The 144179-nt window shown below is 36.5% G+C and overlaps 6 protein-coding genes across 10 annotated transcripts in view; all 6 read right to left on the bottom strand.

The window, feature by feature from the left end:
• The window catches only part of LOC121460913 (UDP-glucuronosyltransferase 2B17-like), a 19503-nt gene extending 10180 nt beyond the window's left edge, over positions 1-9323 (bottom strand). For 2 of the 3 annotated variants that reach the window (XM_041671596.1, XM_041671597.1), the window contains exons 1-3: positions 8541-9323; positions 6922-7070; positions 5414-5545 (exon numbers count right to left, since the gene is read on the bottom strand). In XM_041671596.1, coding sequence (XP_041527530.1) covers positions 5414-5545; positions 6922-7070; positions 8541-9264 — 1005 coding nt within the window. In that variant the 5' untranslated portion in view covers positions 9265-9323. The remainder of the gene's footprint in view (positions 1-5413; positions 5546-6921; positions 7071-8540) is intronic. The other variant, XM_041671595.1, reaches the window with a different exon arrangement.
• Positions 9324-28192: 18869 nt separating this feature from the next.
• LOC121460735 (UDP-glucuronosyltransferase 2B17-like) lies at positions 28193-44488 on the bottom strand. The gene is made up of 6 exons (XM_041671241.1): positions 43765-44488; positions 42181-42329; positions 40653-40784; positions 36177-36264; positions 35485-35704; positions 28193-28491 (listed from the first exon to the last, which is right to left on the bottom strand). Exons 1-6 carry the CDS (start codon positions 44486-44488, stop codon positions 28212-28214), a joined length of 1593 nt encoding a protein of 530 aa, XP_041527175.1. The 3' UTR covers positions 28193-28211.
• Positions 44436-67947, bottom strand: LOC121460734 (UDP-glucuronosyltransferase 2B17-like). Of its 3 annotated transcripts, XM_041671239.1 has the most exons (9): positions 67884-67947; positions 66579-67363; positions 62886-63034; positions 61514-61645; positions 54342-54429; positions 53667-53886; positions 50799-51070; positions 45127-45281; positions 44436-44563 (listed from the first exon to the last, which is right to left on the bottom strand). In XM_041671239.1, the coding sequence occupies exons 2-9, from the start codon at positions 67300-67302 to the stop codon at positions 44558-44560; spliced, it is 1746 nt and encodes a 581-aa protein (XP_041527173.1). In that variant the 5' UTR covers positions 67303-67363; positions 67884-67947; the 3' UTR covers positions 44436-44557. The 3 variants fall into 3 exon arrangements, with proteins under 3 accessions (XP_041527173.1, XP_041527172.1, XP_041527174.1); XM_041671238.1 differs by lacking the exon at positions 67884-67947 and having other exon boundaries at positions 66579-67436; XM_041671240.1 differs by lacking the exons at positions 45127-45281; positions 67884-67947 and having other exon boundaries at positions 44439-44563; positions 66579-67436.
• A 529-nt stretch (positions 67948-68476) lies between these two features.
• LOC121460879 (UDP-glucuronosyltransferase 2B17-like) lies at positions 68477-83094 on the bottom strand. Its single transcript, XM_041671542.1, has 6 exons — positions 82363-83094; positions 80958-81106; positions 78310-78441; positions 77711-77798; positions 75805-76024; positions 68477-70813 (listed from the first exon to the last, which is right to left on the bottom strand). Exons 1-6 carry the CDS (start codon positions 83084-83086, stop codon positions 70537-70539), a joined length of 1590 nt encoding a protein of 529 aa, XP_041527476.1. The 5' UTR covers positions 83087-83094; the 3' UTR covers positions 68477-70536.
• Positions 83095-94706: 11612 nt separating this feature from the next.
• Positions 94707-108697, bottom strand: LOC121460730 (UDP-glucuronosyltransferase 2A3-like). Its single transcript, XM_041671232.1, has 6 exons — positions 107969-108697; positions 103161-103309; positions 100454-100585; positions 98817-98904; positions 98212-98431; positions 94707-95563 (listed from the first exon to the last, which is right to left on the bottom strand). Exons 1-6 carry the CDS (start codon positions 108687-108689, stop codon positions 95269-95271), a joined length of 1605 nt encoding a protein of 534 aa, XP_041527166.1. The 5' UTR covers positions 108690-108697; the 3' UTR covers positions 94707-95268.
• Positions 108698-119508: 10811 nt separating this feature from the next.
• On the bottom strand, positions 119509-120265 carry LOC121460673 (UDP-glucuronosyltransferase 2A3-like). The gene has a single exon (XM_041671120.1). The coding sequence runs from the start codon at positions 120256-120258 to the stop codon at positions 119509-119511; it is 750 nt and encodes a 249-aa protein (XP_041527054.1). The 5' UTR covers positions 120259-120265.
• Between the last annotated feature and the right edge of the window lie 23914 nt (positions 120266-144179).

The raw sequence follows: 144179 nt of genomic DNA, 5'->3' as shown, positions 1-144179 counted from the left end.
GCTGATGGGGTGTGGTATATTTGTATCAACAGATTATCAGCTGCATAATATGCTTCCGACAGCTCTCTCCCACATTAGGGATGTAGCTATGGCTTCCTGGATTTAGCTGATATGGAATCTGACGTCAGGTCTAAGAATGTAGTAGATATACAAAGTCCTTCTGAGCCTTATGGTTGATTTCATAGAGAAACTCAAAGATACTATTGAAAATCAAGCAAAGGGGGAACAAATTCAAGTGTTATTATTAAAACACTTATCTTTTGATAAAGTTGATAAAGATTTTCAAGGATTAATCATGCCTCAAAGAGAGATAGAAAATGGTCTGGATTTTCCAAAGTAAATTAACTTCAGAATGTAAGGATCTACAAACATAAAGCAAAATTACCTGGTATAAAACTCTATGCAGTACTAAAATAGATGCTAGGAAAATGGCCACTTGAAGAAACAAAGTAAATTGCTCCTACAATAGTAAGTTCAGATTCTATGAGTTCTAGATTTTACCCTATATGCAAGGAAGGAAAACACTGGGTTAAGAAATATTGAACCAAATTTGGTAAGGATGGGTATACACTGCCTGACAACAAAAACAATACCAGCTAATAGTAGGAAAACATGTTTAGAGTTCTTCTAAAAGCCCCACAAAATTAGAGGCTTTTAAGGCAAAAATAACAACATTGTATCAGATTTCAGATTATAATCAAACTAGTCTTTCGTTTTAAGATGTTATTCAAGGAAGTGCTGTTATTGGTAGTCCTAGCCCTTAATTATTGCAGTTTCCCCCTTCAATGTTCTTTAAGCTTACACACAGAATATTGGGGACTTATACTGCCTCAAAGGGTTGGACTTTTATTGGGTTGCAGTAGTTTATCCATGAATGCAATCATAGTTCAAACAGAAATCATTGATGAAGATTTAAGAAGGGAAACTGCAGTCACGAATACAGTGCCTACTAATTGGTCATTTAAGGAAGAAGGAAAATTGCAGTTATTACTATTGTCTATATAACCCTTCACAAAGAAACGTGTTTTGTGAGCAAGTTCTCAGGACAAGTAAGACTATGTAGATTTAAGAACCTTACCAAAGGAAAATGATAAACCATTATTGGACTTAAAATGAAAGGGAATAATGTTTACAGTATTATTTAGTTAGGAAGAGACTGAGGTTTCTAGTATAACCATGGAATAATGGCAACCTGGATGGCTTGTTTCAGGGGATAAATTCAACCCTAATAGGTTTGGGAACTATGAGTTCTAAGAGATTAAACAGAATGTTACAAAATTACAAGACATAATGGAAATCCTCAAGCCTTGTATTATTCATATTCTGATTAATTTTGGTAAAGAGGCTTTCTCCAACAGTCCCATGCAGAGATCTCTATTTCCACATCTAATTCTCCACATTCGAAATTCTAATGAAAGTTTGAGTTGTCAAAAATGAAAAAGACTAGGAAAACAGATGCAAGATATTATGGGGCCTATATTCCCAAGTAGATGGGAACATAAGTATGACTTAGTATTTCATAGGAGTCAAAAATTATATAAAAACCTACTGTCTGACCCTGTCTGGACATCTCAATGGCTTGTTTCTGAGGAAAAGATATTGGCTCGTCACAAGGTTGTCAGAGAACAGTGAAAAATGGGCACATAAAGTCCCCCATTTCTCCCTGGAATTCTTTTTTTTTTTAATTAAATACTAATCTGAGAAATGGAGATGGATGATTGACTTGTGAAATGTTAATGCCACCATGTGGCCAATAGAAGCTTTACAGCCTGGTTTACCTAAAGACAGCTATTGTTGGCCTTTAATAGTTTTTCATTTGTAAAAAAATGATTTTTTTTACTATACATATTCATCCTCATAATAAGGTACATATTGGCTTTTCTATTCCTTCAATCAACCATAAAGGATCTCAGTTATGATATTAATGGACTGTATTAACCCAAGACATGACAAAATCCCCTATTATGTGTCAATAATATGCACCAATGACTTAGAGCCTGTGAGTGAGGTCTTCCCTTGGGTGGGCTTAGATTTGTTAGGTTTAAATTTTGGACAAATTGCTAACGTGCTTATCTAATATTGCAAAACTGACCTGGCTGCCTGGTTTTCCCTGTATCCTCCAGTCCCTATCTGTGAGACCCTCCTGGTTGACTACCCTGCACCCTATCTTGAACTCTCCAGCTCAAAGGTGCTGGGTTGTTCTTCCCTACATAACCCAACCATTATGATTACCTGTTCTTTTGCATGCTTTTGGTCTCCAGGCTGCTTCACCTGATTCCCCTCTCTCCTGTCTCTCCTTTTCTCTCCCCTCTCCACATCTGGCCCAGCTCATTCTGGTCATGACCTCTCTGGACTCTTCAAGTTGTCACTGTCCCTGCCTCTGGCTATTATATCTATAATAAATATTCTTCTCCAGCATAACTTAGAAAAGTTATATCCTTTCCTTATCTTTTTATTTTCAATATTATTAATTATATGGATGATGTCCTTTTAGTCTTCCCCAAAGAGAAAGAGATACAATCCATATAGGACATAACTCAGGATGTACTACATAAATATGTGCTTATTATTACACATGAAAAAGTACAGCAATGAGACACTATGTAATACCTGGGATAACTAGTTACTAGAACAACTGCTAAGCAACACCCCCCTCTCTCGCCCACAAATGTCCATTAGAAAATTTAAAAATATTCAATGCTTTTCAAAAACCATTAGGGTATGTTAATTTTCTGTATACCATTTTATGAATGCCTAATTATGACCTAGCCAATCAATCTAAAACTCTGAAAGGAGAGAAAGCATTGTATAGTTGTTAGCTTTATCTTGAGTTGTAATGAAAGTATGATAAGTATTTCATTTTAAATTAAAAGAGGCATTGTATATTGTGTAGCGTCATAGCCACAAGTTGGAGTGACATCTTTTGGGGTGACATCTGTCAGGGTTCAGCCTTGACAGGTTTTGCACATTCCACAGTAGCAGCACATGGATTAGAAAACTAAAGTAGGAAGAACAGAGATATGAAAGACGGACAGAGACATTAGGATAGCAGCAGGAATACCGAATACTGAATTTGCCCATCTTTGTTTTTCATATGCTTATATAACCCAATCCAACATCAGGGGAAGAAGGCAAAAGACTGATTTAACATGGCACAAAGGAAAAATAGGACAATTGTTTGCTTCAATACTTCAGATGTCAACTCACTATTTCCTGAGTTAAGCATTCTGATGTTTTAGGCAGGACATTCAGTGGCTACGCTACACCATAGACCAAGTATGCTCTTGGTGGTCAATCCCTGGCCCAAACCTATCTTATCCTTAAAGAAACAGAAATAGGCTTGAGTTCTCTGACATTTGCTCAATGGGCCCCCACAGTGTGGATCTTTTGCTGTCTTTAAACTTATTTTCATTACTCAATTGTCTCCTAGAGGAAGTGTAGCACAAAAGAATAAACCTTTAGAATGGATTTATTTACACCATAAGGTCCATACAACACTAATTTCTTACTTTCCTTTTCTTGTTCAATCAGTAAATCAGGGGAGGACCCAATGTCAACAATCATATGGCTTTGATCCTTGCTATACTATATTATGTCTGACTTACAGTTTTAAAGCTAGTTACAGAAATATATGGGGTTTGAAATTTTATTTAAACATTACTATGAAGGATAGAACAGTATTTTACATTTATCTTCTTTTCCTACTATTTCTTGGACTGTGTTTTTGCCCTTCTCCCAGCTGTGGTAGAAAGGAGTGGATCTACTTCAGGGTAACCAGTACTGCTTGCTGCTGTTATCCAGATAATGTATAGCCTGCTCTTTGTGTGCCTCTGTGGAAAAACATGTTTTTGCCGCACAGGGTTTCTCATTATGATTGTATACAGCTTTAACTCATGCATGTTTTGCTCATAAGACCTTTCTTAACCTTCAGGGTATACGTTGTCTGATTCTCTGAATAAAGTAGTCAACTGTCTAAGACTTTATTCTGCTTCATTTTCAGTCCCATTCTCCCAGGTCTCAGTACTCCTGGAGCAGGGACAGTTTAGGTTTTAAAATAAAACATTCAACTTGCTGGGCTACCTTCTCCCCCAAAGACTTTTATTCTTTGTAAAGTTATTTATGCAGACCAATAGGCTGAGAACATGCCTGCACATTGGGTCTCGATCTGCCATCTATACGATGAAGATGACCACAGAAAGTGAAACTGACATTTCCTTTTTCTTCACTTCTTTGGGAGGTCAGATAATAACCTTTTGTCACATTCATCCCCCTACATCGATCTTCCCTAAATCATTCCTTCTCTATCCTTTCTACTTGGTACCCCTAAAAATGTTCTTTCAAGACCAGATGCGTACCCCAAATACTCATGGGTGCTCTGTGACCGAAAAACCAGTCTCAAGCTGAAGCCTACAATACATGCTAATGTTGAAATTCTCAGACAGATCTCATAAAATCAAGCATTAGCCACATAGCTAACATGAATTTGCGATGTGACTGATAAAATCAACTACAGGATGACATCAAAAAATTAATTCAGGTGATTAAACAGAGGCTCTTCCACTACAACACTTAAAAACATTGATAAACATTCAAATTTAATCCATAAAAACTACTTTGCAGTATGCTTCATGAAGAGAGTGATCTGAAACTTTATTTTTTACCTTATGTTCCTTTGGTTCCTTTCTTATTTTCCTATTTCTTCCAAGACTGATAGAACTTTCACTCTTTCTGGTTAAGAGCAGAGTGTAGAGTTTCATCTTTTATGATGCAGACATCACTGTGAGAGAAGCACCCGTCTCTACCTTTCCCTTGGATATTTTTCCTACAAAAACTGGCAGGTCAACCAAAAATTAGATTTTTTTATTGCATTTCCTCTCAATTAGCCAAAAATGTATTTTGATTGACAGTTGATGAGCCTCAGACAACCTTCTTTAATTGTTCCTCTCAACAGCACACTGAACAGGTCTACTCCAAAATTAGGAGGCTGAGTCATGCTGCATTTCAAGCTTTTTCAACACATTCTTATCGTTATTCTGGTAGAAATACTAGATACAAACTCACTCACCCCTGAAAATCTAATGAATGGAGTGATTTTAAGGAATCAACAAATAGAACAAGTGACTCTGAAGAATTTGGCTATTTCTACATACTCTTGATAGCAATGTCGTCATCATGCCAGCATTTCAGAATGTTTCCACATTGATCACTGTGTTTATATACAAGTCACTCTCGGTCAAGAACACCTTCTGCAGTATTAAAACATCTGTTGTGAATATAAATTTCTAACTTTGGTTAAGGGAAATTAGAGCTTCCTTAAAACTTTACCTTTCACAGAATCATTTCTATAATCAGACCTTCAAAGACGTTCACAGACTTAGTATATTGTCACCTCCCATGAAATACTTTCCCTCACCTTTTGTGGAATCTTGGCAAGGGCCCATGCAATTGCGTTGGCTTTGTCTTCTGATATGTGCCTGAACATTGACCCCAGAGAAAACACCACGACACCATGCTCTCCAGAGGACTGGACAAAGTCTTCCATTTCCTGTGAAGAGAGTTTATTTCATGGAAAAAAATACCGTGTAGAATAACCACTTATAAAACCTTTATAAAAAAACAATGAGAATAAACATTGAAGTGTTTATAGGACTATATATTATAGTGTTGTTAAAACATACAGAAGACCAGCATGGAAATGTCAAAGACTTTGAACTTTGCAGGCATCTACACAAACTGTACTCACACGTTGTCCAACAGGTATTCTAAATATTTGCTTCAGGCAAAATTAAAATTCAAAAGTGCAAGCATATTCTATGAAGCTTTCAAAAATTGTCCCTTCATTTACAAACTTTCTTCCTACAGAAATTTTAATTTTCTTCTATAATGCCTGATTTAATATTATTAACTAATATTTGATGAAATAATATTTATGTAATAGTATGTACATATGTGGTGGCTTTCACAAACAACCTACTATGATTAATAAAATGTTTTGATTCTTTGTGAAACAAACATAACTGCAAGATAAACATACAGTATATTATAATTTTCTGATATTGTGTATGAATAGGATATTTTCAGAGCTGATATCCAAAATTTACTGGTTGGAGAAAATCTATGTCTATGTCGTTTGTTCAGATATCAAACAATTTCTTAGCATATATGTTAATCATAACTTTTGGTCATAAGCAGTTTTTGATTGATGAGTTTAACTGACTTAATTTCTCTTTTTTTCATGTGTTTATATGTGTGTGCATGTGTGCACATGTGTGTTTGTGTATACATGTGTTTACATGTATGTGTGCTTGTGTGTGTGTCTGTGCACATGTGTATATGTGCTTATGTGTCTGTACCTATGTGTACACATATCTGTGTGTGTAGGTTTGTGTGTGTGTCGGGTTGCTGGGCAGGTTCCTTGACTTTGTTTAGCACATAGATGACAAAAGTTAAAATATCTATCAATCTTCAATATAGGTTTTGAGACTGTCTCACATTGAACACAAATCCTACCATTTTTTAACAGACTAGTGGCCAGCAAGCTCCCAGTATCATCCTGTTTCTACAACCTCAGTGCTAATGTCATTGCACTGTGCTGGGACAACCAGCTGTTTACCTGGGTGTTGTGATTCAAACGTATATCCTCATAATTGCTTGGTAAGGACTTTACCCAATTGCTAACCACCTAAGTACATTAACTGACATAATTTAATTCACTGATAAGGATATTTCCCAGGTCTATCACATTCTATCTTAAGTTTACTGACCTCCTACTTAGCAGGATGCTTAAGTCAACTTCCTATATCTCTATCCCTGGTAGAAAAATCTGATGAAAGCTGTAGAATCATGTTCACCAGAAAGAAAATCAAATAAAAAAGAATAGATATAAAAATAAAAGAATCAGATAAAAAAGAATGTGTTTACCTTCGGCAATGGTTTAGCAGGTTTGCAATGGAGACCTCCTACATAGTCAACATTTGGTAAGGTTGGGCGAGGAAACTCCAAATCCCAGTACGATCTAATGAGCCACATTTCTGCTTTGCCTATTGTCTCAGTTAAGGTAGTGGGCCTTCCTAGAAGGAGAAATGAGCAAGTGAGAAGAAGAAACAATGAATGATTGTCATTCAATTATAAAATATAATTCTTTAAATGATGAAAGAATATATGCTTGATATGAAACATGTGCTTTTAAAAACCAGTGTTTATTGATAAATGCAACATAATTTGCAGTGTAATTGACTTGTTGCCCACATAATATACATAAATGTCAGTTTGGGTATATTTTCAAAGCAAACTGTAAGAATTAACTAATGTTTCCACACTAATTTGAAATAATAAATATTTATTGAAATAACCCTCTAAGCCACTATTCAATGAGCATACATTTTCATCCTCTCTACATCTTTAAAAGGAACAGGGCAAATATAAACACACATTCCAGGTCCAAAAGTCACTTCACGCTGTGTACCATGGCCAAACTTCCCCAGGGTCATTTTAGTTTGTAGCTTGTACTTCTTTCCCTTTTTGCTAAAGGAGCTGTATAGTTTATGAGTGGTTGAATTTCTGGTAAGTGCTTCTACCTTTGTTTCATATTAAGAAATTTAATAGTACTTATCTTACAAAAACCATCAAAATATTTTCAGAAATTATGAGAATAGAAATTTTGGCCAGTCCTACCTTTAAAATATTTTTTAAGAGGAATAAAAAACAGGACTTCAAAAAAAAATATAGACTGGGTACGTGTGTATCCATGCTTCCATAGTGTTTAAACATTGGATGTTAGGAAAGTACACAATAAAAAAGTATGATGTTGGTAGATACCCCAGATCCACTTTTAAGTCTGTGAACTAACATAGTATCTTACAAGAGTAAAGGAATTCTTTAGGATATACAGAGAAAATATTTTATAATTTATATTTTTATTTATGTATATGTGTGTCTGTGTGAATATATACTAAGTTTATTCAGGAATTGGCAGATACTATAAAAGGGCAGCAGGTCCCCTGAAGGGGAACTTACAGGCAATTTTGAGACACTGGATCTGGGTTGGTGCTAAAACAGAACTCAGGTACTCAAAATTAACAGAAAAAATCTTTAACCATTTGAGCATGTTTCCATATCCCAAAGTTTAGTTTATATAAATATAGTTTCCTAGGCAAGAGAAAACAATTTCTGTAATGTTATATACATAGGGAATCTATAAAATATCTCATTTCATAATATATATTAATTATAATTTTTAATTAGCTAGTGACTTATTAAAATAGATTAAAAATTACAGAAAATGAGTAAAGAACCACTTAAGAAAAGTCTACTTGCTTTTCTTTGTGGCTCTGTATCTCAGCAGAATTCCTGTATCAGGTCTGATAATGCTTTTCTGTGATCAGTAATATGAACTTTTACAGTGCATTTCACAGCTAATATCATATTACATTTGATCACCTATAAAAGGCAACGTCACTTTGAATTTCATGGACATAAGTATAGATTTAAATGATTGCAAAATTTAGGTCATATAGCTACTGATAAGAATCATAACTTACCCAACATTTCACTGTAAAACTGACTCCATTTCTTTTCATTAAATGTCTGGAACCAAAAGTCAAAATATAACATACACATGATATTTTTTACCCTCTCCATGAAAGTCATTTGACCACCTAGTCCCGACAAAATTACAGGTACATAAGAGGGAGGGACTGAAAATTTCCCACTGTACTTTTCCATTGTATAGCCAGGAGAGAAGCGAAGACTGTACAGAAAAGGGATCTGGAGAAGTTCAGCTATCAACTCCCCACAGGGAGCAATGGCATCCGAGAAAAGGACATCAAACTTGGATCCCTGTAGTTTTGTCATAAGTTGTTTGTTTGAGACGGTGTCTCTGCAAAGACTCAGAAAGGTATCAGATAATTCCTCAGACACTTTTTGTAGCAAAGGAGAAAACGATAAACACAAATCTCTTGGTATCTCATGAATCCATACATCCATAAACCTTGTGAACACCTTGTCCAGATCATCTTTACCAATAGACGTAGAAAAACTCTCAAACTTCAGACCAGGTGATTTACTAGGATCAAGAACGATGGAAGCTGAAGTTCTCAGAACTGTCACTTCATGACCCCTCTGTACAAGTTCATCCAGTATTGTCTTTAGATTCATCCAGTGACTGAAATCCATTGGCCATACTAACACTTTCCCACAATTCCCAGGTATAAAGTAGCAACTCATCTGCAGGAGCAGCAGAACAGACATCCACTTCACAGTCATCTTGGGACATCAAAGTCTTCTGTTCACAGTGTGTCTCCTGTGTCATCGCTTATCCTTATGACTAAGAAGAAAAAGCCTTGAGTTAAAATACAACTGGAGTTGATCAAGGCAAATGCACTAAATGACCACCCTGAACTTCTGATCTAATGGAGATAGTAAAAGCAAATATTAATTATTCATAGTTGCATGTTAATGTTTAATGACAAATGTTTTGTAATGAAGCAAATTCAAGAGTCCATGACCTGTTTGCATAACTGTTCTGTTTCTAAGATACTTGAATAGTAGCAAGAACATTGGTTAGTGAGAGGTTTGTCAGAAATTTCTTCTCAACATAGAACCCAAGATGCATTAGTTGCACAGCTTATAAATATTTTGTTGATATCATTTTTAAGAAATTTGCATAGGTATGTTGATTAACATATTTGCATACATATAATTTCTTAAATAGCTTGGGAATGCACCTAACAAATTCTACTGACTGAAGCCCTGGGATGCTGGTAGACAATAGCCTCCTCCTACACATGACCCTTGGGAAATAGAACACAAGCAATTGGGTTGTTAGACTCACAGTTAATAGAATAATCTGATTGATATTATCTGCCAAAGCAGTCAGTTGGTTCATCTTCCCTGTCCACTGGTCTTTCATAAGCCCAAGAAGTAGTTGAATAGCTTGTAATCAGAATCTAGTCCACTAAGTCTCTAAAACGTTCTTGAGTGAATGCATCTACATTCCCTCCTATCAAGGAATTACTATGACGACCATTCCTAAGGTCATCAATTTCTGTAAGATTGCACATGAAGTTTCTGGAAACTGAGATGTGACTTTAGTTTTAAATGACCTAGGATCAGAAGAACAACAGAAAACACACTAATTTGAGCTCTTAGATACAAGTAAAAATCTGTAATCAAGTGATGAAAGGGTCAGGGTATTTTTAACATTAAATTTAAATTGAATTATTTCCATTGTTTTAAAGCCTCACAGCATGAATTATCCAAGTCCAAAGTAGTGTAACTGAGAGAGCTGCATCTTTTGTTTTCTTTAAAGGTGACTCTAGGGTTTGCAGGAGAATTAATTGAGTGATGGAAGAATGAGAGATGTGGCACGTGATGATGCTGGAACAATGAGAAGAGGTTTTCAATTGAATACACAGAATACATTGTGGATAGAAGAATTTGAATGTCTAAGAATATCATGTGTTTGTTTTAACTTATCAACTTAAAGAGTTCATATGTTAGTACCATCCATTTCTTTCTTTTCTTTCTTTTTTTTTTTCATTACAATCTACCCCAGCGTGACAAATGGAACCAAAGTCACTTTAGGAATCAATAGGGAAAAAATATCATATGAGCTTGCTTATAAGTACATGCATACTCATGTATACACATGTGTCTATTGGATTGGAAAAGGTTTTATCAAATGAACTGATGTCGTTAGCCTAAGGAATCATAGACTGTTATCAGATTATCCAGTGCAGATATGGAATATTTCACTTTCATTTTTTGGTTTTGTGGGGGTGGGGAGCCTTGGAATCTTTCCAAAAATATAGATTCTAGTCATTGTCCTTAATTGATTCCCAGATCTTGAAGATAAGATGTCTGAAAGCATTACATACTTTAGATTTAGAACTTGGAGCCATTGAGAAGCAATTGATTTGGAAACTTCCTCTCTGAGGATATTAATAGTATTGGTATTGGCTACGTAATATCTCTAGGGAAAAATATAATCAATAGTCCAATAGCTGTCAGACCTATGACTTATAACAATGACTGGCAAGGTAAGATATCCATAATGTCAAAATTGTGACACTTTTATCTTAGGTGTAATGAAGATAAATCTAACTCTAATTGGATTTGAGGCTAGTGAGTGGTAAGAAATTCATGAGTGGTACTGTAAAGTGAGTCAGCTGCCCATGACTGGAGACATTCCAGACCTCAGATGTAGAGTCGCCTACTGCTGTTTTCCAAAGCAAGTATAATTTCTAACTGTATTACTAGCTTTATCTTTATAATCACAGGTAACTGTAGCTCTCACAACTCATCAAAAATGTTTAACTGCAGCAAGTGGAGAATATTGCAGATGTCCACAGCTGGTCAAAAAGGAAGAGAATAAGTGATCATTGCTTTCCCAAAGCCAGTAAGTACACTTAAAGCAGCACAACTTCTAAATCAAAGGCAATGGAAACATTTTGGAAAAGATATCAGAAGAATGTATGAGCCAGGGGACCAGGATGCTTGATGGAAGATATATATATATATATATATATATATATATATATATATATATATATTTGTGTGTATGCACGTATGTATGTATTACAGGGATATTGCATCCATGAACTACCACAAGTGTGGTTGCCTAAATAAGACCTTTGTAATGACAGTACCATTTGAATTGCCAACATAGATGGCGAAAATTTCACAAAGTCCTATTGCTATAAGGAAAACTGTGGGAAATCAATGGCTGTCGAGTTTGGAGTGCCAGGGTTCTCCAGTATGACCTCCCTGATCTATTATCCAATACTCCATTGTTAGCCCTAAACATGTGTATATAACCAGCATCAAAAATAGGACTCAGTGGGATGGTGATATGGTAGAGGGCAAAGCAGGAGTTGATGGAAGCAGAAATGAGCCTGAAAATGATGAAAATATAGTACCTGTGCATGGTTTCCTCAAAAATGAAGTATTTCACAAAGGAAAATGATTAATAACACATGTACCAAGTCTGACATAAGTCTTTTTAGGGCATTCAGGACAGCCATGACAGAGTGCTGTATTGATCCAGGAATACCATGGCAAACATAGTGCTGTATTATAGATGGGAGGTAATGGCGCACACCTTTAATCCCTGCAGTCAGGAGGCAGAGACAGGCAGATTTCTGTGAGTTTAAGACCAGCCTGGTCCACAAGAGCTACTTCCAGAACTAGCTTCACAGCTACAGAGAAACTCAGTAATGAAAAAAGAACAACAGTGTTCTGTATTGTTGTATGATAAACAGTGTGAACTTTTTGTGAAGGGCAATATGTCATTGATCATTAATGTTTCTTTGTCATTTTTGAAATTTTCCTGCTTTAAAAAAAGGAACAGGTATAAAATTGAATCTGTAAAAGCCAAGGTAAGAACGCCATGCTCCCTATAATAGGCAGCTTCTTTTACCATGCACACTCTTTTCCTGGAATACAAACATACAACGCCAGCTCACATTTCATTATCTTTCAAGCAAAAAATATTTAAAAATCGGTTTTATTTTTGACTTTTATGAAACAAACAAACTTGCTTCCTATCACTCTTTAGCTTGTTACTCATGCTTCAGTTTCCCAGAGTCTTACCCAGAAAGTCCTTCTGGGGGACACTCTGGAAAATCCTGGTATTGGGACCTAATGTATCTGGTTTCATGTCCTTAAATTTCCAAAGCACCTGTTAGAAGTTAGACAATAATTTATATCGGATTTCAAAACATAAAATATAGTACTATAGGAATTAGACAATGCATAGCTAAATGCGATTTGAATCCTCAGAGTGCAAAACAGGTAAAGAAATATTATACTATAAGAACCATAAAGACGAGAGGCGCAGCAGCGGCGGCGCCAGACGCACAGAGGCGCAGCTGCAGCGGCACGCCAGACGCACAGAGGTGCAGCGGCAGCGGCGCCAGACGCGGCTGAGCAGCGGCCAGACCCAAGCAGCTGGGACAGGCGTGCAATAAGGAGAGCAGATCGCCCTACTACAATTGAATCAAAGAGGTAGGCCTTTGGTTGGCCAGGTCACTGGCACAAGGGGAGCCTGGTCCTGTCCTGAAGATCCTTCGGAGGGGTGAGAGGGTTCTTGGCCTGCAGCAGGAACCACGAAAGAGAGTGAGGGCATTTTGTAAGCGGAGCCCTTGGCCAGCAGGGAAACCTGATCCGGTTTCTAAAGGATCCATTGGATAGGATCAATAGGAGGAGATGGGCAGGCGCCAAGGCAAGAACTCACCCAATAATCCAAAAAACAACATGAAAACATCAGAACCCAATGATCTTACAACAGAAGTATTTGAACAACCTAACACAGAAGAAGTGGAAAAAATCGACTTTATGAAGATAATAGAGTCCCTTAAACAACATGTAAAAAATGCCCTTATAGAAATGGATGAGAAGTATAACAAAAAGTTTGAAGAAATGAGTAAATACGTACATGATACCCTGGGAAACCAAGAAAAAACCATCAAACAGGTAATGGAAACAGTTCAAGAATTGAAAACTGAAATGAAGGCAAAGAAGAAAATACAAACTGAGGACTAGCTGGATATGGAAAATCTAGGCCAACGAGCAGAGTCTACAGAAACAAGCATAATCAATAGAATACAAGAGCTAGAAGAAAGACTCTCAGATGCTGAGGACACCATAGAGAAAATAAACGAACAGATCAAAGAAAACAGGAAAGCCAACAAATTCTCAACACAAAACATTTAGGAACTATGGGACACAATAAAAAAACCAAACCTAAGAATAATAGGAATAGAAGAAGGAGAAGAGTCACAGCTCAAAGGCTCAGAAAATATTTTCAACAAAATTATGGAAGAAAACTTTCCCAACTTAAAGAAAGATATTCATTTAAATATTCAAGAAGCATACAGAACACCAAACAGACTGGATCAAAGAAAAACATCTCCTCGCCATATAGTAATCAAAACACAAAATATACAGGTTAAAGAAAGAATATTAAGAGCTGCAAAAGAAAAAGGGCAAGTAACTTATAAAGGTAAACCGATCAGACTTACACCTGACTTCTCGATGGAAACTATGAAAGCCAGAAGGTCCTGGATAGAGGTTCTGCAGAAGCTAAGAGACCATGGATGCAAACCCAAACTACTATACCCAGCCAAGCTATCGTTCACTATCAACGGAGAAAACAAGACATTCCAGGATAAGAACAAATTTAAACAATACGTAGCCACAAAACCAGCCCTACAGAAAGTAATAGAAGGAAAATCGCAACCCAAGGAATCCAACACTGCCAACACTGCCTACAATAACCCAGGCATCTAATGACCCTTCACGAGCACATCTCAAAGAAAGGAGACACACAATCTCTACTACCAAAAGCAATAAGAATAACCGGAGTAAACAACCACTGGTCATTAATATCACTTAATATTAATGGGCTCAATTCACCTATAAAAAGGCACAGGCTAAAAGATTGGATACGAAAACAGGATCCAACATTCTGCTGTTTGCAAGAAACACATCTCAACCACAAAGACAGGCACCTACTCAGAGAAAAGGGTTGGGAAAAGGTGTTTCAAGCAAATGGTCCTAAGAAAAAAGCAGGTGTGGCCATACTAATTTCTAACAAAACTGACTTCAAACTAAAATCAATCAGAAGAGACCGAGACGGTCACTTTATACTCATAACAGGAACAATTCATCAGGAGGACGTCTCAATCCTGAATATATACGCCCCCAATATAAAAGCACCTACTTATGTAAAAGAAATATTACTAGAACTCAAGGCAGACATCAAACCACACACACTAGTAGTAGGAGACTTCAACACACCTCTCTCTCCAAGGGACAGGTCAATCAGACAGAAACCTAATAGAGAATTAAGAGAATTATTGGAGGTAATGAAGCAAATGGACTTAACAGACATCTATAGAACATTCCACCCAAATAGGAAAGAATATACCTTCTTCTCTGCAGCTCATGGAACCTTCTCAAAAATTGACCACATACTCGGAAACAAAGGAAACCTCCACAGATACAAAAAAATATCAGTGTCCACCTGTGTCTTATCAGATCATCACGGATTAAAGTTAGAAGGCAACAACCACGCTGCCCCCAAAAAACCGACAAACTCATGGAAACTGAACAGTCAACTACTGAACCACACCTGGGTCAAGGAAGAAATCAAGAAAGAAATTAAAGTCTTCCTTGAATTTAATGAAAATAAAGGGACAACATACTCAAACCTATGGGACACAATGAAAGCAGTGGTAAGAGGAAAGTTCATAGCACTAAGTGCCCACTTAAAGAAAACGGAGAATGCATACATTGGGGACTTAAAAACACACCTGAAAGCTCTAGAAAAAAAGAAGCAGATGCGCCCAGGAGAAGTAGAAGACTGGAAATAATAAAACTGAGGGCTGAAATCAACAAAATAGAAACACAGAAAACAGTCCAAAGAATCAATGAAACAAAAAGCTGGTTCTTGGAGAAAAATCAACAAGATCGACAAACCCCTATCCAAACTAATTAAACGACAGAGAGAGAACACGCAAATAAATAAGATCAGAAATGAAAAGGGGGACATAACCACAGACACAGAGGAAATTCAGAGAATCATTAGATCTTACTACAAAAGCCTGTATGCCACAAAACTGGAAAATACAAAAGAAATGGACATTTTTTTTAAATAAGTATCATATACCAAAGCTAAACCAAGACAAGGTGAATGATCTAAATAGACCGGTTTCTCGCGAAGAATTAGAAATGGTTATCAAAAATCTCCCTTCGAAAAAAAGCCCAGGACCAGATGGTTTCAATGCAGAATTCTACCAGAACTTCCAAGAAGAATTAATACCTATACTCCTTAAGGTATTTCACAATATAGAATCAGAAGAGTCATTGCCAAATTCCTTTTATGAAGCTACAGTTACCCTGATACCAAAACCACAAAAAGACCCAACCAAGAAAGAGAATTACAGACCGATCTCACTCATGAACATCGACGCAAAAATCTTCAATAAAATACTGGCAAACCGAATCCAAGAACACATAAGAAAAATTATCCATTATGATCAAGTAGGCTTCATCCCAGAGATGCAGGGCTGGTTCAACATACGCAAATCTATCAATGTAATCCACCATATAAATAAACTGAAAGAAAAAAACCATATGATCATTTCACTAGATGCGGAAAAAGCATTCGACAAAATTCAACACCCCTTTATGATAAAGGTCTTGGAGAGAATAGGGATACAAGGGTCCTACCTAAATATAATAAAAGCTATTTACAGCAAGCCAACAGCTAACATTAAATTAAATGGAGAAAAACTCAAAGCCATCCCACTAAAATCAGGAACACGACAAGGATGTCCACTCTCGCCATACCTCTTCAATATAGTGCTTGAAATTCTAGCAATAGCAATAAGACAACATAAGGAGATCAAGGGGATTCGTATTGGAAAGGAAGAAGTTAAGCTTTCGTTATTTGCAGATGATATGATAGTGTACATAAGCGACCCCAAAAATTCTACCAAAGAACTCCTACAGCTGATAAACAGCTTTAGTAACGTGGCAGGATACAAGATCAACTCCAAAAAATCAGTTGCCTTCCTATAAACCAAGGATAAGGAAGCAGAGAGGGAAATCAGAGAAGCATCACCTTTCACGATAGGCACAAATAGCATAAAATACCTTGGGGTAACCCTGACCAAGGAAGTGAAAGATCTACTTGACAAGAACTATAAGTCTTTGAAGAAAGAAATTGAAGAAGACACCAGAAAATGGAAAGACCTCCCTTGCTCTTGGATTGGGAGGACCAACATAGTAAAAATGGCAATTCTCCCAAAAGCAATCTATAGATTCAATGCAATCCCCATCAAAATCCCATCAAAATTCTTCACAGATCTGGAGAAGACAATAATCAACTTTATATGGAAAAACAAAAAACCCAGGATAGCCAAAACAATCTTATACAATAAAGGTTTGTCTGGAGGCATTACCATCCCTGACTTCAAACTCTATTACAGAGCTACAGTATTGAAAACAGCTTGGTATTGGCATAAAAACAGAGAAGTCGACCAATGGAATCGAATAGAAGACCCTGACATTAACCCACAAACTTATGAACACCTGATCTTCGATAAAGGAGCTAAAAGTATACAATGGAAAAAAGAGAGCATCTTCAACAAATTGTGCTGGCAAAACTGGATGTCAATCTGTAGAAGAATGAAAATAGATCCATATCTATCACCATGCACAAAACTCAAATCCAAATGGATTAAAGACCTCAATATCAGTCCGAACACACTGAACCTGATAGAAGAGAAAGTGGGAAGTACTCTACAGCACATGGGCACAGGAGACCACTTCCTATGTATAACCCCAGCAGCACAGACACTAAGGGCATCATTGAATAAATGGGACTTCCTGAGGCTGAGAAGCTTCTGTAAAGCAAAGGACACTGTCACTAAGACAAAAAGACAACCCACTGACTGGGAGAAGATCTTCACCAACCCTGCAACTGACAAAGGTTAGATCTCCAAAATATATAAAGAACTCAAGAAACTAGACCGCAAAAGGCTAATCAACCCAATTATAAAATGGGGCACTGACCTGAACAGAGAATTCTCAAAGAAGAACTTCAAATGGCCAAAAGACACTTAAGGTCATGCTCAACTTCCTTAGCGATCAGGGAAATGCAAATCAAGACAACTTTAAGATACCACCTTACACCTGTCAGAATGGCTAAAATAAAAAACACCAATGATAGCCTTTGCTGGAGAGGTTGTGGAGAAAGGGGTACACTCACCCATTGCTGGTGGGAATGCAAACTTGTGCAACCACTCTGGAAAGCAGTGTTTCGGTTTCTCAGGAAATTCGGGTTCAACCTACCCCTGGATCCAGCAATACCCCTCTTGGGAATATACCCAAGAGAGGCCCTATCATACAGCAAAAGTATATGCTCAACTATGTTCATGGCAGCATTGTTTGTAATAGCCAGAACCTGGAGACAACCTAGATGCCCTTCAACGGAAGAATGGATGAAGAAAGTATGGAATATATACATATTAGAGTATTACTCAGCAGTAAAAAACAAGGACTTCTTGAATTTTGCATACAAATGGATGGAAATAGAAAACACTATCCTGAGTGAGGTAAGCCAGACCCAAAAAGAGGAACATGGGATGTACTCACTCATATTTGGTTTCTAGCCATAAATAAAGGACATTGAGCCTATAATTCATGTTCCTAGAGAAGCTAAATAAGGTGAATCCAAAGACAAACACATAGGCATCCTCAGGAATATTAACCTTCATCAGGCGATGAAAGGAGACAGAGACAGAGACCCACACGGGAGCACCGGACAGAAATCTCAAGGTCCAAATCAGGAGCAGAAGGAGACGGAGCACGAGCAAGGAACTCAGGACCACGAGGGGTGCACCCACACACTAAGACAATGGGGATGTTCTATTGGGATCTCACCAAGGCCAGCTGGCCTAGGTCTGAAAAAGCATGGGATAAATCCGGACTAGCTGAACATAGCGGACAATGAGGAATACTGAGAATTCAAGAACAATTGCAGTGGGTTTTTGATCCTACTGCACGGACTGGCTTTGTGGGAGCCTAGGCAGTTTGAATGCTCACCTTACTAGACCTGGATAGAGGTGGGCAGTCCTTGGGCTTCCCACAGGTCAGGGAACCCTGATTGCTCTTCGAGCAGATGAGGGGGGAGGACTTGATCGGGGGAGGGGGAGGAAAATGGGAAGCGGTTGTGGGGACGAGGCAGAAATCCTTAATAAATAAATAAATTAAAAAAAAAAGAACCATAAAGACATAATGCAGAGTATGGCAACACTGTCTATGTTTTTCTAAACATTTAATCAGGCTGAATGTCATCATGAATTTTTATGTGCAGTTATGTGCACACATGAGAGAGTTAATGAAATGAATATATTTTAAAAAGTTTATATGTTCATAAATCAACTGCAAAGCAGAATATTTAAACTTTATTTGAATATTTAAACTTTATTTATATTCTTACAATTCTTCCAATTTTTCCATTATTAAATTCATGTCAGTTTAAAAAACAACACAGATCTAACTTATAATCATTTGCCCTATTATTTTAATAGGGTTTGACACTTGCTTTTTGTTATTCATTATTTATTTTAGGCAAATATTCCAAATTTACAATTTTTCTCCATTTACAAATTCTTTGGAAAAGGTGCCACCATGGATAATCAGAGAATGGAGTTTCTGTCTATCCTATCCTTGCCATAACCTCACAGAGTGTATGTGTTTATGTTGTCCAGTGACTTAGATGGTGGCATGAAATTCCCCTTGCTTACTTGTGCCCTTCTGCATATTGAGGAGATTTTATCTCCAGCACAAAAATAACCACAAAGAGTGACTGACATAATTTTTTTAACATATAAAAAAAGTCTAATATTACTCATCATTGGTTGAGGCACTGGTTTTACTTAGGAATTACAGGAAGTGCAGAGCACTTCATCACACGAGTCATATCACTGTCGCTTATTCTGGATATTCCTTTTATGTGGGAAAGGAACATGTTGTGCTGCTCATAAGTGCTAGTAGCTATAGAAAGCATTCAGTATCCTAATGGTGCTGCATCTGAACCATATGATAGATGGCAAAGCACTTCAGAGTTAATGCACTTTGTGAAATGCCAAGCAGTTCCATAGGCAGAGCACACAAATGGTGCTCGTGTTAGAAATCCCAAAACACCCTTCTAAATGTGAGCTTCACCTACATATTCAATATCTGTTTGCAACAATAAATTTAAACTTTTCTTCAGAATCTCAGGGAAAACCAGTATGAGTTATTACAGGGAGACTTCATGGGATAGAAACTTAAAATCTAGTTCCTACATACTCCAGGTTAATGTTCAGATGTGGTAAATTATGTTCATATACCTTATGAAGAGAGTCAGCTGGACCTTTCCTGGTATCAATCCTATTTCTACTGGATTATCTCTTAGTTCCCATTTCTTCCTAAATGAAACACACTTTACTCTTCTGGGTTAGAGACAAAGTGCCATAGACAATGTTTGACTGTGTGTGGTTCACCAGAAGGACAGGGACCATTCCACCTTCTCGTTTACATCGTCCTGTTTTAGGTTTGGCAGATTCTAGAATGGCCGACTCTTCCTCCCCCCCCCCAATTAACAGGGTCCAAAGGGACTGAGATGGTGAACTGTTTCTTATCCATTCTCTGAGATGTCTTCTTAGTGGTAACTAAGCAATCCTAGTTCCGCATTCTCATGAATAGGGAAGGGAAAATTAGGAAGTCTCTATGCTACTGCAGACCTGGAAGACTATTAATGCTATACTACAGATATTTTTCTATATCTGCTAACAAAGTTTTAAATAAACTTTCATTTTCCCTGAATATCTGGATTCAAACAAGGCTCAAGGAAAAGGTTTAAGTGACCACTCAGAATTTAGTTATTTTTGGGAAGTTTTGCTCCCAGTATCATCAGACTAGAGAAGTTTAGATTGCACTCACTCAACACGCTTCCCTGCAATCGTGATGTTTAGGTCACGGTTATTGTCATCAAAAACACATTCTGTAGAATGTAGTAGAATCCAGTAGATAGGATTGATACCAGGAACGGTCCAGCTGACTCTCTTCATCTTTATCTTTGTTTCTACCCTGACTAAGGGCAATCATAATACTTAATTTTACATAAAGGAACCTTCCAGTGACACCCCTTTCCAGACTTGACTAACCTAAGTAGACAATTGCCTTCCATGAGGACCTCATTTTATGTTTTGTGGAGTCTGTGCAAGGGCTGATGCAATTGTGTTGGCCCTTTCTTGTGTGGTGATCATTGACCCCTGAGAAAACATCACGACACCCTGTTTGCCAGAACTCTGTGCAAACTCTTCCATTTCCTGTGGATACAGAAATTGTTTTATTATTGAAGATCAATAGCAGATAACCTTGGACTTTCCACAGGGCAGGCAAGCCTGACTGCTCTTTGGACTGGAGAGGGAGGGGAAGAGGAGTGGGGGGGAGGGGAAGAAGGGTGGGAGGAGGGGGAGGGAAATAGGAGTCTGGGAGGAGGCAGAAACTTTTTTTTTCTTTTTCTCAATAAAAAATTAAAAATAAATGCTGTTCAAATAATTACTAATCTAGGAGAAAAATGAAGCATTATTGGAGAAATAAACACCACTGATCAAGCACAGACTATAATCATTGCTGTCATAATCATCCCATACTCATGGGCATCAGCACTGTGTATATTCTTATCTTTGAGCAACAAATATTCCAAGTGTTCTCTTCTGAAAAATTTTAAATTGCATTATGTTCTACCTCAGGCTCCTGGTGTGATCCAGCAATCCCATAAACTTTCAGTTTGGTATCCTATCTCTCATATTACATTTGTGAAGGAAACTTCCTGGACTCAACATGGTGACTCCATGCTATATAACCTGTAGAAAATGACAATTTTCACATATCCGGACCTGGTTAAGCCTTACTAAGACTAGCAGTGTTAGAAAGTTGAATAGTAGCTTACAATAGAAGTGCACAACCCATTCAGGCTAGGACAGAAAAACACTGCCAATATCAATACTTACTACAGCCAAAGATGCTGTATAGATACTTCTAAAATACTCTCTTAGAATGATGGTCATACAGGTACCTAAACACAGTAAAAGGCAATATTGAGAAGTCTCTATTATTTAAAAACAAGATCCACTCATTACTTACTTGTGTCATCATTAGGTTAGTACCTGACAAAAAAGGAAGTTATAGGAGGAATGGTTTTTGTTGGAGCATATTTTGAGCTTTTGAGGTCCATCGTGTCATTGAATCCATGAGAATACTCATGTTGGTGAGATCCTTAACAGCTATTCCTTTTATATTATGGAACTAAAAGGTAAATATTCTATCAAAATACCTCTACAAGTAAATACTTCCTCTTCTAAGTTGACCTTTTGTAGGCTGTAAGGTTATGATAATGAGAATAGTAGCCAAAATAGGAAATTAATGATAAGTGGCCTTTTTACTTTGATAGCCTCTCTTTAAGGTACATAAATCTTTGTCTAATGATCTTTTAAAAAGAAATTTGGAAAAATTTGGACATATGATATTGCAAGACTCTAGAATTCTGTAAGCAAATTCTGTGGGACATTTAGATTGGAATCCAGAAGACAAGAAATTGAAAAAACAAACTGTGAAGTGTAGGCTGGGTTCATGGAGTTTTGGTAGATGATAATGATTTCATCAGGGTCTGTGTTAGTGACATTTATGTTACATTCTTATGAAGAATCTGATTGTGTTTTATCTATGTTCTGAGAAATTGAGTAACACTAAATTCAAAGCAATGAAATATGTTGTTTATTAGAAGAAATTTAGAGAATGTTTCACACATGACCTACTTTTAAATGCAAATATGGAATATGAACTCAGAAATCTTATTTGTTTGAATGGCACCAATGACAGTGACCACAAAGAATGTGGCAGTTCCTGTACTAGGGAGGAGCAGGCCATGAGACTCTCTTGACATACTTATTTTGTAGGGGTAATTGTTTATCCATTGTCTTTAGAGGATATTTTTTGCCTAGATAATAAACATTAAGTGTTTTTCAGAGGCTAAAATTTGTGACAATCCAAAACTTCTTTCTAATGGTTCTACAGTAGTCAGAGATTCAATCCAAGTGCACTTCAAGATTTGGCACTAAAAGAAGAATAGGAATAGAATTTTATTTAAAAGCTACTGTGATATTTTTGAGGCCTGTGTGACACACACAATCAGAAGTCATTTACTGTTGGTGCTATGTATGCCTCAACAGTGTATCTCTCCAACCTGTAGGGAAGCACTGTAAGAAATAGATGTCAAGATTAAAAGGAAAAAAGAAGGAAGAAAGGACAGAAGGAGTGAGGGAGAGAGGGGGAATGAAGGAAGAAACCAAGACTCTTTAATATGCAATTTTAGCTAGTTACACAGATCACTAAAAGATGGTCTGTTTACAGTACTCTTCTGAAGATTACATGGCTGCCTAATGTTAAACATGTATCCACACACTATATAATATGAGAAGAGGTAGGTGAGGAAAGAAAATGAATTTTATATGGAGAGATATTCATAAATTGAGTTGCTACCAAAGAAAAGACCATGTGCTGGGAGACCAGAAACAATGGAAATGAACTCAAGCTGCAACAGAGGTTAAAAGTCAGAAGACCTGGACACAAACTTCTGATATTTGCTTGAGAAGCTATAGAGCCTGCATGGGATCTGTGGAGACCACATTGAACACTTCCACCTCACAAGGTTCTGGTTTCATCTATCACTTTCTTCTGGCTGCCAAACCGCCAAGGTACTGCACAAAAAAAGTGAGAGTAGCCATTTGGTTGAAATTGTAAAAGATTGTACATAGTGAGAGATTGAATGTTTAGGTTTCTTAGAACTGGCTGAGGATTGCTTTGTGAGCCTAATTTATGATTGATAGATTCTGGAGAATGTGTCATGCTCTGATGGTAGAATATATATCCTACAACTATATTGTGAAATCTGTTATCAGCATTGCGTAAGTCCCCAAGGTGCACTTACCGGGAAGATTCTAGCCTACGTCTATCCTGGGTAGGAGCTTCATCGCATCTGCCCCAGAGAGGAGAAGAAATGGCGTCTTACATTACTTCCTCTTCCTCCCAGCATTCTGTTCATTTACTCCAGCTACCTATGTTCTAACCTATCAGGGCAAAGCAGTTTCTTTATTAATTAACCAATGACCTTCCTCCATCATTTTCCCCTTTTCTGTTTAAACAAAAAAAGGAAGGCTTTAATTTTAACATAGCAAAATTATATATAACAAAACAGTTATCAAGTAAAAATTACAATATTTACATATATTTTATCTTTATCATAACTAAGGAAAACTATAACTATTTATCTATTCTTCAACTCCATCAAAGATTCCAGAAAGATACAATATTACCTAAGCAAACAAGAAATAAGCAACTTCCAAACTCTAGAAATGACAGAGACATCTTGCTTCCTGGACAGTCTCCCAAAGTTTCTCTGTACTGTTGGGGCATCCATCTTCGGCCTACAGGCCCATAGGATCCAGAGACATTTCCATGAAGCAGGAAATTTCAAAGTCAGTTCAGTCACTATCTGTTGTGTCCTGCAGAATGTCTTGCAGACTCCTTCATGAATCAAGAACCCCGAAAGATCATCTCACCTTTAGGGAAGTTCAGTAGTCCTCTCTCTGCAGGTTGTCTGTGTCCAGTTTATACAATAGTCCAGGCAAGAGCAGTTTCTTGCCCAAATGGCTATCAAACTCCATAAGTAGCCTCTTTGGTGCCCATTGTCCTCTTGAAGTAGATTAATGCTGCCAGGAGCAGACATGTCTCATTGTTATGAAAAGTCCTAAGTTATTAAAACATTAAAGGTCCTATTCTGTAGTCTTTGAAAGATATGAAGAACGTCTATCTAAAATATATCTATGTACATCTAGAAAATCTAACTAACATGACTATAAACTTGACATTATTAATGATTACCCATTAACAACCTATATGCATTACATTTTTAAATGAACTATACAATCACAATACCTTAATCAATATTAGAAATACATATACATATAACAAGATTGACGTTAAATTTAAATCACTAAAGCAAAATCCATATCAATGCAAATTATTCATACCTATATCATATCCCCCATTAATTGTAAAAGAACATTTATAAACAATATTTGGGAATATGGATGCAGTTATTTCTCTCCTAACTGCTTCGTGCTGAATGGTGGCACTGTCTTTCAAGGTATAACCTGTGTGCCAGGTTCATCTCAGTCAGCAGTTGAGTGAAGTAATTTTCTGAAGGTGTTCACAGCAACCTTGCAGGAGGACGTGGTCTATCATACCATACTGCCATAGAAGCAATCCACAGGGTCTCATCCTCTGTGAAAACAAAAGAAGAAACTCTTTTCCAAAGTATCATATCCTTAGATCCAAATTCTGAAGTCAAGGCATTTTCAAAATATCTATCTTGGATTAGTTCAGCAGCAATTATAAACAAATATATTTTAGCAGCTATTGCTCTTTCCTCAGCATTCAAACAATTCAAAGAGAGCATAATAGCATACAGTATCAAAATACTCTGTTTATTTTCCATCTTTGTACACCTTTGTTTTAACCTCTATTTCGTTTCTTTTTACTTCTATTTTATATTCTCTGTATATATTTGACCTGAAATAACTCTGTGGACCAGGCTGTCCTTGAACTCTCAGAGATCCGCCTGTCCCTGCCTCCCAGGCATTGGAATTAAAGGCATGTGCTACCATACCTTGAAGTCACAGAGGTCAATCTCCCTCTGCCTTCCAAGTGTTGGGATTAAAGGTGTGTCCTACCACACACAACTACTCTCTTTCTTCCTTTTTTTGTTTTTTACTTTAAGAACTTTAACTTTTAGTCTGCATATATTTTTAACACACTGTAAATAATTTTAAAGGTTTTGTTTTTTAATCTCTCTTTACTGTATCTCTCTTTCTTTTTTCTGACTGAGCCTTTAAATTACTGAGTAATAAGGGTAGGATTAAAGCCATGGCTTTGGCAGCTGGATCCAGCCAATTCCTTAGCTTTACAGTCTCACGGCAGAGGTACCGGCTGTAGCCATGTTTATTATCACAAGTCTATGGCGTTTCAAGGTCCCTGCCAGCAAGCAAGCTGCAGCAATATGTCCACAGACAACACTCAAGTCCTCTCTCTGTAGTCGGCCCTCCTGCCTCAAACAGTCAGTGTTTGCCCTGGCAGGATGGCCCAGAAAGCCAGCATTTTTAAACGGTGCAGCTTTTTTCCTGCTATGGCTGAAAACTGAAAAGCATGCATTCAGCTTTTCGTCAACACCCTTTAAGTGTTTCGTGGCAGGACCTCTAAAAAGAGCTGCAGGGTTTTGCAGCTAAATCTGATCAGGAAGTCTCTCTTAGATGAGAGTGCTTGCTTGCCTCTAGCAAGCAGAGCAGACCTGAGAAATTGCTGCTACCAAGAAAACATGCTTTACTCTATTCTTTTCCAAGCTTTCTCAGGCTTTCTGTGGACTAAGTTATCCACGTCTGGGTTATGATAATAGCTTAATCCCATATTGCATTTGGGTTTCTGATCCTATTGCACGCACTGGCTTTGTGGGAGCCTAGGCAGTTTGGATGCTCAACTTACTAGACCTGGATGGAGGTGGGAGTTCCTTGGACTTCCCACAGGACAGGGAACCCTGATTGCTTTTTGGGCTGGGGGGGGACTTATTGGGGAGGGAGAGGGAAATGGGAGGTGGTGGCGGGGAAGAGACAGAAATCTTTAATAAGTAAATAAATTTAAAAAAATGTCAATTTTAATTTCTTAGAGGCCTGCTTCTCCTTTAGAGCCATATATTGTATTATTGTTTTAGAAATTTTGTTTCTGCACATTGTGATTTGTCCACAGAGCAAGTCAATTGTATTGATTTTATGAATAGAAAGTCATGCTGTCTAGTTTCTTTTTACTAAGTTTATTTTGTTAAGAAATATCTTACAATATGAATAACCTGAAGGAAGGAGAGACAATCCAAGCAGTCTAGAAGAGTTTCAGGACAACTGAGCAGCTTTGTAGGGACATTTTCTAACCCGTCAAGGTGCCTTCATGTTGTGCAATGAGCTCTAGTTTTCAAGAGTCTATGAGCCTGATGATAGGGACTTTAAGTTTTAGTTGCAACAGAACAACCACAAAATTGTTTGAGCATAGTAAAATTGTTGAAAAATACCTGTATAGAATATATATTAATATATGGATACATTAACATATCTAATATGGGTCTAATAGAAACAGCCACAAAGGATCGACTGTTCAAAGATTATATCTGATATCAATCATAGAATAATAAAGAGTTATAAAATGAGAATAAGATAAACAAACAGATATAAAATATTAGAAGTTAAGTTTCATTTAAGAATGGCAAATAAACTACTCAAATATTTAAAATAAAGAATTATTTTAAATTTTATTAGTATTCAGAGACATGTTCTCATGCTTATCAAAGACATTCCCTATAGTAACTGAGAAAATAATAGAGCTATTTAAATTGTCCCTCAAGAAAATTATTCGCATGTTTGGACTAGCAAACTCTATTCAAACTGATAATGGACCTCATCTTCCTTTGCTTCCTCCTTCTCCTTTTCTCCACCTCTTCCTTCTTTAGAGACAGTGTTCCATGTACATGATCCAAGTTAACCTTATAAATCTTATAAACTTTAAGAGTAAACATTTCTTTTCCCTTGATAAAACTGAATCATCTTACTGAGGACCCTGATGGGCTCTATTAATAAAGTTTTCTGCCTGAAGGATGATTCAATTTTGAAACTTCTCTCCAACCCATCTTCTCCAGTTCCTCTAGCTATGTAGACATCTGTCTTTAAAATTCTGGTCTTCTTGCTTATACCAACTCTCTTCTGGGCTAATTTGAATAGGCAACTACTTTCAGCTCCTAGTTTTGCTTCTAAAGTCACAAAATGGTGAATGAAACATTGCAAATAAGTTGGAATATGCATGTGTAGTAGAAAACTTACTTGATAAGAAAAGTGAAAAAGATGAACTATGTCTTTATTTAAGGCACAGGTTTTCTTTGTATCTTTGGAGTGTGGACTGGAACTCACTCTGTATTGACACAGACCCCTGCTACAGAAGTGTCATGGCCCTCTGCAGAAGCACAGGTCCAGATAACACCATGGCCTCCAATAGCAGTTCAGGCCTCTCTCATCAGGCCATTCCTTACTATCTTCACGTCTCCAGTCCCACCTCTCTTCACAGAGAACAAACTGGTCCCACTTCCCTTTCTGTGTCTCACCTCTCCACCACATATTTGCTCATCATAATGCTGCATGCCCTTTATAATAGCTACGTCTGTCCTTAGTTTTTAAATTTTCATGTTTGTTTGATAAATAAGAGAGTTTATTTCATCTCATAGCTTCCTGTCCATTGCTGAGGAATGTAGGCCAGGGGTTGAAAGCAGGACTCGGGAAGCAGAACTGAAGAAGATACGATAGAGGTAATATGCTCACTAGGTTGTTCCTTATCATTTGCTCAGCTTTTTTATTATGTGTTTTATTTTGTGAGTTATAATATATTTGCATTATTTCTCCATGCCCCTCTAATGAAGACATGCCTTGATAGAGTGATCAGTGAATGTTCAGAAGGCCATTCATAAACTAGAATGATGCTGGAATGAAGTTCATGTGCATTCTCTACTCACTCTTTATTTTATTTCCCATCATTACAAACTTTCGATAAATGAATAAGAAGAATTTTATGGCAAGGGAAGCTATGGCTGCCACACAGGCCAGTAGGAATCCAATCACATCCAGAGAGTGGTACTGGTACCAGGTGAGGTTGTGTGCAAGTGGCCTCAGGTGCTTGGCCCCTTTGTGGCGCATGACAAACTCAATCCAGAAGATGACTCTGTCCAGAGGTTTCATGGGCTGGTCATGATGAATGGTTGATAACCACATAGCATTCTTTTTGTAGCTGATAGAAGGAGAACAGGCATTAACTTAAATAAGAAATGAAAAATGCACATGTGTAAACTTTTGTGTAAACATTAAAGTTAGTCACACCATATAGAAAGAAAATATATTTTGTTTCATGTTCAGATGCATGTCTGAGTTCCTTGAGCATGCAAGATTAAGCATTGAAAGAGAAAAATAATAAAGATCAAATATTCCTAAAGTAGAGTTTAGAGACAGCTAAGTTATAAACACAAAATAAATCAAAATGAGATATTATTTGTGTATATAAAGCTTCAGTTATCCAGAAGCGAATAGTAGTAATTTTTGTGTGCAAAATGTGTACTAGTTTCAGGATGTATAAGTAAGAAGACAAATCTCTCTTGAATCCTCATGGTGGTGCATATCTGTATAAATATGATAAAGATTGAAAGAGATTTTTATGGTAAATCTATCAATGATTAGTGGTTTTAATTACAAATGTGTCCTGGTTCTTATTAATTAGCCCCAATAGCTGCTTCTCATTGCTTTTACGTTTTTCTAATTAAGGTCATCAAATATTTGATAAAATTAATAGGAAGAATAATTTTTTACTCTTTTACTGTATTGAATTTTTTATTACTTTTATTATTCTTATTATAAAGTATATTCACAATAAATTTTTGCTATTACGTTTAAATATGTGAGTGAAAGAATATGTGTTTAAAATGTGTAAACTGTGTGTGTATATGTTTGTGTGTTTATGTTGGTTGTGAGATCTGCTGGAGTTAGAGTTATAGATGTTTGTAAACCAACTGATGTAAGTGTTGGGAACAGAACTCTGGCCCGCTGCTGGAGTAGACCTTCTCTTATCCACTAAGCCATCTATCAAGCCTAAGTTTTATTCTTATTGTTAATATTCATTTTCTGTTATTATTGTAATTTTAGAAGTATGAGTTGTAAAAATTTCACATTGAAAATCAAATACAAGGTGTACTTGATACTAATGTTGAAATAATTATTGATGAGCATATAAAGGGGAAGGCTTATAAAGACAAGTCATCAACTCTGATGACATCTAATGCAGCAGAAGTAGCAATTGTAATAATTGTAACTTACTGTCTTTTTATTTACAAAGCAAAATAAGAGAATTATGAATTTATTCTCATTAAATGATCATCATTTCTTAGTATGCATGTTTAACATTTAATTTGTAACTCATCTTTTTAGGAAATGAGAAGTGGGGAAACTCCTTAGGGATGGGTGAGGAAGGTTAATACAAAAGAAAGGCAGACAGTAATAAAGTACCAATAGCAATATCAGAAAAAGCCATGAAAAATTTTACTATTAATAATTTACTCAATTCTCCCACAACACATACAATTTTATGTATAAATATACATATATAATTTTAATGATCTCTTCCTCTTCTATACTGATGGTGCTCAATTGAAGAGTCAAAGAGCAACTTACACAAACCTCAATACCAAATATGAGAAATTTTCTTTTTAAGAGATTGGCCAAGTCTGTGAAAGAAATTCCTTAAACACAGAGCCTATTGGTGGTGCTTTTTCTCCAATGGTGGAAGGTAAGTTTCTATTGCTGAATGAGCATTCCATTCAGAAGCAGAACCCAGAGACCTCTCAGCTGGAACTGACGACATTGCCCAACCTGAAACTAGCTTTTGTGGTATAAAAAAGTAGAGAGGATTGAAAGATTTTAAAAGCCAGAGGGAAGTGCTGTGAAGTTGTTTCTTTGATAAACTACACTCATGAAGTCTCAACAACATAAGTCCCTAAACAAGATCTGAATAATGATGACACCTATAGTCTTTTTAACAACATAGGTCCCTAACAAAATCAGAATAATTATGAAACCTATACTCATTCTCAAAAACATAGGACCCTAACAAAATCTGAATAAATAGGACATCTATAGTTGTTCTCAACCAAATAAGTCCCTAAACAAGAACTTGATGTGGATCATTTTGTGTAAACATAAAAATAATTACATAGTATTATCACAGTATTTTGTGAATAAGATTGCTTAATAAAGAAGTGACTCTGGCCCAAGACAGTGCTGAACAGAGCTAGGCAGGTAAAACTAAGCTGAATTCTGGGAGAAAGAAGGTGGAGCGAGAGAGAAGTCATGCAGGCCCTGGAGGAGATAAATAGCCGGCTATTACTGGTAGGCCAAAACCACATGGCGATACACAGATTAATAGAAATAAGTTAATTTAAGATATAGGAGATAGCCAAAAAATGTTCATAAACTAATATCACGGCAATGTTGTAATTAATATAGTTTCTGATTGTTTATTTTGAGTCTGAGTGACTGGGAACAAACAAGCAGCTTCTTACAAAAGATCTGAATAAGGATTACTAGTAGCCATGCTAACATGAAAAGAGGTAGATTTTACTCTGGTACTTATTCCACATGAAATTTTTAAAGGGACTGAAGTAATGCAAAAAGTCAGAAAATAAATTCTTTTTCTAAACAAGCTATTTGAATTTTTTTTTTTTTTTTGGTTTTTCGAGACAGGGTTTCTCTGTGGCTTTGTAGCCTGTCCTGGAACTAGCTCTGTAGACCAGGCTGGTCTCGAACTCACAGAGATCCACCTGCCTCTGCCTCAAAGTGCTGGGATTAAAGGCATGCGCCACCATCGCCCGGCTAAACAAGCTATTTGAAAAGAATTTCTAAATGAATTTTTTAAACAAAGAAAAACAATTATAAACTTCTTAATTTGTTTCATAGCAATAAGGTCTCAATATTTTAATTTATCCTGAGACAGGTTGTATATTTAAATATCTAACCATACACTTAATTTTTGTTAATATCTATGGTTTTTTCATGTATTACAACTTTCATAAAAGTTACATATCTCTTTTATAGCAGTTAATTTCTCTCTTGTAATAGTTTCCTATGGCTTCTAGGTGTACGATATCTGGTACCACCTCTAACATTTCAGTGTTGCAAGGAGGGCTGCTTGTTTATACTTGGACACGCAGCTAGTTTAGACCTGAAATAATCACACAGAAACTGCATTAATTAAATCACTGCTGGGTCCATTAGCTCTAGCTTCTTATTGGATAACTCTTACATATTAATTTAACCAATTTCTATTAATCTTATGTCACCCTGTGGCAGTGGCTTAACAGCAATGTTCTAGCATGTCTATATCCGGAAAAGGGGAAATGATGTGGGAGCTCCTTCTGTCTGTGTGTTGCTTTTATTGGTTAATGTATAAACCTTTTGGGCCTATGGCAGGCAAAAAAAATATTTAGGTGGGGAAAACTAGGCTGTATGATGGGAGAAAGAAGGTAGAGTCAAAGATATTCCATGAAGCCGCTGGAAATAGACATGCTGATACGTTGTTGGTTGGTCATGACCTCATGATAAGGTATAGGTCAAGAGAAGTGGGTTAAATTAATAAGAGTTAGCCAATAAGAAGTTAGAGTTAATGGGCCAAGAAGTGATTTAATTAACATATTTTCTGTGTTATTATTTTGGATCTAGAGAGCTGGGAACCAACAAAGGACTCTCCCCTCTAACAAACTGGTGTCAATGGGGTGGACTAAAATCTAGGTAAAATGTGAGAAAGCTTGAAAAGGAATTCTAGACACAAAAATGCAGAGTTTAACACAGCTTCTTGCTGTTTGCTGGTGGTGTGTTGCAGTCCCTTAGGAGACTGATTCAGTTGTGACCATCTTAAAATACCAGCTTTCTGGCCTTGCAGCCAGTGTAACCCTAGCTCTATTGGAAGATGGATATTTGGATAGGGTTTGTGGTCATACTGCTGCAACTTGCTTAATGGCAGCATGGACTGGCTGTGTGCCTGAGAATGGAGCTGTGGGCATGGCTCTCAGAGGCAGCAAAAAAGCTCTGCCATGCTGGACTGTGCCAAGCAAATAGGAAGTTCCATATACATCATAGTAATTGTACAGCTTGAGTTTTAGCCTGGACAGGCAAGCAGGTAGTACCATATATACCATAGTAATGGCACATTTTAAGTTTAAAGAAGCACTGTGCAATTTAAAAAAATTCTTTACTGGACAGTAAAGAATTATAGATACATAAAATGACAGATTCAGAAATAAAAGACGTCTAAATGGGTCCCAGTGTTGGATAAATGCACGTAGTTTTGGGAGAGAGAAATAAAAATGTATAGAGAGTTGCAAATAAGGAAATCATATAAAAAACAAAGTCTTTAAAGAGACAGAGTATAGACAGTCTTAGAATAAAAAGAGTTAAGAAAAATAAGCCACAAAGATAATGGAAAATTCACAGAGAGTCTGAATTGTATATATTATTATGTTTTCTTTGAGTTGTTGACTGTAAAGCAGCTAAGTACAGAGAACCATTTTTTGTATGGGCTGCTAAGCTAAACCAGCATGTATATTATGAAGGTATCACAATTTCCAAATTTGGGTTTAAGGATGTGTTGCCTTGGAAAAAAGGTTCTTCTCTTGTTTCCACAGAGGTTGAGAACCTATGGATTGGTTCCAGACTGGTGCTGTTGATGGAAAAAGACCCCCTGAAAGGTTGCCTTGAACACCCCTCAAAAATTATTTGTCTAATAAACAGCAGGAAGCAGTTTGGAGAAAAACTACACTCAAATTCCTAAATATTACTTATAAATTTGTCTTTATATTTAAAGGAGGATATGCTATAGAGATTTGCATTTGTATGGATCTTGGTTTATTGATGCAAATCTAAGGTCAATCTTATTATATGTATCTTTCTGCTTTTGATTAAGGTATTGTGATTGTGTTGTTCATTTAATAATGCAATGTATAAGTAAGAAATATAGATTAATGTTCAACTATAGTAGTCAAACTTGTAGTCATGTTAGGTTTTCTAGATATATAGAGAGATATTTCATTTAGGTATTCTTTTTTTTTAACTTTTTTTTTATTGAGAAAAGAAAAAAAAACAAATTTCCTCCTCCTCCCAGCCTCCCATTTCCCTCCCCCTCCTCCCACCCTTCTCCCCCTCCCCCCACTCCTCTCCCCCTCCCTCTCCAGCCCAAAGAGCAGTCAGATTTCCCTGCCCTGTGGTAAGTCCTAGGTCCTCCCCCCTCCGTGCATTTCTAGGAAGGTGAACATCCAAACTGGCTAGGCTCCCACAAAGCCAGCACATTACATAGGTTCAAAATTTAGGTATTCTTAAAATATTTCAGAGATCTTTAGAATACGACATTTAAATGTTTTAAGAAATTAGGACTTTTCATGACATTGAGACACATCTGTACGTGGCAACACAAGCTACTTCAAGAAAACATGGGCATCAAAGAGGCTGCTTATGACGTTTGTTAAGCAACTGGGCAAGAAATTGCTCTTGTGTGTCCACATAAACGGACATGCAGGAACTGCAAAGAAATGACTGTTGAACTTGCCCAAATGTGAGATGTTTCTTTGGGGTTGCTGCTACATTAAAGAGTCTGCCAGACATTCTGCAGGACACAGAAGAACATTACTGGCAAACTGATAATATATGCAGAAGCAGCTTTAAGAGTTCCTGCTTCATGAAAAAGTCCTCTGGGTACTATGGGTCTGAAGGCCAAAGATGCCCCAACAACACAGAAGAACCTTGGGTGACTATCCAGGTAGCAAGATGTCCCATCAATTCTACAGTTTTAGAAATTACTTACATTGTACCTCCTGTTTACTTAGAAAATTTTATGTCCTTCTGGAGTCTTTGATAGAGTTGAAGAATTTATACTTATAGTTTTCCTTAGTTATGATAAAGAATAAAATAGATATAGAAATTGTAACTATAATTCCTGCTTGATAACTGTTTTATTGAATGTAATTTTACTATGTTAAAGCCTTTCTTTTTGTTTAAACAGAAAATGAAGAATAGTGGGAGAAAGGTTTGCTTTGTTCGGTCTTGGACACCCAGCTACTTACAGTTGAAATAATCATACGAACACTGTATTCATCAAATTACTGCTTGGCCCATTTGCTCTAATTTCTTATTGATAATTTTTACAACTTAATTTAAGCCATTTCTATTAATCTTTGTGTTGCCATGTGACTATGGCTTACTGGGAAGTTTCTAACCAGCACATCCATCTCAGGCAGGAGATCCATGATGCCTGCCACTTTGCCCTTCTTCCCAACATTCACTTCTGTCTTCTCTGCCTACCTAACATCTGCCCTATTAGGCCAAGCAGTTTTTTTACTGATTAACCAATGAAAGCAATACATAAACAAAAGGACCTCCTAACCACTATAATTCTTGCTTGATAACTGTTCTATTAAATGTAATTTTACTATGTTAAAGCCTTCCTTTTTGTTTAAACAGAAAAGGGAAAATGGTGTTGGAAGCCCTTCTGTGTGTGTGTTGCTCTTATTGGTTAATGAATAAAGAACTGGTTTGGCCTATAGCATGGGAGGAAAAATCTAGAGTCAGAGAAAAGCCATGGAGCTGACTCTGGAGACAGGTGTGCTCAAACTTTGCCTATAAGCCACTGCCAGGTTGTGATATTCAGATTAACAGAAATGGGTTAAATTAAGATGTAAGAGTTAGCCAATCAAAAGCTAGAGATAATGTTCCATGCAGCGATTTAATTAATAAAGTTTCTGTGTGATTATTTCTGGTCTGGGTGGCAAGGAACTAATAAATGGTTCTCCTCCCAGTATTTTATTTCACTTCACTTATTGACTATTGAAGTTTTATATTATCCTTAAATCTCTGACCAATTACTTTACAAAAAGAATTAAAAATAAAAATTGTCCAGAGCTGGTATCATAGGCCTGGTGGACAAGCTCTTTGGAGGATTAAGTAGAAGGATTTCACATTGAGGAAAGGTATGATTTACATAGAAAAGAAATATAAAGCACAACATGGAAATTAAAAGTAAAAACAAAAAAAAGGAATAAAAACCCTATGATACTGAATCATACCCTAATTTGTCTCTGTACCTTCCATTATTTTTGTCCCAGGATAATTCTTGCATTTTTGGCCTTCAGTGAGAATCATAATTAATGATACACAAATACCAACATATATACATTTCAAAAGGAATACTCACAAAGGATTATCTATGACAGCCTCCAGTGCATCGAGTAAATCTGCCCTTTTTATTGTTCTGAAATCTAATGAAACAGCTGCTCCTTTGGCTACTAAGTAGGCAATGTTATCATGCTGATCTCCAAACAAAGGAATGCCAATCATAGGGATTCCAAAATGGATCGCCTCATAGATTCCATTGGCTCCACCATGAGTTACAAAGGCTTTGGTTTTTGGATGACCTAGAATAACATGAATTTAGGTTGACATTAATTAGCAGTCTTAGACATGAAATGAGAAATGTGCACTATCAGGAACTGAAAGATTTCCTACATGAAGATTAATTTTACTTAATTCAATTTATTAATTTAGTTTACCACACAACTTCTGTTTCCCCTCACTTTTCATCCCAAGAAAACCTATGTGAAGATTCTAATACTCATAACCTTGGTGAAAAGTTTGCTTCTCTCAGAGTAAGAAGAAACTAAATTTCCAGAAAGATATTTTGCAGAATTGCTTTGGACTTGAGAGTTGAACTATGAAATTCAAATTTCCAGTTGAACACATTTTGTACATGGTAGCTAAGAGAAAATGAGTATTAAAAGTGGCCAACTGCATAACAGAACTTGTTACATTAAATAAATAATACATTCACTAAGTTTCATATAAGGGACTTTGAAGTCAACTAGGATAAGTTTGTTCTGAGAGTCTTACCTAGAAGGTCATTCTGGGGGAGCCATTTGTAAACTCTGGTATTGGATCCTAAGGTGTCTGGTGTTTTCCCCTCAAATCTCCAAAGAACCTGTTAAAGATTAGATGATCTTTATTGCTGGAGCCAACTTTAGCATTATTCAGACTAAATAAATTATATTTAGGAATATAAATATAGATAATATGCATATATGTATGTAACAGCATTAAAATGATGCTATGAATTTGAAAGAGAGCAAGTTGAACAGATGTGAGTGGGTTTGGAGTAATAACAATTGGGAGAAATGTTGCAAATACAGAAATTGTAAAAGTAGATCTTTTTATGTTTAAATATAACATAGGTAAATACCTCCCACAAAAATGGATTAGGACATCAGAAAGGGTATAAATTGAGAATTCTAGAGAGACTGAGAAGAAGATTGTGCCAGCAGAGTCTGTACATTGTGTGATTCTCTGTTTAGAGTTAACTATTATGATTATAACCCCAAGTGTCCAGGAGAAAGTGCTTTAGAAGAAGAAATATCTGACAGAGTCAGAATGAATATTGGAAAGGCATATAAATAAGGGTAAGGGATCCCCATTCAATTTGGGTCACTTAGGCATTGATTTGAACTACTATAAAATACTAAATAAGATAAGGAGGTTATTAATCATGAAGAAGAAATGACTAATTCCTTGCATGAATATAAACTGGAGTATATCATCTTAAATTTAGGAAAGAAGGAAAATTGAGGAAATTTTCCCAAGGTAGATAGTATCAACGTAAATACAGCACCACTGTCAACTAAGCAGGTAATGGCTCCTCTGCTCAATTTTTGGAGTCTCCTTTAAAAATGTTTCCTGTAGTGCCTAAAGGCACTCCTGAAGTATGGGGTAAGGAATCTGATAATCAACCAAATCTTGCATTCTTTCTACTTTTTGACAAGAATTTCAGAGAGCTTATGAAAAAGCTTAAGTTTACAACCTAGACATGGTAGGGCACAACAGGAAAAGATATTTATTTACCAATTCCTCCCTGACCTCATGAGCTCAGCTTTGTGTTTCAGTGAAATTTCAACAAAATAAAAGTGTTTATCATGGGTTAGACATAGATAATATGGAAGATTTTAAGAAGGCTTGTGCTTTCTGTGGATCTACTGCTCCCTGTACCTATGAATCGTTTTGGTTGGAACAATAATGCTCAATGGTTGCTGTATGATTTCCATATATTTGCTAAAATGGTTCTTAGCCCTTTCAAACTTCTTCAGTGGCAAGTGTGGTTCGCAGAGAAATCCCATAAAAAGTTCTAGTGCAAAGACTGGTGTATTCCTAAATATCACATATGAAATTCTGAAAGAGAGTGGTAGATTGGTATCAATAGATTATCAGCAGCTAATATGCTTCTGACAGCTCTCTTCCACATTAGGGATGTAGCTATGGCTTCCTAGATTTAGCTGATATGGAATCTGACTTCAGGTCTAGGAAAGTAGTAAAAATACAAAGTCCCTCTCTGCCTAATGGCTGATTTCATAGAGAAACTCATAGATGCTATTGAAAACTAAGCAAAAGGGGATCAAATTCAAGTGCTATTATTAAAACACTTAGCTTTGATAATGTTGATAAAGATTGCCAAGGATTAATCATGCCTCAAACAGAGATAGAAAAATGTTCTGGATTTTCCAAAGTTAATTTACTTTAGAATGTAGGGATCTACAAACAAAGAGTAAAATTAGCTGGTATAAAAATCTGTGCTTTACAAAAATAGATGTTAGGAAAGTGGCCTTTGAAGAAGCAATGTAAATTACTCCTACAATTGTATGTTCAGATTCAATGAGTTCCAGGTTGTACCCTATATGCAATGAAGGAAAACATTGGATTAAGAAATGTTGAACAGCCGGGCAGTGGTGGCACAAGTCTTTAATCCCAGCACTCAGGAGTGGATACAGAGGCAGGCGGATCTCTGTGAGTTTGAGGCCAGCCTGGTCTCGAAGAGCTAGTTCTAGGACAGGCACCAAAAGCTACGGAGAAACCCTGTCTCGAAAATAAAAAAACAACCCCCCCCAAAAAAAAACAAATGTTGAACCAAATTTGATGAAGATGGAAATACATTGCCTGGAAAAAAAACCAATATCAGCTAACAGTAGGAAAATATGTTTAGGGGTACCCTAAGTGACCCACAAAATTAGAGGCATTTAATGCAAAACTAACAACATTGATGCCAGACTTCAGATTATCATCAAACTAGTTTTTGTTTCATGATATCATTCAAGGAAGTGCTGCTATTTGTAGCCCTTGCCCTTAAGTACTGCCGTTTCCTCTCTTTGATATCCTTTAAGGTTACACACAGAATACTGGGGACTTAAACTGCATCAAAGAGTTTAACTTTTATTGGCTTTCAGTAGTTTATCCATGAATGCAATCATAGTTCAGACAGAAATCCCAAATGAACATTTCACAGGGCAAAGTGCAGTCACGAATACAGTGCCTACTAATTGTTCGTTTAACTAGAAGGAAAATTGCAGTTATTACTGATATCTATACAGCCTTTCACAAAGAAACATGCTTTGTGAGCAAGGACTCAGTACAAGTAAGACTATGTAGATTTAAGAAACTTACGAAAGGAAAATGATAAACCATTATTGGACTTAAAAGTAAATGGAAAAATGTTTACAGTATTATTTAATTATCATGAGACTGATGTTTCTATTATAACCATGGAATAATGGCCACCTGGATGGCTTGTTATGGGGGGTAAATTCAACCCTAATAAAGTTGGGAACTGTGAGTCCTAAAACATTAAACAGAATGCTATACAATTACAAGACATAAAGGAAATCCTCCGGCCTCGTATTATTCATATTCTGATTAATTTTGATAATGATGCGTTCAACAACAGACTCATGCAGAGATCTATATTCCCACACCTAATGATACCCGTTCTCCACAATCGAAAGTCTAATGAAAGTTTGAGTTGTGAAAAATGAAAAACACTAGTAAAACAGATAAAGAGATTATGGGGCCTATTTTCCCAAGTATATGGGGACATAAGTATGACTTAGTATTTCATAAAAGTCAAAAATTACATAAATACCTAGTGACTCTGTCTGGAAATCTCGATGGCTTGTTTCTACGTAAAAGATAAGGAATCTTCACAAGGTTGTCAGAGAACAGTGAAAAACGGGCACATAGAGTCCCCCATTTCTCCCTGGAATTTTCCTGGTTTTGTAATTAAAAAATAATCTGGTATATGAAGATGGTTGATTGACTTATGAAATTTTAATGCCACCATGTGGCAAATGGGAGCTTTACAGCATGGTTTACCTAAAGACAGCTATTGGTGGCCTTTAATAGTTTTACATTTGTAAAAAAATAGTTTTTACTATACATATTCATCCCCATAATAAGGTACATTTTACCTTTTCTGTTCCTTCATTCAACCATAAAGAATCTCAGTTTTGATATTAATGGATTATATTAACCCAAGACATGATAAAATCCTTTAATATGTGCTAATACTATGCAGCCAAAGATTTAGACCCTGTGAGGGAGGCCTTCCCTTTGGTGAGCTTAGATTTGTTAGGTTCAATCTTTGAACAAATTGCTAAGGTGCTTATTTAATATTGCAAAGTTGACCTGGCTGTCTGGTTTTCCCTTTATACTTCAGCCCCTACCTGAGGTACCCTCCTGGATAACATTCACTTTGTGGTAATAGAAGAATTATAACTATTTGATTCTAAATTACAAGAGGCATTTGTATGTTGTGTAGTGTCATAGACACAAGCTCCCTATTTCTTCCTTGTGTGTTAGGACTCTCACTCTGACTAATTAAGAGCAGAGTGGAGAGTTTCATCTTTTATGATGAGGACATCACTATGAGGGAATCACCTGTCTCTACCTTTGCTTTGGATATTTCTCCTACATATACTGGCAGACCAACCATAAAATAGATTTTTTTTTTATTGCATTTTCTTTCAGTTAGCCAAACATGTACTTTGATTGACAGTTGGTGAGCCTAGGTTCTCCTCTTTTAAATGGCCCTTTCAACTGAGCACTGAGGAGGCCTACTTTAAAATTAGGATGCAGAGTCATGTTCCATTTCAAACTTTTTCTAATACTTCTTACTGTTATTCTGATAGAAATACTAAAGACAGAATAACTCACCCGAAAATCTAATGTATGCAGTGACTTTAAGTAATCAACAAATAGAACAAGTAACTCTGAAGAATTTGGCTATGTCTACGTAGACTTGATAGCAATGTCATCATCCTGTCAGCATTTCACAATGTTCCCATATTGATCACTGTGTTTATATCCAAGTCACTCTCAGTCAAAAACACCTTTTGCAGTATTGAAACATCTTTTGTGGATATCTGTTTGGCTAAGGGAAATTAGAGCTTCCTTAAAACTTTACCTTTCACAGAATCATTTCTATAATCAGACCTTTCAAGGACGTTCACAGACTTAGTATATAGTCACCTCCCATGAACTGCTTTTCCTCACCTTTTGTGGAATCTGGGCAAGGGCCCATGCGATTGCATTGGCTTTGTCTTCTGACATGTTGCTGACCATTGACCCCAGAGAAAACACCACGACACCATGCTCTCCAGAGGACTGGACAAATTCTTCCATTTCCTGTGAAGAGAATTTGCTTCATGACTAAATACAGTTGTAGAATAATCACTCATGAAACATTTATGAAAGAACTAAAAGAATAAAAATTGAAGTGTTTATAGGAATATTTAGTATAGTGGTGTTAAAACATACAGAAGATCAACATGACAATATCAAAGAATTTGAACTTTGCAGTTATCCACACAAATTACACTCACACATTGTCCAACAGATATTCTATATATTTTCATCTGGGAAAATGAAAACTCAGGAGAGTAAGCATATTCTATGAAGCATTCAAAAATTGTTGCTTCATTTATAAAGTTTTTGCTTACAGAAATGGTTGTTAATTTTTCCCTTGCTATTTTATTTTTCTTCTATAATGGCTGATTTAATGTTATTAACAAATGTTAGATAAAATAATATTTATTTAATAATATGTACAATGTGGTAATTTTCACAAAATTCCTACTATGATTAATAAAATGTTTTGAATCTGTGAAACAATCATAACTGCATGATAAACATATAGTACTTAATAATTTTCTGATATTGTATATAAATAGGGTATTTTCAAAGCTAATATCTAAAATTTTACTGGTTGTAGTGAACTATGTCTATTCTGATTGTTCAGATATCAGACAATTTCTTAGGATATATGTTAATCATAACTTTTGGTCATAAGCAGTTTTTGATTGATGAGTTTAAATGACTTAATTTCTCTGTCTTTTTCATGTGTTTATATGTGTGTGTGCTTGTTTGTGCATGCTTGTTTGTGTATACGTGTGTGTATGTGTGTGTGTGCTTGTGTATGAGTGTGTGTTTGTATATATGTGTATGTGTGCTGATGTGTCTCTGTCCGTTGTGTGCTTATATGTGGGTATGTATGTGGTATGTGTGTGTGTGTCAGGGTTGCTGGGGTTATTCCTTGGCTTTGTTTAGCACATAGATGCCAAAAGTTAAAATGTGATGTATTCCTCTACTAATCTTCAACATAGGTTTTGAGACTGTATCACATTGAACAAAAATCCTACCATATTTAACAGACTAGTGGCCAACAAGCTCCCGGTATCAACCTGTTTCTGCAAACTCAGTGCTATGTCATTACACTGTGCTGGGACACCCAGGTTTTTACCTGGGTGTTGTGATTCATTTATATATCCTCATAATTGCTTGGAAAGGACTTTACCCAATTGATAACCACCTAAGCACCCTAACTGATCTAACTTAACTCACAGATGGGAATATTTCCCCGGTCTATCACATTCTTTCCTGTGTTTATTCACCTCCTATTAGCAGGATGCTTAAGTCAACTTCCTATATATCTCTATGCCTGGGGGAAAATCTAATGAAAGCTGTAGAATAATTTTCCCCAGAAAGGAAATCAAATAAGAAAGAGATTTAAGAATGTATTTACCTTCGGCAAGGGTTTAGCAGGCTTGCAGTGGAGACCTCCTACATAGTCAACATTTGGTAAGGTTGGGCGAGGAAACTCCAAATCCCAGTAGGATCTAATGAGCCACATTTCTGCTTTGCCTATTGTCTCAGTTAAGGTAGTGGGCCTTCCTAGAAGGAGAAATGAGCAAGTGAGAAGGAGAATAGATGAATGATTGTCATTAGATTATATAATATATTTCCTTAAATGATGAAAAACATATGCTTGATATGAAACATGTTTATTCAAAAGCCAGTGTTTATTGATATGCAAAATAATTTGCAGTGTAATGATTTATTGCTCATAATATATTCATAAATATCACTTTGGGCTTTTTTAAAGGCAAATTGTAAAAAAAAACTAATGTTTCTACATTAACTTTAAATAGTTATTGTAATACCCCCTCAGCCACTGTTTAAAGAGCACACATTTTACTCCTCTCTAAATCTTTAAAAGGAACAGTGCAAATATAAACACACAGTCCAGGTTCAAAAGTCCATGGCCAGACTTCCCCAGGGGCTTTGTAGTTTGTAGCCATTCCTTCTTCCTTGTTTTGTTAAAGGAGCTGTAAAGTTTATGAATAGCTAAATTTCTTGAAATTTCTACATTTGTTTCATATTAAGAAATTTAATAGTTCTTATCTTGAAAAAACAATCACAACATTTTCAGAAATTACAAGGATAGATATTTTGGCCAGTCTTACCTATGAAATATTTTTTAAGAGGAAAACAAAAACAGAACTTCAAAAATACAGACCTTGTATGTGTGTATTCATGCTTCCATAGTGTTTAAAATGGATGTTAGGAAATTACACAATAAAAATGTATGGTGTTGGTAGTAACCCCAGTTCCACTTTTAAGTCTGTGAACTAACATACTATCTCTCATGAGTAAAGGAATTCTTTAGGAAATACAAAGAAAATATTTTATAATTTGTGTTTTTATTTATATTTATCTGTCTGTGTTAATGTACACCAACTCTATTCAGAAATTGGCAGATACAATAAAAGAGCAGCAGATTCCCTCAAGCAGAAGTTAAAGTCGATTTTGAGACACTGGACCTGTGTGGGTGCTAGAAACAGAACTCAGGTACTCAAAATGAACAGAAAAAAACTCTTAACATTTTGGTTATGTTTTCAGAACCCACAGTTTAGTTTTAAATAAAGGTAGTGGCCTATGCAAGAGAAAATAATTTCTTCAATATTATATACATATTGAAACTGTAAAATATTTCATTCCTTAATATACTTAATTATGTTTTTTTAACTGGATAGTGACCTATTAAAATAGATTTAAAATAACAGGAAAATGAGTAAAGAACCACTTAAGAAAAGTCTACTTGCTTTTCTTTGTGGCTCTGTATCTCAGCAGAATTCCTGTATCAGGTCTGATAATGCTTTTCTGTGATCAGTAATATGAACTTTTACAGTGCATTTCACAGCTAATATCATATTACATTTGATCACCTATAAAAGGCAACGTCACTTTGAATTTCATGGACATAAGTATAGATTTAAATGATTGCAAAATTTAGGTCATATAGCTACTGATAAGAATCATAACTTACCCAACATTTCACTGTAAAACTGACTCCATTTCTTTTCATTAAATGTCTGGAACCAAAAGTCAAAATATAACATACACATGATATTTTTTACCCTCTCCATGAAAGTCATTTGACCACCTAGTCCCGACAAAATTACAGGTACATAAGAGGGAGGGACTGAAAATTTCCCACTGTACTTTTCCATTGTATAGCCAGGAGAGAAGCGAAGACTGTACAGAAAAGGGATCTGGAGAAGTTCAGCTATCAACTCCCCACAGGGAGCAATGGGATCCGAGAAAAGGACATCAAACTTGGATCTCTGTAGTTTTGTCATAAGTTGTTTATTTGAAACTGTGTCTTGGCAAATTTTTAGATAGCTATTAGAATATTCCTCAAATGTGTTTTGTGGCAAAGGAGAGAAGGATAAACACAATTCTCTCGGTATCTCATTAGTCCATACATCCACAACCTTTGTAAAAACCTTGTCCAGATCATCTTTACTGATAGACGTAGAAAAGCTCTCAAACTTCAGACCAGGTGACTTTTGGGGATCAAGAAAGATAGAAGCTGATGGTCTCAGAACTGTCACTTCATGACCCCTCTGTACAAGTTCATCCAGTATTGTCTTTAGATTCATCCAGTGACTGTATTCCATTGGCCATACCAATACCTTCCCACAGTTCCCAGATCTTAAGTAACAACCCATTTGCAGGAGCAGGAGAACAGACATCCACTTCACAGTCATCCTGAGACTTCAAATTCTTCTGATCACACTTTGTTCATCAAAGTGTGTCCCCTGTGTCATCGCTTATCCTTATATCTAAGAAGAAAAAGCCTTGAGTTAAAATATAACTGGAATTGATCAAGGCAAATGAACTAAATGACCACATTGAACTTCTGATCTAATGGAGATAGTAAAAGCAAATATTAAATATTCATATTTGCCTGTCAATGTCTAATGACAAATGTTTTGTAATGAAGCAAGACAGGAGTCCATGACCTGTTTGCATAACTGTTCTGTTTCTAAGATATTTGAATAGGAACAAGAACATTGATTAGTTAGAGGTTAGTCAGATATTTCTTCTCAACACAGAACCCAAAATGTATCAAGTGTACAGCTTATAAGTATTTTATTGATATCATTTTAAAGAAATTTTCATGAGAATTTGATGAACATATTTGCATATGTATAATTTCTTAAATAGCTTGGTAAAGCACCTAACAATCTCTAATGACGGAAACCCTATGTGAAGATAGACAAGAGCCTGTTCCTATACATGTCCCTGGGGAAACAGAAGAGTAGCAACTGAGTTGTTAGACTCACAGTTGATATACTAACCTGGGTGATATTATCAGCTAAGGCAGTCAGTTGGTTCATCTTACCTGTCTACTGGTCTCATAAGCCCAAGAATAGTTGAATAACTTGTTAACTGGATCTATTCCACAAAAGCTCCAAAAAGTACATGAGTGCATGCATCTACATTCATTCCTTCCTCTCAAGGAAACACTGTGACCACCATTCCTGAGGTCATCAATTTCTGTAAGATAGCACATGTAGATTTTGGAAAATGACATGTGACTTTAGTTTTTGAATGACTTAGCATCAGAAGAAAAACAGAAAATATACTAATTAGAGTTCATATATATATATATATATAAATCTGTAATCAAGTGATCAAAGTGTCTGGGTATTTTTAACATTGAAAATTATATTGGATTATTTAATTTGTTTTAAAGTCTCACAGAAAGTATCATCCAAGTACAAAGTAGTGTAACTGAGAGAGCTTCACCTTTTGTTTTCTTTTAAAGGTAATCCTAGCATTTACAGGAGAATTAGTTGAGTGATGGATTAATGATAGATGTGGCACATGATGACGCTGGAACAATTTGAAGGGATTTTCAATTGAACAGAGTACATTGTGGATGGAAGAAATTGAATGTTTAAGAATATCATATGTTTGTTTTAACTTATCAACTTAAAGAGTTCATATGTTAGTGCCATCCATTTCTTTCTTGCTTCTTTTTTCCATTACCTCTTCCCCAGTGTATGAAATGGAACCAAAGTCACTCAAGGAGTCAGTATGAAAACACTGTCATATAGGTTTGCTTATTAGTACATGCATACTCATGTGTCCATTGGGTTGGAAGAGGTTTTGTCAAATGTAGTGATGTTGTCAGCCTTGTGAATCATAGACTGTTATCAAAATATCCAGTGCAAGGAATGAAAAACTTCACTTTCATCTGTTGGTTCGATGGGGAGGGGATGCCCTTGACTCTTCCCAAAAATATAGATTCTAGTCATTGTCCTTGATTGTTTCCCAGATCTTGAAGATACAATTTCTAAAAGCATTATAACTTCAGACTTAGGACCGGGAGCAATTGAGAAGCAATTGATCTGGAAACTTCCTCTTTGAGGATTTTCATAGTATTGGAAGAGGCTACATAAGATCTATAGGGAGAAATGTAATCAGTAGTCCTATTAGCTGTCAGACTTATGGCTTATAACAATGACTGGCATGACAAGATGTCCATAACAGCAAAATTGTGACACTTTTATATTAGGTGTAATCAAGATAGTTCTAACTCTATTTGGATTTGAGGCCAACTGAGTTGTAAGAAATCCATGAATGGTACTGTAAAGTGAGCATAGCTGATCATGACCGGAGAAATCACAGACCCCAGAAGTAGAACCTCCCACTGCTATTTTCCAAAACAAGTTTAATTTCTAATTGTATTACTAGCTTTATCCTTACTATCACAGGTAACTGTCGCTCTCACAACTCATCAAAAAATATTTTATTGCAGCAAGTGAAGAATATTGCAGATATCCACAGCTTGTCAAAAAGGAAGAGAATAATTGATCATTGGATTCCCAAAGCCAGTAAATACACTTGGAGTAGCACAACTTCTAAATCAAAGGTTATGGAAAAATTTTGGAAAAGATATCAGCCAGGATGCTTGATGGAAGATGGAGATAAATATATATATTAAAGAGATATTAAATTCCAATCACCAATGTGATTTCCTACATAAGACCTGCCAACATAGAAACTGTATTAATTAAACTACTGCTTGGCCTATTAGCTCTTTCTTCCCATCGGCTTGCTCTTATATTTTAATTTAACCCATTTCTATCAATCTGTGTATTGCCATGTGTCGATGGCTTACTGACAAGATTCTGTCAGGAGTCTCTCTCTGGTGGGCTACAGGATTTCTCTTTACTCTGCCTTCTTTCTCCCAGAATTCAGTTTATTTTTCCCTGCATACTTCTATTCTGCTCTGCCCATCGATGACAGATTCTTTATTAACTAATAATATTCACAACATGCAGAAGGGAATCCCACATAATCAGCACTTGTGTGGACCTAGCTTAAACATAGCTTTCAGGTTATACAGACTGTCATGATCTTGTTAGAAGTCTCTAACTGGAGGGAGGATCTTCATGAATACTGAATAGTAAATACTGCATATATTCACCTAAAAGAAAGGAACCCACTAAAATTCTACTTTGTGATTTGTGATTTTCTGCAACAAGAGAGAGGGTGTGAGAGAGAAGGAGAGTGAAAGAGAGAGAGGAGAAAGAAAGAAGTACATCTGAAGATATTGCTAACTAGTGTTAAATTTTCAGCTCAGCCAAGTGAATTATCAGATGGGGAATAGGAATATACATAAGAGTGTAAAATAGACACAATGGATTTAACGTATCCTCAGGTCAAATTCTCAAATTCCTGTAGTCAGACATTAATTCCACTTGACTTCTCAGAACTGTGAGCTCTAATCAGAAACAGAAAGCAATAAACACAGAGCTATGTTGCAGGTATTAAATCTTAGCACATCACTAGGATGATAATCTAAAGGTTAGTGTCTATCCTCTCAAAATATTATTGTTCTTCGGTACTGTAATAGACTTTATGATCTGCTTTGACTTTAACTTTTGCTTTTAATATTTCTCCTATATCTTCCTCCTTCAGACAATGATAAAGCTATTCTTCCTTATATGGCTGATTTTGGTGCCTTAAATATATTTGGCTGCATAGGTACGTGGACGCAGAGCATATTCTGTCCATCTTTCTCTATGTATAGGTCTTTAAGAAACATATAGAACAGACTGTTCCAATATGCAAGCAGTACAAAACTGGTCAGATTGTAGATCACATGACGTGATCCTCCTGAGAAGCATCTCCTCAAGCCTTTGTGTTGAAGACTTTGAAACTAGACTCTGTGTGACCCTAGCTTTGGTTACCATTTAACTTCCAGCACTGTTGCTAAACTCACATGTTCCCCTTGTGCACTCAGGGTCTTTTGGGAACCTCGCATGTGCTGGCCTCACACAGCTGAAGGACGACGCCATTGAATGGGTCCATACCATAGCTAGTTTCCTAAGCATCCTCATAGGAAGAGATAACCCAATGGAATTATGAAGGAACATTTTCTGACTGCCATCGCTTCCCTGCTTGGGGAGGTGTCTGTTAAACTTTTATTAACAAGAAATTATGAGAAATGTTTGTTGTAGATAAACCGAGCATATTCAAAAGACAAATTATATGTGGATATCCTAATTGCCGAGCTCCTCAAGCAGACTGGCCATTCTCTCTACATCCTCACTTTTACTTGATTGCCTAATTCAAAATGGTACAGCTGATGAGCAAAGCACAATTTAGAGAGCAACATTCAAACCTAAGCCTAAACTTTAATCTTTGAAAAAAAAGTTAACTGGATAAACTTTTTTTTTTGCCAAAGAGTGTATTTCTGAATTAGAACTTTCTTTGTCTCATTCAATATTTTCACAGGAAACAGCAGGATCAAGATCATGAAGGGAAACCAACATAACAGCAGACCTGAGCTAGTGGGAGCTCATGACACTGGACCAACAGGTATGGAGCCTCCATGTGAAAAACCTAGGTTCTCTGAATGTGGATGACACTAGTAAAGCTTGGTCTGTTTGTGGGGTTCATAGTAGTGGAACCAGGACCTATCCCTGATGCATGAGCTGGATCCTTGAAACCTATTTCCTGTGTTGGGATGCCTTGCCCAGCTTTGATGGAGGGGAGACTCTTGATCCTGTCTCAACTTGGTCTGCCTTGGTTTTCTGACTCCCATGGGGGACCTGCCCCTTTTAATGGAGGAGGCACTGATGGAGGGTAGTAAGGAGGTGATGGACGGAGGGAAAATGGAGGTTTGTGTGGAAAATAAATGAAAAATAATAATAAAAGCAAACAAAACATTAAAGTAAACAAATAAAACATCTTTTCCCATCGTTTACAGTACAATATTATTCTTTTCTTCAAGTCTTCTTACCCTTGTCGTTACTGTTATGAGGCAATCAGTAGTAGAATATTATGATAAGATGTAGGAATTTTGTCAGTTATTGTTTTATGAATTGATTGTTGAACTAACTCCCTCATACACATGTAATTATACAACACCCAGCTGTAATCCCAACTCGTATGAACATGAAAAGGGCTTTGCGGATGAGATCCATATTTGCTTACAATTTTTGTCACACTATTATTTCATAAACGCATAAGGGTTATTTCCTTGTTTAAATTATTCCCACAATTTTTTATTGATTCTTTGAATTTCATATCAAACACCGCAGCCACACTCATTTCTTAGGCCTTTGAGATCGGCCATCCATCCTTGTACCTAACCTCACAAAAAGACAATAGAAAGTTAAAATTACAAAAAAGTCTCATGGTAGAATGTGCAGTGTCTCACAGTGTGTCACACGGTGTACTCTTTAAACAAAGAGCTTTATTAGTGAATGTTCACTGCAATGAGTCATTAGACTGGTTCAAGACCTCTAGGCTCTGCTACACTATCATTCTGGATCCTTCCTGAGACTCCTCTGGCCTATCCTTTGCTGCCCTGGGTCATGAGATTCTGCAACTTTGGTTCTGCAGGACTTGCCCCTTTAGCTCCAGCAGCTCATAGATGTGGTATGTGTTGGGTGGGCCAGCTCAATATCTTGGAACTGGGCCTGAGTGATAGCTGAGTTGCTCAACGATGAGAGCTCTCCATGATACCCAGGTGAGGTGTGAGCCTGGCTTTTCTGTATCCACACAATCAGAGCTAACTTTTCCTCACTCAGGTCACAAGGGCCAACTTTCTGACACTGAAAAGATGAGGGGTAAGGACCAGCTTTCTCACACTAATGAGTCCATGCTCATTTACAACTTCATTTAGGGCCAGCTCTTCCTATCTGCTTAGGCAAGTTGCAGGGCTAGCTCACCCTAGTCCTGTGGCCAGCAATTGGTGGGTTTAGTTCGCCCATGCACACACCATTGGGGCCAGCACCCCCATACTGGACAGACAAGGAACAGGGCCATCTTTTCTACACTTTTATCACTGCTGGTGCTACTGTGTGGTGGCTGGTGAGGGGCTGGATCAGCTCAGCACCGTACTCAGACAACATCATGGCTTCAAATGGGAGCCGAGACCAAGGAGGACGGTGTCACAGACCCCAGCTACAGTAGGATCATTACAGCCGCACAGATTGAGATAACACCATGGCCTCCAATAGCAGTTCAGGCCTCTCTCATCAGGCCATTCCTTACTGCCTTCACATCTACAGTCCCACCTGTCTTCACAGAGAACAAACTGCTCCCACTTCCCATTCTGTCTCACCTCTCCACCACATATTTGCTCATCATAATGCTGCATGCCCTGAATAATAGCTAGGCCCCTCCTTAGTTTTTAAATTTTCATTTTTGTTTGCTTTTGTTTGATAAAGAAGAAGGTTTATTTCATCTTATAGGTTCTTGTCCATTGATGAGGAAATGTAGGCCAGGGATTCAAGGCAGGACTCAGGAAGCAGGACTGAAGAGGATACCATAGAGAAAATAAGCTAATTAGGTTGTTCCTTACAATTTGCCTCGCTTTTTTTCATTATGTCTTTTATTTTGTGAGATTATAATATAATTGCATTATTTCTCCCTGCCCTTCTAATGAAGACATGCCTTGATAGAGTAGTCAGTGAATGTTCAGAAGACTGTTTATAAACTAGAACGATGCTGAATTGGAGTTCATGTGCATTCTCAATGAGCTCTACTCACTCTTTGTTTTCTTTCCCATCTTTACAAACTTTCGATAAATGAATAGGAAGGATTTTATGGCAAGGAAAGCCATGGCTGCCACACAGGCCAGTAGGAATCCAATCACATCCAGAGAGTGGTACTGGTACCAGGTGAGGTTGTGTGCAAGTGGCCTCAGGTGCTTGGCCCCTTTGTGGCGCATGACAAACTCAATCCAGAAGATGACTCTGTCCAGGGGTTTCATGGGCTGGTCATGGTGAATGGTCGACAACCACATAGCATTCTTTTTATAGCTGAAAGTAAGAAAATGGACATCAACTTATACAAATTATGAAAAAATGCACTTGTACAATTTTTGTGTATTCTTTATGTTCATGACTAGGAAGATTTTCAGAGGCATAACTGAGCTCCTTGAGCATGCTAGATTAAGCATGTAAAAAAATGAAAAAAATTCCATCAAAAACTTCTAAAGTAGAGTTTGGACACAGATACGCCTTAAATTAAAAATATACTAAAATGAGATATTATTTGAGTATGTTAAACTTCAGTTACCCATAAGCAATTAATAATATACTTTGTGAGCAATATGTATACTAGTGTCAGGATGCATAAGTATAAGACAAACTTTTCTCTTGTCTCCATGTTTGTGCATATCTGTGTAAAGGTGATAAAGGTTGAAATGAGATTTTTATGGAACACATATCAATTGTTAGTGGTTATTATTGCAAATATGTTCTGTTTCTTATTAATTAGCTCTGATAGTTTTTTTTTCATTTCTTTTATGTATTTCTAATTAATGTTATCACATAGTTGATAAAATTGATAGGAAGAATAATTTTCTTCCCTGTTACTATAATGGGATTTCTTATTAATTTCATTACTCTTATTGTTAAATAGAATTACAATAAATTCTCACTTTTACTTTTAAATATATATGTGTGTGCATGAAAACATGTGTTTGTGTGTGTGTGAATTTGTGTGTTATGAGATCTGCTGGAGTTAGAGGTACAGATGTTTGTAACCAACTGATGTAAGTGTTGGGAACAGAACTCTGGTCCTCTGCTAGGGTAGACCTTATCTTATCTACGAAGCCATCTTTCAAGCCTAATTGTTGCTATTATTTTTGATACTCATTTCTTGTCATCGTTGTAATGTTAGAAGTAAGACTTGTAAAAATTTCACATTGAAGTATTGTGGGTGCATTTGATTCTAATGCTGAAATAATTATTGATGAGTATAAAAAGGAGAAGGGTAATATAGAGACATAAATCATCAACTCTAATGCCAGTTTTATGTAGCACAATTAGCAATTGTAATATAGATAACTTACGGTTTCTTTATTTACAAAGCAAAATGAGAACATTATATATTTATTCTCATTAAATAATCCTCATTTCTTACTTAAAATTTATACATGTCATACTTACTTAAAATTTAGAATGAACCTTATTTAATGATTAGGAAATGGGAAGAGTGAAGGCTCATTAGGGAAGGGAGAGGGAGATTAATATAAAAAAAACAGAAAATATTAAAGTACCAATAAGGATGTCAGAGAAAGCCACAAAGAATTTTACTGTTAATAGTTTATCCAAATGTCCCATAACACGTACAATTTCATGTATAAATATACATATACAGTTTTAAAGATCTTTTCTCATATGGGCTCATGGTGCTTGATCCAAGAGTCAAAGAGCATCTAACATAAATCCAAACACCAGACCAGACACCCAACCTTTTTAAGAGATTGGTTGGGTCTGTCAAAGAGACTCCCTAAACATATGGCCTATTTGTGTTGCTTATTCTCCAGAGGTGGAAGGTAAGTTTCTATTACTGAACGAGCATGAAGTTCAGAAGCAGACCTCAGAGACCTCTGAGCTGGAACTGACTTGAATCCCCTTACCTGAATACTAGTTCCTGGGGTACAACACAGAAAAGAGTATTGAAAGATTTTAAAAGCCAGAGGTACAAGATAACTGCTGTGAAGTTGCTTTTTTTCATAAACTATACTCATGAAGTCTCAAAAACATAGATACCTAAATGAGACCTGAATAATGATGATGCCAATAGTCGGTCTCAACAACATAAGTCCCTAAACAAGATGTGAATAATGATGTCCCCAATATTCATGCTAACGTGAAAAGAAGGAGATCTCTCTCTGGTCCTAATTATTATTGGCACTGAAGTATTGCTGAGGTGGGAGAGAAATAGGCTTTTCCAGGAAAGAGCTTCCAATTGGATTTTTTTAATCAAAGAAAAATAATGATAAACATGTTAATTTGCTTCAGTCTAATAGGTTTTCACTATTTGAGTTTACCCTCAAACAGGTTGCATATTTAATTATTTAACAACTCACTTACATTTATGTTAGTATCTATGCTATTTCAATGCAGAAAGTTACAACTTCTGTAATAGTTACCTATCTCTTTTGCAGCATTCAGGTTTCTCTGTTGTAATATTTTCCTTTGGCTTCTAGGTGACATCTGTCACCACTCCTAACAATACTTTTCAATTCACTTATTGGCTACTTAAGTTTTATATTATCCTTAAATCTTTGACCAATTACTTACCTACAAGAATTAAAATTAAGAATTGGCCAGAGCTAGAGGCATATGCCTATTGGCCAAGCAGTTTAGAGGACGAAGTAGAAAGATTGCACATTTAGGACCAGTCTGATTTACATAGGAAAGAAACATAGAGCACAACACGGACACAAAAAGTAGTATCAAAAAGAGAGAAAAACCTATGACACTGAATCATACCCTAATTTGTCTCTGTACCTTCCATTATTCTTGCCTTCAGGATAATGGTTGCCCCTTTGGCCTTCAGTAGGAATCACAATTAATGATAAACAAATGACAACATATATACATTTCAAAAGGTTATACTCACGAAGGATTATCTATGACGGCCTTCAATGCATTGAGCAAATCTGCCCTTGTCATTGTTCTGAAATCTAATGAAACAGCTGCTCCTTTGGCTACTATGTAGGCAATGTTATCATGTTGCTCTCCAAACAAAGGTATGCCAATCATAGGGATTCCAAAATGGATCGCCTCATAGATTCCATTGGCTCCACCATGAGTTACAAAGGCTTTGGTTTTTGGATGACCTAGAATAACATGAATTTAGGTTGACATTAATTAGCAGTCTTAGACATGAAATGAGAAATGTGCACTATCAGGAACTGAAAGGAGATTTTCTACATGAAGATTCTTTTTTAATTAATTAAATTTATTAGTTTAGTTTACATCAATACTGCTGTTTCCCCTCCCTCCTCATTCCAAGAAAACCTATGTGAATATTCTCATACTCATAACCTCAGTGAAATATTTTCTTGTCTCAGAGCAAGAAGAAACTAAATTTCCAGAGACATATTTTGCATAATTGCTTCAGACTTGAGACTTGAATATGAAATCCTGATTCCTAGTTGAACACATGGGATACATAAAAGAAAAAGACCAACTGCATACTAGAACTTGTTATCTTAAATAAATAATACATTGACTAAGTGTCATATAAAGGATTTTGAAGTCAACTAGGATAGGTTTGTTCCTAGAGTCTTACCTAGAAGGTCATTCTGGGGGAGCCATTTGTAGACTCTGGTATTAGGCCCTAAGGTGTCTGGTATTTTGCCATCAAATCTCCAAAGAACCTGTTAAAGATTAGATAATCTTTATTACTGGAGCCAAATTTAGCATTATATAGACTGAATAAAATATATCTAGGAATATAGATGTATCTACATATGCATAAACATATGTGACAACATTGATAGAAATGGTGCTATGAATTTGAAAGAGAGCAGGGAGCATGGATATTACAGGGTTTGGAGCAAGTCAGGAAAATGACAAATAATGTAATTCTATTATAATTTCAAAAACAGAAATTGCAAAAATAGATCTTTTTAAGTTTACATATAGCATAGCTAAATATCTCCATAGGAGGGATAAAAACATCAGAAACGATAAATAATGAGAACTCTGGAGATACTGAGAAGAAGATTGTGCCATCAATGTCTGTGCTTATTATTATATTCAGACTGGTTAAACATAATCATCATTTTCTAGTCAGAGATGCAAAGATAACAACATTGATGCCAGACTTCAGTTTGTAATCAATCTATTCTTTTGTTACAAGATGTTATTCAAGGAAGTGCTGTTAAAGTATTGCCATTTCCTCTCTTCAGTGCCCTTTTAGGTTACACACAGAATACTGGGGACTTATACTGCCTCAAACAGTTGGGCTTTTATTGTGCTGCAGTAGTTTATCCCTGAATGCAATCATAATTCATACAGGAGTTTTTGATGAAGATTAATCAGGGTAAATTGTAGTACCTACAAATTGGTCATATAAGACAGAAGAAAAATTGCAGTTTTTAGTCTTGTCTATACAGCCCTTGACAAAGAAATGAGCTTTGTGAGCAAAGACTCAGTACAAATAAGACTGTAGAATTAAGCAGCTTATTAAAGGAAAATTATAGACCATTATTGTAATTAAAAATAAAGGGAAAATGTTTACAGTATTAATTAGTTATGATGGGACTGATGTTTCTATTATAACCATGGAATAATGGCAACCGAATGGCTCATATTCGGGGCGGGGGTAAATTAAACCCTGATGTGGTTGAGAACTATGTAGTATTAAACAGAATTCTACAAAATTACATGGTATGAGTCCAGAAGACATAATGGAAGTCCTGCAGCCTTATGTTACTGATGTTCTGATTAATTTTTTTAAAGAGATTTCCTACTACAGACTCATGCAGAGATCTATATTCCAACATCTAATGATACCCATTCTTCGGAAACAAACTTTTAATGGAACATTGGGTTGTCAAAAGTGAAAAGGAATAGGAAAAGAGTTTAAGTAGATTATGGGACTGATATTCCCACGTGGAAAAATACTAAGTATGACTTAGGTTTTTCAAAGGAGTCAAAAATTATATAAAATCATAGTGACATGGCTCAGGATGTTCTACATAAATATGGGCTTATTATTACACCTGAAAAAGTACAGCAATGAGATGTTGTTTAATATCTGGGGTAACTAGTTACTAGAACAACTGCTAAGCAACACTTCACCTCCCACATAAATTTCCATTAGACAATTTAAAAACATTCAATGCCTTTCACAAATTATTAGGGATTGTTAGTTTTCTACATACCACTTTATAAATGCCTAATTATGACCTAACCAGTCTATCTAAAACTCTTAAAGGAAAGAGAGCATTCATAGTCCTTCGTTTTATCTTTAGAGGTAAAAGAAGAATTATAGCGATTTGGTTTTAAACTAAAAGATGTGTTTGTATATTGTGTGGTGTCATAGCCACAAGTTGGGGTACACCTGTTGGGGTGACATCCTTTGGGGTTCAGCATTGACGGGGTTTGCACGTTCAGGGTAGCGGCATGTGAATTAGAAAAATTAGGTAGTCCTGACTTCCTTGCCCATCTTCTCCCTCCTTCCGCTCCTCATTGGGACCTTGGGAGCTCAGTCCAGTGCTCCAGTATGGGTCTCTGTCTCTATCTCCACGACCACGAGGGGTGAACCCACCCACTGAGACAGTGGGGCTGATCTATTGGGAGCTCACCAAGGCCAGCTGAACTATGACTGAAAAAGCATGGGATAAAACCGGACTCTCTGAACATGGCAAGCAATGAGGGCTGATGAGAAGCCAAGGACAATGGCACGGGGTTTTGATCCTACTTCATGTTCTGGTTTTGTGGGAGCCTAGCCACTTTGGATGTTCACCTTCCTAGACATGGACGGAGAGGGGAGGACCTTGGACTTTCCACAGGGCAGGGAACCCTGACTGCTCTTTGGACTGGAGAGGGAGAAGGAGAGGTGTGGGGGGAGTGGAAGAAGGGTGGGAGGAGGGGGAGGGAAATGGGAGGCTGGGAGGAGGCTGAAACTTTTTTTTTTTCCTTTTCTCAATAAAAAATAAAATAAAATAAATTCGTTTCAAAACTGAAAAAAAAGAGGGCTGTATGCCACCATGGAGTGTCCTCTGAAAGAACAGCCAGTGCTCTTAACTGCAGAGTTGACGATCCAGCACCAAACCTTAGACGTTTATAATTTCTTCTCTAAAAAAAAAAAAAAAAAAAAAAAAAAAAAAAAAAAAAAAAAAAAAAAACCTAATCTAGAATAAAGTGTGGAGTTTGTTTATTCCAGTACTGTATATTGCTGTCTAATTTACTATTGAGAGAGGCATGTCTAAAACACGTAGTTGGTTTTATCCTAGATAATTTTTATGATGAATACAGATTTTTTTGTGGGGAGCTATGGAAATATATGTACGTGTTCTAATAAAAGTGTGTTTCCCAGCCTCAAAAAAAAAATAGAAAAATTAGGTAGGAGGAGCAGAGATATGAAAGAAATACGGAGACAGAGAATAGAAGCAAGGGAGTTATCTAGTGAATACTGAATATGCCCATGCTTATTTTTCATATACGTATACACCACAATCCAAAAGAGGGGGAAGAAGGCAAAAGAGACTGGTTTGACGTGACACAAGAAAATATAGAACAATTACTTGCTTCAATACTTGAGATATCAAGTCTCTATTACCTGAATTAAGCTTTCTGATGTTTTAGGTATGACATTCAGTGGCTATATCCGAGACTAAGTATCCTGTAAGCAGCGACTCCCTGGGTAAAACTCCTGTCCTATCCTTGAACGAGCAGAAATAGGCTTGGATTCTCTGACCTAAGCTCAAGGTGCAGTGGAACCACTTCTTTAGGCCCCCACAGTGTGGATCCTTTGCTGCTTTTTTTTTTTTTTTTTTTTTTTTTTTTAGTGAGAAAAGGAAAAAAAAAGTTTCCCCCTCCTCCCAGCCTTCAATTCCCCTCCCCCTCCTCCCACCCTTCTCCCCCTCCCCTCACTCTTCTCCCCCTCCCTCTCCAGTCCAAAGAGCAGTCTGGGTTCCCTGCCCTGTGGAAAGTCCAAGGTCCTCCCCCCTCTGTCCATATCTAGGAAGGTGAACATCCAAACTGGCTAGGCTCCCACAAAGCCAGAACATGAAGTAGGATCAAAACCCCGTGCCATTGTCCTTGGCTTCTCATCAGCCCTCATTGTTCGCCATGTTCAGAGAGTCCGGTTTTATCCCATGCTTTTTCAGTCATAGTCCAGCTGGCCTTGGTGAGCTCCCAATAGATCAGCCCCACTGTCTCAGTGGGTGGGTGCACCCCTCGTGGTCCTGACTTCCTTGCTCATGTTCTCCGTCCTTCTGCTCCTCATTGGAACCTTGGGAGCTCAGTCCAGTGCTCCAGTGTGGGTCTCTGTCTCTATCTCCATTCATCACCAGATGAAGGTTCTATGGTGATATGCAAGATATTCGTCAGTATTGCTATAGGATAGGGTCATTTCAGGTTCCCTATCCTCAGTTGCCCAAGGAACTAACTGGGGACATCGCCTTGGGCTCCTGGGAGCCACTCTAGGTTCAAGTCTCTTGCCAGCCCTAAGGTGGCTCCCTTAACTAAGAATTGTGCTTCCGTGCTCCCCTAACCAGCCTTCCTTTATCCCAATCATCCTGTTTCCCCAAGTTCCCCCCATCCTCCCCTTCTCACTTTTCTCTCCCCATCTCCCCTAGAGGAGATGTAGTAAAAAAGAATAAACCGTTAGAATGGATTTATTTACACCATAAGGTCCATACAACACTAATTTCTTACTTTTCTTTTCTTGTTCAATGAGTAAATCAGAGGAGGACCCAATGTCAACAATCATATGGCTTTGATCCTTGCTGTACTATATTACGTCTGACTTACAGAAATGTATGGGTTTTCAAATTTTATTTATACATTACTATGGAAGGATAGAAAACTGTTTTACATTTATCTTCTTATCCTATTATTTCTTGGACTGTGTATTTGCCCTTCTCCCAGATGTAGTAGAAAGGAGTGGATCTACTTCAGGGTAACCACTACTGCTTGCTGCTGTTATCCAGATAATGTATAGCCTGCTCTTTGTGTGCCTCCGTGGAAAAACATGTTTTTGCCACACAGACTCCTCATTATGATTGTATACAGCTTTAACTCATGTATGTTTTGCTCATAAGACTTTTCTTAACCTCCAGTGCATACATTGTCTGAGTCTCTGAAAAAAATTGACTATTCTGCCTCATTTTTTGGCCTGTTCTCCCAAGTATCACTGCCTCTGAAGCAGTGACAGTGTAGGTCTTAAAATAAAACCTTCAACCAGCTGTATCGCCTTCTCACCAAAAGACTTATGTTCTTTGTAGGACTATTGCTGTAGACCATGAGGCTTAGAACATGCCTGTAATATCTACACATTGGAACTCCATCTGTTGCCCAAACGATGACTATGACCGCATCAAGTGAAACTGATATTTTTTTCTTCATTCCTTTAGGAGGTCATGTAGTAACTTTTGTCGTATTAATTCACAAACTGATTCTTCACTAAATCACCCTCTTCTCTATCCATTCAACTCGAATTCCTTAAAAATAAAATAATCTTTCAACACCAATTTGTGCACTACAAATTTTCTTGGCTGTGTGGTGTCCCGATAGAGAAAACTTTACTTACCAGGGCCTACACTCTTCCTCACTCACAAGCTAATAATTGTCAATAATTCTATGGCTTTGGGTAGGATAACGTACCAACCTCTTTTAAGCATGCTCAAATTTGGTCTGATTTTGGTTGTGCAGGTATTGTTCGTGTTTTTCATTGACACGAGTTCAAATCTATGCAATCATTGTCTTTTCATGATAAATCAATTTTGCTTTAGGATTCTAAGAATCTTAATGTAGACATACAAATCACCAGTTGCAGGAAAAATTGCATGTAGAGTTCTCAACATGAATCCATATCCTTAGATTGTCAGTGAGATTCGAAATTTCGTCTCCCGTCTCTATATTATTCTCTTTTCCTGCCTGGGTGTTCTGTATGTGCTGCAGTATATATGACTCAATTAATGTGTGTGGGTACATGTTTAAACCTTCCAAAGTGAATGTGGAATGGAGAAGACTACCTCAAAAATTCATTCTGGTTTCTCTTCTGTTGGAGACAGAATCTCTTATTTGATTTTTTTTTCTTTTTTGCTGTTGACTCATAGGCATTGTATTTCTGCCTTCCATCTTTGATCAGAGTGTTGGCATTACAGACGCATACAATACTGTGGCTTTGGGGTATTCAGACTGAGCTGACCACTCTGCACTGAAAAGAGTTAACATACCGAGCCATTCCTCTTGCTCAGAAATTCATTAAATGTAGTAAGTGGATGTTAAACAAGCAGTAAAGGCTCCATTTTATGAGGTTTGTTGGGGAGTTGTAAAATTATGACCTTATTTGGGGCTTGAATTATAATAGATTTGGGTATTGCTGACCATATTAATCTTTGCAAAGATTCTTAGCAGTCTCTTCTACATAATTTGCTATTCACAAGTGTTATTATTGAAAAATATTCCAAAATCTAATGACACTGATTTATGTCCTACTGACTTGTGCATAGTGGTAGGGATGCAGTCCTTATGATGAACTGCAAAGATTTTACTGCAGAGGTCAGACTGTTCTTTGACAGAAAAATCAGTCCCTACCTGAGGCCTACAATAGGTGCTAATGTTGAAACTTTCAGACAAATCTCATGGAGCATTAGCCTCATGGTTAACATGGATTTGCTACATGACTGATAAAAATCAAATACAGGATGACATAAAAAAATCAATGTAGGTGAATAAAGAGTGGCTGTTCCAATACAAAACTGAAAATGCTCATAAACATTCAAATTTAAACCATAGAAAATTACCTTGTAGTATTCTTTATGGAGTGAGTCATCAGAAACTTTATATCTTATCTTAGATTCCTTTGGACTCTTTCTTTTTTCCCTATTTCTTCCTTGAGTAGTAGGACTTTACTCTGACTGGTTAAGAGCAGAGTCATGAGTTTCATCTTTTATGATGCAGACGTCACTGTGAGGGAAGCACCTGTCTACCTTTCCCTTGGATTTTTCTCCTACAAATACTGGCAGACCAGTCAAGAGCATAGGTTTTTTTTCTTTTAATGCTTTTTCTCTCAATAAGACAAAAGTATACTTTGATTAGCAGTTGGTGAGCCTCGGACTCCCTTCCTTCAATTTGCCCTCTCAACTGCACACTGAACAGGTGTGTTTCAAAATTAGGATGCAGAGTCATGCTGCATTTCAAGCTTTTCAACACCTGCTTACTGTTATTCTGATAGAAATACTAAATACAAATTAACTCACCCCTGAAAATCTAATGTTTGCAGTGACTTTAAGCAATCAACAAATAGAACAAATGACTCTAAAGAATTTGGCTATGTTTACATAGACTTGATAGCAATGTCATCATCCTGTCAGCATTTCATAATGTGCCCAAAGTGATCACTGTGTTTATATCCAGGTCACTCTCAGTCAAAAACACTTTCTGCAGTATTGAAACATTTGTTGTGAATATCAATTTCTTTCTTTTTTTTTTTTTTTGTTGTTGTTGGTTTTTTTTGGTTTTTCGAGACAGGGTTTCTCTGTGGTTTTGGAGCCTGTCCTGGAACTAGCTCTTGTAGACCAGGCTGGTCTCGAACTCACAGAGATCCGCCTGCCTCTGCCTCCCGAGTGCTGGGATTAAAGGCGTGCGCCACCACCGCCCGGCTAATATCAATTTCTAAATTCCACTAAGGGAAATTAGAACTTCCTTAAAACTTTACCTTTCACACAATCATTTCTATAATCAGACCTTTCAAGGACGTTCACGTGGAATGCTGCCCCTCACCTTTTGTGGAATCTGGGCAAGGGCCCATGCGATTGCATTGGCTTTGTCTTCTGACATGTTGCTGACCATTGACCCCAGAGAAAACACCACGACACCATGCTCTCCGGACGACTGGACAAAATCTTCCATTTCCTGTGAAGAGAGTTTATTTCATGACAAAATACAGTTGTAGAATAACCACTTATAAACCTCTATGAAAAAACTAGGAAAATAAAAATTGAAGTGTTTCTAGGAATATTTAGAATAGTGGTGTTAAAACATACAGAAGACAAGCATGGCAGTGTCAAAGACTTTGAACTTCATTGGCATCCACACAAACTATACTCACACATTGTCCATCAGAATTTCAAAATATCCTCTTATGACAAAATTAAAACTCAGGAGTGAAAGCATATTCTATGAAGCATTCATAAATGTGTAGTGTAATTTACATGCTTTCATCTTACAGGATCTTGCCATTTCATTTTTCTATAATACCCGATTTAATATTATTAGCAAGTGTTTGATGAAATAATATTTATGTTATAGCATGTGCATATGTGATAGTTTACACAAACTTCCTACTATGATTAATAAAATATTTTGGTTCTTTGTGAAATAATCATAACTTCATGATAAACAAATACCATATAATAATTTTCTGGTATTGTGTACGAATAGGGTATTTTCAGAACTGATATCCAAAATTTACTGGTTGGAGAGAAACTGTCTATGTTGTTTATTCGGATATCAAACAATTATCTCAGATATATGTCATCATAGCTTTTGGTGATTAACAGTTTATTATTGATGAGTTTAACTGACTTAATTTCCCTGTCTTTTTTGCATGTATTTATATGTGTGTGTATGTGTGTTGTGTGCACATGTGTGTTTGTGTATATGTGTGTGAACATGTGTGTTTAGCACATAGATGACAAAAGTAAAAATCTGATGCCTTCCTCTATCAGTCTTCAAAATAGGTTTTGAGATTGTCTCACACTGAACACAAATCTCAGCATTTTTTAACAGACTAGTAGACAGCAAGCTCCCAGTATTAATTGTTTCTGCAACCTCAGTGCTAAAGTCATTGCACTGTACTGGGACATCCAACTTTTTACCTGGGTGTGTGATACAAACTTAAATCCTCATAGCTACCTGGTAAGGAATAGCTAACCATAAAAGTACCCTGGCTGACTTAATTTAATTCACTGATATGAATGTGTTCCCGGTCTATGACATTCTTTTTTGAGTTTATCGAACTCCTAGTGAGCCAGATGCTTAAATCCACTTCCTATATATCTCTATCCTGGGGAGAAAAATCTAATAAAAACTGTAGAATCACATTCATCAGAAAGGAAATCAAATGAAAAAGAGATCTAAAGAATGTATTTACCTTAGGCAAGGGTTTAGCAGGTTTGCAGTGGAGACCTCCAACATATTCAACATTTGGTAAAGTTGGGCGAGGAAACTCCAAATCCCAGTAGGATCTAATGAGCCACATTTCTGCTTTGCCTATTGTCTCAGTTAGGGTAGTGGGCCTTCCTAGAAGGAGAAATGAGAAAGTCAGAAGGAGAAGAGTTGACAGGATTGTCAATTGAATGTAAAATATATTTTCTTTAGATGGTGGAAGATATATTTGATATAGAACATGTGCATTTAAAAACAAATTTTACCTTTTTCTTGAGTTAATGTTGTATCCTGCTACATTACTGAAAATGTTTATGACTTGTAGAAGTTCCTTGGTAGAATTTTTGGGATTGCTTATGTAAACTATCATACCATCAGCAAACAGTGAGAGTTTGACTTCTTTTCTGATTTGTATCCACTTGATCTTCTTTTGGTGTCTTATTGTTATAGCTAGGACCTCGAGAACTATACTGAATAGATATGGAGAGAGTGGACAAGCTTGCCTTGTTCTCTATTTCAGTGGAATCGCTGGGAGTTTCTCTCCACTTAGTTTTGTTGGCTTGCTGTATATTGCCTTTATTAGGTTTAGGTTTATTATGTATGTTCCTTGTATCCCTGCTCTAGCCAAGACCTTTATCATGAAGGGATGTTGTATTTTGTCAAAAGCTTTTTTTGGCATCTAATGAGATAATCATGTTTTTTGTTTGTTTGTTTTTAGTTTGTTTATATGGTGGATCATGTTGACAGGCTTTCATATGTAGAACCATCCCTGCATCTCTGGGATGAAGCTGACTTGATCACGGTGGATGATGGTTCTGATGTGTTCTTGGATTCTTCACAGACCTCGAAAGAATGCCACTCAACTTCATACGGAAAAGCAAAAAACCAGCATAGCCAAAACAATCCTGTACAGTAAAAGAACTTCTGGAGGCATAACAATCCCTGACTTCAAACTCTACTACAGAGCTACAGTACTGAAAACAACCTGGTATTGACATAATAGCAGACAGGAAGATCAATGGAACTGAATAGAAGACCCAGATAATAATCCACACTTTTTTAAACACCTGATTTTTAACAATGAAGCAAAAAAAAATCAAATGGAAAGAAGAAAGCATATTAAACATATGGTGCTGGCATAACTGGATATCAACATGCAGAAGAATGAAAATAGACCCATATCTATCACCATGAATAAAACTCAAGTCCAAATGGATCAACGACCTCAACATAAAGCCAGCCACATTGAACCTTGTAGAAGAGAAAGTAGAAATCACCCTTGAACTCTGTAGCACAGGACACCACTTCCTAAATATGACGCCAGCAGCACAGACACTGAGAGAAACAAATAATAATTGGGACCTCCTAAAACTGAAAAGCTTCTGTAAAGCAAAGAACACAGTCAATAATACCAAATGACAGCCTCCAGAACGGGAAAAAAATTTCACTAATCCCCCATCAGACAGAGGTCTGATCTCTAAAATATACAAAGAACTGAAGATTTTGGTCATCAAAAGAACAATAATCCAATAAAAAATGGAGTACAGACCTAAATAGAGAACTCTAAACAGAAGAATTTAAATGGCTGAAAGACACGTAAGGAAATGTTCAACATCTTTAGTCATCAGAGAAATGCAAATCAAAACAACTCTGAGATTGTTTATTATACCTGTAGGAATGGCCAAGATAAAAAACACTGATGACAATTTATGCTGGAGAGGTTGTGGGGGTAAAGGGAACACGTCTGCTGGTGAGAATGCAAACTGGTACAGCTCCTTTGGATGTCACTGTGGCGATTTCTCAGAAAATTAGGAAAAAACATTCCTCAAGACCCAGGAATACCACTTTTGGGTACATATTCAAAGGATGTTCAATTGTGCTACAAGGACATGTGCTCAACTATGTTCATAACAGCATTGTTTGTCATAGCCAAAACCTGGAAACAACCTAAATGACCCTCAACCGAAGCATGGATAAGAATAAATGTGGTACATTTACACAATGGAGTACTGTACAGAAGAAAAAATAATGACATCTTGAATTTTGCAGAAAAATAGATGGAGCTAGAAAACATCATTTTGAGTGAGGTAACCCAGACCCAGAAAGACAATTATCACATGTACTCACTCATAAGTGGTTTTTAAACATAAAACAAAGAAAAACAGCCTACAAATCAAAATCCCAGAGAACTTAGACAACAATGAGGACACTAAGAGAGACATACATGGATATAATCTTCTTGGGAATTAGAAAAAGACAATCTCCTGAGTAAATTGAAAGCATGGGGATTTTAGGGGAGGGTTGAAGCAAAGGTGAGAGGCAGGGTGGGGAGCAAAGAAAAATGTAGAGCTCAATAAAAATCAATTAAAATATAAAATAAAAACAAATGTTGATACATATGTAAGACAATTTGCATGTGTAATTGTCTTATAGCTCACATAATATACATAAATGTCAGCTTGGGTTTATTTTTAAAACAAACATAAGTATTACCATATATTTCCACAGTGATTTGAAATAATAGTTATTGAAATATCCCAATATACCACTATTTAATGAGCACACATTTTACTCCTCCCTATTTCTTTAAAAGGAACAGTGTAAATATAAACACACTTCCAGGTCCAAAAGTCACATTATGCCATGTACCATGGCCAGACTTCCCCAGCGTTCTTGTAGTGTTTAGCTTGTCCTTCATCCTTGTTTTGCTAAAGGAGCTGTAAAGTTTATGAATTGCTGAAATTCTGGTTAGTGCTTCTAACTTTATTTCATATCACAAACTTTAATAATGCTTATCTTTCAAAAATAATCAAAATATTTTCAGAAATTATGAGAATATAAATTTTGGACAGTCTTAATTGTGGCATATTTGTTGAGAGAAAGAAAAAAAAACAACTGTAAAAGAATATAGACTGGGTACATGAGTATCCGTGCTTCTGTAGTGTTTAAACAGCGGATGTTAGGGAAGTACACAATAAAAAAAATATGGTATTGGTAGAAACTCCAGTTCCATTTTTACACCTATGAGCTAGCATAGATTCTTTCAAATGTAAAGGAATTCTTTAGGAAATAGAGAGAAAATATTTTATAATTTGTATTTTTATTTATGTACATGTGTGTCTGTGTGAATGTATACCAACTTTATTCAGGAATCAGCAGATACCATAAAAGGGCAGCAATTCTGAGACACTGGACCTGGGTCGGTACTAGGAACAGAACTCAGGCAGTCAAAATGAATAGAAAAAAACCTCTTAATCTTTTGGTTATATTTTCAGACTCCACAGGTTTTAAATAAAGCTAGTTGCCTATGCAAGAGAAAATAATTTCTTCAATGTTTTATTTAATTCCTTAATATACATTAATTATGATTTGGTTAACTAGCTAGTGACTTATTAAAATAGATTAAAAATAACAGCAAAATGAGTAAGGAATCACTTAAGAAAAGTTTACTTGCTTCTCTTTGCAACTCTGTATCTCAGCAGAATTCCAGTATCAGGTCTGATACCTGCTTCGCTTTGATCAATACTATGAGCCTTTACTGTCAGTTTGGTAGCTAACATCATATTACATTTGATCACCTATAAAAGGCAACTTCACTTTGCACTTCATGGACATGACTATAGATTTAAATACTTGTGAAATTTAGGTCATTGAGCTACTGAGAAGAAACATAACTTACCCAATGTTTCACTGTAAAATTGACTCCATTTCTTCTCATTAAATGTCTCGAACCAAAAGTCGAAATACAGCATACACATCATATTTTTTACCCTCTCCATGAAAGTCATTTGACCACCTAGTCCCGACAAAATTACAGGTACATAAGAGGGAGGGACAAGAAATCTCCCACTGTACTTTTCCATTGTATAGCCTGGAGAGAAGCGAAGACTGTACAGAAAAGGGATCTGGAGAAGTTCAGCTATCAACTCCCCACAGGGAGCAATGGCATCTGAGAAAAGGACATCAAACTTGGATCTCTGTAGTTTTGTCATAAGTTGTTTATTTGAAACTGTGTCTTGGCAAATTTTTAGATAGCTATTAGAATATTCCTCAAATGTGTTTTGTAGCAAAGGAGAGAAGGATAAACACAATTCTCTCGGTATCTCATTAGTCCATACGTCCACAACCTTTGTAAAAACCTTGTCCAGATCATCTTTACTGATAGACGTAGAAAAGCTCTCAAACTTCAGACCAGGTGACTTTTGGGGATCAAGAAAGATGGAAGCTGATGGTCTCAGAACTGTCACTTCATGACCCCTCTGTACAAGTTCATCCAGTATTGTCTTTAGATTCATCCAGTGACTGTATTCCATTGGCCATACCAATACCTTCCCACAGTTCCCTAATCTTAAGTAACAACCCATTTGCAGGAGCAGCAGAACAGACATCCACTTCACAGTCATCCTGGGAAATCAAAGTCTTCTGTTCAGAGTGTGTCCCCTGTGTCATCGCTTATTCTTATATCTAAGGAGAAAAATCCATGAGTTAAACTATAACCTGGGTAGATCAAAGAAAACTTACTAAATGACAACATTGATCTTCTGACATTAGTGGAGATAGTAAAAGCAAATATTAAATTCTCATATTTGCATATCAGTGTTTAATGCCACATGTTTTATAATGAAGCAAATTCAGGAGTCAATACCTTGTTTGCATAACACCTCATTTCTAAGATATTTGAATAATAACAAGAATACTGGTTAGCAAGACATTAGTACGAAATTTCTTCTCAACATAGAACCCAAGATGTAGTAATTGCACACCATATAAATATTTTATGGATATCATATTTAAAGTTTTTTATACAACTGTTGATTAACATATTCACCTATATATAATTTCTAAAATGCTTGACAGTATACCTAACTAACTTTAATGACAGTATTCCTGGGAAGAAGATAGACCCGAGACTTCTCCTACACATGTCCCTAGGGCAATAGTTGACTAGCAGTTGAGTTGTTAGACTTATAGTTGATAGACTAACCTGAGAGATATTACTGCTAAGGCAGTTAGTTGGTTCAACTTATTTGTCCACTGGTGTTTCATAAGCCCAAAAAGTACTTGATTAGCTTGTTATCAAAGTCTTATTCCACAAAGGTCCTGAGAAGTAGATGAGTCATCAATTTCTGTAAGATTGTACATGTAGACCTTGGATATTGACATGTGATCTGCTTATGTCTTCTGTGTCCTGGTATTCTGCTGAAACTATAAATTTTCAAAGCACTCTAGGAGATATCATCTAGGGAAAGTTTTTAATTATAAGTGCCAATTTCTCATTATATTGACCAAGTCCTTCAACAAAACAAAATTTTGGATTTATGGACATATTTTGGACCATGACTTGAAGTGATAGTATTCATCATTATAAGCAGGTCTATAGGAGTTTTTGTGAAGGGAACATGTGTCAGGGACATCCCCAAATAATGGAGAGCTAATAAGTTAATCCTTTCTGGAAATTTCCTTACACATATACCCAAATATTTCTTTCATTATAGTAATGCTTTTACCAGTCAACTTAGCAGTGAGAAAACCATTAACTCACAAAAATGAACAATAAAAGAGAAGACAGGAACAAAATAAATGACATTAGAATTTATTAAATTATAAATAACAAGCTTGGATGTTAACATGTCAAATTCTTTAATTAAAATATATGCTCTTTCTAAGCAAACAAACATCTAAACATGAGACTCTATGTATTAAAAAATTACTTTGTAGATAATAAACACTTGCGCTGAGAATAGGAAAAATCAGTACAAAAGAGTAAATTACAAGTAGTAGATACACTTATAATTGTCAAAACCAATTAAGTTATAGAGTATAAAATATGAGCCTTAAGGTCTTTATATATTTACCAACATATCAGTTTATCAAAAGGCAATCACTTTAATACATACACAGCCAATTATTTTCCACAAACTTTGCATATGAAAGAGAGATGTAAACACAGTAGGACCTGTAGTTCTGAACACCTCACTTCAATTGGAAAATCACTCAGGCAAAAATTCAGCACTAGAATTTAGCACAAACTCAACTGTCTAAACAGAAAATTTCATTCAATGGGTACAGGATATACATTCCTCTCACCAGCACATGGCACACTGCCGTGAATTCACAATGAATAGAGCCAAAGAAACAATTCTCAATAAACTGATACAAATTAAAAGCATACTTTATTATCATAGTATAATAAAACCACAATTCAAAATTAGAGACATTGTAAGTTATACAAACACTGAATTTAAAAGCATTATTTTTTATAACCAGTAAACCAAGGAAGAAAATAAAAAGGAAATAAAATAGTTTCTTGAAATCAATGAAGGACAGAAGCATAGCCTATGAAATCCTGTGAGGTATGACAGCAGATGAAATGGGGAATTTACATGCCTACATAAAACCAGAAAATATTCAGTAAATCCAAATGGTAACACGGACAGACACAGATCAGACATAAAGCACAATCCATAGGGAGAGATACGGAAAATTAAAATTTGGGCTTGCTCTTCTAAACTACTATTAAAAGAAGTCTCTTTATTTAATGAGATATCAACACAGGTATTATCTATGGTATTAGATTTATAACATTTAGGATGCTAGCAAATAAGTTTTAAATAATATTAATGCCTTACATATTTCTATTTTCTTTCAGTTGCAAAATTTTGTTTCGCTAAATATTGAAAGCTATAAATGCTTACATTTTCTCAGATGACTTAACACTAATCTTCATCAACAGAGAGCACTAGAATACATACTTTAAAATAGTAAATATTTTAGATGACAAATACTTACTATTAGTATTTCTGAATTATTTTAAGTCATCTTTACTGATGGCCAGACCAAGACCAGAATTTAACCTCCAAAAGGTATTTCATGCCCAACTTCAGAAATATAGTTTTGAGGCAAAACCAACAAAGATCCATCAATATTAGAAGAGGGTCAGAATAACCCTGAAATGTGTTTCCTGGAAGAGCATGGTAGTTATTTTAGAGAGAATTTGTCAGTTGTTTTAGTTAATACATCTAGATGATGGTAAAGGCCATGGAAATCACAAATGTGTTATGAGGGCTGCCATGACTGTTGGGAGAAAAAAAGATAGGACTGAGAACTGTCTAAGCAAACACAAAATGGAGTCAGACCTGCCCTCTTTTTCTGGTAGAGTTGGGTTCAGTGTATCCTCAGTCATCTTCCTTCTACTTTTTTTCTTTAAAGAAAATCTGACTCTTCACTTTTTAAACAAATCATTTTCTTGTTTTTTATTTTCTTTTCTTTTTTTTTTTTTTTTTGGACTGTAACTCAATGTCTGTTTCCTTCTGCTTTACCTACAAAAGTAATATATCTGAAAATTTATAATAAAACATAAGGCCTTCTATTTTCATCTGGTAAAAAGATTGATATTTCAGTGGTTATCATTATTTTGAAGTTTAATACATTGATAAATTACTATGAAATATAATTATGTGAAAAAGGAAAGATTCAGAATTGTTAACCTTTAACTGTAAAATACGTAGATAAACTAAGTAGCCTAATATCTTCAAAAACAAGAAAGATAATCTTGCTGCACCGGATAAAGTGTTCGAATTTGATTGAATATCCCTGTCCGTCATGCCTAGAGATCATACCCAATGTTTTTAAGAGCCCTATTCTCTTTTTTTCTTTTCTGAGTTTACAAAGAATTGGTAAATAGTCAAGCAGCATTTTACAGCAAGGAAAGCCATGGCTGCCACACAGGCCAGTAGGAATCCAATCACATCCAGAGAGTGGTACTGGTACCAGGTGAGGTTGTGTGCAAGTGGCCTCAGGTGCTTGGCCCCTTTGTGGCGCATGACAAACTCAATCCAGAAGATGGCTCTGTCCAGGGGTTTCATGGGCTGGTCATGGTGAATGGTCGACAGCCACATTGCATTCTCTTTATAACTAAAAGAAATATGATGGACATTAACTTAGAGAACAAATTAAAAACATACATCTATGTTTCCCCACAGGTAGTAAAGATGATTACACTAAATGTAGAAGGAAAATAAACTATTTTTTGTCACTCATCATTAAAGAGGTCTTAGTATTCAGGCCAAAACCTGTGCACAAAATGATGAATACAGATGAAAAAGATAGAAAAGCCCCAGTATTTGTAAGCAGCAGACTTGACTACTAAAGCCCTAAATATAATTAAAAAATAAGTAGAATGGGCCTGTCATTTGGGTGTTCAACTAGAGTTATCTGGTAAGTAATCGTTAGTTTGCAAGTCTGTAAAGTTCATGTTAGTGTCAAAGTTTAGAGACAGGAAGATCTTTCCATTTTCTAGTGTCCTCTTCAATTTCTTTCTTCAAAGACTTAAAGTTCTTGTCAAATAGATCTTTCACATCCTTGGTCAGAGTTACCCCAAGATATTTTATGCTATTTGTGGCTATCGTGAAAGGTGATGCTTCTCTAATTTCCCTCTCTGTTTCCTTGTCCTTAGTGTATAGGAAGGCCACTGATTTTTTGGAGTTGATCTTGTATCCTGCCACATTACTAAAGGTGTTTATCAGCTGTAGGAGTTCTTTGGTAGAGTTTTTGGGGTCGCTTATGTATACTATCATATCATCTGCAAATAACGAGAGCTTAACTTCTTCTTTTCCGATCCGAATCCCCTTGATCCCTTTATGTTGTCTTATTGCTATTGCTAGAACTTCAAGCACTATATTGAAGAGGTATGGAGAGAGTGGACATCCTTGTCGTGTTCCTGATTTTAGTGGGATGGCTTTGAGTTTTTCTCCATTTAATTTAATGTTAGCTGACAGCTTGCTGTAAATAGCTTTTATTATATTTAGGTATGACCCTTGTATCCCTAATCTCTCCAAGACTTTTATCATAAAGGGGTGTTGAATTTTGTCAAATGCTTTTTCAGCATCTAATGAAATGATCATATGGTTTTTTTCTTTCAGTTGATTTATATGCTGGATTACATTGATAGATTTGCGTATGTATCAACTTAGTAAAAATGGCAATTCTACCAAAAGCAATCTATAGATTCAATGCAATCCCCATCAAGATCCCATCAAAATTCTTCACAGATCTGGAGAAGACAATAATCAACTTTATATGGAAAAACAAAAAACCCAGGATAGCCAAAACAATCTTATACAACAAAGGAGCGTCTGGAGGCATTACCATCCCTGACTTCAAACTCTACTACAGAGCTACAGTATTGAAAACAGCTTGGTATTGGCATAAAAACAGAGAAGTCGACCAATGGAATCGAATAGAAGACCCTGACATTAACCCACAAACCTATGAACACCTGATTTTTGATAAAGGAGCTAAAAGTATACAATGGAAAAAAGAGAGCATCTTCAACAAATTGTGCTGGCAAAACTGGATGTCAACCTGTAGAAGAATGAAAATAAATCCATATCTATCACCATGCACAAAACTCAAGTCCAAATGGATTAAAGACCTCAATATCAGTCTGAACACACTAAACCTGATAGAAGAGAAAGTGGGAAGTACTCTACAACACATGGGCACAGGAGACCACTTCTTACATACAACCCCAGCAGCACAGACATTAAGGACCTCATTGAATAAATGGGACCTCCTGAGACTGAGAAGCTTCTGTAAAGCAAAGGACACTGTCGCTAAGACACAAAGGCAACCCACTAAGTGGGAGAAGATCTTCACCAACCCCGCAACTGACAAAGGTCTGATCTCCAAAATATATAAAGAACTCAAGAAACTAGACTGTAAAAGGCTAACCAACCCAATTATAAAATGGGGCATTGAGCTGAACAGAGAATTCTCAACAGAAGAACTTCAAATGGCCAAAAGACACTTAAGGTCATGCTCAACTTCCTTAGCGATCAAGGAAATGCAAATCAAGACAACTTTAAGATACCATCTTACACCTGTCAGAATGGCGAAAATCAAAAACACCAATGATAGCCTTTGTTGGAGAGGTTGTGGAGAAAGGGGTACACTCATCCATTGCTGGTGGGAATGCAAACTTGTGCAACCACTTTGGAAAGCAGTGTGGCGGTTTCTCAGGAAATTTGGGATCAACTTACCCCTGGACCCCGCAATACCACTCTTGGGAATATACCCAAGAGAGGCCTTATCATACAACAAAAGTATATGCTCTACTATGTTCATAGCAGCATTGTTTGTCATAGCCAGAACCTGGAAACAACCTAGATGCCCTTCAATGGAAGAATGGATGAAGAAAGTATGGAATATATACATATTAGAGTATTATTCAGCAGTAAGAAACAAGGACTTCTTGAATTTTGCATACAAATGGATGGAAATAGAAAACACTATCCTGAGTGAGGTAAGCCAGACACAAAAAGAGGAACATGGGATGTACTCACTCATATTTGGTTTCTAGCCATAAACCAAGGACATTGAGCCTATAATTAGTGATCCTAGAGAAGCTAAATAAGGAGAACCCAAAGAAAAACATATAGGCATCCTCCTGAATATTAACCTTCAGCAAGCGATGAAAGGAGACAGAGACAGAGACCCACATTGGAGCACAGGACTGAATTCTCAAGGTCCAAATCAGGAGCAGAAGGAGAGAGAGCACGAGCAAGGAACTCAGGACCATGAGGGGTGCACCCACACACTGAGACAATGGGGATGTTCTACTGGGAACTCACCAAGACCAGCTGGCCTGGGTCTGGAAAAGCCTGGGATAAAACCGGACTCTCTGAACATAACAGACAATGAGGACTACTGAGAACTCAAGAACAATGGCACTGGGTTTCTGATCCTACTGCACGTACTGGCTTTGTGGGAGCCTAGGCAGTTTGGATGCTCAACTTACTAGACCTGGATGGAGGTGGGGGGTTCCTTGGACTTCCCACAGGACAGGGAACCCTGATTGCTTTTCGGGCTGAGGGGGGGGGCTTAATTAGGGGAGGGGGAGGGATATGGGAGGCGGTGGCTGGGAAGAGACAGAAATCTTTAATAAATAAATAAATTTAAAAAAAGTTTAGAGACAGGAAGTAAATCTCTGTCTACTTATCACTGTGGTACCTGTGAGAGCAAAGCTGTGGCACTGGGACTGTTTTGGAATTTGTACTGACCATTTATCAGCAATTGATTATCACTATCTGTGTGTGCAATTTGTTATACCTAATTACTCTGATAGTTCTTTCCTGTCCTTTATACACCCTTTGATAATTTGATTCCACTGGTAAATTATTATTATCTCAGAGAAACTCTTTTTCCTTTTTCATCTGAGGACATGGCTAATCCAGCCTGAATAATGTGTGCAATAGCATTACACGGTGGAATGGCAACAGAGGTAACATCCTTCCCTGATTTTATAAACATCATAGTAAGAGGATTTTGTTTTCTCATGTGAGAATAGTAATCTTAATGAGTTTTATAACATAATACATTATTTTTTCAAATAGAAGAAAAAAATAAATGTTTCAGAAAGTCATGGTTTAAATAACCAATATCTCCTAAAATCTTAGAATTATTGTTTATAAATATGTGCTTTTTATCGCCTCTGTAAAAGTGTTTTATTTAATATCAGTAAAGAAGAGAAAAAATATAAAAAAATTCTGATGAGGAGAGAGATGGCATAATACAATTAATATTAATATATGTTCTGAAGATTTAAAAGGTGAGCTTTCCTACTTTGGATAGCTTGTGTTTTAAATAAATGATTTCCAAATTATAATTTTGAGGAGAATATTCTATCATTTTTTCCAAATAATGCAAAACATTCCTGAAATCTAAAAATACGCACACATTGAAAAGTAGCATCATCTCTCTCCTGCTGGTGTTAAAGGGGTAAAATCTAAAGCCCTAGTTGTTTGCCATTTATCAGTAATGGAATCAAAATATTTGCCCAAAATACCTGGGGAGTATTAATTACTATTAATGTGAGAGTGTGATTGTGTCTGGTTCATTAAAAACATAATTCATTATAGGAGAATTTTTAAAAAGCAAAGAATTATATGCAAAATGAAGTTTTGTTAGCATTTGTTTCACTAAAGTAAGGTTTTAAAAATATGCAGTTATCCTGAAGAACAGGCTATGTACTTTAAATATTCACAATTCACTTATCTATTTTTAAGATTTATTTTATTTAATGATTCTGAATATTTTGCATACATTAATGTTCTGTTCATTATGTGATGCCTGTTATGCATGGAGAAAAGAAGAGGGTATCTAATATTCTGTAAATGGGACTATATAAGGCTGTGAGGATTCATGTGGGTCCTGGAGACTATGACCAGGTCCTCTGGAAGAAAAGGAATTTTCTTAACCACCAAGACATATCTCAAATTTTGAGTTATTACATGATTTTCTCTACTGATGTCTAATGTTAAAAATCATAGCTGTGATAAAATGATTCAGATTTACATTTTATATTAATGTCTCTCATCATCAGTATCTTTCTGCTTCTTCTTGTAATATACCTCTAGTCAATTTTAGTGATTATTTTCATTGTACTTATGAGTTATTTCAAAATTGTGTAATGTACTTCAAATTCTGGCAATTTTTTTCCACTGAAAAAAAACTAAGAGGAAAATTGTTTAAGAGTGGAAGTATACATTTATAATCTTAGCCCTCTGAAAAATGAAACAAGAAAACTGAAATCTTAATAACATATCTCATATCTATACGTAGTCAGACTCACCTAGGCAAAAACTCAGCAAACAATGAAAGTAATGTCCACTGTGACAATCATACTGATTTACATTTGCCATTATTATTTTTGTCTTTAACTGCCTTTTTGTCATTCAACAAGTAGGTAAGAAATAATGAATGTATAAATGAATAGCCAACTAAATAAAATGAGATAAAGACAGAGATCACTGGTAAAGCACATGCCTATCGTGCAAAATCACGTTCAAAGTTAGGACAAATATGTCAGTAAATACGTAGGTAAATATGGAAAAGGTTATACTCACAAAGGGTTGTTAATGACGGCCTTCAGTGCATTGCGCAAATCTGAGCTGGACATTGTAGTGAATTCCAACCCAACAGCAGCACCTTTGGCTCTCATGTGAGCAATGTTATCACGTTGTTCCCCAAATAAAGGGATGCCAACCATGGGGATCCCATGATGAATCGCCTCATAGACACCATTGGCTCCACCATGAGTTACAAAAGCTTTAGTTTTGGGATGACCTAGCATCAGATGAAAAACAGTAAATACCATTAGAAAGTGTAGAAAGATATTCGTCATTATTGCTCTAGGATAGGGTCATTTCAGGTTCCCTATCCTCAGCTGCCCCAGGAACTAACTGGGGACCTCGGCTTGGGCACCTAGGAGCCCCTCTAGGGTCAGGTCTATTGCCAACCCTAAAGTGGCTCCCTTAACTAAGAATTGTGGTTCCGTGCTCCCCTGTCCAACCTTCCTTTATCCCAATCCTCCTGTTTCCCCAAGGCCTCCCCTCCTTCCCTTCTAACTTTTCTCTCCCCATCTCCCCTTACCCACATCCCATCCCACCCCAAGATCCCAATTTTCTCCCCGGCAATTTTGTCTACTTCCCTTAGCCAAGAGGATAACTATATGTTTTTTCTTGGGTTCACCTTCTTACATAGCTTCCTTAGATATCTTGCATATCATCATAGAACCTTCATCTGGTGATGGATGGAGATAGAGACAGAGACCCACACTGGAGCACTGGACTGAGCTCCCAAGGTCCCAATGAGGAGCAGAAGGAGGGAGAACATGAGCAAAGAAGTCGGGACCACGAGGGGGGAACCCACCCACTGAGACAATGGGGCTGATCTATTGGGAGCTCACCAAGGCCAGCTGGACTGTGACTGAAAAAGCATGGGATAAAACTGGACTCTCTGAACATGGCGAACAATGAGGGCTGATGAGAAGCAAAGGACAATGGCACGGGGTTTTGATCCTGCTTAATGTGCTGGCTTGGTGGGAGCCTAGCCAGTTTGGATGTTCACCTTCCTAGATATGGACAGAGGGGGGAGGACCTAGGACTTACCACAGGGCAGAAAACCCTGACTGCTCTTTGGACTGGAGAGGGAGGGGGAAAGGAGTGGGGGGAGGGGGAGAAGGGCAGGAGGAGGGGGAGGGAAATGGGAGGCTGGGAGGAGGTGGAAACTTTTTTTTTCTTTTTCTCCTTTTCTCAATAAAAAAAAAGAAAGTGTAGAAAGGAAGCACTGAAAGTGGAAGGACTTTCTGTAAATATTATGTCTTGCTTCTGCATTTAAATTGCTTTTGTAGAAACAAGCACCTAAGTTCGCATACAACACAATGAAGAGTAGCAGCCATTGCAGGTGGCCAATGACTTGAAAAATGAAAACCTGCAAGTCAATTGAACACTCAGAAATCATTTAGCAGATAGAAGAAAAATACTGTGATAAAAGTCCAAAGTACGTGTCAGAACACGGACTTATAAAGAAACAGTGGATCCACTCCGTCTGGCATGACAGTGTTTAAGGGAATAAGGGGCACATGTGAGTCACAGGAAGTATGCAGTCACTTCAATTTTTAACCATTTATAAAAGAGTAATATTAAAACGGAATGAAGAATACTTCTTAATGGTATTTGGGAAATCTTTACTTCATTCCGAAAAAAAAAGTGTGATATGATACGTGAACTACAGAAAAAGAGTTAAACTCTAGTAATTATAGAAAATTCTCCATGATTATTGGATACAATTAAAGTATATACTTTAATTATGGTCAGGAATATTACTATAATAGTAAGAAATGTATACTCTATTCACATTAAAACAAAAAATTTACATATTGATTTTCTACGACAAAACTCAGTTGCTTCCTGATGTGCTGTCTATCTATGAGACTGTAATTGACTCATCATTCCAGTGTTCTGGTCTTACCAAGAAGGTCATTCTGAGGGATCCACTCATACACACGAGTATTGGGTCCTAAATTTTTTGGTTTCTTGCCTTCAAATCTCCATAGAACCTGTTAGTTGTAAGACAATGCTGTATTACAGAAGCCAAGTTTTAAAATGTAGTTTTTAAATTTAGAGACTAAATAACTGAATACCTTCCATAGGACTAATAAGAAAACCAAAGAAGAGAAACTCAGTAGTGAGAATTATAAAAAGACTGTAACAAACAGTATATTTCCTATGCTTGTTTTCATATTCATTCAAGTTTAATGTAATCATAATTCCCCAAACGTTAGACAAATGCTATTGTATTAATGCACTTATTATGTAAAATTTACCTCTTCCCTGAATTATCTTTAGCATGCACAGAGTCCTCAGACAGTCTTCAAGAAGAAAGAGCAAGTGACTTGGAAAAATACTTTTATTCTTTGTACTCCTGCCAGCATTATTTCCAGAACACTGTAGTTCCATACTTCTAAACTAGTTAATGCAATTTAGGGTATAATAATACTAAGTTTCTGCAATTAGATCTTCTAAGACTTTATAGGCTCAGGACTTAATAGGCTCCACATTTGGCCTCACCTTTTGTGGAATTTGTGCAAGGGCTGATGCAATTGCCATGGCCTTTTCTTCTGTCATGTTGCTGACCATTGACCCCAGAGAAAACACCACAACACCATGTTCTCCAGAACTCTGGACAAAGTCTTCTATTTCCTTTGAAGACAGAATTTGTTTCAGCATCAAATAACAATGGCAGGGGAAGTACTATGGAGAAAATGCTAAGAAAATATTTTGATTAAAAATCAAATATTAATAGAAATTAGTAGAGGTATAATGCAGATAACACAAAACTTTCCTTCTTACATAGTTCTTAAATGAGTTTTACAAAGGCTTGTAGGTAGAACAATTCTAATGTTGTATGTATAAAAATATGTAAGTTATTTAATTTAAACTCTTGCTTAGCTTATTTAGTGTTATCAGATATTCTTAAGATTTTTAAGGTATGATATGCACATATATAAGTTACATGATAACTTGTAAAGTTGTTAGGATATTTGCAGTGTTTACATCACAATAACTGATGCACATAGTGACTGTGAATTCTGATTACTTGGTATGGATGTAAGAAAACATGCTGTATAGTGATAGAGATGCCCATTGTTATGACTCATCACTCAACTTCCAAGATCTGAATTTTGCTTGAGAAAAGGAAGGCATTCACTGAGCATTTGAAAAGCTCTGAGTAACAACTATTTGTGGAGAAGGCATAAATATTTAACATAGAATTTGACTTCACAATAGCTTACAGGGAGCCAAATCTTGATTATAAAACATAGCAGTATTTTATTAATTTTTGTCGTAGACTGTGACTCATTGATTTGTCTTCTTTTCCCACTTTTATCCAATGATAATAATACTGTAAGTTTCCCTTTATTGGAACTTCAATACTCCAGGTAACAAAATATTTCCTGCAACAACTAATATAATATTGAGTCAATCTATGGACTTTGAAAAGTTATTATGAATTTAAATTGAAGAGTATTATTTGGTTTTGTTCCATAAAAGGCTATAATTCTATTAGCAGGAAAAATTCTTTAATAAATTAAATTTAGGGATTGTCTTCACTGAAAATAATAATTATTATTAGGTTTTCACATGGAGTGCATATTTTTCTCTGTGGTCATTTTATTACTTAGCTGTGATGTTAAGAGAAACAAAAAAAGCTTTAGTACAGTGGTTCTTTTTTTTTTTTTTTGTTTTGTTTTTCGAAACAGGGTTTCTCTGTGGTTTTGGAGCCTGTCCTGGAACTAGCTCTTGTAGACCAGGCTGGTCTCAAACTCACAGACATCCGCCTGCCTCTGCCTCCCGAGTGCTGGGATTAAAGGCGTGCGACACCACCACCCGGCTCTAGTGCAGTGGTTCTTAACTTGTGAGTTGTGACTTGTTTGAAGCGGCCTGTCAAGATTATCAGAAAACACATATTTCCAATGGTCTTAGGAATTGAGACACCACTCCTCAATCCAGTTCCAGGCAGGTCAAACCACATGCAGATATGCTCACAAATAAGTACTCAGAACTGTATTAAAGGGTCTTTTTCAGGAGGGTTGAGAATCACTCTATCCTAAGGCTTGGCATAGACCTTAAAAATATACATCAGAAAAAAAAATATATATATACATCAGTAATATAAATCTTCCAATTTGTATCCTAAGGAGCAAAGCTAAGACCTCAATGATGAATGCTTTAAATTGCAGATTGTAAGTAGGAAATACTAGTTTTGTACAAAATGTTACTGAAACCATTTGTAGCATTGTGGACTGTATCTTCATTTGAGCCAAAATACTGGTGAAGTACTTTCCATCCCCATCTTACTGCCTAGATGTACGCAATTACTTTTAATCAAATCTGTAAGGTAGTGTTCTATGATTATATTTGAAAATATAACAATATTGTAGAATACTTTTTCTACTGAACAACATACTTAAAGTGTCTTCAAATATATTAGATAATAAGTATTATAATTTGAAGATAAATTGTTTCCCACAGGTTCAGTCTGAAGGATTTGGGTCTAGATAACTGCAAATTTTTGAAAATTTCTGAAAACTTTAAGAGGAAACCTAAATAGGAGAAATACGTAATTGGAAATATACATCTCTTGGGCGCTGTATATTGCTCAACCCCAACTTTACTTGCTTTGTTCTATAGAATGAGTTGCTTCTGCCATATACTTCAACGGTCATCTAACACAGTCCCAGAGTCAATAGACTCTGAGATTTTCAATAATTCCAACTTCTCTTCTCATTGTAATCTTTCCTTTAAAACCAGTTTTCGTAATAAAGATTTTGTTAAGTGATAAATCTTTTCTTTCCTAAGGAGTTTTATGATGGGGGTGGTTGGTAGAAGCCATGTCTATTCTGTCTATCCACACTTCAGACTTTTACATTGGGGTATCCTATCTACTTTACAGTGTTTTAATGATGAGTGAAGCTTTCCAGCATGATGAATTGAACTGATTTAATATTGCTGATTCTTCTGTATATTTCCAACGCTGTTCCCTTATTGTAAAAATGCAGAAACATGCGACCCTATAATAATTTATCTTTTTCATTGGTAGGGCTCAATACCTCACTTCGTATATCTTTTTCACTGAAAGAACTGAAACAATGAATTTGATCCATTTCCATTGAAAATGAAACCAAATAAAAGCAAACAAAAAGGCACTTATTTACCTTGGGCAAGGGTTTGCTAGGTTTGCAGTGATGTCCACCAATAAAATCAACATTTGGTAAGATTGGGCGAGGAAACTCCAAATCCCAGTAGGACCTAGTAAGCCACATTTCTGCTTTCTTCATCATTTCAGCTAATGTAGTAGGTCTTCCTAAATAGAGAAAATGAGGTGGTCAGGGAAAGGAAGGGAAGAGAGGAAGTTATGGCAAGGTTGTCTTCAGAATATACTAAGTTTTCCTGAAAAGTGTTAAAATAATTTGTGCTCAATTATGTAGAAAGTGTGCATTTATAAACAAAATATTTATTCAAGTAGAACATAATTTATGTGTGTAATTTATATGTGACTTATACCATAAGTTAATATATGTGCGGTAGGCAAACTCAAAAGAAATTCGATGTCTCTAGCTACCTCAGTAAGGAGCCTTCAGAGACTCATTAAGATAAGCCTCCACAGAATTAAGTTAGTACTTCCTTCCTCCTTAAAGATTTTAATGCATTAGGTAAATATATAAAAAAAATACTCAAGCTCCAGACAAAATAAAACCACCACAGCCATAGACACAACTTGTCCCAGCAATTCTCACCCTATTTCTGAAACATAACCAGCAGCTCCTTGGTTTTCAAAGTGATTTCTGAATTTGATGCCTGTGTGAATTCATAATCCCCAGTACTATGTGTACATTATAGTAAGAACTTACTAGTTCTTAATATGCTCCCACTTTTATGTCAAGAACTTAATCGTGTTTACTTATTATATAAAAATTAGCCATAACACCTGGAAAATGTACAGAAATTATGAGAATAAAAATTTATATTCACCATTGATAGCAATTACCTCTTTTAAAGAGAAAAACTTGGACTTAAAGAAATGGCAAGCAAATTCATAAACAGCCATACTTTAGAAGATTTGATATATTGAGATAGTTACAAACAAAGGAACTTGTAAAGGAATACAGAGTCATTAGAAACCTCAATTAAATTTTTCGAGTCTGTGCTTAAACAGACTATTACAGAGTAATTCCTTCAGGACATATATGAAATTCTTAAAGAAAATTGTCTACATAAGATCATCATTAGACTAGTTTATATCACTCTCTGTTCCACATGTGCTAAGATTATTTCCTTTATACATGAGAAATACTGAGCAAAATGAGTAGGTAATGGCTTATGGCAACCCTGCAAGTTTCACTTGATCACATGACCTCCTTGGTCATTTGTGTACTAAGTGATTCTATCTGATCAATGATATCTGGGTGCACACTTTTTGTGAAAGCATAGTATTACAAATCATTTATTAAATGCACCTGTAAAAGACAAATGCACCTTATTTTAGAGGCATATAATAATAGATAAATGTAATGAAACTTAGCCCCCCTCATCTAAAGATAAAAAAGTTAGTTAACTTACCCAAAATTTCAGTGTAAAACAGACCCCATTTCTTCTCAGTAAATGGCTCGAACCAAAAGTCAAAATAAAGCATACACATCATGTTTTCGACCCTCTCCATGAATGTCATTTGACCACTTAATCCTGACATAATAATAGGTACATAGGAAGGAGGGAAGATAAGACCCCCACTATTCTTTTCTATTGCGTAGCCAGGAAAATAGCGAATGCTGTACACAAAGGGTATTTGGAGTATTTCAGCTATCAGCTCACCACACGGACCATGTGGATCTGAAAGAAGGACATCAAACTTTGATTCTTGTAGCTTTGTCATAAGAGGCTTGTTCAAAACAGCTTCTTTACAAAGGTTTAGCCACAGATCAGAATATTGCCTATACACTTCATCAAGTGATGGAAAATATCTCAAGCATGTATCTCGTGGTACTTCATTCATCCAGCCAATGACCCACTGAGTGTAAAAAATTTCCAGATCATCTCTACTAATAGATGTAGGAAATGTTTCAAATTTAAGGTCAGGTGACTTCTGGGGATCAAGAAAGATGGAAGCTGAAGGTCTCAGAACTGTCACTTCATGACCCCTCTGTGCAAGTTCATCAAGTATTATCTTTAGATTCATCCAGTGACTGAATTCCATTGGCCATACCAACACCTTCCCACAGTTCCCAGGTACAAAGTAGCAACTCATCTGCAGGAGCAGCAGAACAGACATCCACTTCACAGGCATTCTTTGAAACCCCAAGGCTCCTGTTAATGTAACCTTCTCCTTCATTATAACCTGTCGATATATATACCTCTTTGTGTTTAATCTGAGTGAAAATTAAGCTGTAAGTTAAAATATAACTTGGATTGAGAAATATTGACATATCAAACTATTAGGCATAGCATATTGACTGAAGTTATACATTAAGTTAGTTAAGGTATGCATCGGTGTGTTTAATGTATATTTTGTGATGAAGTGTGTTCACTTAGTACTGTGTGGGAAACATTCTTTCTGAAAAGATACAGCACAGATAAACACATGTATCTGTTCACCCAGAAGAGAAATCCCTGAGTGATCACACTGAGGAGAGTACCAAAGTCCAACTTGTTAAAACAACACATTCATGAGAGGTTTTCGAAGCTGGAAATCATTAAAAGAAGCAAATATACTGTGGCAATATTGCTCCTCCAAATGAGACAAAAGGACAGTCTCAGGTCAAAGCAGTAAATTAGGAAGAAAAAGAGTTTCTGTGTTAGAATATGAATAATTTGAAACAAAAAGGTAAATTTGAAAAAGTTAAAAGAACCAAGTACATATTGAAATTAAACATGCAAATATTGCTGATATGGATGGTACAGGAGAAAATTAAAAATTATCAAAAATAATTCTACACAGTTACTTCTGGAAATATTCTTTTATAAAAAGATAGAGATATTCTGACAAAGACATTCAGAATATCCTATATATTACATTGAAATCACCATCTATTTCTTGCTATTATCATGATGTCAAAGTCCAAAACAAAGAGTTCTGATATCAGCATGAATAAATTATTAACCTATTACATAGAGTTCTTTTAGAGTAAGATAATAACTCTCAGCAAATATCTAAGACTATATCACACAGGGAAATATATTTAAAATTCTCCAAAAGACAAAGTTAATACAATATACCCAGACAAAAAAATGCTTTAGAATTCAAGGAGAGATGGATGTTTCTGAAACAAGAAATATTAAAGACAACTATTACTATCAGGGCAGTCATAAAACATATATCTGGGAATTCTATACTAGGGGCAAATTACACAAAATAAAGTAATAAAAATAATGTAAGATAAAGCTTAATAGTAGAGTAAAAACAAAAAGAAAGTGGAAAAGAGCAAGAAATTTTTCCACACAGAAAACAAACAACTCAGCAATACTGAAAATAAGAAAAGGAACAAACAAATACAAGGCAATAAAAAATGTACAACATAACAGATTTATGTATTTTATTTATATACAGATAACCACACTGTGGATAATGAATAAAAGCTTCAGTGATTTTTTTTTGTTATGTGTAATGTAGTTAAAGTGTAAAACAGGGAGCGAGTGTGTAAGTAAAATAAAAATGATATAAATAGTACGTGAGGAAATCTGTGAATGTTCTGCTCTTCTGACAGTGTGACCATTGGTAATTTATTAATTTTCTAGAAATTGACTGTACAATGAATATCATTTTTCTAGTACTTTATCCAAGGAGAGTTTGCATCCCTGAATTATATCTAAAGATATCTAATTATTTCATTGAATGCCACCACCTATTTTTGCAGTATTTGTGAATCAATTCAATCCTATCATTTCAAATTTTGTCTATTTTTCTTAATTTACATCATGCCTCTACTGTTTTAAATGTCATTTTATCAATTTTTTGTTAATCTGACATTAATTGATCTCACTTCTTTCCTAAAGATTATGTGCCACTATTATCATGACCCATAATTTTAAATTAACAATACTAAAAAGACCATTTCTGCACCTGCAAGAAAAAGTGATGAATAGGAAAACTTCAGGAGAACTCTTTCTATGTACATATACACATACACATAATATATGCCTATATGAATATCTATCTATCTCTGAGATTTGTCACTTCAATCCATTATATATTTTATTTTACTCTTAGTTGATTAAGGTAAATTTTCATAATAACTGAGATACAAAGCTTTGTTCTTCTCTATCATATATACATAAGTATATAGAATGGTGATGTTTTTAAAAAATGGCCCACCAACACTTACTCTAATAAACATTTATCTAGTTACTTCAGAAATAAAATTGAAGCCTTGCTGATAAAATTTCTAATTATCTATTAGGACATAGTTAATTAGATAAGTGAATGACCACTGGTGTGACCGAAGATCCAATGTCTAAATGTGAGCTTCTCAGAATTTCTGTCTGTTCTTTGTTCAGGTTCATCATTTTAAGGCAACTTAATGCTTCTTGCTTGTGTTAGTCTTACTATGAAGGTATCTACTTAGTACTAGGTTAGGTTCTAGGGTACTAGGGTACCAACAACATTTACAATGTTAATAGATGAGACTTTTGAAATATAATTTTTATTTTATTCTCAGCTTTATGACTTCTAATTAAAACAGATGAATAAATTCTTTGTCACAGATAAATGGTATAAGTTCATTTCTTGCATGAAGTACAAAGCAAAAGATCAACTTTGATTATGACATTAATGAATTACCAGAAGGAGGTTTATAAACAAAAAAAAGATGATGGAATTTTCCTCACAACATTTAAAATATATTTATTGTCTTAAGTTGTGGTATGTTTGCATACTGTGTGAAGATGTATTGCTGTGATTGGTGTAATAAGAAGTTGAATGGCCAATAGCTAGGCATAAGTCTGAGGTGGGATTCTAGGAAGAGGAGGACTCTGGGAAGAAGAAAGGCAGATTTGCCAGGAGATTCTGAAGAAATCGGATATGCAGTACAGAGCAGAGGTAACTGAGTCTCATGACAGAATGTAGATCAATAGAAAAAGGTTAATTTAAGTAATAAGAACTACTAGGGAAAACGCCCAAGCTAAGGCCGAGCTTTTACAATTAAGTCTCTATGCTGTTATTTGCAGTCTGGAAGTCCCAATGAGAAAGTATTGCTATAGGCTTAGCATAAAATGTGTAAAACATTTTGTTTTTAAAAATATATTAATAAGGTAAAAGGGCATTAATGTATTCTTATTCTAGAACAAATTATGACTTTAAAAATTTTTACTTCAAATATATTTTTAAAATTGAGTGACATATATAAAAACACTTTCTATTTCCTGAACAAAGTTATAATTGCTATTAGTAAAACTTATTTCAACTGTCTTATGTCTATCCCTTTAATCAGTGCATATTCAGTAAATCTCTATTTCCTTACCCTGTATTTTCCATTTACTAGAAGCTGAGACGTCCATCCTAATTCCTACTTCTTTGATTCTTCCTGTTTTTTACTTCTATAAAACCCCATTTGTCATGTCTTACAGGGTTGGGTTCAGTTTCTCTTGAAATGTCTTCCTCCTACTTCTATAGTTTGAATAAATTCTGTCTTGCCAACATGCAAAGAGATCATGCCTTTCTTTCCTTTGATAGACTTTGGCAGTCAATTTTAGTAAAATGATAGTGCTTCTGACAAAGCTCTATCAAACCTTAGGCTTCCTTCTCTTATACTTTAAACAGGCTGATGGTTCAGTGAATATCATTAATTTTAAGATTACAGCATTCATAAGTCAGCACTAAATTATTTAAGAAAACTATACTAAAATTGCTTAGTTATTAATATTTATCTAATAGGAAATTATATAAGTATATCAAACATTCCAAAGTCTTCTAAAAATACAGAGGATTATCTTGCCACAACTGATGCACAGAGCTGGGTACAATTAAATACTCTGTTTTATCACACACAACCTTAGATCACAGACCAGATCTCAAAGAGCTCACAAGTAGATGATTCCTATTAGTGGTTAATGCCTAGTCATCAATAATGTATCTCTTGGTATCACATTAAGGAAAGAATGAAAAGCACATCCCCTTGGCGTCATTTAACCAAGTGGGAGTCCAGATTTAAATAATTTTTTCACACTCCCTGTGTCTTTAGTCCTTTGTTGCATGAGTCTGAATCCGTGCCTACCTGAGGCTATGTCTGCCTCTGTGATGTCTGTGTCCTTGTTGAAAAGCATAGAAAACACCACATGGGAAGGAATGGAATACTTCACAGAAACCTTTTATACAGTTTTACAAGGGATTAAATCACTGGCTCCAACTAATTTCAACTGGTCAGACAGAAAACAGTACTATAAACATCACTGTTTCTCAACCAACATCTGCATATGGTTGCTTTTAATCTTTATGATGGGTTTTAGGAAGCTGCTTTTAACTTGCATATTTGCTGCTTTCAGAAAATGATATAAATGCATTGTCTGGATTAGGAAAATGGAATAGAATGTAATTTAAGATTATCGTTAAACTTTGGCTAGGATTGTAAAAGTTGATTATATAGGAAATCCAAGGCAAATAAAGCTGATTGTTACATTGCCTTTTAAAAGTCAGGTTGAATGAACAGTTAGAGCACAGGGCATCCTCAAATCTTAAGTCTTAAGTGACCTCAAGGTGTATTATTAACTTTGACTGAGAGGTCCAGCAAAAGTTCCAGTCACTCAGAACATAAGAGATATTTTCAGAATATTGCATTGCCGCAACCTCTCCTCATTCTCTCTCTCTCTCTCTTTCTTTCTTTCTTTCTTTCTTTCTTTTCTTTCTTTCTCCCCAACATATTTATAAACAAATGAGCATCATTTTTATTAAGAATTTTTAAATACAATCTTTTCTCATTTTACAAAACTATCCCAGTTTCCACTCCCTCCTCTCCTCTCTCCCCACTCTTCCTCCCATCCCCCTCATCCATTCCTCAGAAAGGTTAAGGCTTTGCATGAGAAGTCAAAAAGTCTGACACTTCACTTTGAGGCAAGACCAAGGCCCTAAGCAGCATTTTGTTAAGGCAAGAAAAGCAATGGCTGCCACACAGGCAAGTATGAATTCACGCACATCCAGAGAGTGGTCCTGGTACGAGGTGAGGCTGTGTACAAATGGCCCCAAGTGCTTGGCCCTTTGTAGTTCATAATAAACTCAATCCAGAAGATGGCTCTGTTTAGTGACTTCATTGTCTGCATAAGGTAGTAGCTTATAATCACACTGCATTCTATTCATACATAAAATGAAATAGATGTCATTATGAGTATTTTTATAGATAATAAAAAGTCCTCACACGAAAACTGGAAACAAAGTGTTTTATCCAGTAATAATTATGGAGGTGTCAACTAGAACACAAAGCATAGAAACACAAAAAAGAAAACATAGAAAATAATAATTATTTCTAAGCTACAGTTTGGACCTGTAAAACCTCCCAAACTAAACAATCAAAATGTGGTATGGGACAATTGTATTCTGTCAATTATATTTTAAAAAAATGCTGATTGGTCAGTAGTCAGGCAGGAAGTATAGGTGGGACAACCAGACAGGAAGTAGAGGCAGATCAAAGAGAACAGAAGTATTCTGGGAAGAAGGAAGTTTTTTTCTGCAGTTGTGAGCCCTCCACAGAAAAGCAAGATGGGACTGCCTCACTGAAAAGCCATGTGGCTAGCATAGACAAGAATAATGGGCTTATATAAGTTATAAGAGCCAATGAGAAGCCTGAGCTCATGGGCCAATCAGTTTACAGTTAATGTTCACCTCTGTGTGATTTCTTTGGAACTTAATGATTGCGGGGACCAGCCAGGACAGAAACTCAGACAACAAAAATGAAAATGAGGTATCTCTCATTTGGGGGCAATAAAACTTGAGTTAGCTGGTAAGCAATTATTAATAGGCAAGATATGCAAAGTTCACAATTCAGAGATAGGAGAAAAACCCCTATCAAGTTCCCAGTGTGGTGCTTATGAGGGCAAAGATGAAAATGAGTTGGAACTGACTAGGATTTTGTACTGATCTCTTACTACTGATTAATTTTTATAACTATAAATGTGCATGACTATATTATTTACCATAAGAGAGACTGACTATGACCTACTGCTTAACAATAACTGTCTATCATTGTTGGACAATTTTTTAAGAAGCAAAGAAAAATGAATTGAAATTTCAATATGAGTCAAGCTTCTGTACTTAGCCAGACATTTTGTAAGAAACAAAACAAGCAAAAACAAAATACAAACAAACAAACAAAACCACCAAGGTTTACTTGTGGTGTTCCGTCATATTCTCATTTAACTCTGCCCTTATCTTTGCTTCCACTCATACGTCTGCTTTCTTTTTATTAAGGTAAGAACTAAACAATTAAGATCATGTAGTTATATATGCCGTTTGCTGTAGCATGAGTTAGAAGATTTTTCATTTTTGTGGCCTAGGTTCAGAATGACCTACAAAGTGTCTTTGTCTCTGTCTTTCTGTCTGTCTGTTTCTGTCATCTCTCTGCACTACTTTTCACAGCTAATAAAATCATTTTTTTGTCTCCTGATTCTGCTGATGTGTCTGGGTTTTCCCTCGTGCTCCTCATTATGATCCAGCTTTTTCTCCTGCATTAAAATTGTTATCTGACAGAGAAAAGAAACCTATCCAGACTCCGAGACAACAAGAATGCCAAGAAATACATAACAAAGTATGAAACAGAGGCACATGGTAGGCTGCAACCTCAACAAGCCAGCCATGCCTTCCACAGTCACCTTGACACAGCTGGAGTGGTCTAGGAAGACAAGCATCTGATAAAGTGCCTCCATCCAGACTGCCTGTTCGTCTGCAGTGCATTTTCTTAATTGAGGATTGATTGACTGATATCATTGGGCCTAACACACAGGGATTTGGCCCACCTCTGAGAAGATGGTAATAAGTTGTATAAGAAAAAGCTGAGGTGGGGAGAAGAGTAAGAGAGAGAGACATAAAAAACAGGGCACAAGTGATCTTATTGGGGAAATGGTAAAATAAGAGCTCCAATTAGCAAGGAGGGATAAATACAGAAAAGAAAGGAAGGATAAATGAGAGTGAGGATGTCAGAAAAAGTCATAAGGGATATTAGTAACTATCTGTTTTAAGAAACCCTGTAAAACATACACACACACACACACACACACACACACACACACACCACGCAATGTTTTCAGTAATAAACAAAGACTATCGAACAAGAACCTTGACACCAGCCATGAAAGCCCCTGTGAGTCATGAGCCAGAGTTGAACAAGATACTCTCTAATATTACAGGCTATTGTTACTACCCTTGGTTGTCTCCTGGAGGTGTGTCCCTGGCGCTGAATACATCATGTACTTCAGAGACAGGGCTTAGAGAGCCCTGAGCTGAAACTGATGGGAAAGTCTCCTCTATGAGCCTTAGCTTTTATGGTACCAGAAGGCCCCATGCAAGCTCCCAATGGAGGGAGGCAACCAATAATCCTACCCAGATATGATGCCTGTGAACCCTAACAACAGCGAGTGTGGCAGGATAACCCTAAGGGTGTAGTAGTGACATGCATACCTCAGTAGAGACTGGCCAAGAGGTCTCTAATTAGACTTAAAGTCCACTCAATAAGAGTGAAATCATGCCAGGTACTGAAAGCAAACTCCCTGTTATCCTGACCCCAACCCCTATTCAGCAATGTTCTCTGAGCCTTAGGTAAGGAGTTAACTATTTTGTAGTTATACCCCTTGAGACTGTGATTCATAACTCTGCATTGCATTGGTTGTAGTTTTCTAACGCCCTGGGCTTTTTAAACTAAAAGTATCCTTTTGAAAATTTTATTGATGTGTTTTGTTTGTACATCGTTTTCATCCATCCTGCACCCCATCCAGTTCCTTCTATAACCTTCTCAACTCCTAAAATTTATGACTTCTTCTTTGATTGTTGTTCTCTCTCTCTCTCTCTCTCTCTCTCTCATATATATATATATATATATATATATATATATATATATATACTGTTGAGTTCATTTAATTCTGCTCAATTTGCTCATGTTTATGGATGAACCACTTGACTTCACAATAATTTTGTAGTTAATTTAGTATTGCTTTCAGATACAGACTTGTTAATTTTTATTTCTAAAAGTTTATTTGCAATCACAGTTATTATACTACCTAAATTTTTAGGTCATTTGTGAAATTATAGTAATATCTTCAGATTTTTCATTATAATTAAATATATAGTAGTTTAAAATTCAAAACAAATTTATATTTTCGTATTATCGCCAAAGTTGGAAATATGTCAGGTAGGGAAAGTTGAATAAATGTATGCAGACCAATAAATTTAGTTCACTTCATCAACAGAATGAAGAAAAAAGACCTATAGTCATATCAAAAAAATACTAAAAGTAATTTACTTACATTTCATAAGTAATGTAAAATTTCAGAAAAGTATATATAGAAAAAATACATGTTCATGTATTTGAAACTATATATGACAAATGTACATTTTACATCTTCCCAAATGGGCAAAAGCTAAACACTTTCCTCAAAGAACATGCATAAGGCAAGTATGTCCCTGGTCACTGCTCTTATTCCCTATAAAGTGAACAAAGTCATGTGCTGAACAATAAGGTATTGGAAGTAATAAAGGGCATCCACCTGGGAAGAGAGACATTCAAAGTATAGACTCTCAGAAGGTTAAGGAATGGGGCAGAGCCAGCTACCAAAGCCACAGCTTTGGTCTTAGCCATGACTCTTAGCAATTTAAAGACTCCTATGGTGAGGAAAAGATAGAAATAGGCAGTAAAAGTAAAAAAGGATATGCAGATAAAAACCTACAAATGGTTTACAGTGTTTAAAAATATACATAGGCTTGGGAAAGTGAAGAGAAGGTATAGACAGTTGTTAAAAAGAAATATAAAGTTTTAAAATAATAAAATAGAGTCTTTGAAAAGGGAGTAAATTAATAAAATAAAGGCACATAAAGATGAAAAATACAGAAAGTCTGGATACTATATGTCATTGTGTTATCTCTGAATTGTTTGACTGCTGAGGAAAGAGCAACAGCTGCTAAGAGATATTTGACTATAAGCTTTGCTGGATTAATCCAAACTATATATTTTGAAAATGCCTTATTTCAAAATTTAAAGCAAAGATATGCTACTTTGGAGAAGAGGTTCTGCTTTTATTTTCAAAAGAAATAAGACACTCTGGATTCATTCTGGGCTAAGAAAAATCAGGTTTGATCAAGGAAAACCCCCTGAAAAGTCTCGGAAAAAGTGGAGAGGCCAGATGATCCAATGTACCTCTGTTGCAGTTTCCTCTCAGTTCTACATCCAACAGCTTCAAGGCTGCTGGCTGAGATGATCCAGTCTCGCAGAATTCTTAATAAAATCTCTGGGGTTTTTATTAAGATCAATTAAAATTTGCATTACACTAGGCCCTCCCTATCAATCACTAATTAAGAAAATACCCTACAGGCTTGTCTACAGCTCAATTTCATGAAGGCATTTTCTTAAATGGGGTTCTCTCCACTCATAACTTGTATCAATTTTATATAAAGCTAGTCAGCATACCTGGAAGGTATATTTATGAGTATGAATCTGAAAAAATAGCAGAGAGAGCAAGAGTATGTAATTTTACCACTCCTCCTTAAAAAAAAAAAAAAAAAAAAAAAAAAAAAAAAAAAAAAAACCAGAGTTTCTGTACCACAAAAGGAACAGGAGCACAGAGTAAACCTGCAAAATGCCAGATCTGCAGCTGACAGCCAGAAAGCAATTGATTTACAAATGGTAAATATCTGTGCTTATTTAGCTGGACCAATGTCACCTGGCCTTGCCTCAAGGAGTTAAATGAGGCCAGTTGGAAGGGCCACTGCAAAACTGAGGCTATATCAATTATATTGAGAGTAATCAGACTTTTTATACTTTTAAGAGAACCAGAACATAATGGGAATTGCCAGGATCAATACAATTGTAGTTGTCAGGATACAGAGAAGTTTGCAAACCATACAGGGTATACAAGAACAATGCCTAAGCCAATTGTCCTTCCAAGTCTTCATGCTCCCTTCATGCTAAACAAACAATACAGAGAAACACAAAGCAGCCTGAACACTTCACTGCTTGAGGGAGTGCATTGGTCTCTCAGGAACTGAAAGGCACATTGTGTCTCAGAGATCAAGGACCTGAACAACTTAGGCTGCATGCCTCTCAAGGAGAAAAGTAATCATCAGTTTCACTAAGTTACAAACCCTGTGATCTATAATAGAGACTTGCCTATAAGATATACTGGTTCAACTGGGGCACAAATGTTATGGGAGTAACCAACCACTCTTTCATTGGATATAAAGCCTACTCCTTGAGATGAACCCAATACCTGGCACTGATAAAATGGCCAGCAATCTGAGAATAGGTAGGCCATGGAAACAGTAGAAAATTTACTACTGTTATTCTAATAGTGGAATGTGGCAACAAAATGACTCCTAATGACTCAGAGCTATACCTGTCGATCAATGCCTCACTGAACTTATATCAGAAAAGCTTATTCTTGCAGTAGATAGTAGGTAACGCAGAAACTCACAACTGGGCACTGTGCAGAGCAAGAGACTTCGGAGCACTTAGTTCACAATGGAATATCTTTATCAAATACCCCCCAAAAGGCCCAGGGATCAGTGAAAAAGAAGAGGAGAAAGGAGACAAAGGTATGGATGACTCCAAGGAGACAGTGTTTTGCATACACGACAGGACTGATATGCTTATAAACTCATAGAGAATGTGGCAGCAAGCTGGAGACCTGCTCAGGTTCAGACCAAACAAATTTTCAGCACCAAGGGGAAATGGGAACAAAATCTCACCCCTAACCAAGTGTTGTTTGTGATTGATACCTATTGTGAGAGGGAAAATAAGTTTCTGTAACAGTTTCACTGAGTGTGTTAACTAAACGCTGGATCAGGCCTCATATCCAGGAGTAGTTGACCAACAGAAGAGTCCGTATTTTGTTTGTGTGTACTTTTTGATTTGATTTTTGCCTCAGTGACTCTCTCTCTCTCTCTCTCTCTCTCTCTCCCTCACTCTCTTTCTCTCTCTCTCTCTCTCTCTCTCTCTCTCTCTCTCTCTGTGTGTGTGTGTGCTTCCTTCCATCCTTTCTTTTTTTTTTTTTTTCATCTATTTTGAAACAGGGTTTCTCTGTAGCTTTGGTGCCTGTACTGGAACTAGCTGCCCTCAAAATCATACAGATTCTTCTGCCTCTGCTTCTAAAATTCTTGGATTAAAGGTGTGCTCAGTCACTACCTGGCTCTTTCTTTCCCTCTTCCTTTCTTCTTTCATTTTTAGCTTTCAATTTTAATATTTTGTTTTTCTTTATATATAAAAGTATATATATGTAGTTTTTATTGTGCTATACATTTTTCTGCATGCTCCCTTTCTTCCCTCTCTCCTTCTACCCTTCCCAATGATCCCCATGTTCCCCATTTACTCAGGAAATCTTGTTTTTTTTTCTCCTTCCTATGTAGATTCATATATGTCTCTCTTAAGGTCCTCTTTGTTGCCTAGGTTCACTGTGGCTGTGGACTGTAGGATGGTTTTTCCTTGCTTGATGTCTAAAAGCCACTTTGAGTGAGTACATATTTTATTTATATTTCTGGGTCTGGGTTATTTCACTCAGTATGTTTTTTTCTAGATCTACCAACCAAGACCCAACAATACCACTTTTGGCTATATATTCAAAGCATGCTTAATGATACCACAAGGACATGTGCTCAATTATGTTCATAGCAGCATTATTTATGATAGCCAGAACCTGGAAACAACCTAGATGCCCCTCAAATGAAGAATTGATAAAGAACATGAGATACAATTACACAATGGAGTATTGCTCAGTGGCAAAAAAATAACATTTTTAATACAGTTTTCGAGAGAAAGAAAATGAATTTGGTTGGGCAGTGAGATTGCGAGTATATGGGAGGAATTGGAGAAGAAAAAATGTGATCAAAATATTTTGCATGAAACATTATTTTAAATAAAAATAAATTTTCAAAAAGTATAAAAAGAATTCAAGATCTAATACCTGCAACACTGGAGAAATAGAAAAATTCATTTTTATTAAAAAAGTATCTTCTCATAACACACTAAATTCCCGTAATCATTCTTAGATAATACGACAGGTTTTTGACATATATCAATTACATACTATAAGTCATCACTTTATTTATATAGAACATGTTTAGAATTAACAGTTTTCATTTCTAAGGACATTAAGCAGAGAATAAGACTGCCTACTAAATGACAACCAAAAAGGGTGAGCAGATGAAGTAAACCTAAACATTTAACATGATATTTTGTCAAAAAAGAACAGAATACTTGAAAATAGTATAAAAGCAGATGAATGCAAGTTCTTTGTGGCCAGAATTGCTATAACTGTCATTCAAGACTTTCTCAAACCTAGAGAGACCTAGTTCTTTTTTTTTCTGTTCCTCCGTTTCTTCTTTTCTGAAGTACATAGTTTTCGACAGGTAAACACACAGCATTTAGTGATGATGAATGCCAGAGTTACAACACAGACCAGGAGAAACCCAATCACATCTAGCGAGTGATACTGGAACCAGTTGAGGTTGTGGGCTGCCACACGAAGGTGCTTGGCCCCTTTGTGACGCATGACAAACTCGATCCAGAAGACAGCTCGGTCCAGGGGCTTCACAGGCTGTTCATGGTGAATTCTAGATAGCCTCATGGCATTTTCTTTATAACTAAAAGATAAATCCATATAAACTGTTTATTGATTGTTTATGAAACATCTTATATACTATGCAAGACATCAGCTATATAAGTTTAAGACGTACTTAATACTTTCTGAAACTGTTTGCTTCAGAGGCTGTCAGAAGTTTAAAGAAAAAGTTGTGTAAGCAATATGTTCCTAGACAATGTGGTCAAATACAGATGTAGAAAAATTGTAGGATCCAGTATCAAATCTTTAGTCTCTTTTTCTGATAGAACTGTGATGTCATAGGAACTATAGTGCTCAAGATACTATCTTTAACTTGAAAGATGCATGTGTGTGTGTACATCTGCACATAGTGTGGCCACTAGAATTTCGGACGTTCGTGTTATAGATACAGGAAACAAGCAGTCATTTTAGTGTTCTGGGATCTCTCACTCCTCTATGCACACTTACATGCTTGTGATCCAAAAAACAACATCTCTCTTACTCAGCAATGTGAGACTGAATACAAAAACCACTACTGTCATTTAAGAATGGCATGTACAAGGACAAGGACTTGGATGTTGTGTAGGAAATAAAAATAGCTCTCTAATATCAGATGCCTCAGTCATTTGGCAAAAAAAAAATTGAGAGTGAAGGTTTAATCATTTTTGAAACAACCCATTGATGGGATCTATATATCTAAAAGGCAAAATATGTTGTCTTTTTTATTTTCCCAATTTTGAGTCAGAATTATTCTGCCTCGTGTTGCTTCTATTTGGTTTCATTTCATTGGTGGCAATGAGAGAAGGTATGTGATTTGTGGGTAGCTGCTTCAGTGCTCTTGACTTCCATAGTCCTGGGCAAGCAGCATAGTGGTCATCAGGATCATGGAATGCAATTGGTGTACTAGCCATAGCAAGGCACTACTTATATGCATTCTACTTTGCTCATTGTAAAAAAGAAAACAGAACAAATAAAAAAAGCCTTAAACTTTTTTTTTATTTCACTGAACCAAAAATAGAATCAAGATATAGTTTCACAGGATCATGCAGCTGAAATTTAGGCAAACTAGATTGGTGATAAAATACTAATATTTACAAATTTGTTTTTCCAATAAGGTTTGTCAGAAAACATTGTGACTAATTTTTTTAAAAATTCTATTTTTATAAGAAGGCAGGACAATAAAGGCTTTTGTTTATTAATTTAATTCACCTTTTAGTCACTAATTGTTTAGGCACAAAACTGTTAAAACATCCTGAATAATTAATATAACTGTCATTTATATATGTGTAATATATAGTAGAATGTATCCTCTTGCATTTTCTTTATCTCTGCATGTGTAAATGAACATGATGAGTGGGTGGTACATGCACATGTAGTAAGTAGTCAGAGAACAATCACTAGGTGTTAGTCCTCAAATTCTACCTTGCCTAAGAAAGGGTCTGTTGTGTACTTCTGTGCCCAGCAGGTTAGCTGGTCTGCTTTTGGGATTTTCCTGTTTCTACAACTCATTTTTCTCTAGACACCTAGGTATTACAGACAAAAGGTAAAACACGGGGTATCTGAACTCAGGTTCTCACTGTTCAGGGCCAGAGCTTACACTGAGGACCCTTCCCAGCTCCCTGTTGAAATTTTTAGTTATTTTAGAGAATCAGATAATGGAATAAAAATACTATTCCCTATGTTCCCAGGCAATCTTAGATATACTATTTGCCTTTATGTTAATATGAAGTTATTTTACATTAAATACCATTTCAGTATATATATATATGAATACCAAATCTCATATATATATATATAAATATATGAGATTTCTAAAAATACTTTTATACTATGTAAAAAAAAACCTTTCTAAAAGTGCTTATGGTTATTTAAAGTACCATGTTAGTATATATATATATACTAAATACTATATACACATGTACTATTTATATGAGCTGTCTAAAGGTATATACTATTTATACATATATGTATATATGTGAGTTTTCTAAATCAATGCATATGAGCTTTCTAAAAATATTTATGATTCTTTTTTGGATCAATAATTTTAAAACTAATAATGAAATATAATGAATGATCTGTGCATTAATGTTTAAAAGAATCATAAAATGTACCCACTCTTATAGTTCATAAAAATGAATCAAATTATTACTAAGAACTTGGTAACAGTCTAAGGTATCACAAGGCCATGTTAACATTTACATAAAAGTGTAGCTCATCTCTAAAAAATAATGGAATTCCTAGCCCAAAGATTATCTCCTGAAATATATTCCTTGAGTAGCTTAAATATTATGATATACTTACTCAGAAATAACTAGTATATAATTGTAATGTTCGATAACACTATAAATTGATTTTGAAAAAATAATATTCAGCATATAATTCTGTCTTTTAAACAATTTTATCTAAGGGCTTATATACTTATTTCTTAAATGAAAACTACAAGTGAATTTGTTTATTCATAAACTATTTTGCAAATGTATTGGTTATTACAATCTTCAAAGAATTACTTCTTTTTCAGGAGGTAACTTTAGTAGATAGGAAAGGAGAAAAACATTTTCCTTTTTTGGAAACTGTTTTACTTTCTCTTCTTTGAAAATGAGACAAATGTAAGATATGAAACATTGGAAATTTTCCAGAATGATGGCAAGGTTATCCAGTGGCTGACAAGGATTTCCAAACAGTAATACTTACGAAGGCTCATTAATGACAGCTTTCAAGGCACTGAGTAAACCTGCACTTGTCATTGTGTTGAAATTTACTTTCAGGGCTGCTCCTTTGGCCTTCATGTGAGCAATGTTGTCGGGCTGATCAGCGAACATGGGAACTCCCACCATAGGGATCCCGTGATAAATGGCCTCATAGATCCCATTCGTTCCACCATGCGTGATGAAGGCTTTGGTTTTAGGATGTCCTGTTTGAGGAACAGAGTGACAAATTAGTATGGATTTCCAGCTCTCGTATTCGCACAAAAGGTATAGTGTGAGTCACTGAAGAAGGAAACACAGCCTACAAAGGTTGAGACATTTCTTCCATAGAATTAACCCTTTCTTCACTGACTGAGAAGGTACCACTGGAATGGTGAAATTGGATGAAATCCTCAAAACCGATGAGAGTCCCAAGTGAGGATGCTCTTTTGTGAACCAAGGCAAAACAAAAACAACCCTTAATTTCATGGCTTATTATTTAATAATAGTTGTGTCTAAAGTAGAAGTGCAATGTGAAAATATAAATGATTCGATATTGTCAACTGATCTGATGGGTTTCTGACTGCATAGCTTTGGACCCCATGGACTTACCAAGTAGATCATTCTGGGGAATCCAGTTAAAAAGCCGCGTGTTGGATCCTAAAGTGGCCGGTTTCTTGCCTGAGTATCTCCACAAAACCTGTTTAAGAAAATGTTGTGATTTTGCAGGCTAAAAACACACAATGAGGATGTGGTCTGGCCATGGTGTTATTTAGAACAAAAGATAGCCTGTATTTATTAGATGATCCTCAAGGAGAAAGCACATTGGGGGCTACTTGTAAAAACTGAGAGATATAGTAGACCTGTTCATACCTACCTATTCACAATAGCTTCTCCTAATAGTATAATAGCATAATATTACCACCTTTATCTTCATTACTGAAAAGCTGATGGAACAAGAAGTTAAATTTTAATTAATCTGAAGATTGGGATCAAAACCACTATGAATGTGAATGCCATAAACATTTATTTCACAAGATCTATCGATCCTAATTATCATGTCCGAAATGCAAGTCTTTTTCCAAAAATATAACTTGGTTTAGTGTTTGTAAATTTGTTTATTATTTATTTGACTTTTTTCTTCCCCTTTACATCACCTCCTTATTTGACTTTGCCTACCATCTTCTCTTTGTTTTTGCTTTTGTCCTTTCTTCTTCATTCCTCTCTAGTCTTGGCCTCTCTCTCTCTCTCTCTCTCTCTCACTGTGTGTGTGTGTGTGCACGTGTGCTTCTCTGTGTTTCTAGACTAGATTAAGATATTTGGTTAAAATTTAACATTTTGTTACATAATATTTTCTGCAGAGAGAAAGAAAATTTCATATAACTAAAAAGTAGAAAATTAAAGGATACTGTAGACCTTAACACACAAGTTTTCAGAAACATAATTAGAATGCATGTTTCATACATCTTTTATACTTTCTCTTGCACATAAATATAAAGCTACATAGAGAATACAAATATAGGATTCAACTGTTTAAATTCATTAAGTATAAATTGGAAAATTAATATTCTTTGACTATTGCAAGTCTATACTTGAAAGTATAGACTCCTCAACTTTGGAAGGATTCATGACTTGAGGTTTCTACTTGTATATGAAGTACACTTTGGTAAAGTCCTAATAAAAATCCTTTTTAAGCCTGGTCTCTGCTCTGTATGTAGCATTTCACATCTTGTGTGCCACTTTGCTAAATCATGAGTTGGAATTTTTGCTAGGACTCAGTGCAGGTCACGGAATTTCACGTGGTCTGGGATCTTCCTCTTTGAGGGTTTGTGCCTAGTCTTATTATAACTTATTGTGCTATGTTCAGCTGTTATCCATGGGAAGCCTCCTCTTATTTTGAAGGGTAATGGAGGAATAATGGATCTGGGTAAGAAGGGAGGTAGGAGTGGAAACAGTGGAGGGAGGGGAAACTGTGGTGGGACCATAATGTATGAGAAAGCAGTAAAAGTAAAAAGATCAAAGACTACAAAAACATGTTTTCCCATAGTCATGCTAAGAGTCAGTAGGCAAATGATCAAATGTAACTACAAATACCACTTACATGTTCGATCAGTATTTACTGCATGCTGGTCTCAGCTGTGGTCCCTAAGTAATAAGTTACAGTTTCTACCTTCAAAGAACTCTGTCTTTCTTGCTCTCTAGGCAACCCTAAGCTTCATGGTTTCCCAGGATCAAGAGGATGTACCAACCTTCTGAGGAATCTGGGCAAGAGCTGAGGCTATGAGATTGGCTTTGTCTTCTGTCAGGTTTTTGACCATTGACCCCAGAGAAAATACCACCACACCGTGTTCCCCTGAGCTCTGGACAAATTCTTCCATTTCCTGTAAAAATAACATTCTGTCTATTAAAAACACACACCAGCCCACCCCACCCCACAGGGGCACATGCCTTAAGGCAGAGGAAGGCAGATCTCTGAGTGTTCAATCAAGGAAAGTCTGGTTTACATAGTGAGTTTCAGGCCAGCCAGGAAAACATAGTAAGACATGTCTCAAAAAAAAAAAAAAAAGACATGACCATAAGGGAAAAAAGGAAAGAAATTAGTAAAACTGAAAAGATCTAATTTCTTAGATTATTTCTGTCTTACACCTTGTAGAACTACCTACTCATTTAAAGAGGAGATATCTCTCTGAAACATACATAAAATATATTCGGTAAAACCATGGTACTAAATCAATATAGAAAGAAACAACAGCTCCTGGCAGCTTTTCTCCAAGTAAATAAAATTGTTGCTTTCAAATTTTAACACTCCTCAGGCAATTGAGCTGTTTCCGAAATGGGGAATTATTCCATGGAAGTAAGGCTATGATTTTAATGTTATTATGTCTGTTATATAAACAATATTTTAGATTGATCCACCTTCTCTCTTGATTGTTACACAAACAATCAAGGCTACTTTTATTTATATATTGTCTTCCCTACTTCACAAAACCAAGAAGAAATCTGTTAGTGGTGGGATTTTATAATTACATACTTAAGAAGAACACAGTGGTTATTTTACTGCTATAATCACAATGGCATTTGTGTGTCTTCCTGATGGATTATCTGCCACCTAAAAATAATTACAGTAATTGGAGGCTTATAGTCAAAGTAAAAAAATAATTTATAAATAAACTTCCCTGAACATTCACATTTTAAAAAATTTGCACTGCAAGAATGGAACTGAGTTCTTCACAGAATAACATGTGAATGCCACTGTCTAGAAATACGTCCTGTGTCCTTTGTGGCCAAAAATCTACAATTAATGGATGGAAGAAAACTGCTATTTTCAGCTCATATTAAGATTTTTAAGAACTTCATATAACTTTGTTAGTTTTTGTTTTAGAGACAGTCTTGTTACACATCTCAGTCTGGCCTCAGAATCAAGATTCCGTGCCTGAAACCCTCAAGTGCTGAGATTGACAGGTAGACTATTTGATTGTTTTAACATATTTTCAAATGTATTATCACACATAAATACAGGCACACATAGAAATACCCCATTGACAGACAGACACACACGCACACATACTCATACATGGGCACTTACATAGAAACACACATTGACAGACAGACACACACACACACACACACTACCCAGATGATGTTGAACTTTTACTTGAGGGAACCTCATTTTTTCCTCATTCAAAAAATATGAAAGCCGTGATTGACATTTACTTGGTCAGCATCTATTTTGTTAGACAGCTTTCATTTGGGATGAAGGTTCCCCTTTACTCCTATGAAATATGTCTAAACAGTTTTGTAGAGTTTTGCATATGGAGGGACTTTAGTTAATTAAATCTAATAGTGTGTCATGGAGTTTACCATGCAAACCATCTCTGTATCATTTTGATACTGATTCATTAAATTTTGCACAGCAATATTTAGTTAAGCTTGGTGACAGCTATAATATAAGAAATATATTCAGAAAACTAAAATAAAAGTTACATTTAAATACACCCTCCACAGCCTATACAGGAATACAGAACTTCCCAGGAAAGAAAAACACTTAATCTGCAATCTTCTGGAAATTCTGTGCCTGAGGACTTACGAATCGAATAAATTTATATTTTTTCTCTTGACTCTGTACAGTTTTCCTACTTTGTTTACATCTCCTTTTATTCTCAGTGATTTTTGTTTCAACTTTCCGGCATTCACTTTTCAAAGATATATGCAATTTTCTTTTTTACTTAAAAAACTCCTCACTTCACACTCATAGAGGCCCTATATATCTCTTGAGTCTACCCATTTTATTACTTTTACTCGATGCCGATGACTCTCAAAAAAAACTGGCTATTTTTTAGAATTCTCAAAAGTTCTCTTCAGTGAAATAATAAATCTTCAGTTCTTTATCATATGTAATTGAAAGGCAAACTCAACACTGTCAACTCTGTATTTTTTTCTGCCGATTATCACCCCAGCAGTAAAGGACAGCACATCAATTATTGCCTAAGATTAATTAATTAATTATCATGTCTGAGATGCCTTGATTCTGAAGGCCTTCAATGCATGTTTTCTCTGACTCATTAAATTCTAATATATTTGCTCAGATCTCTCAAGAAGGCATCTTTCTCTTTCAAGCAGTTGGGCACAAGTTCTGGTTCACAGCTCTGCCAGGCATATGAGGAATTCACCTTGGTGATCTGCATGGTTCTTTCCACTATTTACTGCGATATTCATAATGCAGACACATGGATACTTTTAATACATCATTTCACTTTTGTTCTTAATCCTAAATTATTTAGTAATGTTGGAAAGATCCAACAAGTTTCATCAAAAATTATCCATCATGAGGAACATAAATTCCCCTGGTGTAGTGAAGCTACTAATAGTAATATCTCTGTTACTAAAGTTATTAACCTTGTAGGAAAATGAGCTAATATATCACAGAATTCCTAATATCTCTCATCACAGGCATACCTTAGGTAAAGGCTTGGCAGGTTTGCAGTGCAGTCCTCCAACAAACTCAAAATTTGGTAAATATGGACGAGGAAATTCAAAGTCCCAATAGGTCCGAATTAGCCAAATCTCAGCTTTCCCAATGGTCTCACAGAATGTTGTGGGTCTTCCTTTAAAACATGCAGAAAAATCAAGTGGACTACATTAGCAGTCATATTTGCTGAGGAAAAAGTGCACTGTAGAGAGGCTGGAGGCTTGACTCAGTGGGCAACAGCTCTTGCTACTCTTGCAGAGAACCTGGGTTATGTTTCAAGCACTCACCCGGAAGCTCATAAGCATCTGTAACTATAGCTGTAGGTTATAATTTGATGCCATCTGCAGGCAACAGACACACATGTGGCATGCAGACATACATGCATGCAAACACTAAAACACATAAAAATATAGTTTACAAATGTCCCACACTTCTACATAAGTTATTACGATGTAAATTTCAGTACTCTAATATGCTTGTCATGATTATACGTTTAAAGGAAGGGAGGAACCATTGTGGGGGAAAAAGAAGCTAGGATATGGAAGTAGTAAGGTAGTAATTATAATTTCATTATCTAGTCAATGATAGATTATTAAGGGCTTGGTTGATCCAAGGCTTTCCTTTGGTCCTGATCAAAGGAGAATGAATACACCTCTTTCTCAAATCCAGGAATATGCCTGTCAGAGCCAGTAATGGCGCAAGTCCAGGTCTTTGGGGGAGCTGTGGCCTTGTATCCAGAGAAACAAACACTTTCCGTCAGTCTGTGGCTATCATAAGCAGTTTCAAGTCTGGTGTGTGTGTGTGTGTGTGTGTGTGTGTGTGTGTGTGTGTCCGCTCGCATGCATGTGTGTGTGTGTGTGCTTGCTCTGTAATGGTCTTGAGATACCCTATCCTCCCCTTGTGCAACATTGTTTGATTAATGTCCCATTGGTTTCATCCCATTTCTCCCCTGTAAATAGTATTTTAAGATACTGCACTTTTTAATAAGATAGCTTGGAATAAGACAGCTTATGCAAGACCCTCCTACCACAGCATTCCCATCTTCTCCTTTATTGTCTCAGCTCCTAGCCACTTCCCATTTAAGATCCTGTCAATGAAGAGATACCTACTGATCCAGGTTGATCAGTGGGCAAGAAGAGAAGCAATGAAAAAGTAGAATGAAGGCTAATATTCAGGGAAAAATAACCTTACTTTTTTAACCTACCCAAAACACATTTTGAGTTTGATTTAAATATCTAGGTTTCTGTATTACACTGCCTAAACTATAGACCATCCTAGGAAACCTTTTTATGATGGTAATTAATTATGATAAAACTGTCCACAACTGATATATCTAGGTTTTGTTCTTACTTTCTTAGACACATAAAAGTGGCTGATATCCTGATCTGATAGGAGAATTATATAAATTTGATAGAATAACTTATGACTTCAAAATTGGGATAAAGCAAATCATATAATAAACTCAATCTCCTCCTAATTTATGGACCTATTTCAGTTTAGTGCTGAGGTATGCTAAGACATTTTGCCTACTGTGGTTACAAACATTCTCCTCTTACCAAAAAAAGAGACTTTCCTAGAAAAACGTCAATGTAGTGGAAACATTTCCTGTACCCAGCAAAACAATAGAACATGGAACTTTATCATTCCACATTATCAAAGTGGAATTTAATTGCATATCATTTTCCCTCTTTTTCCTAGTAGAGATATACAAATTTCTTCAGGGACAACATAAAGAAGCAATACGGTCCAGCAGTGACCCAGAATGCATGTTGTGTTGACAGCTGGACTTGGTAATGTGTAAGAATCACCCAGGTGGTACTAGTTTTGAAGGCACGAAGAGATGCCTTAGGCAGAGAACCACTGGGGCTTGTCACTTTGTGGCAGAACTGAATTCACTGAAGTGAGGCAAGAAGTGGCCACTGGTGAAGGTATAAGCTTAGTTACAGTAGGCTCAGAGAGATACAAGTACCTTAGGACGGCTACAGCTGTGGAATGGAACTGACCTGAACCTGTACAACAAGCTGCCCGTACTATAGAGGCAGACTTGAAGAAGCAGAACTGCACAGGCCTCTTGCTTTTCAGAAGTTCATGAGTGGTTCTGAGAGGACAATCACTAAGTCTTCTCACTGTTGAATTTTGATTGCTTTGATTTGATTTGACTGTGTCTTGATTCTTCCCTCTTGGAGTTAGAAAGTATGTAATTTACTTTCGATTTTACAAAGGTCCATAGTAAGAGGCTTTGGACATTTAAAGAGACTGTATGTTTTTAAAAGGACTTTAGATTTCCAAATGTTGAAACTTTTAAAGATTGTAGAACTTTTAAAGCTATATTATGCCTCATATGTGTTATTAATATTAACATCACATATTGGGGATGACTGTGAAAGGAAAGGTTATAGATGAATAGTGATACGTATTTCTGTCATCTTGACAAGGGGTCAGTGGTGTGGTCTGCCTGTGATCAACTTGACACACATCTACACTCAGCTAAGAAATCTCTGTTGGTCAGTTGGCCTGTAGGAAAACTTTTGTACACTAATGATTATTGTTGGCGGGTCTAGCTCATTGTGAAGGCAATGGCACTACTAGAAAGGATATTTTGGATGGTATAAGGAAGTGAGCTGAGCGAAGCCATTGGTAGCAAGACATAGCAGTATTCCTCCATGGCTTCTACCTTTAGTCAAAGGCAAATTCAAAGTATGAGACTGGGTAGAAGGCACAAACGTGAGTGTGTATGACTACAACCATCTTCCTACTTGACAAAGATGTCAAAAGACACAGCGTCTTCAACAGATGGTGTCCAAGAAAATGGATGTTACATGGAGAAGGATAGTAACCAGTGTCTATCACTTTGCATAACAGCAGCTCCAAATGCAGCGAAGATCTCAAAAAGTGAAAACAAGAAAACCTGAAGCTGTTTGAAAAAAAAAATAAATAAAAACCCTAGAAGAATCCTATAAAAATCAGTGCAGAAAAGTAAGCACTGCAACTCACAAAGGGGACCTCATAAGCTGAAGAGAATTGGAAGAATTTGAGTGACTCATAAGATCTCAAAGATCCTGTTAACGAAGAGACTGTACAAGTCTGAAATAGAAGGTAGAGGAATCCAGCTAGAATTACCCTGGAATCCTCGTCTCTGAGGGCTTGCTTTCACAGTATTGAAGGTGCTATGTAAGCTGCCAAAGGAGAAAAACCAATTAATTGTTCTACCTACTGGAAAGACTAAATAAAATGAATGTCCCTCTCATCAATTTTAATTACAGCAAGGATAGTGGCAAACTTTACCGTCATACCCTAAGATGCCCCTCCAGTGAGCTGAGTAGAAGACAGGCTTCATTCACAGGTCCTGTCGCAAAGGTGCACAGCAATTTATTTTGGTCTCCTGTATTCCAATTCTCTCTCAGCCAAAGTTGAGGTCAAGACACTGGTCGTATTTTACTTATGACATGGATTGAGATCTGGGACAGCAATTGAACATGGCTGCCATCTCTCTAAAAGAGAACTATAGACATATTTTCAGAGAGGTGGTTAGGTAATACAAGGGAAAGAAGCTGTCTGCAAGACGAGGGAATAGGTCTGAGCCAAACCAACGCTGCACCTGCTGAGATGGACGCAAGATAAAGGTTCTTGCTTTGTCATCACTGTTTACTCTCCTGACTCAGAACTGTCCTCTGACCCCCACATGACCAGTGTGGAGCATCTGCCTCATACAAACACTGAAAAGTAATATTTGGAATTAAATTAAAGTAAATTTTGGAATTAAATTCAAGGCGAGGCCGTGATTGATGGTGAACTTTGATTGTACAGAGTTTTGAGAAATATAACCCTTTTTAAAAGGGTGAAAATTTGTCATAGTCATTGGGGACAGCTTCCTAATGCATTTTCATGGTAAAAACAATGCTAGAATATACCTCAGGCAGTGCAACACAGAAACCTGGAAACAATATCAATCTCTAAAAGACTTGATTTCTTCAGAGACTAAAGCACAGTAAAAGTTTTCACCTCAACAAGGGCTTATACTTTATTTTTTATTTCATTCTGTTATCTAATGAATGACTAATTTTGTCTTGCAACATGATGTTCACTCTGAGACTGAGTCTATCTTTCCATTTAGTTTTTTTTTCTTAACTAGAATCTAAATGACAAACTAAATACCCAACAGAAAGACATGCTGGTATACAAAATATGTTAATATTTTAAATTTGACTGTGCTAGATGGCCAAGGATGCTTTTAGTCACAGCCTTCTTGATTTCCTTTATTTGCTGAGTTATTAAGATATTAGGCACTTCAATTGATGGAGTGATATAGATTTTTAGATAAATAATTTGCAATTGAAAATATTTGTGGAATGAAATGTAGAGGTATGTAATAGACATTGAATTAGTCTCATCCTGACATAATTGTTTATATTTCATCTTATTACTGGCATAAATATTTCTTACTTCAGGAACAATATATTGTTTCCCAATAAGAGCCATACCATCCTTGAAAAGATGAAAATAAAATCATGTTCTATTCTATTGATATTTATCTGTACATCATTTTTAAAATTGATAATGATCTGTTACATTTCAAGGTCCTATCAAAGAGTTTAACAATTAAAAACAAAGGGTAATAATAGGAAAACGATTTCATTCTATTTCCTCAATTAGTTACAAGTAAACTATTTAGTCTTTCACTTGTGAAGTTTTACATGGACACAAAGTTTATTAAATGCATTCCTTTCATTGTATTTAAACATTTCTAAAGTTTAAAATACTAACAACTAGCTTAGCATGAAATGCAGTCTCTTACCTAGTGTTTCACTGTAAAACTTATCCCAGAATGCAAAGTCATATTGCTGGAGCCCAAATTCAAAAAACAGTGACAGCATCATATTTTTCACCCTTTCTGGGAATGTCATATGGTCTGATAGTTCACTCATGACAACGGGTACATAGGAGAGAGGAATTGGAAGGTGGCCACAGTATTTCTCCATGGTAGATCCCATGCTGAACCTCAGGGTGTTCACAAAAGGGACCCGCAGCACCTCGGCCACCAACTCTCCACAGGGAATGACAGGGTCTATAACCATTACGTCATATTTTGCATCCCGGAGCTTGTCCATGAATGTCTGGTTGTACACTGCACTCTTACAGAGACCTTCAAAAACTGTAGTCAGTTGAATAAAGAAATCTTGCAATGTTTTTGCAGCATGCCAAAGTGACAAATTTGGAATGACATTCACAGCTACATTTACTAGCTCGTTTAAATAATTCTTGGCAATGTCGTTCTCTTGCGACACAGGGATGTTCTCAAAGTGCAGAGAAGAGTGTTTGTGCTGATCCATGAAGACACTGGGAAATTTCAGCACTGTCACCTCATGCCCTCTCTGCACAAGCTCCTCAAGAATAGTCTGTAGGTTCAGCCAGTGACTCATATCACAGGGCCACACGAGGATCTTGCCGCAGAAGCCACAGCCGACACAGCACAGCTGAAGCAGAAAAACTGCCACAGTCCACTTCTCAGAGGCCATGGTTTGCTTTCCCAGGCTGCTCAGTGGAGATTGAGCATTTACTCAGTTGAGTAACAATTTAGATATAAAATAAATCAAATATTAACTTCCAAAGTTACGAAAACACACAGGTCAAGAGATAACGGTGTGATATAGTGCCATAGATCATTGTTCCATAGATTAGAGTGATACTCATGAAGGACTGGACCCAGTTGTTAACAATTCCATTTTGAGCTTTTTAAAAATGGGACAAAATGTAATATTTTAAAATTAATGATGTAATGGTAGCAGGTACAGCACATGCATGTCAGCAGGAAGCTAGATGAAGACTGCTGAACTAGGTGCCTGGAAGAACACGCTAAAGAAAAATGCTGTTGGAATTATGATCACTGAAGTGGGGAGCTTTCTGTTCACTGTGTGGGCAGGAAGAAGCCAAGTTCAAAGAAGAGACTTCGGGTTCATTTTAAATCTCTATGAAAGTTTATCAGGGAGACTATTATCTCAGCCTGTGGATGGAACCATAGGGTTAGGGTTCTAAGATGGATGAAAAGTGAGAGTTCACCAACGATTTAAAAACAAAGTTCTGCCTCAGTTCCTAACCTGAGGAATCAGAGTGAGGTGATGTCTGTAGCAAAGATATGAAAGGAAAGTAGGAATAGAAATGTAGAAATGGACTGGCCAGGGGAAGGGAAGGATGCACTTATACTTCAGCTAAATCTTCAAGGATGAATACTTTATGAAGTGGAAAAGTACTATTTTATTTATTCTTTTTTTTGTTGAAAAAAATTTCTGCCTCCTCTCCTCCTCCCATTTCTCTCCCCCTCCTCTCACTCCTCTCCCCCTCCCCCCCACACCTCTCCCCCTCTCCCCACTCCTCTCCCCCTCCCCCTACTCCATTTCCCCTCCCTCTAGCAGTCCGGATTCCCTGCCCTGTGGGAAGTCCAAGGTCCTCCCTGCTCCATCAAGGTCCAGGAAGGTGAGCATCCAAACAGGCTAGGCTCCCACAAAGCCAGTTCATGCAGTAAGATCGAAACCTAGTGCCATTTTCCTTGGCTTCTCATCAGCCTTCATTGTCCACCATGTTCAGAGAGTCCGGTTTTATCCTATGTTTATTCAGTCCCAGTCCAGCTGGCCTTGGTGAGCTCCCAATAGATCAGCCCCACTGTAACAGTGGGTGGGTACACTCCTCGCGGTCCTGACTTCCTTGCTCATGTTCTCCCTTCTTCTGCTCCTCATTTGGACCTTGGGAGCTCAGTCCGGTGTTCCAATGTGGGTCTCTGTCTCTATCTCCATCCATCGTACTATGTTAACTTAAAGAGAATGGCAAATCAGTTGCTACTATATGCATGATCCGTTAAGAGGTATATTCAGCCTCAATATTTGTTGAGAAACGATTATCAAAATTTCAAATTTCTGTAGCTGGAAAGAGTGCTCGATGGTAAAGAAAACATGCATCTAAACTCAGTTCCTAGCACCATTGTCTGTAGTCTGACAGGCGTGTTAAACATTAGCAGGTGGAGATCAGACACCTCTAGGCTCTGCAGGCATCTGCACCCACTTGTAGATACCCATGACCCCCAATATCTATAATTTAAACGTAATCCCTTATTATTTTTTCGTATTTCTTTGGAAGTTTTGGCTTGCTAGCATAGATTCCTAGAACACATTCATTTAAAATATCACAAAAATAAAATAAAATATCACAGTCAAATTGGGAGCAAAATCAAAGTATTCAGGTATAGTTTGCACAGTGGTTAGTGATGTCACATAAGAAACACTCCCCAAAACATCAAAAATGCAATTCCCAGTGTATGAAAGGGTTAACAAGTGGCTTAAGAAAATATTATTATTGCCTTAGTGAGCAAAGTCTTTTGAAATAAATTTATTACCATAGAAGCAATAAAAGTCACTTGTACAACGTGAGATGGTTGGTGATATGATATGAATTTTGAAGTAAAGTGGAAGGGGCATTGGTATATAATGTCACTTGTAAATTTATAAAACTGACACCCAGAGGCATAATTATGTAAATAGGCATTATTTTAAAATTCTTAGCTGTTTGATTTTGTGGAAAGCGTGTCTAGTTCTGGCTATGTAGTAGGATTCATTTAGGTAAATTTAAAGATATAGGTTTGTGGTTTTCTAAGTGAGAAAAATCTCAATAGTTTCATATATTTGAATGCTTGGGGCCTAGTTGGTGGAACTATTTGGAAAGGATGAGGAGGTGTGGCTTTGTTGGAGGAGGCATGACACTTGGGGTTGACTTTGAAGTTTCAATTCCCATGCCTTGAAATTCTGAGTTAGCTCTCTCTCTGCCTCGTCTTCGTTGTCTCAAGATATAATCTCTCAGCTACTCTCCAGCACCATGCTGGCCTGCTGTCATGCTCCCCGCGGTGGGGGTCATGGATCCACCCTCTCAAACTGTAAGGAAGCACCCAAGGAACTCTTCTATAAGTTGTCTTTGTCACAGTGTCTCTTCACAGCAATAAAATATAATTAAAACAGCTGCATTTTCTCTTTTAGTAAAGTATACCATTTAAAAATATGGATAAAACATAAAGTTGTTTTTGAAATACAAACATGAAGAATGCCATTTATTGCTTGTACTGTGGTTTCTCCTGAGTAACTCATATACTGGACTGTAGGGAAAAAAAGCAGGTCATTAAAAGAAAATTAAAAAAAGTTCAGTAATGCAGTGGCTGTAGGTTCTTCTCCCAAGGTCTACAACTTCACTAATCATGTGTACTTGGCAAGGCATAGTATCACACAGTTTCCTCTTTGATGAAAGGGTCCTATGTCTAAGACGAGAGGTCTTGGATACTGTCAATGTATGTGTGGTACTACTGTATCCTTAGGGTTTTCATGACATGCTTATTATTGATGTGATTCATAGGTTTCATAGGTGTCTAGGACTGTTGGTTACAACCCTCCTTAGGAAGATTCCACGGTGATTTGGGTACCATGATAACCAGTCTACAGGGAGGAGGCATTTAGCTCAGCTCTATCTCAGGGCCCCCTGAGCCTTCTTTCTAAAGTTCATGGTGTCTTCAACAATATGAACTTTTTTTATGTCTGCATGTCAAAAAAGGACAATATCAATAATTTGAAATGGTTTGGGAGTCTCTTGGACAGCCTTGACCTAAAACTCACAAGAGAGCTTTGTATGCCTAGTGAAGGCATTAATGTTAGATGGGCTTTAGCTCTTTGTGGAACATTATTAGCCTAAATAAGAAAATTTTATTTAAACTACATATGTGTATTTATATACAGACTTAACAGTCTTGTAGGAATTTTTATGTAGATCATTAACAGTATGATTCGTTCTGCCTTTATAAGGTATCCTTACTGTTATTTTGCCCTTCTCCCTCCTTCTGCATTTATCTTTTTCCTCTTTCTTATCTAGAGCCTTGCACTCTTTCCTGCTTCTCTGACAATTTTACTAAACATGTTAATGCCTAACTTTATTGTACATATTTGTCCTTTTTACCTATAAAAAAGTGTAGTCCTCTTCCTTCAGCAAGAAACTTTTCTTTGCAAATGATATAGCTCATTACAGAGAGCCACAAACAATAAAAATGGAGAAGTTCAGTCCCAGTAGGTACATCTCCAAAACAATTCAGTCACTCACTCAAGTTTCAGGGGAAAAGAAAAGTCAGAAATTTGTAACAGCCAGAAGATTAGAGAGTTTGTTGCAAGACTGTGTCTCCTAGTAGTGTCAGAAGCTACAGCCATCTGCATCTATCAGTGGCAGGAAAAAAGTGAGCCACTACACCTGGCTTGAGCCTTTGAAAACTCCAAGTTCAACCCCCCATGACACACTTCCTCCAACAAGGCCACACCCAATCCAACAGGGCCACACCTATTCCACCAAGGTCACTCTGCACAGGCAAGGCAACACCTCTAATAATGCCACTCCTCATGAGGCTATAGGGGCTATCTTCATTGAGACCACCACAACACGCATGCTCCCCTCTTTTTTTTAAATTCATTTTTATTGAGCTCTACATTCTGCTCCCCTCTTTGCTTCTTACCTCCCCTTCAACGTTCCCCCAAGGTCCCCATGCTCCCAATTTACTCAGGAGATCTTGTTTTTTTTTTCTACTTCTCATGCAGATTAGATCTATGTATGTCTCTCTTAGGGTCCTCATTGTTTTCTAAATTCTCTGGGAATTAAAACAAAATACTACCTTTTTTCCCTCCCTGCCCTCATTCATTAATCTAAATAGGGATTAAGCAATTAAGTCCCCTTTTTGCCTATGCAAACAAGAAATGTTCAGGTCTCTGAATGGAAAGCTTCTAATACAGAGGCTGCAAGTCCACCTTCCTTGCAGGAGTCCTAAATTAGTTCATCATTCAGCATAGAATATACTTGGAGATTCTTAAGGGCATTTTCTCATGGACTTTCTCCTTTGCTTGTTTTTTGCTCTGCCGCTTCTTGCTCCTTTCCACTTATCTTGTCGTCTGCCCAGCTCAGACTTCTGTAGGGAAAGGTTTTGTAACCTGACCAATTCAGACTCAATTTTTTTATAAGATCTGATAAACTCTGAACAATAACTGTAGTCTTTCAGCAACTTTAATCATGCTGCCCACTGTCAGTCTTGCTTCTTTTGAAAATACATGTGAACCTTTGTTTTCAATTCTTTGGAGAAAAGGCTGAGAATCTAGAAATATTCTTTGGATAAAAGGTGAAGAATCTCTTCTGATTGATTTTAGTTTGAAGTTAGTTTTGTTAGAGAAGCTAAATAAGGAGAACCCAAAGACAAACATATAGGCATCCTCCTGAATATTAACCTTCATCAGGCGAGAAAAGGAGACAGAGACAGAGACCCACAATGGAGCACCGGACAGAAATCTCAAGGCCCAAATCAGGAGCAGAAGGAGAGAGAGCACGAGCAAGGAACTCAGGACCGCGAGGGGTGCACCTACACACTGAGACAATGGGGATGTTCTACTGGGAACTCACCAAGGTCAGTTGGCCTGGGTCTGAAAAAGCCTGGGATAAAATCGGACTCGCTGAACATAGCGGACAATGAGGACTACTGAGAACTCAAGAACAATGGCAATGGGTTTCTGATCCTACTGCACGTATGGGCTTTGTGGGAGCCTAAGCAGTTTGGATGCTCACCTTACTAGACCTGGATGGAGGTGGGCGGTCCTTGGACTTCCCACAGGGCAGGGAACCCTGATTGCTCTTTGGGCTGATGAGGGAGGGGGACTTGACTGGGGGAGGGGGAGGGAAATGGGAGGCGGTGGCGGGGAAGAGACAAAAATCTTTAATAAATAAATAAATAAATTAAAAAAAATAAAAATAAATAAAAAAGGTGAAGAATCTATAAATATATAGTCCATTGTTCCAGAAGTTCTGCTAAATATAATTCTAAAGCACACTGCAGTACAAATTTACTAACATATCCATTAAAGAGCTACTTGAAAGGACCACAAAATTCTGCTAAATAGTTTAAACAGTATAACACTTGTGTACTAAAAGTATACTCCTTACTAATCACAACACCCATCAAAAAGGAGATAAGTATATGGAGATATTTTCATTTTAAGACTAAGAAGTAAAATTCATTCAGGTGGCTAAGACAGAAAGTAATTGTAAAATTTAGAGGTAAGTAAATATTTGCTCAAAAATATCATTATCAGGTATGGGCTACCAAGTTCTGTTCAAACTGATTGGGCTATTTGGTTTTTCTCCTTCTCTGTATCATTCCTTCTTTCTTCCCTCTCCCCATCCCCTTCCTCCTTCTTCTTCCTCCTCTATCTATTTCTCTTTCTCCTCCTCCTCTTCTTCTTTCTATGATGCAAGGTCTCATGTATCCCAGTCTAACAAACTTCAAACTCCTTTGTAAATTCCAATGGCAAGCAAGGGACTCTCTTTGAGCCATTGGCCAGGAAAGCTTCGGTGGCTTCTTAAACAGCATAGACAATTGTCATTGCTCTTTATTTCCCACCAGCAATAAATGACAAAGGCAGGCTGCTGAAGACACCACTTATTTTGGATATTAGACACAAATTTTCAAGCTTGTCCCTGACTTGCAGTTTAATTCCTGTTGGCTAGAGTTCATAAGGTCAGAATGTGCTATTCAGGGTGCTGAGGTAGAAACTGTTATCTGTGTTGCATGGTTACGAACCCTATGAACAATAGAACCAACCTGATGGTAAGGTACTCCAACTCATATAGTAATACCAGGACTGTTTGGGGTGGAGGTTGTTACCAATGATCTTCTGATAGCTTTGAGACTTACTCCATGTGAAAGAATTCATGTCTTTTACTGTAAATCCAGTTAGAGCCTATGACTGGGTAGGTCGTAAGCCATAAGAGAATCTATTAACTGTGCTTTGCTTAGTGGAAATATAGTGAAACTGTCTGTTAGATATTTTTGTTTATACTCATAGACTAACACTGATCCTAGTCTTGATCAAGGCAACTTCTTTTAGCAGTGGGAAATTTTTATCACTCTATAGGAAGTAGAGCCTGGGAAATGGGGACAATGAATAAGTAAAGTAGACTAAACTCACATGCAATAGCCACCTTTGTTCAGAGCATCCAACAATTTATACTCTGAGGGTTAAGAGGATCTACATCCATATAGTGTATAATCACAAGGCCAAGCCACTTGTGACTGACAAGCCAAATGCAGCATAAACATATTTTTCCATAAAAGCACTTACACAGAAGATAATAGGCCGGGTGTAATGAATACTTTGAAGTAAACTCACTTCTATCCAGTACACCTGGGAGGAGCATGAAAGCACATTCCGAGAACAACAGCAGCCTTTTGAAGAAACTGAGGTCACAAGACTCTTGTTTTCTCACAAACAACAATCCTCCTTACATAACTCAATTTTTGGACCATATTTAGATAGGCAATGATTAATATATAGAGTTATAACAGGCCAAAGAGCTGAGAACATGTTAGTACTGAATGCTCAGTCTTAAATAGGACATTTATATCACTGCACTCAGTGTTTAAGGGACATAGGCAATGGAAAGATCATAAGAGCAAGGTAGTGGGAGAAATACTATGAAATTTCACTGTTTTCTGGATCTGACATTGTTAATAATTATAATTGAAACACCTAGTAGTTGTGGTTACCATCATAATACCTGAGTAATTTTGAGCCCTTCAACATCCCATCTTACATGGAAGATTTCATAAAAATTTATTACTCACTGCAGTGCTTTTATTACTCAAAGAAAGGAAGGAAGTTTCTTTCACAATAGTGATGTAGATGCCTGTGCTATGTTAAGCAGTTTTTTTGTCATTTTCATACATACATCTCTAAACTCAGCAACTCTGTAGATGGAGATTTCTTTCCCACTGAGTCATGCAGCCGTTCAGTCCCAACAAAACACACAGAGGCTTATATTAATTATAAACTGTTTGGCCTATTAACTCAGGCTTATTATTAACTAGTTCTTATAACTTAAATTAACCCATAATTCATATTCTGAGTTTAGCCACATGGCTTGGTATCTTACTCAGTGAGGAATTTTCATCTTGCTTCCTTTGCTTCTTGCTGGTAACTGCAGACTGAACCTTTCCTCTTCCCAGAATTCTCCTAGTCTGGTTGCCTGGCCTATACTTCCCACCTGGATACAGGCTAATCAGTATTTTATTAAACCAATACAAGTGACAAATCTTTACAGGATACAAAAGCATTATCCCACAGCACAACTCAGACATATACACACAAGATACAAAATAAGAAGGAGGCGCCTGGAAGTAAGAACAGTCCCAGTAGGAGTAGAAGGTAGTGAAGGGGGATTAAGGTGAATCTGAACATAGTACATTGTACATATATATAAAACTGTCAAAAATATAATTTTATAAAATCTAAATATGAAACATCAGTATGAATCACTTTATTAATTTTATAGTTTGACTAATTTACACATAAATATAATACTTCTTCAACTCTCTTATTTCTCTCCAATTTTGTTAGTCCCCTTCATATCTCTATTTTTCTCGTTCCTAAGTTTGTGGCACTTGGGTTTGTTTTATGATTTGTTTAGTTTAACAAGAGCTATCTGTTCAAGTAATGATTTTCTAGCTCCCCAAATACAGCAATTTTAAGTTTTTAATGTTTTCCAACTATGATTTCATTTTTCCAAAACAGTATTTCAAGTCATTAGAATTCAGTTTTGATTATAATCAATGTACATATACAAGAAGAAATGTGTTCCTAGTATGTAGTGCTTTAATAAATAAAATGACTTGTATGCAAATATATGTACATGTATGTGTATGTTCCTATGTATGGTCATTTGTGTTTATGTTGGTGTACATTCATAGGCATGCATATGTTTATTAAGATTATGGGTCAACCTCTGAAGTCAGCTAGTTTGCTAATTTATAACTTTTTCATTTCATTGCTAGATTCTAAAACTGGGTCTTCATAAATACATGGCAAGCATTTTGCAACTAAACTATATCAAAAATCATTAACATATTCTTGATCAAACTATTTGGAGAATATATCCTTAGTATAACAATCAATAACATATTTAAATTGATAGAAGATTGAATAAGAAATAACAAGTGTAGTTATTCACTTTTGAGTAAAAATTTGCTTTGCTTCCTACCATTAAGGTCCTGCCTTTGATACTTGCCCTGACTTCCTTGGATGATAGACTATGATGTGGAAATGAAAGCTGAAATAAACATGTTTTCCCCAAGTTGCTTTTGACCATAGTGTTTTACCACAGTGGTAGAATCCCTAACAGAAAAAAAATGAAATTTTGGGGTTAGGGTGAGGATAGGGTTTTCATTGGAGATAGTTGTTATATAACAGCATCAATAAAACTTCTGAAGAATTGCAAATTAACCCAAGGATAAAAAATCATATGATCATTTTTTTACATTGAAAACTGATCCTGTTCTCATATAATATGTCTCCAACCCAATTCCCTTACATTTCACTCCTCCCAGCTTCTCTCACCTCCCTTTCCCCCCAGATCACTCCTCTGCCTTTCCTCTTCAAAAAAGAGCAGACCTGCAAGAATGAAAATGTTTCTATGGCATTTAATCCCAGGATTTTGGAGGCAGAGGCAGATGAATCGCTGAGTTCAAGGGCATTCTGGTCTTCAGAGTGAGTTCCAGAACAAACCGAGCTACTCAGAGAAACCACGTTTCAAAAAACAACAGCAAAACAACTAAATGCATTCAATAAACAGGTTGAAAAAAATTAACATAATAGATTTCAAACAAAAACTAATTAAAAGAAATAGAGAAGGAAACTATTTATTCATCTAAGAAAATCCATCAAGATGATATTTCAAGTCTAAACATCTATGTCCCAAATATAAAGACATTCATGTTCAGAAAAATACTACTACAGCTTAAATCACATGTAGACCATCATACACTGATAGTAAGGCAGCAAAATTTCCCAGTGATATATCTTTAGTTCTCTGTCTTCATGAGGTCATGACCGTGGAAATATTTAGCTTAAGACGTGGGTTGAAATCTGGGACAGTAATCCAACATGGCTGCCATATCTACAAAAGGAAAACTATGGACACATTTGCAAAGGTGGTTAAATAATACAGGGGACAGGAAGAGTTGTCTGTAAAACTGGCGGGGGGGGGGGCGGGGGGTAGGTTTGAGATTGACAGGCCCTGGACCTGCTGAGATAGACACAAGGCAAAGGTTCTTTCTTTGTCATCATTGTCCACTCAACTGACTCAAAGTTGTCCTCTGACCCCCACTTTACACCCTAGAACATGCACATTACACAAACACCATACAATAACAATTACAACTAAAATTAAGAATAACAAAGCAAGCCTGGGCATGCTTGCTGTTGGAACTTCTAACTTAGAGTTTGGAGAAATGCACTCTCTAAAACAGAATGAAGCCTTGGTGTAGTCACTGGGGACTGTCACAAAACATTGTCAAGGTGAAAAGTTTGCTTCAGTGGTTTATACTTTGAACTGTGAAATACAGAAACCTGAAAAAACATTAGTGACTAAAAGACTTTATTTTCTCAGAGGTTAAAGCACACTAAAAGTTTTCACTTCACAAAGGACATTTAGGTATTTTTTTTTAATTTCTTTCTGTTTTCTAATGAATGATCAATTTTGCCTTGAAACTGAGACTGAGCCTATCAGGTTCCATTTAGCTGGATTTTTAAAAAAAAAATAGAATTGGAATAAAATATTAAATATCAAGCAGATGGATATGCTGATACTAAAATATTAATTTAATTTTTTTGATTGTACTGCATTGCCAGGGATGCTTTAACCACATCTTCAATAATTCAACCTCAATTGCAAGATGCATAAAATATTAGGCACCTCAACTGAGAGGAGAATGAAATAGATTTGAGAGCAATAATTTGCAGCTGCAAGTATTTGTGGAATACAATTCAAAGTCAATGCACTTCATGCTGAATTTTGTCTCACCCTAAAATTATTTCATAATCATTTCATTACCTGAACAAAAAAGATTTCTTATTTTTGCAACAGTGTATTGTTTACCAATAAGAAACCTACGATTTTAAAAAGATACAACAAACTGTAATTAATTAACCTGAAAAATTATAAGTGTTTATCTGACAAACAAAACGATGTTCTACACTATTGACTTTATCCTTGAATACCTTTTCTTAGATATGATGATGACCTATTAAACGTCAAAGTACTATTAAACAGTCTAACAATTATAAACAAAGGTTAATAATAGCAAAAATGACTTCATTGTACTTCTCCAATTACTTATCAATAAGCTCTTTATCGCTTTTACTTGTAGAGTTTTATATGAACACAAGGTTTATAAAATGCATTTCTTTCACTATATTTAAACATTTCTAAAGTTTAAAATACTAACAACTAGCTTAGCATGAAATGCAGTCTCTTACCTAGTGTTTCACTGTAAAACTTATCCCAGAATGCAAAGTCATATTGCTGGAGCCCAAATTCAAAAAATAGTGACAGCATCATATTTTTCACCCTTTCTGGGAAGGTCATATGGTCTGATAGTTCACTCATGACAACGGGTACATAGGAGAGAGGAATTGGAAGGTGGCCACAGTATTTCTCTATGGTAGATCCTATGGTGAACCTCAGGGTGGTCACAAAAGGGATCTGAAGCACCTCGGCCACCAACTCTCCACAGGGAATGATGGGGTCTATGACCATTACATCGTATTTTGCATCCCGGAGCTTGTCCATGAATGTCTGGTTGTACAGTGCACTCCTACAGATCTCTTCAAAATTTGCAGTCAATTGAATAAATAAATCTTGCAATGTTTTTGCTGCTTGCCAAACCGACAAATTTGGAATGACATCCACAGCCAGGTGCAGAAAATGGTTTAGAAATTTCTCAGGAGTCTCATTTCCATACAACACAGGAACATTCTCAAAGTTCAGCGCAGAGTTTTCAATCTGATCCACGATAAAACTTGGGAATTTCAGCACTGTCACCTCATGCCCTCTCTGCACAAGCTCCTCAAGAATAGTCTTTAGGTTCAGCCAGTGACTCATATCACAGGGCCACACGAGGACCTTGCCGCAGAAGCCACAGCCGACACAGCACAGCTGAAGCAGAAAAACTGCCACAGTCCACTTCTCAGATGCCATGGTTTGCTTTCCCAGGCTGCTCAGTGGAGATTGAGTGTTTACTCAGTTAAGTGATAATTTAGATATAAAATAAATCAAATATTAACTTCCAAAGTTATGAAAACACACAGGTCAAGAGATATCTGTTTGATATAGTGCCTATAGAACATTTTTCTGCAGATTACAATCATACCTATGAAGACCTTGATCCAGTTTTTTTAACAATTCTATTTTGAGCTTCTAAAAAATGGGACAAAATACAATATTTTAAAGTTAACCATGAAATGGTAGCAGGCACAGCACATGCATGTCAGCAGGAAGCTAGATGAAGACTGCTGAACTAGCTGCCTGGAAGAACACCTAAAGAAAACTGATGTTGGAATTACGGTCACTGAAGTGGGAAGCTTTTGGTTCACTGTGTGGACCACAGAGTGGGCAGGAAGTCAAGCTCAAAGAGAAGACTTTGGGGTTCATTTTAAATCTCTTTGAAAGTGTGTCAGGGAGACTATTATCTCAGCCTGTGGATGGAACCATAGAGTTAGAGTTCTTAAGATGGATGAAAAGTGAGAGTTCATCAACAATTTAAAAACAAAGTTTTGCCAGGTCTTGAGGTAGGTTGCTTCCTAATTTTCTGAGAAATTGCCATACTGATTTCCAAAGTGACTGTATTCCCATCAGCAATGGAGGAGTGTTTCTGTTGCCCCATATCCTCTCTAGCATAAATTGTCAGTGGTTTTCATGGAAGATATCGCCTACAGTTCCATGCCTGTCTGCCTGCTGCTGTGTTCCCTGCCATGATGGTCCCAGACTCACCCTCTGAAACTGTAAACCATATCCTAAGGAATTTGTGTATTAGTTACCATGGTCATGGCATCTCTTAAAGCAATAAAAATACAACTCAGAAAGGTGTATTTCCTCTTCAGGCAAACTATAATATTTAAAAATCTGGATAAAATATAAAATTATTTTGAAATTTACTTTCATTTTTGAAAACAAAAAAAATATTACCAGCTGTCTTTAAATCCTCCCCAAAATATGAAAAGTGGAATTCTCTTGTAACAAAATTTTACCAGAACTTGAGTAATTTCTTCCACAGCTACTGTAGAGGCCTGGAAATGTGAACCTGTTTTCACAATGACCAAAGGTCAGAGAGTTTGGAACTTTCACCTAGTTCCTTTAAGGTTATTGTCCTTCTACCTCAAACAAAGGTGCCACCTAGATATAGATTCAGAGAGTTCTTATAGTTAACCCATTCAACTCTCCTGACTTATTGTGCTGAATGCTTGCTAGGATTGCTGCTGTGATGAGGGTTAGAGCTCTAATAAGTCATCATTCCCAACTATAGAGATAATTCTTCCACAACACTGATCCAGTCAGTAACTGGACACAAAAGTCAAATGAAGGTCTTGGAATGGGGATCATTTTCTTCAATTGAAAGCTGGTCTATGTGCACCACTTCACCCAGAATTACCACAGCTAGGAGTGAGGCATAAATTAGGGCTGAGTTCAACTCTAATGCTTAGGGAACTAAAATGGCATCGAGATAATGTGGAAGGTGGGACAAGATGGAGCCTGGAGTTGGGGCTCTCACACTGTGAAATGAATGGCAGCAAAGTACATTTATGGGAGCTTGGGTCCATCTCAGTTTTTCTCTTTCCTTTAATATTTGTGCACAGGATTTGTTTATTAATAAAAAGCAGAAGAATCATTTTCATCTGACACCCAATGTGGGGTCTTTTTTGGCCATGCAAAGAAGTGCAGTTTCGCCCTGCCAAGTGCAGTGGTGGCTCTTTGCAACTTAGAGGAGAGTCTCAGGACACACACTTCAGCCTTTCCCCATCCCTCTTCTGGTCTCCTACATTCCTGCCTTCCCAGACACAGACTCCAGGCCAACCACTCCCCTATGAAGCTGGTTTTGCTCATTTTGAGCAAGTAGTGGAGCAGAATTTAATGTGCAGTCCAGTTGCCCTCCCAGGTCCATTCTATCCAGCTTGGGCAAGTGCTAAAGTAGAATCTGGTGCTGTGGCTCAGCTGACTCGGTGCTGTGCCTGCTCCACCTGCTGGTCAACCATCGACATTACATCTAAATACCTTCACACAACTCGACCCTCTGAGCACCGGATCCACCTTCTGGTCAAACATGATCATTACATCTATACAAACCAATTTTCAGAGGATCAGCATTGGAATCAGTAAAACACTTGGAAACTTAAACGGCAATCTGGTTTATTAAATTATTTAATTAATTAATTGAAATAAATTTAAAATATATTTAAAATAGAAAAGTATAATCTTCAAACATTTCCCATATTAAAAATATTAAATATAACATTGCAGGATATTTGGGCCCTGTTCACTACACTATGGAGGGGATCCAAATCAAAAAATTATGTGAGAAAAAAAAATTAAATGAGTAGATAAACAACTTAGCTAGCGTTAAGCTAATTTTGTCATAATTACTATCTGTATGGTAATTCATATTTTCTAGTTAAAAATTGTTTGATAACTGTGCCAAATATTAAAAAAATGACTGATAAAATACAAACCTTACAAATTATTTTACTAATCATAAGATATAAACTTTAGAATAGGTTACAATTGACAATATAAAAGCCTTACAAATAGTTGCTAAAAATATTACAATTTTGACTGATAAATTTCAAGCCTTAAAAAGCTTATTGAAACGGATAGTACAAATATTCAGACACAGACAGAGATATTGAGAGAAAAACAAACCCCACCATTATATTATTAAAATAGAGAGGAGCAGCCCAAGGTTATCCAAAAACCAACTGTAATTCACCTAGTAACCTTTAAGGGAACAACTGCCAAATGACAGGTATCCCCAAGGCTATGTGGGCGCTCCCTGGATTCCTGTGGAAATGTTAGATTTAAGGAGATGTAAGAAAACAATAGTCTCATATGGTAAGCATTCACCTTTTTTGATGTGAAATTCATGGAAAACTAGGTCTTTTAAATTTCACTTAATCAGATTTGTCTTCCCCCACAAAAAAAGTGTTATGTGTGTGGTGGGTATTTGCTCTGCCATGATCTTCATCTATGTGACCCAATAGGTGCTGTACTTCTTTTCTGCCTATGCGACCTCTGAAAAGAAGAGATTGGGCAATTGCTTGCTTTCTTGTGTGGTGGTCACAGAAGCAACTCTTGGTTCCATTCAACCCTAGGCAGGACAGAGGACTACAGTAGCTATTTGCATTGTTCTGTATCTGTGAGTGTATCCTAGTAAATCCTTGAGACCCCTTTAAATGGGCTCTTCTGGCTTTGTCTACAATGTGTACCTGTCATCAGCACAAAACTAGAGGTTTAAAAAAGGGTTATTTGTAGGGGGATACTCAGGCTGAATTTCCCTGGAAATGTACTAACTACAAGCAACTGATCCAAGAAGAAGACCTGGATTCTTATTTAGATGTATACTTAATTCCTGAATTAAGACAAAATAAATATAACATCTTTTTTTTTCCTCTTGGTCCTTATTCACAAATCTAACTTGGGACTAAACTATTAAGTTCACCTTTGGTGTATGCCATGAGGAAAATTCAAGCCCCTGGGTGAAAAGCTTGTTTAGCTGTGGTTCCAGGTCCACCTTCCTTGAAGGAAGCACTAAGCTAGTTAATCATTTACCACAAAATATTCTTGAATATTCCCAAGATATCTTTTTCAAGGACTTTCTCTGGTTATTTCTTGGTCCCGCTGCTTTTCTTTATCTTGTGGCCCACCAGCTCAGACTTTCTCTAGAGAAGGCAAAACCTCTGGGCCAATTAACTCCATTCTTATTAAAATGTACTAAGCCTTGTCAATAATTGTGGTTCATGAATATGTCCATTGTAAATCAGGCCTCCAGACTTTGAGACAGTCTCCAAATAAGTGCGGGTTCAGAGCAGGGTGTGTTCTATGGGGAGGATTCCTCCATGCTAACTAGTCTGAAGAGAGAGCTGCCAGGTCATGATAGACTAAAACGTTTGACCAATAAGGACTTCTGACAGTTTAATGATTATAAAATGTGATAACAATAGCAAAATAACCTGATAGTGTTTCTCATTTTGTTATCAATAAATGATTAATTACTTTTGCTTGCAGAGCTTTTACCTGGACAGCAAAATAAATGAAATGTTTTCCTTTGATTTTTAAATACATTTAAGCTTTAAAAGAATATTTAACAACTAGATTACATGAAATGTAGTGTCTTTTCTAGTGTTTCACTGTAAAACTGATCCCAGAATGCAAAGTTGTATTGTTGGAACCCAAATTCAAAAAACAGTGGAAGCATCATATTTTTACCTTTTCTGGGAAGGTCATAATTTTGGTTTACCCATGATAACTGGGACATAACAGAGTGGATTTGGAAGCTGGCCACAGTATTTGTCTGTGGTGTACATGATGATTAACCTCAGAGAATTCATAAAAGGAACTTTAAGCACAGGTCTCCACAGAGAACAACCAGGTCTATAACCATTACATTATTCTTTGCATTCTAAATCTTGTCCATGAATGTCTGGTTATATATATATACTCCTACAGATCTCTTCAAAATTTGCAGTCAATTGAGTAAGTAAATCTTGAAGTTGCTTACCAATGTGATATTGTTGAGATGACATTCATAACTATGTATACAGTATAATTTTGAAAATTCACAGCAGTCTTATTCCCAAATGAAACTGTGATATCTAACTTCTCAAGAATAGTCTGTAGGGTCAGCCAGTGACTCATATCAAAGGACTACATGAGGACCTTGCTGCAGAACCATTTCTGACATAGCAAAGCTGTATCAGACAAATTGCCACAACCCATTTCTCAGATGTCATCACCTTAGTTTAGTAACAGTTTAGATATTAAATAATTTCAAAATTAACTCCCTATGTTATTCAAACACAGAAGTCAAGATGCCTTTCAGATACAGCACCCATAGAACATTCCTCTCGGGAGTACAATATGTTAAATTCTTAGAAGGTTCTAGATCCAGTTATTTAAAAGTTCAAGTCTCAACCTCTTAAATTGGAAACAAAATATGACATTTTAAGATTAATAAAACATTGGTAGTAGACATCAGCAGAGTGTAAGATTGAAAATGAGATGAAGACAATTAAGGTTGATGACTAGAAGAACACAAACTAAATAAAAATGATACTGTATCAAAATTATGAATTATCTTACAAATTAGCACCAGTCCACACTTTCCCACATTCTGAGGAAGAAGAAAACACTTTGGTCCTAAACAACTTTCCTCTCTTATTGGTCTGAATGGCTGCTAGGATGCTGCTGTGATGGTGAGAGCTCTAATAAGTCATCATTCCCAACTCACTTCCTGCCTTCCTAGGTGTGAACTCCAGATCTGCAGCTATCCTCCTAAGCTGTTTCTGCTAAGTTTGAGCAAGAACTGGAGCAGAATCTAGAATGCTGTGCTGCTGCCCTAACAGTTCCATTCTGCCCAGGGTTGGTCAGGTACTGGAGCAGAATCTGGTGTGGTTCAGCGTGCTCTACCTGAGCTGCCTTGGTGCTGCGCCTGCTCCACCAGCTGGTCAAATATTGACACTACATCTGAATACCCTCATACAACTTTACACTCTGAGCGTTGACTCCACCTACTGATCAAACATCATCACTACATCTATACAACCAAATATTCAGAAGATCAGCATCAGAATTGATAACCTTGGGAACTTTTAAACGGTAATCTGGTCTATTTAATTAATCAAAATAAATTAAAAATATGTTTAAAAGGGAAAAGTATTATCTTAAAATATTTCCCATATTAAAAATATTAAATATCACATTGCAGGAAATCCGGGGCCTGTTCAGTGCTATTTTGGAGGGGATGCAAATGAAAAAATTAAATGAAAAGATAAACCACTTAGCTGGTGTTAAGATAATGTTGGTCATAATTATTATCAGTATGGTAATTCATATTTTATACCTAAAAATTATTTGATAACTGTGCCAAATGTGAAAAATTGAGTGATAAAGTGCAAACTTAAAAAACCTTGCTATTCATAAGAAATATGCCATAGAGAAGGTTACTAGTGAAAATATACAGGCCCTACAAATAATTACTAAAAATATTACAATTCTGACTGATAAGTTACAAGCTGTAAAAAAAACTTATTAAAACAGATAATTTTTCAGACACAGAGAGATTTAGAGGTAAATAAACACCACCATTACATTATGAAAGTAGAGAGTAGCAGCCAAAGGTTATCAAAAAATTAACTTTACTCAGTCACCTAACAAGAACAACTACCAAATGGCAAGTATTTTGAAGACCATGTAAGTACTCCCTGATTTTTACAAAGATTTACTTCAACTGCACAAAAAAATAATAACAAATACAGAATCTAGACAAATATTTATTAGATCTTGGCTTTTGAAAATAATAATTTACAATGCAAAGGGTAACTAGGCCTTTAAGACAAGATCAAAAACCACTGAAAAATGGATCTGAGACACAGTCAAGATTGATTCTCATAAGAATACTAGGATTTTAAAAAGTGATTTCAAAAGGTTTAACAACATCAAAATGTCAGATGTTTAATTGTGGTAAGTAAGGTTATCTAAAAAAAAAAAGATTGTAGGCATGGTGTTACTAGAAACAATGTTTTGTTTCTAAAATAATCCAACCAGAAAATCACAGTCCTCTGGAATATATGAAAGGTGCAGCAAAGGCTGACATTGAACTAATAAATGCAGAAAACCAAAGGACAGACAAGGTATCTCTTTACCAGCAAAAATTGCCTTTGGGGGCCCATCACAGGCACAATGGCATATTTGTCTCAATCATTCCCTGTCATCATAGGGGAAACACTTCTAGAGAACAATTAAAGACCAAATGCCTGTTGAAAAAAAATATATTGCGCTAGATGGAAAAACAGCTCTAAAAGTTAAAACAAAAATTTCAGAGAAACTATAAAAGGAATATTTGGAAATTTTTCTATAAATTATAAAAAACTAAAGTTAACAATACAAATAAATGGCATTTAAATTGGGGTTTAGTAGCCACAGAGGCAGATTTAGCAATAATAGTGGCAAAATCATTGCATCCAAATTGGCTTCTTCAGGAGGTAAAAGTTCAGCTTCTAAGGATTGGAATTTTGTCTCAGTTAAAACAAAGCACAAGATGGGTCTAATTAATAGAGACTGAAAGATAAGAGGAAAATAAAAAACATATGTGGCTGGCATAACAATGAACTTGTTACAGCAGTGAAAAATAGATCTTCCAATCTCAAAACAAACCAAAAATTAAAAAATACTTCAGAAAAAATATTAAAAGTTATTCCCAAGAGTGGTCACAGACTTCAAATTGCACAAAACTTGCCCCAATAATTGGTGACCTCTGAAAAGAGACAATAGCCTTATTTTTAAAATGGTTGTCTATATGAAACAATGGCTTTTAACATAAAAAAATGCAGACACAATTTGCCTTTACATTGTCTATTTTTAATAATTCTCTGCCCATTAAAAGGTGTCAGTGGAAAATTCCCACACAAGAGATGTTAAACAGTTCTACCGTGTGCCAATATTTTGCCTAACATTTGGTGGAAATACCTTGTAAACAGTTTCCTCAATCTATACATTACTATTAAATGAATATCTTACTGACTGAAATGATTAAGAATATAAAGCCTTGCTGGGGATTAAAAGTTGCTCCTTAAAAGATGCAAAGAGAAGATTCTATTAATTACCTAGGTTATAAAATAGCTTTACAAAAATTTAACTCCATAAGATACAAATCGAGAAAGAACAATTTTGGATACTAATTTGGGAGGGTCATCTGTCTATCTGTTGCTTTCATTGGTTAATTAATAAAGAAAACTGCTTGGCCTGATAGGTCAGAACACAGGTAGGTGGGGTAAACAGAACTGAATGCTGGGAAGAAGAAGGCAGTGAGGAAGACAATATAGCTCTCCTCTCCAAGATGGATGCAGGTTAAGATCCTTCATGGTAAACCACCACCTCGTGGTGCTACACTCATTAATAGAAATGGGTAAATCAAGATGTGAGAATTAGCCGATAAGGGGCTAGAGCTAATGGGCCAAGCAATGTTTAAAAGAATACAGTTTCCGTGTAATTATTTCGGGTGTAAAGCTAGCTGGTGGTCGGGAGCTAGGAGGCGGAACACAGCCCGCCGCTCCACACAACACTAATTCATTTCAAGAAGTTGTGGGTGGCCTTAACTGACAAGGACCCACATTTAGATTAACAACACAAGAATTAAATAATTTATTTTAAACATTACAATGTGACAAGACTTAAATGGTTCAAAAAATTATCAGTTGAAACTGAAAGAAAATTGACTATATATAATAGAGTAAAAAATACAGGAGGCTCATGTGGATTTGTTCAAACCAAAGCTAGATTTTATCCTAATTATTCAATCTTCTAACAATTCTCCTACTGTAATTGTTATGCAGAAAATCGTGGAATGGATATTTCTCTCACAGAGTCAGAGCAGAAAATTAAAGACCTATGTTAAAAAATGTTTTCTGAATTGATTCTAAAAGAAAACTTGTGATTTAGTCAATTAGCGGGATTGGACCCAAAATAAATTGTTGTACTTTTTAATAATGTTAGAATTTCTCTTTTGGGGAAGTAAATCAATATTGTCAAAAAATATTGCAGTAAATTTTTGGGAGAGATTAACAACAGATATCCCAAAAGCAAGAGAATTCAATATATAAAAAGAAACAATTGTGTCCTTCCTTACTTTGTACAGGGAACACTAATATCTGGAGTCCCTACAGTCTATACTGATGCAAATGAATCAGGAAAGGCAAGTCATAAATCTTCAAATAAAAATGGTTCAAAGTACTTTTGTTTCATTGAAAAGTCAGAATTATATTCTGGTCTGATGGTATTATTAGATATTTCAGTACTTTTAATATAGTTACTGATTTTCAATATGCAGATAGAATTGTTTTACATCTTGAAACAAATAAATTTATTCCTAATGATTCAAAATTAAGTCTGTTTTGTTGTTTATCCAATTACATAAATAATCAATAATTGAAATCATATACATATATGTATCATATATATATGTGTGTGTGAGTGTGTGTGTGTGCATGTATCATATCCCATTTGGACCTACCAGGCTCATTAGCACAAGGTAATGATGAAATTGGTCAGCTATTAGTAGGATATGGGACTAAAAGTCTCAGAATTTCATAATAAGAAATATATTAATAATTAGGGTTTAATAAAGAAATTTTCTATTACTTGTCAGAAAGTCAAGGAAATTATAGGAAAATGTCCTACTTATACTTTTACATAACCAAACTGCAGTACCTCCAGAAATTAACCCGAAGGATATAAAAAGAAATAAAATTTGACAAATGAATGTGCTTCCTTTTACAGAGTTTAGAAAATTAAAACATACACACCATACCATAAATACATATTCAGGATTTCAATGGTCAACTATGAGTTTTAAAAGCTGATTCTGTAATTACACATCTATTAAAAGATATGGCCATCATTGTTGTACCTGTATAAATTAAAACTAATAAAGATCCACCATTTTTCTCTAGTAAAATATATGTGTATAAACATAGCACATATTTCAGTTAAACTACACAATCTACAGGATAAGCAGCTACAGAAAAATCTAATCACATTTTACAAGAAATGTGTAATAAACAGGAAGGATAGTAGCACCCCCTAGAGAGAGTTTGTACAATGCCTTATTGTCTTTAAATTGTTTAAATGCTAATGAAAAGGTGACAATAGCTACAAAGAGACATTGGATAATAAAGAAAAACCACTGGACTAAATCAGCTGGTGTACTTTAAAGATATGTTGACCTCCGAAAAAAAATGATATGTATTTCATTAGGGAAGAAGTTTTAGCTTTGTTTCCATAGAAGAAGAAACGCTATGAGTATTGTCAAAATTGATAAAGATTCGATTTAAACAGGAGACATCCCCTAATTAGGACACGTGATAGTTCATTAATCAATGTGGTAATTCAACAAGACAAAGAAAAACTGGCATAAATTAAGGTTGGGGCAGGGGTTTGTTTTGCCTTTCCAGAAAAATATAAACATCCAAATGAGGATCTAAAGACCTATGGACAAAGGAAGCTTTGAAAGAAGAAGGGATGTCCATCTTGAAAAGTTACCAAGAAAAGGAATAATCCAATCTAATGGAATACAATAACCCCTACAAGGTAATACTTCATAAAACTTTCTAAAAGTTTGCTTTTGCTGGTTTCTACAGACATTATAAAGAGATGGTCCTCGTGTAGTCCTGACTCAATTAAAACCTAAAGTTGGCTTTAGAGTTAGAATGCATGTGTCTCTCTCCTTTAATCCTAAACATGTTTGTTAAAAATTCCAAGTCTTTGCCTCATATTGGAAGAGACACCTAGAAAGGAATAAAAGAAAACCCCAAATCTAGGGACTATTATGTTGTCCCTGATCTCATATTCCTCAAATTTATTTTGACTTTTTAAAATGTTTCTTATATTATAAATACTATCTCAAAATTTAAGATTTCTGCTTTGACATTAATAATATTGTTAAGTACTAACTAATCCTAACCTTAGGCTGTAGGGTTAAGTCAGCCCCTTTAGGGGGCGGGGTTTGCCTCAGGTGTTTGTTGACGGATAAATCCAGTGTGTGGAGGCTGCCCCTCCCTTTTTTCCTGCTTCCTGGGAAAACGGCTCCACGTTGGAACCTCAGTTCTGTAAGTTTGTTTATATATTAAAACTATATATATATATATATATATATATATATATATATATATATATTCTTTAATATCTGCCTTTGCAATTATTTACGCCGATACATTTGGTGCCCAACGTGGGGCTTGAACTGATACTATTTATGTAATAACATTGTTTACATTTGATATGTAATGACATTGTTTACAGGTGAAGATCATTGTCTTCATATTGCACAGTTGTTTATTCTCTTAGTTTTCAAATTAGATAGGTATAGAGAATTATATGTTTGTCATATTTATTCTTAGGTTAATCAAGTCTTTTAGATACATAGAGATTATTTTTAGTATAGATAGTATAATCTTCAGCCTCTTTGAAGAGCTGTAGAAAATGGCCTTTAATCTAACCTAGAATTCTGTGCCAAAGAGACACAATTACTCCTGGCAACACCACTCTACTCCCGAGAGATCGTTGAGCACCAAAGACACTCCACTGGGAGCTTGTCTTCTTGGCAGAACTGGCCTTTGGGTTAAGAAAAGCCCATAGCTCAACTACTGACTAAGATATGAAACAGGATTGTCTTATCTTGCCAAGACAGGGTAGGATAATTCTAAGAAAGTTCCTTGCATTTGATAATGGTATGTCAGTTATTTTAGGCCTTAGCCAAAGTTGGTTGACTCAACATTGCAAATGAGACTTTGGGTGATTGCCCAGGTAGTCAGTTGTCTCTGTCATTTGTTGCACATTTTGGATATCTCTCATTTGTTAAGTAATATTTTTTCCTTCTCAGATCTTTAATGGAGTTGAAGATTATTTAATTGTAGTTACTCTCTACATTATTTAGACTCCTTGAGATAGAATGTCTATCAAAACTTTTGTTCTCAATATTGTTTGTTATATTTATCATTTGTTATTATTGTTTATAGTTATATTTGGCTTAGTTAGACAAAAGGGGGAGATGTAGGGTTAAGTCAGCCCCTTTAGGGGGCGGGGTTTGCCTCGGGCATTTGTTTTTGGATAGAGCGCTCGGAGTCTGCCCCTCCCTTTTTTCCTGCCTCCTGGGAAAATGGCTCCACACTGGAACCTCGGTTCTGTAAGTTTGTTTATATATTAAAACTATATATATATATATTCTTTAATATCTGCCTTTGCAATTATTTACGCCGATACATTAGGCTTCATGCAGTTTATAGCTGCAGGCTGCTTATATATCCTGGCTGCTTAACCTCGAAATAATCACACAGAAACTGTATTAATTAAATCACTGCTTGGCCCTTTAGCCAAGCTTCTTATTGGCTAACTCTTATATCAATTTAACTCATTTCTATTAATCTGTATATCACCACATGGATGTGATTTACCAGGTAAAGTTCCTACCAGCATCTGTCTCTGGTGGCTCCATGGCTTCTCTCCGACTCTGCCTTCTCTCTACCAGCATTCAGCTTAGTTTTTCCTTCCTACCTAAGTTCTGCCCTGCTATAGGTCCAAAACAGTTTCTTATTCATTAATGGTAATCACAGCATACAGCGGGAACTCCCACATCACCTCCCCTTTTCTTTTTAAACAAAAAGGTAGGCTTTAACTTTAACATAGTAAAATTGCATATCACAGTTATCAAGCAAGAATTGCAGTTACAATATTTATATCTACTTTATCTTTTATCTTAACTAAGGAAAGCTATAACTATAACTATAAATTCTTCAACTCAAAGATTCCAGAAGGATATGATATTACCTAAGTAAACAGGAACTACATTGTAAGCAACTTCCAAAACTCTAGAATTTACAGAGACATCTTACTGCCTGGACAGTCACCCAAAGCTCTTCTGTATTATTGGGCCTACAGTCCCATAGTATCCAGCAGATTTATCCACAAAGCAGAAACTACAAAGAGTTCCACCTATATAACAATCCAAATCTGGAGAGGTGAAAATCAAAGGAAAAAAAGCTAGACAAAATTTGCTAGTATAATTGGAGATGCCCTTAACAGAAGCTCAAAGACCAAAGAAAACCTGAGAGAACTCCATTTAAATGCAATTTAGTTTAATTACTGTTTTTTTGGCAAAATATTGAACAAATTTACTACAAAATATCTCTCATGACTGTCCAAGAAACTCGTTTAGATCCTGACATTAGAGAATTAACTATCCATACCTCTGAAGGAATAAGGGATCTCTAGAATTCTTGTGGCTATGTAAAGAATAGACTATTTATGAAGATCAAGGGAATGCTTATTGTATTCACCAGGGAACATTGTCATCACCACTGAAAGATGCTGGGTGTCTCAGTTACTTTCCTATTTCTGTGATACAAATTTAAAAAATGACCAAGGAAACTTATATAAAAAAAGCATTTAATTTGACTTACAGTTTCAGAGTATGAAGTCTATGAGAGTGTAGCATAAGTAGGGTAACAAGAACAGTTGAGAGCTTAGGCCATGATCAATAACAGAAATCAGATAGGAGAAATGTGGGAATGGCATGTGTCTTTTGAAACGTTGAGCCGACTTTAGAGATATAGTTTCTCCAACAAGCCACACCTCTTAATCTTTCCCAAACAGTTTTATCAACTAGTGACCAAGATTCAAGTCTGTGAGTCTAACAGGAGTATTTCCATTCAAACTACCACACTCAGTAATTCTAGACACCATGGGCAACTAGATTTATCTTAAGTGTGGATTATTTTACTACAGTTGTGGATAAACCACAGTTTTGGTCCATACATGCTAACAGGAATGGAAGATTGAAATAAGACAAGTCAATGTAACAAAAACAAATAAGCAAACAAAAAAAGCAATGTGATTTCAAGTGCCAGATATGAGTTGGTAGTGAAACCTCTGATGGAAATAAAACATCTGACTAGGAAACCAGCACAACTGCCTTGTAGACATAATCAATCTTACACACTATAACACTATACTTCAAAATGCAAATGATTGTACAACTTTTATCATGAGCATTTCAATGGCACTAAACTTTCTTGGGATAGACAACTGGATTCATCTTTGCAGAGTCAACAGAGGCAGTGGAATATCTATTCATGTGTGTCCATGAAGGTCTACAACATCGTTTCAGGAAACAGTCTGGAGATAAACTAAACAACCTGATCATGACGGTGTCTTTGTTAGTGTTACTGTTGTTGTGATGAAACACCATGACCAAAAGCAGCTTGGGGAAGAAAGTTGTTATTTTACTCATGGTTCCATATAACAGTTCATCATCAAAAGCGGCAAAAGCCAAGGTCCTCCGCCCTCCATCCAGGTCTAGGAAGGTGAACATCCAAACTGGCTAGGCTCCCACAAAGCCACAGGGCAGGGAACCCTGACTGCTCTTCGGACTGGAAAGGGAGGGGGAGAGAAGTGGGGGGAGGGGGAGAGGGGCGGGAGGAGGAGGAGGGAAATGGAAGGCTGGAAGGAGGCAGAAATTTTTTTTCAATAATAAAAAAAAAGCGGCAAAGGTAGGAGCTGGTGCAGAGGTCATGCAGGGATGATTTTTAACAGCTTGCTCTTCCTTGCTTACTCAGCCTGCTTTCTTATAGAACCCAGAACCACCAGTCCAGGGATGGCACCACAAACAATGAGAAGAGCTCTACCCTATAAATCACGAATTAAGAAAATATTCTAAAGCTTGCTTACAGTAAGAGTTTTTCTAAAATGTATTTATTTATTTATTTATTTTAATTTCACTTTACATTCCAAGCACAATTTTTCCTCCTACCCCTTCTCCTGCCCGCCATGCCTTGCTACCAGCTCACTAACCATCCACCCCTTCCAACAAGTAAGGGCTCCCTTGGGGAGTCAACGATGTCTTTAAAGCCAGATCTTAGGAAGGCATTCTGTCAATCAAGTAAGACTCCCTCCACTCTGATGACTCTAGATTTTGTCAATCTGTCATAAACCTAGCCAACACAGATGGAATCTGCTTTGTCCTTAACCTTAATAATGACCTATTGTTCTATCTTTTTGAAATACAACGCCCTATCAAATTGTGCCCATGATTGAATTTATTGTACTACATCTTTTAAATCTCACTAAATCCTGTCATTTTTGTCTTTCACCATCAGGAAGGCAGGCCACACCAGCATAAAACTAGGGACACAAAAGAGGCTTAATTGTAGGAATATGCATAGGCTTAATCCTTAAGATCCACTGTGTACTGATAGTCAGTCTAAAAGGAAGAACTAAAACCATATTTAGATGCATGTTACATTCCTTTGATTAATAATGGCACTTATTCACACATGTAACTTGGGACTAAGGTATTAAGTTTCCCTTTTGCCTATGCAATGAGAAAGGCTCAGTTCCCCAGATGGAAAGTTTGTCTAATGTTAACTCCACATCTACTTTCCATGCAGGAAGCCTTAAGCTGATTCATCGTTCATAATAGAATATTCCTGAAGATTCGCAACAACATTTTCTCATGGACTTTCTCCTTCCCTTGTTTGCTGATCCTGCCACTCATCTTCACGCATCCTGTAATTCACCCAGCTCAAACTTCTACTATGATGTCTTTACTTTTGGAACAATTCAGACTCAATTCTTAGGAGTAGCTACTGAGCCCAGATCATTACTTGTGGCCTTTGAACATCTTCACTCATGTTGTTCATGGCCAATCTTGCTTTTTTTTTTTTTACAAATCTTTGTGAGTCATTATTTCTACTTTATTGAATTGAATAACAGTCCAAGAATCTAAAAACACCCAGTTAATAAGTTCCAGAAGTTCTGGTAAATCCAATTCTAAGGCATCCACATGAGGAGATACATTGTGGTAAAAATTCACTAATATATCCACTAAGGATCTACATGAGCACACAAGATTGTTAAACAGATTAAACAATGTATTATTTGCTAAAAATATACCCCATAATAAACACAACACCTGACAAAAGGAGCAAACTATAAGGAATTTTTATTTGCAGACTAAGAAATAAAATCCATTCAGATGACTAAAACAGGAAGTCATTTTAAGGTTTAGCTATTGTTTGTGGATACACGTTGGTAGGGTAAATATATAACCTAATAAAATTGATAAAATAATGAAGGTAACTAAACTCTTGTTCAAAAATATTATGAAATTTGGACTATCAACCTTATTTCTTATTGAAGGAGTTGTTTATACATCCTACCCCTTATCTTTTTTATTATTTTTTATATCTTTTTATTAAAGTGTGGTAAGTCTGCTCTTGGAACTCTTTTCCTAATTTTGGGTTTTATTAGTTAAGAAATACAATCTTTAAAATGTTCTAAGTCATTTTACAATGATATTTCTCTCAGTCAACATTTACATTGCTGGACATCAAAACTAGAGCTTCAGCATGTTAGAATGATCTAGAATTAATATTGATGAGATCTCCCAGAGAGAAATCACTCTTAGAGATTAGTAAAGGGGAAAAGCTTATTAATAGTAGTATGTGTCTAGCTCAGACTATTGCTCATAAAGGAGACAGATATGAAAAAATTTTTCTAACTTACATACAGCTTAGGGTTTACAATCCATTAACATCTTCATTTTTAAAATTTTTTTCAGTTCCTGAACTTGGGCTATGGTTTTAAAAATTTGAACAGAGACATAATACTGCAAGTCTAGGCACAGAGGCGGAGCGGCACCTCATACAGGAAGAGGCCTTTGGGGACCGGCGCAGCGGCAGACCCAAGCGGCGGGGACAAGCGTGCAATAAGGAGAGCAGATCACCCTACTACAATTGAATCAAAGAGGTAGGCCTTTGGTTGGCCAGGTCACTGGCACACGGGGAGCCTGGTCCTGTCCTGAAGACCCTTCGGAGGGGTGAGAATTGAAAACTGAAATGAAGGCAAAGAAGAAAATACAAACTGAGGACCAGCTGGATATGGAAAATCTAGGCCAACGAGCAGAGTCTACAGAAATAAGCATAATCAATAGAATACAAGAGCTAGAAGAAAGACTCTCAGATGCTGAGGACACCATAGAGAAAATAAACGAACAGATCAAAGAAAAAAGCAAAGCCAACAAATTCTCAACACAAAACATTCAGGAACCATGGGACACAATAAAAAAACCAAACCTAAGAATAATAGGAATAGAAGAAGGAGAAGAGTCACAGCTCAAAGACCCAGAAAATATTTTCAACAAAATTATGGAAGAAAACTTTCCAAACTTACAGAAAGATATTCATTTAAATATTCAAGAAGCATACAGAACACCAAACAGACTGGATCAAAGAAAAACATCTCCTCGCCATATAATAATCAAAGCACAAAATATACAGGTTAAAGAAAGAATATTAAGAGCTGCAAAAGAAAAAGGGCAAGTAACTTATAAAGGTAAACCGATCAGACTTACACCTGACTTCTCGATGGAAACTATGAAAGCCAGAAGGTCCTGGATAGAGGTTCTGCAGAAGCTAAGAGACCATGGATGCAAACCCAAACTACTATACCCAGCCAAGCTATCGTTCACTATCAACGGAGAAAACAAGACATTCCAGGATAAGAACAAATTTAAACAATACGTAGCCACAAAACCAGCCCTACAGAAAGTAATAGAAGGAAAATCGCAACCCAAGGAATCCAACACTGCCAACACTGCCTACAATAACCCAGGCATCTAATGACCCTTCACGAGCACATCTCAAAGAAGGGAGACACACAATCTCTACTACCAAAAGCAATAAGAATAACCGGAGTAAACAACCACTGGTCATTAATATCACTTAATATTAATGGGCTCAATTCACCTATAAAAAGGCACAGGCTAAAAGATTGGATACGAAAACAGGATCCAACATTCTGCTGTTTGCAAGAAACACATCTCAACCACAAAGACAGGCACCTACTCAGAGTAAAGGGTTGGGAAAAGGTGTTTCAAGCAAATGGTCCTAAGAAAAAAGCAGGTGTGGCCATACTAATTTCTAACAAAACTGACTTCAAACTAAAATCAATCAGAAGAGACTGAGACGGTCACTTTATACTCATAACAGGAACAATTCATCAGGAGGACGTCTCAATCCTGAATATATACGCCCCCAATATAAAAGCACCTACTAATGTAAAAGAAATATTACTAGAACTCAAGGCAGACATCAAACCACACACACTAGTAGTAGGAGACTTCAACACACCTCTCTCTCCAAGGGACAGGTCAATCAGACAGAAACCTAATAGAGAATTAAGAGAATTATTGGAGGTAATGAAGCAAATGGACTTAACAGACATCTATAGAACATTCCACCCAAATAGGAAAGAATATACCTTCTTCTCTGCAGCTCTTGGAACCTTCTCAAAAATTGACCACATACTCGGAAACAAAGGAAACCTCCACAGATACAAAAATATATCAGTGTCCACCTGTGTCTTATCAGATCATCACGGATTAAAGTTAGAAGGCAACAACCACGCTGCCCCCAAAAAACCGACAAACTCATGGAAACTGAACAGTCAACTACTGAGCCACACCTGGGTCAAGGAAGAAATCAAGAAAGAAATTAAAGTCTTCCTTGAATTTAATGAAAATAAAGGGACAACATACTCAAACCTATGGGACACAATGAAAGCAGTGCTAAGAGGAAAGTTCATAGCACTAAGTGCCCACTTAAAGAAAACGGAGAATGCATACATTGGGGACTTAACAACACACCTGAAAGCTCTAGAAAAAAAAGAAGCAGACGCGCCCAGGAGAAGTAGAAGACTGGAAATAATAAAACTGAGGGCTGAAATCAACAAAATAGAAACACAGAAAACAGTCCAAAGAATCAATGAAACAAAAAGCTGGTTCTTGGAGAAAATCAACAAGATCGACAAACCCCTATCCAAACTAATTAAACGACAGAGAGAGAACACGCAAATAAATAAGATCAGAAATGAAAAGGGGGACATAACCACAGACACAGAGGAAATTCAGAGAATCATTAGATCTTACTACAAAAGCCTGTATGCCACAAAACTGGAAAATACAAAAGAAATGGACATTTTTTAAATAAGTATCATATACCAAAGCTAAACCAAGACCAGGTGAATGATCTAAATAGACCAGTTACTCGCGAAGAATTAGAAATGGTTATCAAAAATCTCCCTTCGAAAAAAAGCCCAGGACCAGATGGTTTCAATGCAGAATTCTACCAGAACTTCCAAGAACTAATACCTATACTCCTTAATGTATTTCACAATATAGAAACAGAAGAGGCATTGCCAAATTCCTTTTATGAAGCTACAGTTACCCTGATACCAAAACCACAAAAAGGCCCAACCAAGAAAGAGAATTACAGACCGATCTCACTCATGAAAATCGACGCAAAAATTCTCAATAAAATACTGGCAAACCGAATCCAAGAACACATAAGAAAAATAATCCATTATGATTAAGTAGGCTTCATCCCAGAGATGGAGGGCTGGTTCATCATACACAAATCTATCAATGTAATCCACCATAAAAATAAACTGAAAGAAAAAAACCATATGATCATTTCATTAGATGCTGAAAAAGCATTCGACAAAATTCAACACCCCTTTATGATAAAGGTCTTGGAGAGAATAGGGATACAAGGGTCCTACCTAAATATAATAAAAGCTATTTACAGCAAGCCAACAGCTAACATTAAATTAAACGGAGAAAAACTCAAAGCCATCTCACTAAAATCAGGAACACGACAAGGATGTCCACTCTCTCCATACCTCTTCAACATAGTGCTTGAAATTCTAGCAATAGCAATAAGACAACATAAGGAGATCAAGGGGATTCGTATTGGAAAGGAAGAAGTTAAGCTTTCGTTATTTGCAGATGATATAATAGTGTACATAAGTGACCCCAAAAATTCTACCAAAGAACTCCTACAGCTGATAAACACCTTTAGTAATGTGGCAGGATACAAGATCAACTCCAAAAAATCAGTTGCCTTCCTATACACTAAGGATAAGGAAGCAGAGAGGGAAATCAGAGAAGCATCACCTTTCACGATAGCCACAAATAGCATAAAATATCTTGGGGTAACTCTGACCAAGGAAGTGAAAGATCTACTTGACAAGAACTATAAGTCTTTGAAGAAAGAAATTGAAGAAGACACCAGAAAATGGAAAGACCTCCCTTGCTCTTGGATTGGGAGGATCAACATAGTAAAAATGGCAATTCTCCCAAAAGCAATCTATAGATTCAATGCAATCCCCATCAAAATCCCATCAAAATTCTTCACAGATCTGGAGAAGACAATAATCAACTTTATATGGAAAAACAAAAAACCCAGGATAGCCAAAACAATCTTATACAATAAAGGATTGTCTGGAGGCATTACCATCCCTGACTTCAAACTCTATTACAGAGCTACAGCATTGAAAACAGCTTGGTATTGGCATAAAAACAGAGAAGTCGACCAATGGAATCGAATAGAAGACCCTGACATTAACCCACAAACCTATGAACACCTGATTTTCGATAAAGGAGCTAAAAGTATACAATGGAAAAAAGAGAGTATCTTCAACAAATTGTGCTGGCAAAACTGGATGTCAATCTGTAGAAGAATGAAAATAGATCCATATCTATCACCATGCACAAAACTCAAGTCCAAATGGATTAAAGACCTCAATATCAGTCCGAACACACTGAACCTGATAGAAGAGAAAGTGGGAAGTACTCTACAGCACATGGGCACAGGAGACCACTTCCTATGTATAACCCCAGCAGCACAGACACTAAGGGCATCATTGAATAAATGGGACTTCCTGAGGCTGAGAAGCTTCTGTAAAGCAAAGGACACTGTCACTAAGACAAAAAGGCAACCCACTGACTGGGAGAAGATCTTCACCAACCCTGCAACTGACAAAGGTTTGATCTCCAAAATATATAAAGAACTCAAGAAACTAGACTGCAAAAGGCTAATCAACCCAATTATAAAATGGGGCACTGATCTGAACAGAGAATTCTCAACAGAAGAACTTCAAATGGCCAAAAGACACTTAAGGTCATGCTCAACTTCCTTAGCGATCAGGGAAATGCAAATCAAGACAACTTTAAGATACCACCTTACACCTGTCAGAATGGCTAAAATAAAAAACACCAATGATAGCCTTTGTTGGAGAGGTTGTGGAGAAAGGGGTACACTCACCCATTGCTGGTGGGAATGCAAACTTGTGCAACCACTCTGGAAAGCAGTGTTTCGGTTTCTCAGGAAATTCGGGTTCAACCTACCCCTGGATCCAGCAATACCACTCTTGGGAATATACCCAAGAGAGGCCCTATCATACAACAAAAGTATATGCTCAACTATGTTCATGGCAGCATTGTTTGTAGTAGCCAGAACCTGGAAACAACCTAAATGCCCTTCAACGGAAGAGTGGATGAAGAAAGTATGGAATATATACATATTAGAGTATTACTCAGCAGTAAAAAACAAGGACTTCTTGAATTTTGCATACAAATGGATGGAAATAGAAAACACTATCCTGAGTGAGGTAAGCCAGACCCAAAAAGAGGAACATGGGATGTACTCACTCATATTTGGTTTCTAGCCATAAATAAAGGACATTGAGCTTATAATTCATGTTCCTAGAGAAGCTAAATAAGAAGGTGAATCCAAAGACAAGCACATAGGCATCCTCATGAATATTAACCTTCATCAGGCGATGAAAGGAGACAGAGACAGAGACCCACATGGGAGCACCGGACAGAAATCTCAAGGTCCAAATCAGGAGCAGAAAGAGACGGAGCACGAGCAAGGAACTCAGGACCACGAGGGGTGCACCCACACACTAAGACAATGGGGATGTTCTATTGGGATCTCACCAAGGCCAGCTGGCCTAGGTCTGAAAAAGCATGGGATAAATCCAGACTAGCTGAACATAGCGGACAATGAGGAATACTGAGAATTCAAGAACAATTGCAGTGGGTTTTTGATCCTACTGCACTGCACGTACTGGCTTTGTGGGAGCCTAGGCAGTTTGGATGCTCACCTTAGGAGACCTGGATAGAGGTGGGCAGTCCTTGGGCTTCCCACAGGTCAGGGAACCCTGATTGCTCTTCGAGCATATGAGGGAGGGGGACTTGATCGGGGGAGGGGGAGGGAAATGGGAAGCGGTTGCGGGGACGAGGCAGAAATCCTTAATAAATAAATTTAAATAAAAAAATACTGCAAGTCTAAAGATACTATGTGAATATTTTCTCAAGTATACTACTGTAGTTCTTTTTAATAGCTCTTACCAAGGATTATCCTGTCCATCTGGCATAACTGTGCTGAGAGTACAGGGGAGTCAATAACAGACCTGTGCTGCTGTGCTGTGGGCAATGGTCTATACCCTATAAAGATTAGTCAGTTTTATTGATTTAATAAAATGCTGATTGTCCAGTAGCCAGGCATGAAATATAGGCAGTGTGACCAGAACAGGAGAATTCTGGGAAAATGAAAGGCTCGGTTTGCATGTGTTACCCACACACAGAGAAAGCAAGATGAGAATGCCTTGCTGTTACAAGGTATCAAGCCACATGGCTAACACAGACAAGAATTATTGGTTAATATAAGATATAAGAGTTAATAAGAAGCCTTGGATAATGGGTCAATCAGTTAATAATTAATGTAGGCCTCTGTGTTACTTTGGGACTGAACGGCTGCAGTACTGGGCAGGACAGAAACCTCTGCTAATGTAGACAACTACATCCACACAAAACCTGAAAGAGTTTATAAGTAATTCTAGACACAAAAGAACGGAGGCAAGTGTGGCTTCTTGGTAGCAGCATTTTCTCAGAAGGGCTCTGTTTGATAGAGGCAAAACCTTCTCATTTAAAAGAGGCTTCCTGCCTCAGCTTTAGCTGCAAAAACCTTGCAGCCCTTTAAGAAGCTCTGCCACAAAGCATTTAAATGGTGTTTATGAATAGCTAATAGCACACTTGTTACTGCTGGCAGAGACCTTAAAACTCCATAGAGTTGTGGATAAACAAGGTTCCCACCAGTACCCCTCCCATGAAGCTAGACTCTCAGAAAGCTAAGGAATTGGATGGATTCAGCTGTCAAAGTCACGGCTTTAATCCTAGCCATAATGCTTAGCAAATTAAAGACTCATGTAGTCAGAAAAAGAGAGATATACAATAAAGGTAAATTCAGAAGAAGAAAACCTCTAAACAGTTTACAGGGTGTTTAAAAATATATGTTGTCTTGAGAGAGAAATGTAAAAGGACAAAGTCCTTTAAAAAAAGAGAGGGAGAAAGTAGTTGGTTGTGCTGGCATACACCTTTAATCTCATTACTTGGGAAGCAGAGGCAGGCAGATCTCTGTTTGTTCAAAGACAGCCTGGTCTAGAGAGTGAGTACCCGGACAGCCAAAGATACACAGAGAAAGCCTGTTATCAAAAAATTAAAATTAAAAATAAAAGAAATACAGTTTAAAATAAAGCCACATAAAGATGTGAAATACACAGAGAATCGGGATACTGTAAGTTATTGTGTTGTCTTTGAATGGTTTGATGGCTGAGGAAGAAACAATAGTTGCTAAAAGACATTTGATTGCAAATGCTTCTGCATTAATATAACATATATTTTGGGTTTTTTGTTTTGTTTTGTTTTGTTTTTTATTGAGAAAAGGAATAAAAAAAAAACAAGTTTCCACCTCCTCCCAGCCTCCCATTTCCCTCCCCCTCCTCCCAACCTTCTTCCCCTCCCCCCACTCCTTTCCCCCTCCCTCTCCAGTCCAAAGAGCAGTCAGGGTTCCCTGCATGTGGAAAGTCCTAGGTCCTCCCCCCTCCGTCCATATCTAGGAAGGTGAACACCCAAACTGGCTATGCTCCCACAAAGCCAGCACATTAAGCAGGATCAAAACCCCGTGCCACTGTCCTTGTCTTCTCATCAGCCCTCATTGTTCGCCATGTTCAGAGAGTCCAGTTTTATCCCATGCTTTTTCAGTCACAGTCCAGCTGGCCTTGGTGAGCTCCCAATAGATCAGCTCCACTGTTTCAGTGGGTGGGTTCCCCCCTCGTGGTCCCGACTTCTTTGCTCATATTTTGAAAGGGCTCTGACTTCAAAATTTAAGTCAAAAATATGCTACTTTGGAGAAGAGGTTTTGCTTTTGTTTCCACAGGAAATAAGAGGCTGTGGTTTCTTCTGGGTTAAGAAAAATTAGGTTTGATCAAGGAAGACCCCCTGAAAAAAATCTCTAAGAGAAGCAGATGGCCTAGAGGATGCAACATTTCAGATGACCTCTGTTGGACTTTCCTATGAGTTCTAAATAGAGGACAGCCTCAAGAATGTTGACTGAGATGGCCAAACCTTGCAGAATATTCCAGTCAGGACTTGACCATAATCCTAAATTTTCTTTAGGTCC

This window comes from Microtus oregoni, unplaced genomic scaffold (genome assembly GCF_018167655.1).
Source record: "Microtus oregoni isolate MIOR12 unplaced genomic scaffold, Mior012 000021F_ref0000039, whole genome shotgun sequence".
In the NCBI taxonomy this organism is placed as follows: domain Eukaryota; kingdom Metazoa; phylum Chordata; class Mammalia; order Rodentia; family Cricetidae; genus Microtus; species Microtus oregoni.
This window is presented reverse-complemented; position numbering and strand designations above follow the sequence as displayed.

Excerpts from the sequence above, each read along its gene's own strand:
- LOC121460734 (XM_041671239.1), bottom strand. The coding sequence starts at position 67,302 with ATGACTGTGAAGTGGATGTCTGTTCTGCTGCTCCTGCAAATGGGTTGT. Across the intron at positions 63,035-66,578 it reads ATTTTACAGTGAAACATTGG|GAAGGCCCACTACCCTAACT; the intron begins GTAAGTTATGTT and ends TTCTCCTTCTAG. Across the intron at positions 51,071-53,666 it reads GCCGTCATAGATAATCCTTC|CTATAAAAAGAATGCTATGT; the intron begins GTGAGTATAACC and ends TCTTACTTTCAG.
- LOC121460735 (XM_041671241.1), bottom strand. The coding sequence starts at position 44,488 with ATGACTGTGAAGTGGATGTCTGTTCTCCTGCTCCTGCAAATGGGTTGT. Across the intron at positions 36,265-40,652 it reads TTGCCCAGATTCCACAAAAG|GTTCTTTGGAGATTTGAGGG; the intron begins GTGAGGAAAAGC and ends AATCTTTAACAG. Across the intron at positions 35,705-36,176 it reads CCCCCAGAATGACCTTCTAG|GTCATCCAAAAACCAAAGCC; the intron begins GTAAGACTCTCA and ends ATGTTATTCTAG.
- LOC121460730 (XM_041671232.1), bottom strand. The coding sequence starts at position 108,689 with ATGGCCTCTGAGAAGTGGACTGTGGCAGTTTTTCTGCTTCAGCTGTGC. Across the intron at positions 100,586-103,160 it reads CTGCCAAGCCTTTACCTAAG|GAAATGGAAGAATTTGTCCA; the intron begins GTATGCCTGTGA and ends TTATTTTTACAG. Across the intron at positions 98,905-100,453 it reads TTGCCCAGATTCCTCAGAAG|GTTTTGTGGAGATACTCAGG; the intron begins GTTGGTACATCC and ends TTTCTTAAACAG.
- LOC121460879 (XM_041671542.1), bottom strand. The coding sequence starts at position 83,086 with ATGCCTGTGAAGTGGATGTCTGTTCTGCTGCTCCTGCAGATGAGTTGC. Across the intron at positions 81,107-82,362 it reads GTTTTACACTGAAATTTTGG|GAAGACCTACTACATTAGCT; the intron begins GTAAGTTAACTA and ends TTCTCTATTTAG. Across the intron at positions 77,799-78,309 it reads TTGCACAAATTCCACAAAAG|GTTCTATGGAGATTTGAAGG; the intron begins GTGAGGCCAAAT and ends TACAACTAACAG.
- LOC121460673 (XM_041671120.1), bottom strand. The coding sequence starts at position 120,258 with ATGGCATCTGAGAAGTGGACTGTGGCAGTTTTTCTGCTTCAGCTGTGC.